The sequence below is a fragment of the Miniopterus natalensis genome, chromosome 2 (genome assembly GCF_054644295.1).
Source record: "Miniopterus natalensis isolate mMinNat1 chromosome 2, mMinNat1.hap1, whole genome shotgun sequence".
Classification (NCBI taxonomy): Eukaryota; Metazoa; Chordata; class Mammalia; order Chiroptera; family Miniopteridae; genus Miniopterus; species Miniopterus natalensis.
In genome coordinates this window covers 113,489,283-113,633,461 of record NC_142082.1, presented here as the reverse complement: position 1 = coordinate 113,633,461, position 144,179 = coordinate 113,489,283, and the positions used below count along the sequence as shown (strand labels likewise).

The window sequence follows — 144,179 nt, the reverse complement described above, 5'->3', positions numbered from 1 at the left end:
CCGACTCACACAATCAGCCTCACTTGGGCTAGTGTCAAGAAATCTACATTTTAAATCTAAAACTTAGATGTGATTCTGAAGAGCACTAAAGTTAGCCTTTAGAAGAGTTCCATGCCTTTTTTGTGGTTGCTACTTCTTGGGTAATATTTACATGCCCCTTTGAGATCTTGATCTAGAATCTCAGCATAACTGGGCCACTGAGGGAAGCAGCTCTGATTAGGCCTGTTCACAAATATCCTGGTTGTTCTTTATCAAAACACATGATGAGAATGCATTTCCCTGCCTCCTTGAGGTCAGAGATGGCCATGTGACTTCCAACGGCCAGTGGAAGTGAGCGGAAGTGATGTGCGCTGCCTTCCTTGGACCCAGGAGCCATCTACACTGCAGACCGTGGAGGCTCTGTCAGCCTGTATTCCTGCATGGAGTCGGGTCCCGGCTGATTCACAATGCATCTGACAAAATGCGAGACTGGCAGGATACTAGTTACCTTCCAGTATTCATCCTGTACTTACTTACTCCTTAGTTACGAGAGCACCAATATTTTGTCAGTCCCATTCCTATCAAGCTAAAGATGTAATTTTCCAGTCAACTCTGTAGCCTGCTATAGTGATTATGTTAAGTTTGGGCCATGAGATAAATGTGGAAATTATAAGTCTCCTTAAAAGATAACGGTTTTCAAGTCTGGCCAGGTGGTTCAGTTGGTTGGAGCATCGTCCCATACATCCAAAGGTGGTGGGTTCGATTCCCAGTCAGGACACATACCTAGGTTTCGGGTTTAATCCCTGGTCGGGATGCATACAGGAGGCAACTCATTGATGTTTCTCACTTTGACGTCTCTCTCTCTCTCTTTCCCTTCTTCTCTCTCAAATCAATAAAAACATATCCTTGAGTGAAGATTTTAAGAATTTATATTAGAAAAAGACAATGATTTTCTCACCTTTTCTCTTTAAGTTTCCTGGAATGCAAATGTAATAGCTAGAGAGCTCCACCAGTTTTCTTGGGCTATGAAGTGAGTTTTAACATGCGGTCCACATTCAGTAGAGCAAAAAATACAAGGAGCCTGGCTCCATAATAGTGTGAATCTTTCCTATTTCCCTGGAAGGCCTACCCCTGGATTTATTTTATAGGAATGAGAAATAAACCTGTACAGGTCACTATTTTTCAGATCTTTATTTCTTACCCCAGGACCTCATCCTCTCTGGTACAAAGCACTATACCTATTTGTAATTACTTGCAAGCCAGGACTCTACCACTGAGTAACTATCAATTTGGGCAACACTCTTCCTAAATCTGGGCACTTTCCCTCACTTGCAGACAAAGACGTGACTGTGAGCACTACAGCTCCCGTGTAGGTGAGATAATGCAGGCATGGTAGGTTACATGCTTTCCAGAAGTGGGCATGATTCCATGCATGTCAGCCAGTCTTCCAAAATGATACTCTGCATTTTCTGAACAACTTTGCCAGCTCACCTACAATCAGCACAGCACTGGTCAGCATCCTGTCAAGATTGATGGAGTTTGTGAAGGTTGCCAGACTCACTCAGAAACAGCTGGACGAAAGATTTCTGTGAACTCACCTAAGATCCCTGAGCTCCAGGAACTTCAAACTAGCTGATGAGCATATTTATTCTGGTACTCTTTTATTTAATGCAAATTCATACTGATCAGCTTCAAATGAAATATTGCTATTTTGTGGCACTCCTCCTCATCAGCTGTTGTAGAATTCTGCCCTTGGAAGGGGATTTAGAACTTAGAGTTCAACATCTGGATTTTACACTTGGGGAAAATAAGCCTCAGAGAGCAAAAATGATTAATCAGGAGCCACCCAGGTAAGCTCAGGTTAAAACTGAGAGCTCCCGATTCTCAATCCATCATCTTTTCTCTAAGCTTTCCCAAAAGGTCATTTTATACTCCTTTCCTCTTCTTAAACTTAATCTTAACTCCATGGCATCTGCTCCCTCAACATTTATCTGAGATCTTTTAAGCTGAGTCCAAGTTTTGTATTTATTCTAGACGTATCTCAATTCTTCTCCAGCATTAAAAAAAAAAAAATTAAAAGTGTTCCTTTTCCCTTCTTGATATTTTCTCCTGAATTCCTAAAGCAAATAGCTTCTTTAGTTATTTCCCTTCTCTTTGGGCATCTATACTCTCTCCCAACCAGTTACTCCCCCCCTGCTTATGAACATACTGGGCCCTTTCTATCTTTAATTTACACCTTTTAATGTTTTAAACAGAATTTATCGGGCCATCTGAGCTTTCACATTCTTCATTTTCTGGGCAGCGTTGATTCAGAGATGTTAATTCCAGACCTTTTACCATTTGATTGCTTTGCCCTTATTTATATTTATGCCACTCCCTGACTCTCCCCTTTCCTACTTATCCCATTTCCTGTTGTGATGACATAGCCTTGAACCCCAGTGGCCTGGCATATATGGACTAGTCTGTAAAATTTCTGAATAAAGGAATGAATAGTCAGTTAGCGAATGGTTAAAAAAAATCATGATAACCACTAAGAAATCTAACTGCTCATTAACTATCCTTAAGTTGGAGCCAGGTTGTCTATACAAACATGCAAGTTAAAATACATACAGAAGAGGAGCTCAGTAGCTTTTTATGTGCTCACGGTGACCCAGTTTCTGTTCTAAACACTTTACATGGTATTGCCTCATTTAATAATACTAATGCTAATACTAATACTATTACTAATAAAAAATACAGATAGTGCTCAGGATGTGCCAGGCATCATTCAGATCACTTTACTATGTATACATTTATTTATCCTCACAAGAACCCTAACAGAGACATAGAAAGAAATAGCTTCTGCATTCAAACAGCAAGTGAGTAGCAGAGTGAGAACTTGAGCTTGTATATTCTGACTCCAGCATCTCTACCCTTAGCCCCTCACACCACAGTACTTACCACCAAAGATCTCACAAGTGGAACTGATGCCCCATAAAAAATATAATCTACATCCTACCCAAAGCACCATTCCCCAAACATCATTCTCACCAGCTTACATGGTAAGTGACTGATTTTTTATTATTATTTAGTCATAATCTTTACAGAAGGCACTTTTGAAGAAATGAAAAAAAGAATCAACCTACAAGCCCCCCCCCCCCAATGTGTCATATGGGGTAAATGACATAAAGCTCTAAACAACCATCAACACTTTTACATCAAATAGGTTATTAGATAAACATAATTGAGCCTTGACACACTCCTGAGGAAATAGAACATGAGACAACAAGTTGAATTTTAAGATGTTGGAGAGGCCAGAGGATCTTGAAATATCAAAAGAGTAGGAAATAAAGACAGAGTAGGAAAGAAAGACCAAATAGGATGGTTACACTGAAGAATATTTGAAGAAAAGAAGGAAAAGTAGATTGGAAATTTGGACAAAATAAAAAGAATTTGCATTTGCTATCACCAAGTATTTTATGCTGCTTGGACACTTTCCTCTCACCTGCTCATGCCTGATTTTGAATAGGGTTATTTTATTTTATATTCTATATCTCACTTTGAGTCATATCATTGGGATGAACAATTTTTTTCTACAGCTCTGGCTGCATATTTTAAGAGGAATTATTAATAAACATAATTTAGATAGCTTTCTCTTACCTGGAGGTATAATCTCTAATTTTATAGTGTAAGTCTAATGCAAAACAGAGTCTAATATATAGAAATTTACTTTAGCAATTATTTTTATTAACATCAAAGTTTCTCCATGTATGGAAGTGCTCCCTTCTGTAAGGACTAAAATGTTGCTTCAAGATACAGCCTTTGAGCTAAGTATTTTTGTGTGAGAGCCAATCTCTGCTTTCATTTCATGCCTGCCAACCCTGTGCCTTTTAAGCTTTTAATAAATAATTAGGCAATATTTTTAGTAATCCCTCAAGTATAGAACCTCAGGTTACATGTTTTGTAAAGATACATAGCATCATTTTTTATCCATTTGATCTTACCCTTCAATCAGTAAATCCCTTTTTGTTTTCTTTATCCAGTGAGGTTCTCCATGTGTATTAGACATGAATTACCTGTTTTTGTTAATAGTGCACTGGTTGTGTAGGTCATAAATCTGGGCAAAGAACTGCTGAAAATTTAAGCCACCTTAATCTCGATGACATACACACTGAAAAAGGGACATTCTTAAGTGAACAGTAGCTAATCCCATGTATTTGGAAGAGCAATGGTATCAAGCATTTCTCTAACGCATTGGATTTTAAAGCAATTCAAAGTTGTGCAGGAGTTTTCTTAGTTAACTTCAACCAGCAGAACTTTCTCTGGAAACATCACTCAGAAAATAGTCTTGTGTTTCCTTTCCTTTTAATAAAACTTAATGGCAAAATTAGGCCCCGGGTGGATACTTTCTAAACGTGCACTCACAGAGTGAGTTAGCAGTTTACACTGATTTCAGATGAACTTTAACTTTGATTTTTCAAGGCACTCTCATAGAAGCAGTCTTTGGAGAAGTGCAACAGGATATCAAAATATGGCTCTTCCTGTCTAGGAATTTAGGCCAAGGCCCCAAAGCTGAGGATAACAAATGCAAAGTACTCCCAGAGTTAAAGAAAGATAGACCGTTTATAAAGGAGATGGCAAAAAAACAGTTCTATCAAAGAATGCAATCAGCGGTAAGTGATGGGAGTGAAGGTTATTTAAAGAAAGTTACCCATTCCTGGGCTTGAGAAAGCCTTCCCAAGAGAGGCAGACTTCAAGAGAGCCGCTTGGCCTATGTTCTCTGAATTCAGGAAAAGGTAGAACTTAGAACCTGGCTTATGTGTGAAAAGTTAAATGACTTGAAAGTTCAGCCAAAAGCCAAGAGAAAAGAAAATTTGAGGAGAACCTCCACATGAATTGTAACGAAGGCATGTCTTTTCTATGGACCAGAAGTGGCACATGTAGGTTTTCTCATGTAGGCCCATGACAAGTTTTTCCTCCACATAATAACCTGGAGTGCTAACCAGCAGCACAAGGGAATGGATTTCCAGAGGCTGGACACTTGTGAGCAATTATATCTGGGTGGCTAGAGGAGATATCACTAACCCAGGGAGCAGCAAATGGACATCCCAGCGAAACAAACTCCAAGGGCCCCACAGAAGCATCCCATGAGAGAAGCAACTGATCATCTGATACTCCTAAGGCACCAATACTTGATACAATCAAACAAACCTAATAAGAACTTGTCTACTCTCTTCTATCTTTTTCTTCACCTGGCTCCAACTCTGGAGAATCCAAAGTTAGGAGAAAGGAGTAGAAGAGCAAAGGGGGGAAATTATGAAGAAGCTATAACTGTCCTTTCTGCATCCTGGGGTAAGCCTGTATTGTCTGGACACAGTCAAGCATGAAACTGAAAGCATAGGTAATAGAGTGTTTGGATTAGAGTTTATATTAGTGTCCTTTTGCGGCCATGACAAATTTAGTGGTTTAAGCAATACAAATTTATTATCCCGCAGTGGGTCAGAAGTCTGATGGGCTCTTCTGATTCCTCTGTTCCAGTTTCACAAATCCCAAATCAAGCTGTGGCAGAGCTGTTTTCCCCACTGGAGGCTGTAGGAGGGAATTTAATTCTTGTAGTTACAGGCCTGACGTATCTGCTTTCTTACTGGCTGTTAGCTGAGGGCCGTCCCCAGCATCAAGAGGGTGCCTCATTCCTTGGCTGGTGGCCCTCTTCCTCCATCTTCAAAGTTAGAAATGGCAGGGCAAGTCCTTCTCATACTTCAAACCTCCCCTGCATCTTCTATTGTCCATCTCTCTGGCTGCAGCCAGGAAAGTTCTCTGTTTTTAAGAAGTCAGGTGATTTGATTGGGTCCAATTTAGGATAATCTCTCTGTCTCGAAGTTCATATTCTTAATTACATCTGCAAAGTCCCTTTTGTCCTATAAGATAACACACTCAAAGTGGACATCTTCGGAGAAATATTATTCTACTTACAACAGCATTAATGCCTGATGGCCTCTATTTTCATGGTGAAGCAGGAGATTGCGTCATTAGTTGAGAGTGAAGTAGGCAGTGGCGTAAAGAAAGGACTGAAGGAAGAAATAAGATTCAGAATCGCTGTAGCAAGCAGTAAGAATAGGAGTAAATTGGGAATTATTAAAAAGAAAACAAAACAAGTCCCTGTGGTGGGGATAAGAGATTGAGGGGCAGGCACCATTTGGCAGCAAGCCTTGTATCACTAGGAACCATGTAATCACACTTGTTGATCTGAGAAAGCATCGTTAATTCAAAATTATATATCCTTGTTCTTCTTTGGGAACTCACTTGTGTTTGGATAATTTGCATCATGAATTCTTAATCTTTTTTTTTTTTTTTTTTTTTTTTGCAGAGTACAAACAAAATTGTATATGACTTAGGCAGAGTAGCATCCAACTTAATAAGAAAATGACAGGATTAGACATCTGGGACTCTAAACAGCCAGACCAGTTCAGATGCTCCTTGTTCATAGTGTTCCATCACATTTTTCTCCCTCCAGCAGTTTTAGCGGCAGGAACTAGAATGTTAGTGAAAACATGGGAACGATGTCAGCGTTTCAGCTTTGAGATGGCATTGGTGGAAAGTGCATCTGACAGAATTGAATAAATATATTGCTGATGTAGGACTGTCAGAATTACAACAGTGTGATTTATCCTTTAAAAGGGGTTTTAATGAATTAACACTTTTGATCTAAAAATGTGGGAACTAACCTAATTTGGGGCAAAGAACCTATATCTTTGATGTGGCGGTGGGACATCTTTCCTTTTCCTGATCTCATTACAGTATCCAAGCACATAAATTAACCTTTTTTTGAAACCGGTCATCATACTCATTACCTTTCATTAATACATAGCCCTGCATGAAGCTGCTGAAGAATAGAAGTAATTTTATTTTCCACTGAGTAGTCAGAGCGTTGATTTTCAGCAGAAGGAGAAACAGCAGGAGAGGTTGGGGAGAAGGTAGGAGGGGTAGAAGTCTCTGATTCTCCGGGAGGCTTATGAGATTAGAAAAATTATATTCAATATAGGGTTTAATTTTATATTTTAGAAAAGGAAAAATGCTTGTAAATTTTGAAATATGCAAGACAGACTGAAGAGCAATTGAGATACTAAAATTTATTAAAAAATTGTTTTTTAAAAAAGATTGGAAAACACCAATTTAGAGAAGACCTTCTAGTTTTCTTTGTTTTATGTATTTGGTTGGAAATATATGGGGCTCTGTGTTCAGTCTGAATCTTCAGCCTCGGTTCACCCTTTTCTAAAGTGGTGTGTGTATGTGTGTGTGTGTGTGTGTTTATTGCATATATATATATATATATATATATATATATATATATATATTTATATTTATATTTTTTCTTTTTTCTTTTTCTGAGGCCATAATCTTTATTCTTCCACAGGCCATAGTTGGGCCTGACAAATGATTGCCTTTGTCCACCCCTACAGATTTCCCTGAATTCAAGTTGGCATAGCATATAGCTGAAACTGGAAGTTCCTTTGCTCTGTCATTCTGGAGTAGTGATTATAGTTTGGCCAACAATGGCTAAGTCTGGAAAAGTGAACTAAAAAGGGCTATGAAGTAAAAGCTGGACATGGTACACCACTGAAAACTGGGCAGGGACCAGAACCATCAGGCTCTTATCTATGGCAACAGAAAAGTGAAAATAGTAGAGCTGTCTAAAATAGCAACCCCATGCAGTAGCCATAAAGTTCACTCTTATTATTCTCTATCAATATAAAAATTAAAGGTGCTTTAAATGTGTTGAGAGCTAAAAAATTACATTACAGTCATGATAACAAAGACAGAGTATAGAGTCTCAAGTTATCCAAACTCCCCTTATTTCCCAGATCATTACTGGAACAAAGGATTAAAATGATCAACTCTCAGTTTATTAGTCTTATCTGAGTATTACAAATTGAATTTATAGTAAGGTTTTTACATTTAATGGATAAACTCTCCTTCCTTTTTAATTTCTCCTTCCCATTTCTTCCCCTCCTGAAAATTTCAGCCCTAAGCCATTAAGTGGAGTTGATCAAGGTAGATGTCTGTGCCAGAATGAAGGGAGCTGCATTGACCCAGTATTGCTGAGCGCAAGCAGGTGAAAAAGTTTCCCAGTGGAGGGTCATCCTGATGCAAGGGTCCAGAGCCTAAGCAGGATGAGGAAAGCATCACGCAGGAGAGCAGCGTAGAGCATGAGCAGTTTGAGGAAGTGTCCTCATGGGGAGTGCTAGGGCATCAAATGCCAGAGCCTAAGTGGGAGTGTCAGACGTGGTGCAAGTGGTCAGAGACCAGGTGGGATAAGGAAGGTATCTGTATGGTGGGGCAACTCAATATTGGGGTGTCAGGGCTTTGGAGGAGAGAAAGGATGTCCACACATGGAAGTGACCTAGTATAGGGCACTGGAGTCAGTTGAGACTATGGCAAGTATCTATGCAGGGTGTCAGGGGCAGGCTGACCTGGGTGTCAGGACCCAAGCAGGGTGAGGGAATGTCCTTGTAGGAAAATGTCCATCCACCCAGGCAGGTTAGCAGGGTGTCCATACAGGAAGGGGTTTTGGCTTTTCTCTAAATCCAAAATGATCTCATCTCAAGATTCTTCACTCAATTATGTTCACAAAGACCCTTTTTCTAAATAAAGTCACTTTCACGGGTATCTTTTAAGGGATCATTATTCAAACCACTACACACACTAAAGTATTTGGGGTGATCAGAGTATCATGCTAGCAAGTTATTCACAAATAGTTTAGAAAAAAAAAATTTGGATTGTACTTCCAATTTTTTAATAAGTTGAGGCTGTTTCAAAATTAGAAACAAAGAAGAGGAATAGTTTAGTAATTTAGGAATAGGGTATTAGTTTAATAATTCAACAGATCCTTGTTTTGAGATTCACCACTTACCTTACTGTGTGAATTTGGACAGATCACTGAACCCATCTCAACCTCAGTTTGTTTATCTATAAAATGGGTATAGTAGTACTTCATAGATTTGTGAGGATTATTTGAAACAGTGGTTATAAAGAGCTTAGCAAAATGCTTACCACTTAGTAAACAGTCAATGAAAGTTTGCTAATATCATTACTAACATCATCAATATCATTAAGATGATCTAATATTGTTTACTTTTACACAATAACTGAAGGTCAGAGATATGCTTGCAGTCTGATTAAAACTTCCAGAACTTAGCAGGCCAGTAAGACATGTCCTTCCTCCCCTAGTTTACCCAAACCATACATTCTTGCTTTCTTCTCATAATTGCAATTAATTGTGTCTGCTTTTAATTATTGAATTTGTGGGGTTTTGACTTTTAAATGTCTTAATCAAGCCATTCAAAGATCTGGAGATTCTCAGAAGATAGACTCATTATTATGGTTAGGTAAGTGTCTATGATGGCTTTTGTTTCATTTAGGAGTACAATCAGTGACAAGAAACATAAAGCAAATCTAGAGTGACTAAAACAAATAGAGATTCATCTCACACAAGAAGTCAAGCCAAGAAGTAGGTATCCCAAACCTGGTGAGGCAGTTTACTGATGTCAGCAAGGACCATTCTGGACATGTTAGCTTCTGTTCTTCATTGCCTCATAGTCCCAAGATGAATAACAGTACATTGAGGTTGTATATATACTCTACAGGCATGACAAGAGAAGCACAGATAAAAGTTCTCTAGTAGAGTCTGTCTTTTTATTATTTTTTAACCAAAAGAGCAAAATTTCCCAGAAGTTTCTATCCACCAGACCTTCCTTATAACATCTTGGTCAGAACTGAGTCAAATGATCTCACAGAGGTAAATCACTGCAAGTGGGAGAGGGGGGAAGAGGGATAGCATTACTGTAATTAATTCAGATGGTTTATCATTTACTGTCCAGAACTGGGACAGGGATCAACTTTCTCAATAGGCCCACAATTGGCATGTTTACTGAACATTCTATTAGGGAAGGAGAAGAGGGGGAATGGAAGTTAGCAGACAATGGATGGTTTCTGTCATAATTAGCCATGACCATTTGCCAACCTTCAGAGATGAAATCCCACCCGTTTAAAATGTAAAATATTGAGGACATTAAAGATGGCAGCAGAATGACTGGAAGCTACACTGGCACTCTCCCAGGACCAAACTCGAATTACAACTAAAATATAAAAAAAAAATCATGAAAAATCAATGACAACTGAAGATGATCTGGATGGAGAGCACCCTCATAACCAAGGAAGAAAAGTGGAGACTGTGCAGAGACTGGTAGGAAGTGTGGAGGCATAGAGGGCTGGCTGGGCTCCCACAGGCAGCAGCTGAAGGTCCAGAGAGATATCTCAGCTGGAGGGGGGGGGGTTCCCACTGAGGACTCTGGGGCCTAAACCCCAGGCTGGGCTTCCCAGCCAAGAGCACCAGAACTGAGAAAGGTGCCCACATAACATCTGGTTGCGAAAAGCAGCTGGGTTTCTGTCTGCCAGGGAGAGATGGCTGGAACTGCAGGCACCCTCTTAAAGAGCCAAAGCACAACATATCGTGTGTAGCCACTCACCTTGGGCTCCAGCAGAGGGAGGGCAGAGTGGACTGGAGCTGTGTGAGGAGAATCTAGAGTTGTGGGCCCTGGAGATAGAGCTAAGAGGACACACCTCTGGATTCCTGTGCCGAGTTATTCCCTCATACAGCAGAGGACATCTTTCTTAGGCAGACATTTACCTTCTAAGCAGCTTTTGCCTGAGGGAGAAGAAATTGCCTCACCCTGCTGGAAAACCTCTCGCCATACCCAGAGGAGTTTCTACAGCCTGAAACTTATTAAGAGAATCAGATTAATCAGCCTGCAGGCAGAGGCAGACCTCAGAGTGCTTTAAGTATTTTCCTGACCTGCTTTGGACCCTGGCCTTGGAAAAGACTTGGTGTGCATCTTGGTCTGTCCAACCACACCGAGCCCCAGTAGAAGGAACCTCAAGCCGTAAGTTGTTTTAGCTCCAAACAGGGTACTCAAGGCCAGTCACAAACAACATCTGATGCTGGCCTGCACCAGTGACCTTCCAAAAAAACTGAGAGTCCTAGAAGATCTACCTAATACACAGAAACAAACCCAAACAGGCAGCCAAAATGGGGAGACAACAAAACAAACCCCAAATGAAAGAACAAGAGAATTCTCCAGAAAAGGAGCTAAATGAAATGGAGATAAGCAATGTATCAGATACAGAGTTCAAAATACTGATTGTAAGGATGCTCAACAGCATGAAAAAAGATATGGAAACTATGAAAAATGACCAGTCAGAAATGAAGAATGACATAGCAGAAATAAAGAATATGTTAGAATAAACAGATTAGAGGAAGCTGAAGATTAGATCAGTGAATTAGAAGACAGGGTAGAAAAAAATCACTCAATCAGAGATCCAAAAAGAAAAAGCAAATAAAAAACAAGACAGTGTAAGGGAGCTGTGGGACAACATGAAACATAACAATATTCGCATCACAGGAATGCAAGAGGAGGTTGAAAGTAAGCAAGGGTTAGATAACCTGTTTGAAGAAATAATGGCAAAAAACTTCCCTAACCTGGTCAAGGGAAAAGTCACACATTTAAGGAGGCACAGAGAGTCCCAAGCAAGAACAATTCAAAGAGGTCCTCACCCAGACACATCATAATTAAAATGCCAAAAATTCAAGACAAAGAATCTTAAAGACAGCTAGAGAAAAACAATCTGTTACCTACATAGGAGCTCCCATAAGGCTCTCAGCTGACTTCTCATCAGAACCTCTACAGGCCATAAAGAAATGGCATGAAGTATTTAAGGTAATGCAAAACAAGGATCTGAAACCAAGACTACTCTATCCAGCAAGACTTTCATTCAGGATAGATGGTGAAATAAAGAGCTTCCCAGACAAAAAATGCTAAGGGAGTTTATCACCACCAAACCAGCATTGCAGGAAATGTTAAAGGGACTGCTGTAGTAATAAGAAATAGAGAGAGTAACATAGGCATAAAGAATTAAAATGGCAATAAATAAGGACCTATCAACAATAACCTTAAGGATTTTAGGGGAGAGAGCAACGGTATAGTCATAGTCGTGGGCTGGAACACCCCACTGATTTCACTGGATAGATCTTCCAGACAAAAAGTCAACACGGAAACAGTGACTCTAAATGGCACACTAGATCAGATGGATTTAATTGATATTACATTTCACTCCAAAGCTGCAGACTGTACATTCCTCTCAAATGCACATGGGTCATGCTCAAAGATAGACCACATGTTAGGACACAAAACCAGCTTCCAGTTCAAGAAGATTGAAATCAGATCAAGCATCTCAGATCACAATAGCATGAAATTAGAAATCAACTACAGTAAAGACACTCAAAAATATTCAAACACATGGAGGCTAAATAACATGTTCTTAAACAATGAATGTGTTACCAATAAGATCAAGAAAGAAAGAAACAACTTCCTGGAAACAAATGAAAATGAACACACAATAACCCAAAATCTATGGGACACAGTGAAAGCAGTCTTGAGAGGGAATTTCATAGCACTATAGACCTACCTCAAAAAGCAAGAAAAATTTTCAGTAAACTATCTAACCCTACAACCTAAAGAATTAGAAAGCTTCCCTGTGAAGCTGTCTGGACAAGGGCTTTTGTTTGCTGGGAGTTTTTATTACTGCTTCAATTTTATCAGTTGTTATTGGCCTATTCAGGTTTTCTGATTCTTCCTGATTCAGTTTTAGATGATCTCACTCATGTGGAATCTAATAAACAAAATAGACTGAGGAACAAAATAGATCCAGAGACATAGAAGCATGGAACACACTGATGAATCTCAGTGGGAAGGTGGTGGGGGGGAGCATGTCGGGAGAGATTAATCAAAGAACTTATATGCATATACGCATAACCTATGGACACAGACAATAGTGTGAAGGCCTTGGGGGCAGGGGGCGAATGGGGGTGGAGAAGTCAATGGGGGGGGGGGGAAGGGTGATATCTGTAATACTTTCAACAATAAAGATAAATTAAAAAAATAAAATGTAATATGTCAATTTATCACCAGATCTTTCGGGGAAAAATTGACCTAAGATTTATGAGTAAATTATGTTCCTGACTTGTTTACCATTTAAGCAATTGAGAGACAGAGTTTTTTATATTGTTACCATATTTTTCAGAAATGAATATAAAATAGGAACACAGTGAATCCTTTTTCATTGTAGATGGGCTGAAACTATTAAATTAGTCCCAGTGTGGGATTAAAAACTCTCAATTTTGGAAAGAAGGAACAATTTTCATAGTGTGAAAGTGATGAAATCATATTTAAAGATGTTAAGTAATGGAGGAGACCATATTTCTGTCTTCATGACCAGACAAGAACATAAAATAAGTAGAATACAAATTCAAAAACTACTCATCAACATGACCTAATAGAGATAACCTAGTCCTGCCCTGCAGACGTGGAAAGGACTGAGGCCCAGATTGAGATGAGGCATGTTGCCAGAGGCTACAAAATTGTTAGAGGAGGTGGGACTAGATCTCAGACCTCATGACCCCTATTTCGTATTCTTTTATCTGTAGCCCTCTAAGACTGAGGCTGTCCAACAATTTTGAGAAAGGAATTTGTAGTGAATTTTCTTGATTCCTGTTGAAAAGAGACGGAAAGATAGAGACATTTTTTGGAGAATCTAACCTCTCGCTAGGAGGGGAGAACCAGAGCTGAAGGATTCTTACATCATGATCACAGAGAGAAATAATATAGATGTGAATACTTGATTTTATGTAGCCAGCAAGCCTGTTAAAATCCTAAACTTATTCATTGTCTTCCTCCCTCCCTTTTCCTCCCTTCCTCCCTCTCTCCCTCCCTCTCTCCCTCCCTCCTTCCCTTCCTCCCTCTTCTCTCTCTCTCTCTCTCTCTCCCCCCCTCTCTCTCTATCTCAATATATACTTATTGAGCACCTATTTTCTACCTGGCACAATAGGATATAAAGTGAAATCTTAACTTCTGTACAAACTAGGTTTTAAAATCTGCTTCTAGATTGTACATATGATCACAAAGAAAATTACAGTTCACAGTTTTCTGAGAATCAGCTGTCTCACCATAGTCCAACGTAGGTAGTTTTCCTCCAAAATTAGAATGAATGTCTGGCCTCTCAGATGAGCACTAGATGAAGCAGTTGGTGTTGGTTTAGGGGTCATGATTGTTAACAAATGCTACTCTTACTGTGAGACATTTATACAGTGGGACAAATAGAAATCAAGGCAGATTTGGGGGGTTAAAAGCAGCATCTAATCTCGCATCTCAAATTCAGTTTGAGGCCTGTTTTTACTGAATAGAATGGATAGCACAGTTGCTCACACTTTTGAAATTTGCTATTTTTTAGCCTTTTTTTCTTTTTAAATTATTTAAAATAGAATATACATGACTTAAATGTGTATACATGCCACATTGCTAAAGATATACAAGTGTGTATATGACCATGTTAATGTAGAATTACAATTCAGTAGCTTGTGTGTTGCTAAAAATGAATATGAATTTAGATCTGGGTCAGGAAAGGGTAATAAGCAATTTGCAAATAAAGAATTGCTTTGAGGTCAGTGGTGAAGGATGATCATTTATTAGAAAAAGAGAACTAACAGGGAGCATCTCCTCCCTCCAAATGTTTTACGTATCTTCTTTTAAACCCCATAAGAGTCGCATGAGGTAACCTTTATTATCTTTAGGTAATAAAGATATGACCAATTCAAAACTTCTCTGAGGTCATACAGTTGGTAAATGGTGGAGCCAAGATTCAAACCTGGTTTTGCATGACTGGAATTTGTGTGCTTGAGATAACAGCATCCTATTTACCAACAGGACAGCACAAGTCAAGATCCAGTGCATGAAATTCCATCTTTTATGTAGAGGAGTTGGAGAAAAATCTCATCCTGGTCTCCAGTCAGGAGTCACTTATTAAACACCTCCTGAGCAACTGGTGTGTTTTAACTTGTGGATACTCTGAGCATATCTTTTCTATTTTTTTGACATGGTAACGCACATCGGTGATCTTTAGTTTCTAATTTTTATTTTTTACTTTCAGTATTATTTTATATTGGTTTCAGGTGTACAGCATAGTGGTTAGATAATCATATACTTTACAAAATGTCCCCCCCCAATATTTTCAGTACCCACCTGGCACCGTACATAGTTATCACAATATTATTGACTATATTTCCCTATGCCATACTTTACATCCCCATGACTATTTTGTAACTAATATTTTTTACTTCTCAATACCTTTATCATTTTCACCCATTTCCCAACCCCCTTCCCTTCTGGCAACCACCAGTTTGCTCTCTGTGTCTGTGAGTCTATTTCAATTTTGTTTGTTCATTTATTTTGTTCTTTATATTCCGTATACAAGTAAAACCATATGGTATTTGTCTTTCTCTGATTGACTTGTTTTACTGAGCATGATACCCTCTAGGTCTATCCATGCTGTTGCAAATGGTAAAATTTCATTCTTTTTTATGGCTGAGTAATATTCCTTTGTACATATGAGTGTATCTTCTTATTCTAACATTCCTCTTTCAATATTTAGAGTCAGATTTCTAGCCCATCTCTGACAAGGTTGAGAATTGGCTCTATTTATTTTTCGTTCAAATCTAACTTGTCACTTCTGCTTTCATGTTAACTTTTGTTCTGTGCTTTGTCCCATTTTTGCATGCAAGTATTTTATGTTAGTTTATTTCATTGCATTATTATGAAGTAATTGCTTTATATCTCCTGTAACAAGGCATGATCTAAAGAATGAAATAAAAATCCAAATATAAGATCATTCAGTCAAAATGTGACTTTGAGAATGAAGAATTAACTTAAAAATGATAAACTCATAAACTATAGACATATGTGTAACAACATAATTATACTTACTGTATTCTTCATTGCTGTTGATAGCAACCAAAGCATTTGTCTCCTAATTTGTAAGGAATGGGAAAGCTACAAAGGAAGAATTTGTCTGTTTATAAGAATGGATATTCATTTTTTTAACATTTAGTTATATGTGCTTTGTGTTAGGCACTATGCAAGGCCTGGGAGTAAAAACATGAGTAGGATGTATTCTCTACCCTTAGTTACAGGCAATGTCCATAAAAAGTGATTAGTGCAATAATAGACATTTGTTCAAGACCTTCTGAAGTTAATGCAATAAAATGACCAAATGCTTAGCCTTTAAAGTCAGACGTGGATTTAAGGTAATTCTTCAGTGTATTATTTTCCTAGGGCTGTTATTTGAAATTACCACAAACTAGGTGGCTTAAAACTCAGAAATTTATTTTTTTACGGTCTTGGAGGCCAGAAATCTAAAATCAAACTGTCAGCAGAGTTGGTTCCCTCTGGAGGTTCTGAGGGTGAATCTACTCCGTACCTCTTTCCTAATTTCTGATGGCTCTGGCAACATTACTCCAATCTCTGCCTCTGTTGTCTGTCATATGGCTTTCTTCCCTGTGTGTCTCTGTGTCTTCACATGACCTTCTTATAAGGACACTAGTCATTGGATTTAGGACTCACCCTAAAATTATATCCAAAAAGTCCCTATTTACAATTAAGGTCATATTCTGAGATTCTGAGTGGACGTGAAATATGGAGGAACACCATTCAGCCCAGTATATTCACTTACTAGTTACATGAAATAAAAACTTTACTTTGCTATTTCTCATCTATAAAACAGAGATGATAATAGTAGCTATCACCTAAATTGTTAGGATATTTAAATAAAACATATGAAATACTCAGCATACTGCATGGCACAAAATAATTGCTGAGTAAATGCCAGCTAGTAGTAGTTTTGAGAACTATTGAGTTCAATTCTTCTTTGTAATGATCATGCTTTGTCAACTAGTATTTGACAAGTGTACCAATTTTATTTTCCAGTCTATGATATCCGTCCAGCTGAATAATTTAGATTACTCCTAAAACTCTGCAGTGGAAAATTGTCATATGTTAGCAAGAACTTCCTGAGGCGTATCAGTGTGCCAAGTATTGCACAATCATAAGGATCGAAAATCTCAAAGTCATGTATCAAAAATGTGAGCATTTGGAAATAGGTCGCTTAAATTTGATCTTTAGAAAGCCTACAACTATTTTCAACTTTTCTAATGAACTTTTAGCCATTGTGATAAGGTTAGAGAGTCATTCTGATCTCCAGGATCTAATTTCTTATTAAATAAAAAAATTATTTCCTGAATGTTTTAGCTTGCTTTTTTGTTTATTTTGGATAGGCCTTATTTTTAGAGCAGTTTAGGTTTACAGCAATATTGAGCAGAAGGTACAGATATTTCCCATATATCACTGCCCCCACACATGTAATATCCCTCACTGTAAACATCTTCCACTGGAGTAGTACATTTGTTACAAATGATGAACCTACATTGACACACCATTATCATCCAAAGGCCACAGTTTACATTAGGATGCACTCTTGGTGTTTTACATTCTATGTGTTTAGACAAATTTATAATAACATGTATATAATTATAGCATCATAAAGAGTAGTTTCATTGCCCTAAAAGCCCTCTGTGCTCTGCCTGTTCATCACTCCCTTTGCACTAACCCATGGCAGCCACTGATCTTTCTACGGTCTCTATAGTTTTTCCTTTTCCATAATATCATATAGTTAGAATCATACAGTATATAGCCTTTTCAGATTGGCTTCTTTCACTTAGCCATATGCGTTTAACTCTTCTTTACAACTTTTCCTGGCTTGGTAGATTCTCTTTTTAGTGCTGAATAATATTCCATTGTCTGGTTGTACCACAGTTTACCCATTTACCTACTGAAGAACATCTTGCTTGCCTCTAAGATTTGGCAGTTAGGAATAAGCAGCTATAAACATCCATGTGCAGGTTTTTGCGTGGACATATGTTTTCAACTCCTTTGGGTAGATACCAAGGAGTGTGATTGCTGTATCCTATGGTAAAAGTATGTTTAGTTTTGTGAGACACTGCCAAACTGTCTTCCAAAGTAGCTGTAACATTTTGCATTCCCACCAGCAATGAATGAGAATTCTTATTGTTTCACATCCCCTCCAGCATTTGGTGGTATCAGTGTCCTGGATTTTAGTCATTCTAATAGGTGTTTAGTGGTATCTCATGTTTTAATTTTTATTCTCCAGATCACTGTGATTGGAACACCTTTTCATATGCCTATTTGCCATCTATATATTCTTTGGTGAAGTGTCTGTTAATGTCTTGGCCCATTTTTAAATCTAGTTTATTCCTTATTGTTGAATTTTAAGAGTTCTATATATATTTTGAATAACAGTCCTTTATCAGATGTAGTTTTGCAAATATTTTCTCCAAGTCTGTGGCTCGTCTTTCATTCTCTAGACATTGTATTCCACACATCAGAAGTTTTTAATTTTAATCAAGTTGAGCTATTAGTAATTTTGTTCATGGATCATGTCTTTGGTACTGTATTTAAGAAATTATTGCAATACCCAAGGTCACCTAGGTTTTTAATCTATGTTATCTTCTATGAGTTTTATAGTTTTGAATTTTACATTTAGGTCTATGAGCCATTTTGAATTAACTTTTGTGAAGGGTGTAAGATCTATGTCTAGATTCATTTCTTGCATGTGAATGTCAAGTTGTTCTTGCACTATTTGTTGTCAAATTATATTTGATCCATTGTATTGTTTCTGTCTCTCTGTCAAAGATCAGTTAACTTTATTTATGTGGGTTTATTTCTGGGTTTTCCATTGTGTTCCATTAATGTATTTTCTATTCTTTCATCAATATCATATTGTCTTTATTACTGTAGCTAGAGCAAATTTCGACATCGAGTACTGTCAGCCTTCTAAATTTATTGTTCTCCTTCAAGTTGGCTAATCTGGTTCTTTTCTCTCTTCATATATACTTTAGAATCAGTTTGTCAATATCCACAAAATAATTTTCTGGGATTTTGATTGGGATTGCATTGAATCTATAGATAAAATTGGGAAGAACTAACATCTTGACAATATTGAGTCTTCCTATATTTGAACATGGAATATCTCTTCATTTATTTAGCTCTTCCTTTATTTTTTTTTCCTATCCTAATTTTTTAGTATTTCCTCATATAGATCGTATTCGTATTGCATTATATTTATACATAAATATTTAATTTTGGGGGATGCTAATGTAAATGAAACTGTTTATATTGTTAAATTCCACATGTTCATTGCCAGTACATAGAAAAGTGATTGACTTTTGTACATTAACCTTGTGCTATAGACTGAATGTTTGTGTCCCTCAAAATTCATATGTTGAAAGCTAATTGTCAGTGTGCTGGAATTAGGAGGCAGGGCTTTGGGAGAAGATTAGGTCATGAAGGCAGAGCTCCTGTGTATGAGATTAGTTCCCCTTATAAAAGAGACCCCAGAAACCTCCCTTGTTCCTTTTTAGGACACAAGGAGAAGACAACCATCTACAAACCAGGAAGTGCGCCCTCACCAATCAATCTGCTGGTGCTTTGATCTTTGACTGCCCAGCCTCCAGAACTATGAGAAACAAATTTCTGTTGTATATAAGCCACTCAGTCTATGGTATTTTGTTATAGCAGCCCTAACAGACTAAAACACCTTGTATCCTATAACTTTGCTATAATTATTAGTTCCATGATATTAGTTTCCTTTTGGAAATTGATTTGATCTACCTAGGCCAATTAAGAAAAGTCATAAATTAGAGCTAATGTTTATGGAGTGTCTACTATATGTCTGGTGGTGTTCTAGGCACTTGGGAATAGATAAATAAAAATAGGCAAATTCTCTGCCTTCCTGGTGCTTATCTTCTCCTGGAGACAATTGATAACATATAAATAAACCTGTAATGCCTGGTAGTGGTAAGTGTTGTGAGAGAAAAAAAGAAGGAAAGGAATGACTGAGGAGTCAGGTTTGCTTCTTTAGATAGATTGAGAAGAGAAGGCTTTATGGGGAGAATATGACATTTCAGGAGAATCACAATTGAAGTGAGGGAGCTAGACATCCAAGTATCTTCAAAAAAGCATTCCAGGAGAAGGGAAAAGCAAGATCAAATAGTCTGAGAGGAGAAGGTACTTGCAATGTTCCAGATTCAGCAAGGGACTTGAACAGGGTGAGCTAGGGCAGGTATAAGGGTAAGGCCAGATAGAGTGGACTGGAGGAAATTACATTAGAGATAGGGCCAGATGAAGGGCACATTTTCAACTGAAAATATGGCCATAGGTTGAATGAGTCCAGTTAAAAAAATGAGTAAAAGTAAATTAGATGATATTTTGAAAAATATGAGGTTAAGATAGAAAAGAAATAGGAATTGGAAACATAAGCTACCTAGATCTACTTGGATAGTTTTTGCTCTCTGCTACCATTTAAGTGTTCACTATGTGCTCAACAACCTGCTCACATTCTGATCAAATCTAGTAAGAAAAGAATTACTGGTTTTATTTTATATGCATAGATTAATTTATATAGTGAAGGAGTATTGTTAGCAATTATAAATATGATGAAGCAGGCTCAGAGAGGTAAAGAACTTGATGGAAGTTACATAATTATTAAGTGGCAGTATATTTTAATCAAGATTTGTCTGATTTAAAAGTTTATGTTGTTCTTTATTACTATGATTCATCAAAAGTTTATTTTTACAAAGCATCTTTTCCCCATGAAGCATCTGAGTTATCCCTTCAAGATGTGATTTATCCTAGTTGCAGACATCACACTCAAGGCTCTTGTCCCCTTCATGTGGCTCTGTGCCCAGCACCTACTATAGGGGATATATCACCTTCTCTCAGGCCAGGGAACTCAATGTCTTCCCCCACTGTCTTTTAAGCACTTGGGAAAATTATTTTTAACTTTTTATTTTGAAATAATTATTGATTCACAAGAATTTGCAAAAGTAGTAGAGTGAGGTCCCAGGTACTCATCACCAGCTCCCCCAATGGTGGCATCTTACAGAACTAAAATACCTTATCAAAACCAGGTAATTGATAGAAGCACAATGCAGTTAATTGCATTATAGAGCTTCCTTGGATTTTACCAGTTTTTGCATGTTCTCCTTTTTGTGTGTGTACAATTCCATGACACTTCAGTGCATATACAGATTCATATAACTATTGAAACAATCATGATATGGTATTATTCCATTACTATAAGGCAACTCCCTCATGCTGTGGGGAAAACTTTCGATGATGAAACTAATCCAGCAGAAGGAACATGTTTGTCTAAAAAAAATGTTTGACAATGATGATAATGTGGGTCTCATATGAGCAGGGACATCATTTCATTTCAAAAAGAAAAGATTGATGGGGATTAAAGATGGCAGTGGACTGAGTGGAAGCTACACTGATACTCTCCTGGGACCAAACTGGAAATACAACTAAACTATAGAAAAACCATCCTGAAGAATCAACTGCAACTGAGGATGAGCTGGAGAGCATCCTCATAACCAAGGAGGAAAAGTGGAGACCACATAGAAACTAGTAGGAAATGTGGAGGCATGAGACTGCTGGCTGGGCTCCCCAGGCAGCAGGTGAAGGTCCAGAGAGATATCTCAGCTGGAGGGGGGTGGTTCCCACTGAGGACTCTGGGGCCTAAACCCCAGGCTAGGCTTCCCAGCCAAGATTTCCAGAACTGAGAAAGGTGCCCACATGTCATCTGGCTGTGAAAAGCAGCAGGGTTTCTGTCTGCCAAGGAGAGATAGCTGGAAATGCAGGCACCCTCTTACAGGGCCAATGTACAACATTTTGTGTGCAGCCACTCACCTTGGGCTCCAGCAGAGGGAGGGCAGAGTAGACTGGAACTGCGTGAGGAGAATCGAGGGTTGTGGGCTATAGAGTTAGAGCTCAGAGGACACCCCTCTGGATTCCTGTGCTGAGTCATTCTCCCATACTGCAGAGAACATCTTTCTCAAACAGACATTTTGCTGCTTTTGCCTGGGGGGAAGTAATTGGCGCACCCTGCTAGAAAACCTCTCGCCATACCCAGAGGAATTTCTACAGCCTGAAGCTTATTAAGAGAATCAGATTAATCAGCCTGCAGGCAGAGGCAGACTACAGAGTGCTTTAAGTCTTTGCCTGATCCTCTTCTGGACCCGGACCTTGGAAAAGCAGACTCTGGTGTGCATTTTGGTCCTGTCCAACCACACCCAGCCCCAGCAGAGGAGACCTCAAGCCCACGGTTGTTGATAGCTCCAAACAGGGTACTTGGGGATAGTCACAAACAGCGTCTGACATTGCCCTGTTCCAGAAGCCTTCCAAAAAGACTGAGAGTCCTAGAAAATTTACCTAATACATATAAACAAACCCAAACAGGCTGCCAAAATGGGGAGACAAAAAAACAAGCCCCAAATGAAAGAACAAAACTCTCCAGAAAAAAAGCTAAATGAAATGGAAATAAGTAATCTCTCAGACACAGAGCTTAGAATACTGATTGTAAGGATGCTCAATAGCATGAAAAAGATATGGAAACTATGAAGGAAATGAAGAATGACATAACAGAAATAAAGAATACATTGGAAGGAATAAACAGCAGATTAGAGGAAGCTGAGGATTGGATCAGTGAATTAGAATGTACAGTTGAAAAAAATCACTCAATCAGAGATCCCCAAAGAAAAAACAAAAACAGAACAGTCTAAGGGAGCTATGGGACAACATGAAACATAGCAATATTTGCATCATGAGAGTTCCAGAAGGGGAAGAAGAACAAGCAAGGGATACAGAATTTGCTTGAAGAAATAATAGCAGAAAATTTCCCTAACCTGGTCAAGGAAAAAGCCACACAAGCTCAGGAGGCACAGAGAATCCCAAACAAGAAGAACCCAAAGAGGCCCACACCCAGACACATCATAATTAAAATGCCAAAAATTCAAGACAAAGAGAATCTTAAAGGTAGCAAGAGAAAAACAATCTGTTACCTACAAAGGAGCTCCCAGAAGGCTGTCAGCTGACTTCTCATCAGAAACTCTACAGGCCAGAAGGGAATGGCATGAAGTATTCAAGGTAATGCAAAACAAAGATCTGAAACCAAGACTACTCTATCCAGCAAGGCTGTCATTCAAAATAGATGGTGAAATAAAGAGCTTTCCAGACAAAAAAAGGCTAAAGGAGTTTATTACCACCAAACAAGCATTGCAGAAAATGTTAAAGGAACTATTGTCGTTAGAAGTAGAAATATAGAGAGAGAAACATAGGCATAAAGAATTAAAATGGCAATCGATAAGTATCTATCAATAATAGCCTTAAATGTAGATGGACTAAATGCTCCAATAGAAGGACATAGGGCGGCTGAATGGATAAGAAAACATGACTCAAATATATGCTGTCTACAAGAGACCCACCTTAAAAGAAAAGATTCACACAGGATAAGAGTGAAGGGATGGAAAAATTTTTCCATGCAAATGGAAATGAGAAAAAAAGCTGGGGTAGCAGTAAGAGACATGTGAAAAAATGCTCAGAGTCACTAATCATCAGAAAGATGCAAATTAAAATCACAATGAGGCATCCCTTCACATCTGTCAGAATGGCTGCCATCAACATATCAATGAATGACAAGTGCTGGCGAGGGTTTGGAGAAAAGGGAACCCTAGTACACTGCTGGTGGGAATGTAGACTGGTGCAGCCACTTTGGAAAGCAGTATGGAGTTTCCTCAAAAAATGAAAAATGGAATTGCCATTTGACCCAGTGACCCCACTTCTAGGAATATATCCTAAGAAACCCGAAAAACCAATCAGAAAGAACTTATGCATCCCTGTGTTCATAGCAGCACAATTTACAATAGCTAAGATCTGGAAACAGCCCAAGTGTCCATCGGTAGATGAGTGGATGAAAAAGCTGTGGCACATTCACACCATGGAGTACTATGCAGCTGTAAGGTAGAAGGATCTCTTATCCTTTGGGACAGCACGAAAGGAACTGGAGTGTATTATGCTAAGCAAAATAAGCCAGTCAGATAAAGACAAGTAAAGTACCACATGATCTCACTTATATGTGGAATATAATAAAATAAACTGGTGAACAAAATAGAGACATAAACATAGAAGCATGGAACAGACTGAGGGATCACAGAGGGAAGCTGGGGGTGGGGGAGTGTGTGTGGAGAGAGTAATCAAAGAACTTATGTTTATAAGCATAACCCATGGACACAGACATTGGTGTGGGGAAGGCCTGGGGGTGGGGTGGATGCAGGGTGGAGAAAATCAATGGGGGAAAAGGAGAACATCTGTAATACTTTAAACAATAAAGATAAATTTAAATAAAATTGATAAAAGATAAGGTTGATCTGAAGATCCAGTAAAGGAAAGTAAAGACAGAATGAGGACAGACGCAGTTACTACAAAAGCAGCATTTTTCTTGGTACAATCCCCTTACGTCAGTAATCTAGATGCTATCCAGTTTCAATCATTTTCCCCTTGGCTGTCATCTCCCACTCTGTCCCTACACCATTGACCGATCTGTCAGTAACTTTTTCACCTAGGTTGTTGACACTTTTTAAAAGCCCTTTGATATAATAGTTTTCCAACAACCATAATTACTTTCTAGGTGTATGACTCATTTAATACTCTAGGTCCATTTCGCTGATCTACTTTACATTAATTAATAACCTTCACCTATAGCCATTCACATGGCTATCTACGCCTGTATCTTGAATCCTGTGATTTCTCTCTCTGAGTGAGCTTTCTACCTTTTCTATTTCCTCAATTTGAGTAAGTTTGGTTTTTGCTTTCATTACAGGATTTTCTTTTGCCAATTTATTATTAGTTTCTAGTTTATTCGAGTCTAGGCTTCATTTTCTGCTTATCAGATCTACTTTTAATGCTATAAACATCCTCTAAGTTTTTAAAATCAGATCATACCTCAGTCTGTTCCAGCTCCTTCAGATTTCTGAAATTATCACTAATCTTCACATTTACTGCATTTTATTACTCTCTGGGCTTGCAGCTCAACACTGCACTTAGGTTTCTAACTGTATTTTATATCTTGAATTATGGACTGGATTTTCCCTTGGTCTGTGCTGCCTCTAGGCGTCTGGATAAATATTCTTCCTGGAATTGTTCAATCTTGAATCCTATCCTTACCACAGCCCTATAGGTGAAGCTCTTACTGACTTCACCACTACCACCATCATATATATATATGATCTAGATAGCTTCCTACCCAGGCAGAATACCAGCTTCATTATGTCATTTATATATCCACCAACCCACTTCATTCCCTTACTCTGTTGATTCTATAATGGAGTGTACACTCCATTAATCCCTAAATCTGGATCACTCTACTGATTTTTATTCTTTAATCCCATTTCAGGATTTCTAAACACTCTTAAAGAAAAGTACATAATTATTTTGGTTGGGCTCCATTAATTATCCTCAAGAAGATAAGCAATTCTTTCACTCATTCTTAGTCCCTTACACATTTTTTTTAGTAACAGATAAAAAAGATACCCCCCCAAAAACCCAAACTTTATAGTTCTTCTCTAGTTCTCAGTTCACACACACACACACACACACGATGATAACCTAGTTTTTATGAAGCCTAGAATTTGTATATCTTACAAGAACACCCTCAGTTTCACTATGTACTCTTTATTTCATCACCTTTTCTCTCTCCCTTCTGTATCAGCTAAAGGTTTTTGGCTAGAATGACACAAATTCTCCTGGGAAGAAATAGAATTTATTAGAAGGATATTATTAGATCATAGTATCAAAAAGAAGCCTGGAGATGTAGCCTTGGAAATTTGCAGGAACCAAGGGGGCCTCAGGGGATTATAAAAGTCTCTCTGATGGCAAAACAGCTTGGTGTTCCAGGCGTGACCTCCAGGATGAATCCAGTTGTTTCTAGTCCTGTCCCTCTGCCCACTATTAGACCTTGAGGAAGAGTGCATCCAAGCTACTTAGCTTGGCGTATAGAACCTGCCTCGTGGCTGAGTGGAAGCAGGGCTTCCAGTTGCACAGCCACCAGGCTGACCAGTGGAGAAGCAGTGCTTCCCCAGAGAGAACCCGGGTACTGTGAAGAAGGGAAAATGAATGTCATGCAATCAAAACACAGCAAAAATCCTTCATATTTCCTGTCTCTGATAAAGAATTAGTTTTGCTTTCTTCTAATTCTCCCACAGTGTTTTTTATTCAATCCCTTGTGAGATTTCTTCTTAACCTTCTTTAATATGCTCCTTCAGACCCCGGGTCCTCCCCCTGCCCTCCGCCCCACCCCTAAGTGGAACAGCATTGCACTTTATAGACTTCAGAGTCATCTTTGTCTCTTTCCTCTTATTTATCAACATTGCTTAGTTAATTGATTGGAAAATTTTATTGATATCATGTGAAAAATACCTCTCTAAGTTTATTTCTCTGTGCCTCACCTCAAGCTGTCATTGACTATTACAATAACATCCTAGATGACATTTTTTTCCTACAAATGTTTCCAACCTAGTTGTTGATATTGCTTCCAGAATTACTTTTCTAAATCAGTCAGAGTGTCAAAGAGAAAAACAATAATCTTATCATGACATTTTCTTGCTTTAAAAAACTTCAATGGATCTCTAGCTGCTCCCTGATAAAGTCTAATCCTTACTGTTATGCAAGGCCCTAGCTCATCTGGCTTCAATATACCCTTTCCAGCATCAACTCCCTCCGTTTTTCTTTAAGCATCCGTCTAAGACCACACAGTGCTCATCCATATATTTTATGTTTGTACCTACTGTTTATTATGGATATTATGCTCATTTTCCCAACAACTCTTTCACCCATTGGACTGTAATCATGGATTTGGAGGGAAAATGGCCCCACTCCCAGATCCAAAGGTGGCCATGGTTATTTTCACCCAAACATGATATTACATTTCTACTTGTCATTGTGATTGATTCATATAAATCAGACTTAAACCAATTGGTCTATGGCATAAGTGACTGATTTAAGAAAAGGCTTGGGATCTGAGAGAAAAGGGTACTCACTCTTCTGAAAACTTTCCCCTTTCCTCTGGATATTATAGTGTGAGGGTTTGACTCTTGACACCCCTTCCAGCTGCTTTGGTCTGATGTTGGAAGCCAGCCTGAGAACAAAGCCATTCCAGAGAGGAGGAACCAGAGAGAGAGGGTGTCAGAACAGCTGGATGGGGCCAGTCATGCAGGCCGCCTGACTCAGGACTTCCAGTTATGTGAGTCAGTGTGTCTTGTCATTGACTAAATCATTCTGAGGCAGGCTATCTATTACTAACTGTTCAAAGCATCCTGACACGGTGTTCTCCGTGATTATGTTACCCCTCTGTCCAGTTCTTTACTTGGAAAATATCCACTCTTCTGTTAAAGCTAAGCTAAATTGGCACAGCCACAGTGAAGCCTCCTTTATCCCATGATCATGTAGGCTTTTATTTTCCCATTGCGCCTTGCTCTTACTTCCCCGAGTTATTCATTCATTCAATATTTATTTATTTATTTATTTATTTATTTATTTATTTATTTATTTATTTATTGAACATTTTTTGTGTACCAGGTTCTTTTATAAGTACCGGTAACATAGGATAAGCAAGTTGACAGAAGTCTCAGCCCTCACAGAGCATATATTCTATGAGGAAAGATGAAATGTGGAAGGATATGAAGTATTGTGGAGATAAATAAACCTTGGAAAAGGAGATAAGGAGTGCTAGAGAGAGACTACAATGTAAAATGGGGTGTTCAGGGAAAGTCTTACTAAAAAGGTGGAATTTGAGCAAAGATTTAAAAGAGGTAAGTAAGTAGGGGGTTATCCGAGGTGGGGGAGTAAAGCAGGAGCATAGACATCATGTTCATTGTTAGTGTATCACTGAAGAGCAAGTATACCAGTGTCGTAGGACGAGAGTGAGAGGGTGAGAGTAGAGGAGGGGGTCAAATTAAAAACTGAGACCAGATCATACGAGATCTTGAATAAAGCCACCTGAATAAGGGGTTTGGGCAGAGAACCGATAGGACCTGAATTCTCTCCATAAAGGCTCATTCTGGTTACTGGATTTAGAATAAACTTTGGGGAAACATTTATCACACCTATATAATTTGTGGGTTTTTTTTTTTTAATTTATCTCTGGCATCTCTTCCTCCTTTGATTGCAAAAGCTACAGCTTGTTTTGCTTGTGTCTTGCAAGTGTTTGAGAGGCTTAATGGACAATCATATATTTTTTGAGATTCATTTCCTTCATCAGGCATAAGAGACATGTATATATTAAACAAACCTGAAAAGATTACATTAAGCTTAATTTCATAGAAGAGCAGCACTAAATTGATAACGGCAGTAGAGTGCAGAAAGGGAAAAAGAAAAAAGAGTTGAATACACTTGCACATAGGTAAATAAATAAAAGGTGCAGTTTTAAAATAAAGAATCATAGAGACATAGAAGCATGGAACAGACTGACGAATCCCAGAGGGAAGGTGGGGGTGGGGGAGTGGGTGGGGAGAGATTAATCAAAGAGCTTATATGTATAACCCAAAAAGCAAAAAAAAAGAAAAAGAATCATTTATCCTTAGGTTTTTTTAAACGAATTAAGATCCAAGGGAGTACAGAATTCTAGCTTCATCAGGTGTATTAATTAAACATCTAAAATAATACCAACCCTACCGTATGTCTCCATTAAAATTAAGGTCTTGCTGAAACGTTGGAAACTTAGCGGTTTCCCAAACGGCTTGGCACAGACAGATCACCAGAGAAGTATCCTGAGTTAAATAAACTCCCCCCAGAATCTGAATCAAGTTATATGTCCGAGGCAGGTGTGTTCCTTCAAGATAAAAATTCACAACTTCATTGAATTTTCAGACAACTCATAGGTTTCACTGAACGCATTCTTTTGCAGCATCGTTTGTCTGGCCTTTGAAAGGCTGTTATTCACAAGTTTAGCTAAAAAATACTTATAAGCCCTGCGGTGCCAGGCGTTGGCACATGTGCTGAAGGGAACAGGCCCCGCCACGGCTGCACTCCCACATAATCCCTCTGGCTCATTGAAATTGGATGACCTTCCTGGGAACTCTTTGCTGTGGCCTCTGTGGCTGCCAGAAGCCCAAGAAAGCTTGCTGGGCTGTTCCCATTCAAACGCTGAGCTTGCTGGGGTCCCATTCAGGCACCTTTAGAAGCACTTCCTTCTCGCTCAGCGAAACTGCTAATTGGCACAGGAAATATCCCGGCTTTGTCCGTTTTCTATAGAAGTTCAAAATGCTTCTACCTGACTGTGATGACAGAATTATATTTTCAGTGGTGTGAATGCCCCATGCATTTCAATAATAAGTGGGAATATAAAACAGCTTCATGCCACCGAATATCTGGTTATAAGCAAGAATCCTCCAACATTAGGTGCTAAAGGAGTGAGTGCTTGAAATGTAGTTATTTAAATTTGATCAAAGCTGTACATAGTGCCTGTTGGCTCTTATGCTCGTTAATTGGTTCATTTGCACTATTATACGTTTAATCTGTTTGCTACTAGTTATAAATAAGAGGGAATGTTGTGGTCTGTTTCCAAGGAATATTTTTCCATCAGCTCAAGGAAACATGTGCCGTTTGCCGAGAATGGAGAAAATTGTCCTCATATTTGTCATTGGCACAAAGCCCAAGTCTCCCATATGTCTGAAGGAAAAAAACCACCCAAACTCTTCTGATTCGTATTTGTAGGTCTTGCCTGCTTCTAATGGGCATGTGCATAGTGACAGGCAAAGAGCACTTAGGCTACATATTGAAATTATTGAAAGCTCTTTAAGTCAGTCTTAACATTTGGAAAGTTTCTGTCAAATTGCCAAAAGCTACCTTAAAATCTGTGCACATGTTTACGCATATGTGTCTCCTTTGAATTCCAGTAGATGAGTAAAGGTTTTGTGAGTCTTCAGAGGATAATGATTCTCAGTAGCTATGATGTTTCATGCTTTCGCTGGGATATTTCATATCAAATGTATCAGTATGAGCCAAGTCCATTCTAAAGTATTATTAACAAATAAGAGATTGTTAATATATTGATTTGAGTTTCTAACTGCATAGTGTGAGGTTTTGGATTAGTCACTGAGAACAAGATAGCAATTCATGACACTGCTGTCCTTGTGTTTAAAAGATCATGACAGGGTGACCAGGTTGCTGGTTGTATCCAGATCTAGTCGCTACTAGTCTTTACTGTACTTCATGTATAGGAAGCTCATTCATGCCGCCCTGTTCCCAGTGTTAGAAAGTATTCGATTCACTGATCCTATGTGCCCACAATATGTCTGTAACTCTGATACATAGTGTTGAATGGGTAAGAAAGAAATCTCCTGGAGAACTTTTGTTTGGGTACTCTTTAAATTGTGATTTCTAATGCTTGCCAAGTTATTTTGCTGGAATTAACTTTTAAAGGATAGTTTCCAAGGGTAATATTTTATTCCTCCTCAAATTAAAGATAACATTAGTTTGTGAAGCAAAACCAAAAACAATTTTCAAGATCACAGGAAGTCAAAGGGTTGGTGCTTGAAAAGAAACAAAGTGACAGATAAAACAGAATTGACAGTTCTATAAATAGAGCCAAAATACACATGGGGGGTTAGTGTATGGCAAAGTTGTTATTTCAAAGCAGTGGGGAAAGATCAATTATTTAATAGGCAGTGTTGAGACAGCAGCTAGCCAACTGGGTGAAGATCAAGTTGTTTTTGTCTTAGAGCCCTAACAAATTTTGGTAAAATAATTATTTAAAAGAATAATGATAATGATAATATAAAAAGAAGCCTAATAAATTAGAAAAAATTTTGGATACAATTTTTCTTTATTTAGGGTCATGAAATAGTCAATGTGTTTAAACATAAAATATCACCTCTACGCTATAAAGAAAAGGAAATGGCAGAAATGACTAAAGTGTCTATGCAGCAAAAAATATAAAAATGTCAAAAGAAGAAAGACAAACTTTGAAAAATATTTGCTGGGCATAAAGTAAACAATGCTAATTTCCTAGATATGCAAAAAATACAAACCAACCAAAAGATAACATCTGAAAGAAAAGTTGGAAAATATATAAGAAAGAAACATCGCCCGGCCGGGTGTGGCTCAGCGGTTGAGCATCGACCTCGGATCCAGGCGATCGGGGTTCGATTCCCAGTCAGGGCACATGCCCGGGTTGTGGGCTCGATCAGTTACCCTCTCACATTGATGTTTCTATCTCTCTCTTTCTCCCTCTTCTCTCCTCTCTCTGAAATCAATAAAGATATATTTAAAAAGAAAGAAAGAAAGAAACATAAATGACCAATAATCACTTATGCCACAAATGTGTGCTAAAAACTTATATATACCAGGATCATTCAAGGTTCTTGGAATAAATCAGAGAACAAAACAGACAGTAGTTTCTGTGCCTGAGTACATTCTATCATGCGGGATGGTGGCGGGGAAGAGAGTAAGTAGTACACCTAATTAATAATCATACAGTATGTTAGAGCCATGTTTCCCAAAGTGTGTGTCAAAGCATCCTGAGATACTACAGCAAGAATACGGAGATGATGCTGGCTATCTAAACTTTCAATGTACAAATTACTAGCTGAGGTAGCTCAAAATTTCAACATTAGATCATACTAAATTTTTTAAAAATATGTTTTTATTGACTTTTAGAGAGAGGAAGGGAGAGAGATAGAAAGATAGAAACATTGGAGGCTGCCTCCTGCACGCCCCCTGCTGGAGATCGAGCCTGCGACCGGGCATGTGCCCTGCCTGCAAATTGAATCGTGACCTCTTGGTTCCTAAGTCAACTGTCAACCACTGAGCCACCAGGCAGGGCAGATCATGGTAAATTTTGATGCCATATCTTTTCAAGGCCAGCTTTCCAGTGGTTGCTGTGTTAACAAGAAAATACTGTACAAAAATCAGTGTGCACCAGGAAATGAGGGTAGTGTTGTCCATTATGATTCCAAATGTTGACGAGCCATTTATGGTCCAGCAGGCAACACATCCCATTAGTAAGTAATTATGATTAATTAAGAATGAAATATAAATGTTATTTTCTTTCAACTTGTAACTATTAATTTTTCAAGTGGTTATTGTTAGGACATAAATACAGGGTGGGGCAAAAGTAGGTTTACAGTTGTGAGTACTCAAAGCAGTTTATTCTTCTATTATTACTTATTAATTATTGCATTATTTTTCATAACGAACTACTGTAAACCTACTTTTGCCCCACCCTGTACTTATTAAACTGTTTGGTCCTAACTACTTAATAAAGGGAATTGTTAGATATTTCTTTTGGACAGAAGTGCTGTGAAACTATTTCTGAGAGACTAAGAGCACCATGACCTAAGTTTAAGAACTTCTGTGATAGAGGGGCATACGTGCTATAAAAAATGCAAAATACAATAAATTGGTCTGAGTGCTGGGGGTAGAAGGGGTGCATTGCTAACTTAAGTAGTGTGGATAGGTTTGGCTTCACTGAGAAGGTGACGTGGGAGCAAAGCCTTGAAGAGGGGAGGGAGTGAGCCACGAGGATGCGTACCTGCAAGAAGGTTTCCAGCAGAGGACACAGCCAGGGCAAAAGCCCCAAGATGGGCATGCACTTAGAACATCCAGGGAGTGCGGTGCAACTAGAGCAGGGGCCCAAAGGAAAGCTGCAGGGAGGCAAGGTCAAGTGGGGGTCAAGGAGGCAAGTCACAGAAGCCATGAAAGAACTTTGGCCTTTGCTCTGAGACAAAGACAGAGTTGTTACATTTCAAAAGAAACTTTTTAATATACTTACATTCCAAAATGAATGTATAGTTTGGCTATATTCAACTCTTCTGATATCGAATAGACTCTATGTGAGGCAGAGCTGGGATAAGTAAAGTTTGAAGTATTATTATATATGTTTCAAAATTCATGGTTTTTTTTTTATAGTAAGTGTATCTATTTGTCTAAGAAAACTTAACTTTCTATCTTTGAGGTGAATTATTTAATGACATCATCGCTTAGAATATAAAGTTATCCTTCAGAGTATTATAGGCTACATGCAAATATTTCATTCCCCATCCCATTTTCTCCCACAAAAGAAACCCTTCCAGTCATTAAGCAGAACAATGCCGAATCTTAACATTAAAAAACAATTGTGTGTAGAGGAAGATAATTTATTTTACAGTAATTTTTACCATCAATCACCCAAAGAATTTAAATAGTTATTTTTAAACAGTACTCTTTAAGGTTACATTATTTTCTGAAAGCTTTTAGAGGAAGTGTATGTTAATATATTTTAAAATATTTAAATGACAAGTATTTTACATTATATCAATATCACATGAATATTACCTTTTGCCTGAGATGAAAATCCTAAAGTCTTTTTGGTCCAACATAAATACCAGACTTGAATGAGTTCATCTCAGAATGAGAAATAGGCTATTTATAGACAAGTAGATACTAAAATTATTGTTTATATCCAGAAAAAAAAGCAATATACTTTCAGATATACTGAAGTCACAGCCAAACTATTATTTGTGTAAAATTTATTCTGTTGAAGAGACAGTTTTAACTGTAGCAAATATTAGTCACAGAACAATCTTCAATTAATAGAAATATAAACCTAGAGTATCATAATAGCAGGAAAGGACTCCTTTAAAAAATATTAAATTAAGCAGGCATTTGTATTTATGTTGTTTTTGCACTTTTTTTTTGGCAATAAAATCAGAAGTTTAGTTTTGGATATTAACTTTGAGATTACACTCAGATATCCAAGAGGAGAGAGATTTGGCTGGATAAAATATTTAGGTGTATTTGCTATACGTACATGTGTTAAAGAAAGTAGACTAAATGAGATCACCAAGAAATGAGTGTATTTTAACTGAAGAGGGCCAGTGACTGAGCCACGGCACAGCCCAGAGCTGACAGGGGAAGAAGCTGAGGAAGGAGAGAATGAGTCGCTAGTAACGGAGACGAAATAAGACTAAGTGCACCAGCGAGCGCACAGCAAACGAGGGCTCTGACCCGCCCGCTGGACGTCATGGTATAAAAATCTTGAAAAGAGCGGTGTTAGTGGAATGATGGAAATGAAAATCTGACTGGGTTTAACGAAGAATGCAAGATGGAGAGGATTTCCACTCTAGTAATCCCGCAGGTAAACTGGATCAACCCTCCAGATAAGGAAAACAAACTAGACAAAATGCTAAAAAAACAAAACACTAAAAAGAATTCCAAGGTACTGAAAAACTAACACAGAAAACTCACGAGAGATAAGCAAAGCATTCAGGGATGCCTTTTTCTTAGGGAAAACTGCTGATAATAGAACTGTCAGCTAAAGATTAAGAAGCTGAGTAGACTTTTCAGTAAACTCTCAGGGCTGGCGAGTAAACATTGACCTGAGCCCTGGTTTAAAATAAAAGAAATCCCAAGCATCGAGTTGGACCCCTGAAAGTGTTAAGAGTAAATAGAAAGATGGACCCTTCCAGGGACCCAAATTTTGTTTCAAAAGATCTCAATCCCTGATCAGATTAAGGCCATCAATGGAGAAGTGGCTAGTTTTGCCCCTCAGAGGATATTTAGCCATATCTGAGACGTGTTGTTATACTGGGGAAGGGGGTGCTGCTGGCATCTAGTGGGTGGAGAGAAACCGGAGATGCTGTTAAACATCCTAAAATGCTCAGGACAGCCCCCACAACAGAAAATTATTCAGATAACAATGTCAGTAGTGATGAAGTTCAGAAACCCTTGATTAGGGTGATCTAGAATTGCTAGGGGCCCTAAATGCCCCCCAAAATTGATAAAATGTTCTTAGAATGAAAATATGGCTATTCTGGGACTCAAGCTACATCTACATTGGCTGTATACAATGTCTCATGAGAGGTCAAAAGTAATCAGGTGCACGAGGAGATAAGACAATGAGGTCAAAATTAAAAAAAAAACCATGTAGACACATAATGAAATTATCTCATGAATTTTATATTTTTAATTTTTTATTGGGGGGTACTTCAAGCATACAGAAGAATAGAAAAAATAGACATGATAGGAAGAAAAATGAAAACCCATTTATTATTCAGAAATAACAATAAGCAGTAACACACACTTATTTCATCCTACACCACTGAACTATTCTAAGAAACTTTCACAACATTTCACTTGTATTTCGGCATATCTTTAAAAGATTAGAGAATCTTTTTAAAAACATATGGTATGGACTGAATGTTTGTGCCCTCCAACTCCCTACCCCCAAATTCTTATGTAGAAGCCCTAACCGCCAAGCGGTGGTAGTTAACTATGAGGCCTTTGGGAGGTATCTAGGGTTAGATGAGGTTGTGAGGTTGGGGCCACCATGATGGGATTAGTTTCCTTCTAAGCAGAAACACCAGAGAGCTGCTTGTTCTCTCTCCCCATGCACACAGGAAAAAAGAGGTTATGTGAGTATATAACAAGACAGCGGCTCTCTGCAAGCCAGGAGGAGAGTCTTCTCTAGAATCTGACCACACGGGCACCCTGATCTCAGCCTGCAAGCCTCCAAAAATGTGAGAAAGTACATTTCTGTTGTTCAAATTGTCCAGTCTACAGTATTTTGTTATGACAACCCAAGCTGAAGAATCTAATATATAATAATGCCATTATCACTCCTTAAGAAAAAAAAACTTTATATATAATCCATTATCCAGCCAGAGTTTTAATTTCCTGAATTGCTTCATACACTTTTCCTAGTTGGATTGTGAAAATTAGAAACATTGTTCCTAAACATTGTTCCCAAGACTAATCTACAAAATTTATTCAGAGAAGTTTAGTTTCTTGCTTTTTGCTTCCATAGGAGTCAATGATATCCTTCCCCCATAGGTAATTATTTGTTTTATGATTTAGCATTCTATATTATAAATATAAGCAAAGATAAACATAATTATCTTTAAAATATTTTCCCATTTCTAAGATTAAATAATAGCATATTTACATTTTCTTTTACTGCTTTTGATATGATACATTTTTGTTGCAGTTTGATTAATGTCAGAGTAGTTTAAATTTATTTCTTCAGTCATCTTTATTGACTTATTTCATATCTGTTTATTTTTTATTTAAATAGTTTCTCAGTTCTTTAATAAGTAAATGGGAAGACAGAAAGGAATTCTTCATATCTATTTTGTATGTGCAAATCAGGAGTCTGTAACTTCTCAGTTGTTTCTATACACATCCCCAAACATCTTTCCAAAATGAAGTTAAATAATGTTATCTAAATTTTATCAACTTTTTTCTTCTCATGTGTTTTGACTTTTTTTTTCATTTTAATCTTCACCTGAGGATATTTTTTCCATTGCTTTTCAGAGAGAGTGGTAGGGAGGGAGGGAGAAACAGCGATGTGAGAGAGACACATTGATTGGTTGCCTCCTGCATGTGCCTTGACCAGGGCCAGAAACTGAACCTGCAACCAAGGTACCTCCCTTTGACCACAGTGGAACCCAAGACCCTTCAGTCTGTGGGCCGAAGCTCTAACCACTGAGAGAAACTGACTAGGGCTCTTTTGACTTTTTGTTTTGAGTCTTTAAAATATATATGTTAGAAGTCTTTAAAATGTTATTATGTCCAACAGTCTTACACTGGAGAGACCATCTCGTTACACAGAAACTCTTTAGAAAGCCCAAGTTTGCATGTGTTTAAAATATGCCACCAACAAGAAGAACCTGAAAATAAAAAATATATAACAGTTGCAAAATATGAAAGCAACCAACAATTTCAGGTAGTGTGGAAGCTGCTTTTACTCTGATGAGATAAAAGGGAATAAATTGAGCAAAATCCTCTGTGTTCTTAACATGTGTTTTAAAAATATGCTTGCAGCTGCTTAGTGAAAAACTCTGAGAGTAAAAAGACTGGTAGAAAATAGGTGCAAAACACAGATCTGATGGAGGACTTGTATATAAAATATACAGAGAACTCATAAAATTCATCAATGAGAAAACAACCCGATTTAGAAAAGAACAGAAGATTTGAACAGACTCCACTGGGAGGAAGATATACAGATGGCAGATAAGCATAGGAGAAGGCGCTCAACGTCATTTGTCATTAGGAAACTGCAAATTAAAGCAATAGTGATATACTATTGCCAACCTATTAAAATGGCCAAAATCCAAAAGACTGACAATAGCAATTACTGGCAAGGCTATGGAACATCCAGACCTCTTGCTCAGAGCTGCTGGGAATGCAAAATGGTACATCGCTTTAGAAGACAGATTCGCACTTTCCTATAAATCTTGGCACAGTGTTACCGTACAGCCCAGTAATAGTGTTCCTAGGTGTTTACCCAACTGATTTGAAAACTTATGCTCACAGAAAAATAAGTGTTTATAGCAGTTTTATTCATAATCACCCCAAACTAGAAGCAACCAAGACACCCTTAATAGGAGACTGGATATAAAAAAAACTGTGATATATCCACACAATGGCTTATTAGTTAGTGATAAAAAGAAATGAGCTACCAAGCTGTGAGAGACATAGATGAATCTTAAGTACATACTGCTAAGTGAAAGAAGTCAGTCTGAAAAGGCTACATCCTGTAGGATTTAAATTATATGGCATTCTGGAAAAGATTAAAAACTATAAAGACAATTAAAAAATCGGTGTCTTCCAGAGATTCAGGGGGAGGGGAGGAATGTTGAATACAAAAAGCACAAGGGATTTTTTTTTTTTTTAGGACAGTGAAACAATTCTGTATGTTACTACAATGATGGATACATACACTAAGCATTTGGCAAGACCAGTACATTGAAGAGCCTAGAACATGTGTACTCACATACACATTTTTGGGGGGTTCTATAAACAGCAACTTTGTTAAAAGAATTTTCCACAAACTGGCTGTCACTCCACTCATTTCAAACCTTGCTTTTCCTCCATCACCCACAGACTTCTGATGTCAGGTCCACAGGACACGTTTGCATCATGATACAGCTCCTGGCCAAGCCACGTACCTTTGGGCCATGGTGTCCTAGCGAATTGACACAGTGGTCAGTGGAAGTGATGCTGGGAGCTATTCCCACACCAGAACACCTTAAAGATAAGTGGAAGTAGCTGCAAATTTTACCAAAATATATGACCATGTGAACGTATTGCTAGACTCCCTCCCAGGACCTATCAAGAACCTCTCTAAGTGAGGGGTCCAGAGTTTTGGCTTCTTTAGTCTCACAGAAAATCAGCCTCTGGAAGCTAGGAGTCTTTAGAAGTTCTCATATTTTTTTCAGTTTTCAAGGTGAAATAGCAATCAAGATTATCAGCTAGGAGAGAGAATGGAGAGTAAGGGGGGCAATTTATGAGAAAAAATAATGTATGAATAGTCAGCCGTGAGAATGGAAAAGTGCATAGACCAGGGGAATGTAATTGTTTCCAGCATTTAGAGAGACACAAATAAATACTGTACTTACAGATAAAATATTTTTAGGTATTTGCCTTAAAATAATATGAAAGAGGGAGTGGATGAAGGGTGTAGATAGGAGACAGATAAAACAAGATCATTCAGGAGTTGAGTGAGGTCGAAGGTAGATATGGTTACATGGAGGTTCATTACTCTACCTCTGTCTACTTGGGTATATAGTTGACCCTTGAAAAACGCTGGAGTTCGGGGAACTGACCGCTCCCCACCCCCCACACACACACTTGAGTTAAAAATCTGCATGTAACTCTGAATCCCAAAAATCTTTACAGTCGTCCCTCGGTATCCATAGAGGATTGGTTCCAGGACTCCTTGCAGAGAGCAAAATCTGCAGATGCTCAAGTCCCTTATGTCCCTTAGGTATGGAAGGATGCATGCAGTCGGCCCTCGGCATCCACTGATTCCCAGCGATGGACTGAAAATACTGTTTTCAATCCATGTTTGGTTGAATCCATGGATGCAAAACCTGGCAATACGCGTAAATTGTTTTTCAATACTTATTGAAAAAAATCTAGGTATATGTGGATTCGTGTTCTTTGAGTGTCAGCTGTACTTCAAAGTGTCCATAATAAAAACCTGCAATGGGTAATATCTATTCAGATCAAATTGTATTTCAGTTCTATACCTCACTATTTGTATTAAATTTGGGAACGCCGTGGTATAAATATTCTTGGTTCTAGCCCTCCTATTATCTATCACTTAAAGGGAAAAGCAAGTAGTAATCCTCCCAACATATGAGATGGGTTGAGGAGGGCTTTGGAAGCCAGGTTGGGGAGTTTGGGCTTTATCTTGAAAATAATGAGAAACCAAGTAAGTGTTTTAACCCGGGAAAAATATCATCAGATATCTCCATTCACTCTCTACAATGTGAGCAACTGATTGAGAAAGGGCTGACTCATGGAGGGGCGTGATCAGTCAGGAGGCTCTCCTAGTTGGCTGGGCTTACATTGGGGGAGTTTAATATAAAGGGTGAGCATAGGAGGGAGCATCAGCAAGAAACTGTAAAAAAATAGTGTGAAATAAATGGTGCGTGCATCAAGTGTGGTGTCATAAAGCTGGGGGACTTGGTCTCAAGAGTCAAATACCAACCAGGGGTTAAGCAGGATGATCATTCATTGCCTCAACCACAATAGCCATAAGGGTGTTCGATCTTGCTGCTCCTCTTAGAGACATACACTGGCTTCCCATGGCCCCTAAGAAAAATGCCTGCCCTCCTTGTGGCATTCAAGGCTCTGGTCTCATCTCTTCATGCATTTCATTACGCTTTATATGCTCAGGACACACTCGTTTGGTTTGAGGGGTAAGCTGAGAAACTTTGTAAGTTCCTCCTCTCAAGGATACTGCTCAGACTGGGCATAATTCTCCTCTATCAAAATTTGTTTCATCCTGTGTTAGCCTAGATACCAGCTTCTCCGTGCTCTTCCATTTCTCTTTCCTGTGTGCCCTAAGCACATTAACTGGACCTAAGTTGTGCACTTGATAGATACTTCAGTGTGGCTTCATAGGAACAGTGGTTTTCCTATCTTCTCCCCAACTAAGTTGGAAAACTCTTGAGATCAGTGTGTTAATTGAACTTTATCTTCCTTGATTAGCTTACCTATCTTAGTGACCAATAACTATTTATTGAATTAAAATGATTTCTTAGCCTCTTCTGTCTAACAACAAAATCTAGACTAATGACAAAGTTTCCACAGAAAAATTTGATGTTAGCTTAAACACTGAATCATGTTGTGAACATGTGTGGTAACCTTAAAATAGCAAATGACAGGGCAAATTTATGAGAGTGCATAAAATTCTTTATTTAGAACAATAAAGTATATGTATATATAATGTAATTTCAAATTCAAACCTGTATAAAAAAGGTCAGGACATATACCTATTTTAAAAAGTACACATACAGTATATACACATACACATCACATTTTACAACCTTTTTTATTTAATTAAACTTCAGTCATAATAAAACTATTTAGAATAGTGTTGACATACATTTACATTACAATATGCAAACTCCAATCTGACTGAACTAGCAACATATCTGTGCATCCATCTAAACATCTGAATACTTCTCACATCCACTGATTTAAAAAAATGTGGCAAGTGGGACACTATAATCACACATTAACCTTTAGAACATAGGAGAACAGGATATTTTGATTGGAAAATGTTATTTAGTGAGTCTTACAGCTCAGAAATCAAGTAACTGAAAATACTATGGTTTTTAGTTTAAACAGTTATCTTAATTTTGTTTTTAAAAAACAGCATAAGGATGTAGCTGGAGATGGCAGTTCAGTTTACAATGCTTAGCAAACATCTTAGGATCACGAATATCCATTTTAATATGGATTACTTCTAAAACAATAACTTGTTAGGAAATGAAACTATTATTACTTTTATCTTTGCAAACTAAGGCATTTCCAGACTTGTTCATGGAAAGCAGCAACACCATATATTGTGTGATCCGGAGCCACAAAGGAACTAGTTAGAATTTCAATATGAATGTTTATATATTAATGCCAATTTCACAATAACATTGTTTCAAAGACAAGCTAGCTTATTTAAAAATTCTCATTCCACTTTCCAATTTAAAATGAAATTTATGAATTACCCCTTTCCAAATGGGTTCTAAATTACCTCTTGGCATTCAAAAAAACTTTATGAGCATCTTACATTTTCTGCTCCTAGCTTTTAAGAAAATGAGAAGATTTAAATGCTTAATTTGGTACTTTTCCAAATGTTACACACATCTTACAGTATCTCTTCCTGACTAAAACGTAATAATGCTTCTCAGGCTTCAGAGGTGATCCAAAAACATTTATTTAAGCAAAGCAAAAAGCCATCTTTTGTGTAAATGGTTATCCAACTCACCCTACGTGAGACTGAATTTCACTTTTACTAATGGACCCTATTTACATTACAAACAAGAACAGCAATGACTTTTTATGTTCAAATTGCTTATTCACAGAGATTAGAGTTGGCTATTTTTCATGGGACAGTTTCAGCTCTATTTTATCTTCTGTCAGTCATATATCAGTAGGTTTCCCACCTAACGTGAGCCCTCTGAGTTCGTCATATGGATAAATACAAAACTGAGACCCAGTGAGGGGAGGTGATTGACCAGAATCAGTCAACAGCAGAGTGGAGACTTATAGTTTTCCCAACACTTATCCTACTATGCCAAACTGCCTTTTGGAATTACATTTTGAAACCAAAACCTAGCTGCAGGAAAAAACATTAAGAAATATCGATGAATTCTGAATAGATTTTTTTTTTTTTTAATTTAACTTCAAATAATTAGAATCCCAAAGTATGCCACAAAATTTCTCAAAGTATTTTAATGCTCAATGAAATGTGTTTGTTACTAAAAACAAACACTTCCTTATGGACACATACTTTTCATTTTCCACATACTTAGTCCTTTCTTAAGAGGATAGGTTACTTATTCAGTTATTATATTTTAAAACAACAAATTTGTCTCTGATTCATTAAAAAGTGGCAGTATGGTCAGCACCTTAGATTATAATACAAAATCCAGGAACACTTTGATATCACCGGGCAGGAACAGTTGATCACAGAGCCAGTTTCTTTATAAACTTGGGTTCTACCAAAGAGGTGCAAAGCTTTAGGTATAATTTAGAATCTGTAGACTTCTGAGATCAGTTTAAAAGGCAGTTTTGAAACTGATTTATGAAGAAGAATATTCGGAACACATACTGGATGAGACAAAGCAAATATATATGTATTTTTTTATCTTAAAGCAGACATGACACAGTTAATGCCCAAGCAGCTAGCATCCAAAATAATATTCAGCATTTTTCTATTGTTCATGCATTTTATGGAACTTCAGTGTTTTAAAAATTGGTAATCCATATACTTCTCAATGAACCAATACATTTAATGAGGCATAGTATATCTCCCCTTGCCTACCATGCCAGATTTCATAACCTGCTGAATTTGTTTATTTAACTCTATTGATTAGGACCCTGTCCTTGAGGGTTAAAACCCAGATACCAGCTGAGAACAAAAGTACATTTATTGTACTTTCAAGCTCATTAAACGGCACTGTCACGTGCCTAAGAAAATCGAAACCATTGGTGAAACAAGTCGAACTATTAAGTATCAACCTTACCAATCTACTCATGACCTACTCACATAGCTCATACTATCTATGTCTATTTTCCTCAAAACAATGTCACATGCCTGGGGCAGGTCCTTTCAGCAATTAAACTGATCTCTGATCTCTCGTTATATTACTCATTGATTATACCATGGGATATCTGAGGGCCTAAATAAGTCAATGCAGCTTTCCAAAGCACTGGGTTGTATCAGAGAAAAATGATTAGTGTTCGAGGAACCACAGCCGTTTAGAGAAGGGATCATAGAAATCATTTGGGCTCTTTGGTACAAAAAAAGAGCAAAGGCCACGTATTGAAGTTGTATTTGGATTAGCTTTGAACATAAGCTAAAATCCAACGACACTAAAAGTTCTCAGACTCTAGAAATCGAAGGAAAGCTAGCAGTGAGTTTTTCATGCCCTTCTGAATCACTGCATTGCACATGGTCATCGGATGGTGGTAGCACATGGCAATGTTATTATGAAGATTAAGTCATAATGGAAAGCTTTGGATTCCTTTAGGTGTACATTCATGATAGAGTAAAAGAACTTCCTTCAAAATAAGCCATAAGAAATCATTCTTTGACTTTAGTCAGATGTTTCTTTGACCATAAAAAAACAACAACAATTAGCAAGGGAAATTCACACAATGTCTTATAAGTTGTAGTTTAAAAGCACAACCACCTTGGGAATTCCTGCCAAATTCACTCTTAATATGACAAACACTGTCATACATTTTAAATAGCAAACTGACATGCATAACTACATAAAGCTCTCTTTTTATTTAATTCATAAACCTTAATGGATACAGAGTGCCTGGTTTTAAATAAATGGATCCTTTAAACAGATAATGGTGATTATACTATAAATAAGCAGAGTTTCCTGATTCCTTGCATTCTTGAAAAAGCCAAGTAACCTAGTTTCAACACCCGGATCAGCATGTGGGTGTGGATTTCTAACCTCAGATACTAAATATCATAATTTATTTTTGCTCTCTCCCATGGCAGACCTTCATACATTCAGCGATTTCTCCTAGGTGCCTTCGCATAAGTCTGTAATAGTTTCAGAATATAAACGTTTTGTAATCTATTTTGCAAGCATGATTTATACACTCTTACAGTGGTCAAGGGAAAAGGCCACCTCACCAGGGGTGACAAATGCCCTCCTCGGCGACTGTCCTGCTGTTTGTTCAGTGTTCATAGCTTCTTTGTGCGATGACTCTTGGGGAGTCTGCCCTCCGCAAAGGCATCACTGTTCCAACTCAGTGCCGGCTCCTCCGCATGGACAGACCCAGCCAACCATGTCCATTTGTCCAGTGGGATGTGGGTGAGCACGGTTTACATCAGGAAGAGACCGAGGTCAGGCCCATATCACTAATCAGCGGCTAAAAGGCTGACCGGGTACCTACTCCCATCACTTTTTTCTCCACTGCTTTTTGGATGTGCCGTGGCTGATGCTATTGAGTTTTTGTCTTTAAAATTCTTCTAGATCCCTTTGAGAAAAATTATTACCCCGGCTATCCAGGCTGAACTCTACTTGAAGGAACCAAGATAACTACAAACTGCAGGTTGTAACTAAAAATAAAGCTATGTGGCTTTTCAGCAATTAGACATTTCTGGAGGCATGCAGAATGGGCGTGCAGTCTGGGACACGTGCTTTCTCTCCCAACAGCAGTTGCAGGTTCTAAATGACACTACAAGTCCCCCGGGTCCTTAATATAGAGTCCTGCTCCATGCAAGTTCTTCTTTATAGATGATTAATTCAGTGCCAGTTTCACAGTAAAACACTTTGTTCCAATTTCTGAATCATCCATATAGAGTCATGGGTCGCAAGAACAGGAAAAGACACGGTCTGTCACTCCAGACAGAATATGAATTTGTTTAAAGCTGCTTCATTTATGAAGCAAACATGAACTGTTACCCGCCTAGAGAGAAAATACAAAGAGAAAGATTAGGGCGTATCTGCTTTCTGCCTCCTTTTCATTCTCAATAGCTGAATTCATAGGACTACAGAATTAGCAACAGGCTTACAATGTATGCTCCACTTACACACCCTAAAATAACTAGGGACAATGTTTCCCTAGATGCAGTGATCAATCACGCTCTACGATCTCCCTGGTAACATCAAACATTATCTGAAATGATCTTATTGTTTATTACCTGTCTGCTCCTATTGAATGTAAGCTCTGTGAGGACAGGGAGCTTTGTCTCTTTTTCCCTTCCTGCCATTACTTCAATATCTGGTAAAGTGCCTGGCACAACGTAATATTTAATACCTATTTCTTGCATGTAAAAATGGATGAATGGCCTGGCCGGAGTGGCTCAGTGGTTGAGCATCAACCTATGATCCAGGAGATCGAGGTTCGATTCCCGGTCAGGGCACATGCCCGGGTTGTGGGCTCGATCCCCAGTAGGGGTGCGCAGGAGGCAATTGATCAATGACTCTGTCATCATTGATGTTTCTATCTCTCTCTCTCACTCTCTCTCTTACTCTCTCTGAAATCAATACATATAAAAAATAAAATTAAAAATAAAAATGGATGACTGAATAGCCTGTGGCGTCTATACCCCCAAGCATACCACAGATTATTTTCATTTGCGGCAAAAGGGTTATCAACCTATGTAGCCTTAAATTTCTCTAACAAGGCTATGAAAAAGAAGCAGACAGGTGGCCAGGGGAGAGCATTTGAAGGCCAAAGGCAGTGATTAGAGAGAGGTGAAGTGGGAAGAGACGGAGTAGCATGAAGGAGATATCTGGGACAGCTGGAGAAGCTGGTCAGAGGCCACCAGCCAGTAACCGCCTCCCGGTCACTGAGCAGAGCGAGCCGCCGTCCGGGCCGCCTGGCCAGGTTCTAGCCATGGCTTCTCCCAGCGGAGGAGATGGCAGCAGCAAGGTGTCATTCCATACGGTCAAACAAAAACCAGAAAGACAGAAACCCTGGCAGCACATGCTCACGAGGCCTCTGGAAGGTTCATTTGGCCTCGGCACAGCGTATTGTACTTGTTGAAGCACGAAAGCCAGACTTTGTTTTAGTTCTTCGGTGCTGCTGTTAACCGCTGAGCTTTGGACTCAGCTTTCAGATTTCGCAACTTTCAAGTGAAATATTTGTACTTCCTTGTCTATTTTTTTTTTAATTACAGACAGTATCTTCATGCTATCTTCCATCACAGCCCCTAAACATGCATTTTTGCATTTCTTTTCTTTCTAATTCATTCCTTTCCCCGTCTTTGTTCTTATTTATTAATTCCAGAATCACAGATGACTGGTTTTAAGATATTTGAGATCACTGCACAGGTTGTGTATAAAATTCCGTATTATGAGTGATAAGAAGTGCAGGATTTTTTCAAGTCTTTCTAAATGCAGTAAACTAAAAACCATATTACACGACAATTTACCAAACAGAGTGCACTAGGAACTAGAGAACCTGTATTTAGGGAAGCAGCATTAAATCCTGGAGGAAAATTAAGAGGCATGAAGAGAAATCTTCAGAAATCCAAAATACACAGCAGATATTTTAAAAACAAAGCTTAGTTAGAAAAGCAAAAGGGAATCACAGAAAAGCAAAGGGATGTGTATATACACATATGTGTGTGTGTATATATATGTATATATATGTAAAAGCTATGAATAAATTACAATTATAAATTTAAATACAGAAAAGCACGGTTAGAAATCTATTTCTGATTTTGTCCCTGGATTATTTAGTAAAGAAAATAAACTTGAAAGCTGACAACAGTTTTCCCATAGAATAAAACTGTAATTTTTACAATACCACCCTGGGATTTTTGCAACAACTTTATGAAATAAGCAGGGTGAATATATTATCCCATTATTATATGAGAAAAACCAGGGCTTAAAAGACAACTGACTCATTCAGGAACCTACAGCTAGTTAAATATTCAGAGCCACGGCTTGAACCCAAGTCTAATCCCATCTAATCCTTTGCATCACAATGCGTCTACAGAAAAGAGCTCGAAAATAAAAAACTCCAAAGCTCCACAAATTCTTAGGAAATATCTGGTAAGAGCCTAGCCATTTGGTAGCCAATCATTCCTATATCCTGTGCCCTAAATGAACAAATTTGACTCAAGTTCATCTGCATTCCAATTGTAGGACCTACTGCGGTTTGTCTTAGGTCTATCGGAAGCTCCCAGGTTGTGTTTTGTTTAGGAAATCTCTCCACCAGCCTCATTATAATACAAACTATTTTCTACTCCTACCATGCTTGGGCAAGTCAATAAACACTGCTGAGTGTCTACAACTCATGCTGTTTACTGTCAACCAAACTGGGCCTTTTGGGCGACTATGCAGTCCTTCGACCAGGGTCTCAAAATTCTTTGTAGATGACTCCCAACTCCCAAATCTATTATTTTCACCCCTGCCTGTTCTCTGAATTCCAGTCTAACATATGTGGCACAGGTCAATATTTACTAATAGCTCCTTCTATTTTCTTTGAACGGCACTACCATCAGGTTAGTCCCGTAAGTACTTCCAGTTATGTTGAATCTCACAGCTCTTCAGTAACAAGGATTTGTTGATTCTTTTACTGCAAGGTTTCCAAAATGGTCCATGCTTTCCTGTTTCTGTGGCCCTGACCTTAGTTCAGGTCAGCATTCTCTCACATCTGTTTAGAAGATCAGCCTCCAAAGTGTACTCACTGGCATCTGATTACTTTCCTAAAACTCTGCTTTGATTGTATCATCTTTTCTGAACCCTTCCCACAGCTTCTTATGTTACTCAATAGCATATAAGTCACATAACTGGGAATTTTTCAAACTGATCCCCACACTTTCTTCTCAGCACTCTCTCTCTTTATGTGTGACCTCCAACTGAACAAACTGACTCTGGAACACACTCTGTACTTTTGGCCTCGGACTTAGCTTACGCCATTTGCAATATTCAGATTACCCCTTCCCTAGTGCTAAGAAATTTGTACCAATCATTTGACATCTAGCTCAGTACCAGTGCCACCTCCATTACCTACACAATGAAGCCTTTCTCCTGTTGCTAGTGATTTTTTTTCTCCCTTCAAATAAAACAACTGTATATGGGTTTGCATGGTACAATTCTAAGGGGCGCCACCCAGACCAATATCTAGAGCTATGTTGCAGGCACATCCTGTACAGCCATATGCAATGGCCTTGCCTTGGATCTCTTACTGCATCTTCCTTGTAAGCTACTTTAGCTACTTTTTAAACTTTTAAAAGTAGGTTATTATGCATATGTCCTATTTCCTTTTGTAGGCTATAAGCAATTTGAGGATACAACTAGGTTACATAAAGCTTTGTATCCAATAATGCACCTATTAGAGTTTGTGGGAAGAGTGAAGAGCAAGATTTTCCTATAATATATTTTCTTTCTTTCTTTCTCTTAAACTGTGCTATACACAACCCAATAAATGAAAAGTTCTTGTGGGGTGCTACATATGAATACTTGTCATCAGCTAATTGACCAAGTGGATTTTTAACTTTTCTTGTAGGTACTTTTCACGTTTGATGTTAAATAAACACAGCTTTAGTACATTTTCTCTCAGAGGTCATTATCTTACATTCCTTCCATGTTCTATTTTTGAAGTTAAAATATCAAATGCTCCTCTTCATATAGTTATTTCCTTTGGCGAACTAAGTGTCCCATTGCTTTCTGTTCTAGTGTTCCAATATTTTTCCTGATTTAATTTGTTTTAGTTACTGAAACTTCCATCTCAGGGAGAAACCCTCTCCATAAATCCCGACTTATTCCCTTTGGACTTCCCCCTCTTGTTAACCAAGAAAATGAATATAATCCAAATTATGTCCAATTTTAAAAATATATAATTACAACTCATTTCATTTCTATCTTGGTACTTTTTACTACTGTTGTTCTTAGTTTTCAGCACATTTCTTCTACCATGTCAGTCAGCTCTCCCAAACCTTTCCCTCCACCACATCCTTTGCCCCAAATTATGCTCAGAGTTCCTTGGGAGTTTTAAACTTGTCCTGGGATGGGGCCAAGCAAAGGCTTTCCTCTATACAGTGGGTACCCCATAAGTGATTACAAGTGATACACATTTTCACTTTGGAGCCTGCAGATTCATGATAATGAGCTGCCTCTTTTTCCTTTCTTCAGCATTTGACTTGTTTACTTCCACATACACAAGTCTATTCTTGTTGTTATTTTAAATATATCTTTATTGATTTCAGAGAGAGGAAAGGAGGGAGGGAAAGAGAGAGAGATAGAAACATCAATGATGAGAGAGTCACTGATCAGCTACCTCCTGCACGCCCCCTACTGGGGATCGAGCCCGCAACCCGGGCCTGTGCCCTGACTGGGAATCGAACCGCGATCTCCTGGATCCTAGGTCGATGCTCAACCGCTGAGCCACGCCGGCTGGGCCTATTCTTGTTTTCATTTCCATAAATTTTATTCTCACATTATTGCAGTACTCTGAGATAGCTCATTCACCTCTCCATTCATTTACTGAACAAATATTTATTTGATCACTTGCATGCACAAAGTATAAGCTAAAGAGTTTGGTGGGATTCCAAAATGAAATTCGGAAGCCTTCTAAGAGCTTATGGCTTAGAAGAGGACACATGTCTATGTAACTTGCTGTGATGACCTACTAATATATTAGTATTATATGTCATATGAAATGTAACATGAAACACAGAGGGCCATAGAGAGAGACTACCTTCATTAGGGCAGTCTGCTTTTTGGAGGTTGTGTATCTGCGCGGAGTCCTGAGAGAGCTTTGCAGAGATGAGGGGAAGGTACTTTATGAAGGAGAATGACACTTCATTTTACTGACTACTCGATATATGGTAAGTTTATTTCTAAAAAATTCAGGGCTTCGTTTTTCACCTATTTGATTTGATTTATACATGTACAATAATTTATATTTTAGGAGAAATAAGTTAGTCATTTCCCATATGAGTATATTCCCCCTTGCTGTGCACACTTTACTGTTCTAGTGACCAAAATCAGCAAATTACACACACACATGCACACAAGATAAAAATAAACCCTATTTCACTTTTTAAAAGATAAACTTTTTTTTTCAGTTTTTTGAGGCAAGAACATGTAATGTGAGATCTACCCTCAACACACTTTTATGTGTACAATATAGCACTGTAAACTATAGGCATAATGTTCTTACTGCTTGGTAAATTTTCATTTAGCGTGTATTCATTCACTCAGTTGTTCATTCAACAAACATTTCCTGAGAGCCTACAATGCACAGGCAATAAGTGAGGAGACACAGCAAGAACCAGATGGACTTAGCTCCTGTCCTTGCATGTTCCCCTAATAGACAGATGCATAAGTTGCTTGACTACAATTGCTTTAAGATGCCTTTTTTTTCCCTCTTAAACAAGTGCCCTGGGTTTTCCCATCACATAATCAACTCTCCAGATGTCACAGGACAAATGCCACAATTAAAAACCACATGATTAAAGACCTGTGTGCCAAAACAAGATCCCAGCAATGCAATCCAGAACCAAACATCCAAAGACATTACTTGAGTTTTTAAGACTCAATTAACCATTTGCTGTATGATTTGTGGATGCCTGGCTTAGGAGAACTGAAATGACAGGCAGGGAAGATACAGTGAGGCTTGTGCTGGGGTTGAGGGGCAGAGATATAGGTTTCTAGGAAAAAACAATGATTTCATCTTGGGGAATATAACTCCAGAAAATAAAAAAGCCGAGCTAAGGGTGTATACATTTGCTTTGGACACAGTGATCAAGGGCATGATTAAAGGCAAAAATAAGTCTGTGCAGTAGCAGGGTTAAAGTGTCAGAGAAATATGTGGCATGATTATTATTATAGCATGTTATTTTGGATAGCTGAAAACGATGTTCTATAACTATAATAAACAGTGAGCGCTCCCCTGGAGGAGGCAAAAGGCTCTGTGACCCAGTTTCCCTGGTGAAGTTTCAATCTAGAGATAAATGTCAGAATCTGGGACAGAACTGAAAGTCAGGACAGTGACCTGTAAAGAAAAAGCCCAGGTCACCACTGACCATATCTATACCATCTAGGAGAGTAAGTGATCCTCTGATCCTGAGAGGATGGGAAGAAATAAAAAGCACAAGAGACCACTCATACTCCACTGTAATAAATGCACTCAGGATTCCCCAGGGCATAACAAAAGTAAGAGCCAGTTAGCAGAAGTGAAAGTGAGAAGAGCATGACTCTATGTTAGACCAGGTTAGTGCCACTCAGGGTGCTCCCCCAACAGTGTCTGGAGTTCAGGAGCTGGGAGAGGAGATGTGAGCATCAGTGCCTCCTGGACATGATTGCTCCCTCCTTCCCCCAACAAGCCCTCCACAGACCCACATAATCACTGCAGGTGTCTATCAATGGTTCATATTCAGTGTGTCCTGGGCTTTGTACTGTGATGAGGCGTAGTGATTACCAGTCATGTGGCAGGTGACACTTTACCTTGACAATTTCCCTCTTCTGACTGTAAGATATTTTAACCTTTTCTCCTTTTCCTAAAAATGGCAGGGAAGTATTTGTTTTTTGCTCCTTTCAGCATCTAATAAATGAAATACTTTTTCTATCATGTTACAGTAATGACACCTAATTGAAATTGATTTTATTTATTCTTCCGCTATTAATATTTCATTTTAGTCCTGATTTATTCTATTCTCTTGTGTAATTTATTTTCTGCCCTCAAAAATAATAAACACTTAACTGTTAATGTTTTATATATCTCCCACACAAGATGAATTGTCAGGACTAACATTGCTTTGCCTTTCAAAACTTCAGAATATAACTAGATTTGAAAAGCACAGTTCAATTATGTAACAGCTTTTCAGTTAACATACTGGCATCAGCTTAACAGAAGACAATACATTTTGTTTCTAAATTCTGGAGTCTAAGAAGCTTTATAGTTCTTGTTAAATCTTTCCACTTGAATTCTAAAAACTTACCAATGTACGAAAGTAACAGTGTTGATACAGCCACAATTACACTTCTTGAAACTCTCTCTCTTTTTCTTGCAACATACTAAAAAACAATAAGAAAAATGCTTATTTGCTTTTGGACAGAAATTCTGAAGTACATACACCATGATCTGAGCATTGTAAAAGGCAGATTAATTTTTCTGTAAAATACAGTAACAAAAGGTTGCAAAGCTGAGTAGGAAGCTTACCTTCATAAGTATTACTGTAAGGATGGGGGAAGACTTTATCTGCCTAAATATAGTCATAAAATGCAAGTAGATTTTAAAATTCTCTATGCATATGCATATACACAAACCAAAAATGCTTATATGCGTTTAATATGCACTTATGTGAATGTATATACATAGCCATGATCTGAGAGAAAGTAACATGACAAGTAAAAGTTATAACAATATAAAATCAAAGTATCAGTACTGGGGCAATATGGCATAAGGTAAAAACGTGATCAGGGTCAGCTATAGTAAATGGAAAGGTATCTTAAAACAATTTTTATATTTGACTTTGGAGAAAATAATAGGTTGGGGAAAAGGGCTCTAAAAACTAGAGTGAAGTCAAACATATTAAGTATGCAAGAGAAAAATCACACTAGGAAGAGATATTATGAACCAAAGTTTAAGGAAAAATGAGACAAAGACAGAGTTTAGAGGGGCAAAGTAAAAGAAAGATTCTGTGGCAGCAACTCGGCCAAAGATTTGGATGAAGATAATCACTATAGCCAAAAACAGAGCTTGTGAGAGACTTGAGAGAGGAATGGGTATGTCTTGGTAACAGTGTGGAAAAGGACAATTAAGCAAACGTGCCTACGACACACCATGAGTAGGAGTCTGAGCAAAATTCGGCTTACAGAAATAGAGAGGACCGCTTCTGATACCCTAAGATTATAAAGGTATTCTACAGGGAAATGTAGACAGATGTAGGCTAGAAGAGAGAGTGAGAGGTTAGAAGTGTGGACAAAGACTTGGAAGACACTGGTTGGGAGCTGCTATTATAAGAGTGAACACAGCTTACAGACATGAGCGTGTGTATGGTACGTGAAATGACAATGGAAAACAAAAATACCTTATCTCATTATCCTCTTCATTAATCTGTATATTTTCAACTGCCCTTGTAAGATTTGGTTGTTTCTTCTGGAAAAAGAACAATGATATATATCGTGAAAATATCAATGAATCCTATCATATTTAAGAGGTAAGTGGTCTCTGCTATCTTTTATGTCAGTAACTCCACAATACCAGTTTTCTTCAGCATGCAGCATGATGTAAAATATTTTTCCCAGTAAGAAATTATAAAAAGAGCCTGATATTATCGACTCAACATTTTTAGAATGTTGGAGGGAAAAATGTAATGAAACTGAAAGAAATAGTCATCAAATTCAAAAGAAATTTCAAAAAGCTGAATCACAATGATCTAGCACATTTAAAAATTTTCGACAGGCTTCAGTAAGAAGAAAACAAAAGAGTAGAACTTCAAAATAGCAAATAATATAAATAATATTTCTGTCTGGCTTTAACCACGTCATAAGATTTTCAGCATATTTTCTTCCATTTGGTATTTAGTTAAAGCTGTTAAAACCAGTTCCTATTTCTTAAGTGTGCATTCTTAGCCACAGTTGTCTCCAAAGTGTAACAGATAATGTAGAGAAACCTTTCCAGGATTTCAGTGTTGCTGAGACTAAGTTAAGGTTGAACTTCACCTATTTTATCATTTTTCTGGTGAGATCCTTTCTCAGAAAAGGGCAGTTTGTTTGTTAATCATTTATGTAAATACAGCTCAGGAAGTTTCTGAGAAAAAAAAAAGAAAGAAAGCCTGGCCAGTGTGGCTCAGACATTGAGCATCAACCTAGGATCCCGGAGATGGAAGTTCACTTCCCGGTAAGGGCTTGATCCCAGTGGGGGGCGTGCAGGAGGCAGCCAATCAATGATTCTCATCATTGATGTTTCTCTCTCTCTCTCTCCCTCTCCCTTCCTCTCTCTGAAATCAATAAAGACATATTTAAAAAAAAGAGATGAAAAAAAACAACACTTACCTTCCAGTATAAGGCTCCAAAACCAAAGCCAATTATAAGAGAGAAGAGTGCTGGCAGTGCCATGGCTGCCCATTGCAGCTTGGAGTCTCCAATGGAATTCAAGGCCTTCCCTGTAATTTAAGTGGGACAGTGGTGAACACGTCATATCCACACCAGTGGTTCTGCTCCTATTGCTCTGGTGGTTCCCAACTGCTTCCGTAATCACTCTTGACCCATCTCTGTTTAAAATATTTAAACCGCTGATGTTTCTGCTGAGTATTGTTTTGGAATGGAATACAAATCCATGTAGTCTCCAAAAGGTCAATACATTAAAAAAGGAAAAAAACCCACAGACAAAAGGAAATTTGACTTGGTTAATGTTGCTGCATAGGGAATACAAATGGGATGCATTTGGGGGGGGGGGGGATTTATACACCCAAGCAAATGCATCTTCTACAGCTTTATCTTCTAATATCTTTCACTTTCTCATTCTTGACATCTAGCCAAGCGATTTTAAAGATGACACTTTGTAACCCAGATCAAGGTCTGTGTGCATTAAGCTGTGTCTGGCCTGCTACAAATACTGTCAGAAATCCTATGTACATTTTGGTTAGCCTACTTTTAGGTGCCTCATGCTTAAGAATCATGGCGTTTCCTCATTGCATCTTCAGGGTACACTTATTGGATGCCAGGCAGTAACTGGCACTGTGCTCTGGACTAAAGGTTTGATTTCTCAGGCTTTTTTGGAAAGCCTGAGACTACTGAACATTAAAACACGGCTGAAAGCACCAGTGTCTTCCCCATTGCTTTCTGTAAGTAAGTAACTTACGGTGAGAGGAGACATATGTTAGCTTGGGACACCTTCCTTGCTCCTGCTTTGCTTTTCCATGAGAAACAAGATGATTTATAATTTAAACAAAACACATCCACCACAGGGTCTCTCCCTCCCAACACAGAGCGTAACATTTTGACATATTTTCCTCTGTTTCCTGATAGGGAACGACTTTGTTGTTTGGAAACATTGACACGTGCCATTTTGGAAGTTAAAAATCTGTTTTCTTTTGAAGATGCAATACATTTGGAAATCATACAGTTTCAATGATTATATTATCAAAATGTAAACTAATCCAAGATAAAGTGACTGCTTTGGGCTATGATATTTTACCATGATATTCAAGTTACTGTCAGCCTGCAGTCACCTATTTAACATGTAAAGTACCTAAATATAGTACATAATATGAAAGAACTGAATCACTGTACATGTATCAACATTGACCAGGAAAAAATAAACTCATAAATTTAACCTGAGAGGCAAGAAACAAATCTTATCTTCTCTAGTAAGAACAGGAATTGCCTACCTTCCCACCATTTATAAACAAAGTAGAAAACTCATCAATTTTATGATTCCTGTGTTTCCAAGGAGGCTCTGATAATAGGATATGTATGCGTGCTCATGTGTGTGTGCTCACATGCGTGTGTATGTGCTGGGGGGCAGTGAGTGGTGGGTGTGTACAGTAAGGGACGGAGGGACTGGGTAAGGAAGTGGGGACTTCCACTCACATAACAATGAATGGTTTCCTTAAGACTTGATTAACAGTTTTTCTGGTCCACCCCACATCCTACAAGCCTGTGGGAAATACAGTTTAGGCATATTAAATTGGAGCTCAACATGAATTCTCTTGCCAAAATAAGCCTGAGTTAAAAAATAGGATTTGGTATAACTGAAGTGTGACTATTATTATAATAATAGTTACTTTAAGTGTTATGTGCACTAGTCTGGGATTGAACTGCCATTTATAAAAGTGTTTTCTAGAAGAAAATGGATTCAGAATTATAAGCAATTCCTACTGTTTTAGGAAGTTTAAATGATTAAACTGTTTGTGTTTGTACTCCAGTAACATATTTGAATTTTCCTTAATAGACAACCCAATCCTGGGGTTGCTGGTGTATAATTTTGATAGATTTCATCAGGTAACCTCCCTGAAGAGACCCTAACCAATATCTATAGAGAGAACAAAGGAAGCTATTGATTTTTGTCTCCCAACGCCAGTGGAAAACCAACGAGCTAGGATGGTGCCAGGGAGAACTCCAAGAGCTATGTTTGCGCAGCCAGATGCCCTGGAATCAAGGCAGCTGAACACCTTGCGCTCCATGCTTTATCCAAAGGCCAGTATTTGAGCTGTGCCATTCAGACCAGAGAAGACACCATGCCCAACTAGCAAAAAAGCAGGAGCTTACTAGAGAGCGAGGTCTTCTGGGATTCCCTACTCAGAATCTTTCTCAGGTAGGACAGGCCCCTAAGGAGGTGGTCCAAACAGAGCCCTGCTGGAGGAGAAGCCGACCTAGGGAAAGTTCACCTTGCTCTCTGAGTACTGTGGCTTTTTAGCCACTTTGAAAGTTCCACCCTAGGACTATGGCAAAGTCCTGGAAACTGACTCTCCCTCCAGCAGCAGCCCTCCTGCAGGACAGAGAGGGGGAGAGGCCTGGTGAAGACTGGGGGGGACAGGACCACAGGAACTGAGCTTCACCTCCTCAAGTTTTCCTCAATTTTGTTATTTCTTCTGTTAATTTAAGTGGCATAATATGCAGGCCTTTTGGTTCTCTCTATGACAGTGCCACCTCTCTTGCAGGGAGAGAAAAAATGTTATCAGAAAAGGCTTGCTTGCATCTCTAGGGCCTGACTCCCAACACTGGCTACTGCTGCTATCCTCCAAGAATCAGTAAGATTTGAATCAGGCGCCTCAAGGCCCACCTGAAAGGTATATGGGGCCAAAGCCCAAGCCAGAAACAAAGCTTTGCTGTTAAGTAAAAATTGCCCAAAGAAACATGGAGTGAGGGAGCTCATCTGGATAGGATTTGGGTAATCCCAAATTCCTGGGTTGTTAACATATTGATTGTATCTCAGTGCTACAAAAACTTTCCACTGTCCAAAATTCGTGGGAAGTGGCTTGTTTGGTTTGACTAATAATACCCAACATCTGTACAAATACAGAGCACAAAAAACTGTGCTACAAATTTGCTGAACTCCTTTTTAGATGAGTCTGTTTATAGGCACCATGCCTGTGAACAAGGATCTCTTGGAGCTTAGAAAACACGCTACTCGGTGCTGCGACTTGGTTCAGACCCAAAGTTCAGCACAGACTTGCTAGTCACTTACCCACAGCCTCAGTGCAGCCAACTGTTCTAATAATTAATGATGGACACACACTACATATATATCAGGCATGGCTCCCAGTACACATCTGATAACACTTGAAATTCACAGAAACCCTAGAAAGGAGGTACTATTCTCTATTTGACTGTGGAGTCCAGAGAGATTAAGTACCTTCCCAAGGTCATAGAGCTAGGCAAGGGCTGGGATATAACCCCAAGTCAGGCTGTATTTCTAGGTGTGCAAGGTAATGTCAAAGTAAGGATTTCCTTCAATGTCATTTAAATACTGTCTGTAAGGATCTCAAACATTTTTAAAATATCCTTTATACAAAAAGGAAGAAAAAAAAATAAATAAAAAAAGGAGATTGGCCATTCATTTTTGCAATTTAAAAAGTACCTTCAGACTCAGAGGCACAGGACTGAATGGGTGTTTTGCACTCAGTTTGTCTTTTAAAGTAAGTAGAAAAGACTTTTGCTTCTAACCATGATGGTAGCAGATTAGCCTTCCCAAACTAAAGAATTACTGTACTAGACAAATTAGGCAACTGTTTTCAGACATTAGCCAACAGGTAGCACAAGAGTGTAATCCTCGAGGGAGCAAAAACACACACGGTGAGACCCATGACTGTCCTGATTTTCTGGCTGGGAGGCACCTTCAGACCGAGGCCTGGAAGACAGAGCCCAAGGAAGGCTCAGCATTCTCCCTGAGACAGGAATCAGACCAAGCGCAGGGTGCTCACATGGCCCGGGTTTGTGCAGCAGGGTCAGACGCAGGAAAGGAGCTGAGCAGAGAAGGAGCACCAGAAATCTCCAGAAGTCTCTCTAAGTCACTCGTCAAATAATAAGCTATACATGCACAAGGAGAAAATTCACAAAACCTGATGATAAACGAAACGATGCCTGGGAAGCTATGGTTTTATCAGAGACCCTAACAGTCATTCAGAGACAACGGGGTTCTGATGAGCAAGAACAGCGAGATTTTCTGGCTACTAAGTGACTTAACAGGAGGTAGTGTGTACAGAATGGACATATGCTGGCCAAAGGGTGCCAGTGGGATGGAGCAGGACAGCGAGAGACTTTATAATGCTACTCAGAACACAGTACAATTTAAAATGTATGAATTGTTTATTTCTGGAATTTTCCATTCAGTATATTCAGTTACTATAGGTAACTGAAACCACAGAAAGCAAAAACCACACATAAGGGGTGACTCCTTACAGTAATTGAACTGCCCACTGCAACAAAACTCTACAGTCACCAAAGGAATGCTACAGAATCTGGATACTCAATAACATAATAACCAAAGTATCCATCAAATAATTAAAAATTACTAGCCATCTAGAGGGAACTGTGACTCACAATCGGGAGAAAGAAAATCAGTCAGTAGAAAACAACCCTGAGATAACCCTGAGATGTTGAAATTAGAGATAAGAACTTTAGAGCAGCTATTATAACTATATCCAAGGGCCAAAAAAGGAAATATTGTTGTGATGAATATATGAAAGAAAATCTCAACAGAAAAAAATAAAATATGATCGAATGGAAATTCTGTAACACAAAGTACAAACTTAGAAAAGAAAAACTGCACTGGATCCAAACCCATAGAATATACACCATCTAGAGTGAAACCTATGTCAACTATGGATTTGGGGTGATAATGACATGCCCACGTAGGTTCATCAATTGTAGCAAATGTACCTCTCTGGTGGGAATGTTGATAGTGGGGGAGGCTGTGCATGTGTGGAGGAAGGGAGTGTGTGAGAAATCTCTGTATCTTCCCTTCAATTTTGCTGTGAACCTTAGCTGCTCTAAGCAAATACATTCTTAAAATTAAAAAAAAAGTCAACAAGATATCCTGGATGAAAAATTTGGCAGATTGGTGATGTCAGAATGAAGAGTCAGGGAATTTAAAAACAGATAAGCAGAAATTATTCATTTTGAAGAATTAAGAGTGGTTGAAAAAACAAAATCTCCATGATCAGTGAGACAATATCAAACTGCCACATATGTGATTTGTGTCTCAGAAGGAAAGGTGAGAGAATAAAAAATAAAAATAAAAAGTTATGGTGCCCAGCCGGCTTGGCTCAGTTGTTGAGCTTGGACCTATGAACCAGGAGGTCACAGGTCGATTTCCGGGCAGGGCCCTTGCCCAGGTTTGGGGCTTGACCCCAGTAGGGGGCGTGCAGGAGGCAGCTGATCAATGACTCTTTCTCATCACTGATGTTTCTATCTCTCTCTCCCTTTCCTACCCTCTCTCTGAAATCAATTAAAAAAAAAAATTTACAAAAATTTTTTTTTAAAAAGTCATGGCAAAAGTTTCCCCAAATTTGGGGAAAATAAACAGATCCAAGGAGCTAGACAAACAAAAGATAAATACAAAGAAAACCATGCCTTGGCCTAGTTATACTGCGAAACAGAAGAAAGTTTCGAAAGAAGGCAGTGGGAAAAATGACCCAGCACATACGAGGGGAGACATAATGCAGATGTTGGCTGCCTTTCTGTCAGAAACGACAGAAGCAGGAAGACACAGTAACATCTTTAAAGGACTGAAAGAAAAAATTCTAACTTAGAGTTTCATATCTAGTAAATAATGCCTGTAATACTAAAGACAAAATACATATTTCAATTAAAAGAAAAAAGTTGTGGCCCAGCCGGGCGTGGCTCAGCGGTTGAGCGTCGATCCAGGGGATCGGGGTTCGATACCCGGTCAGGGCACGTGCCCAGGTCATGGGCTCGATCAATGACTCTGTCATCATTGATGTTTCTGTCTCTCTCTCCCTCTCCTTTCCTCTCTCTGAGATCAATAAAGATATATTTAAAAAAAAAGAAAAAAAGAAAAAAAGAAAAAAAGTTGTGGCCAGCAGATAGGTTCTGCAAGAAAGGGAGTTCTTCTGCCTGAAAGGAATTAGCACTGGGTGGAAGCTTGGATTTCGAAGAGGGAATGAAGAGCACAAGAAAGAATAAATATGTGGGTAAATATAAAAGACGATGGTGGTTTAAATCAATAATTTTAAGACTGCATCGAGAGGTTTATGACTAGGTAGATATATATGTCAACATAGCACAAAAGATGGTTGTGGGTAAGTGGCAGGATCCTGTTTCAAGGTTCTTATATGTTTTTTGAAGTGCTACAGTATTAACTCTAAGTAGGATGTTACAAGTTAAGATGTATGTTGTAATTCCTAAAGCAACCACAAAATAATGCCAAGAGGCGCTGATGAAAACTCAACAGGGTAATTAAAATAGAATGAACAGACACACTTTAACCCAAAAGAAGGCAGGAAAGGAGGAACAGAGAATCAATAAACAAACCAGACAAACAGGAAACAAATAACAAAACGGTAAACCCATCCCCAAGGGTACCAGCGATTGTATCAAATATAAATGAATGAAAGTCAGAAAACTAGATAAAATAGCAAGGCCCAACTATATCCTGTCTACCAGAGAGGTACTTTCAAAAGGAGACACGGCCAAATCCACAACGAAAAGGAAAGGTTTTTAATTCCCCTCTCTCAGTAACTGATAAAAAATTAGACAAAAATTTAAGGATATAGAAGATCTGAACAATACTATGAACCACTCTGATCACATTTGAGGATGCTACAGCTGATATCTGAATAATAGACATAAAATAAGCCTCAAATTTCAAAAGATTACAATGTATGTCCTCCAACAACAATAGAGTTAATTTTGAACAGTAACAATAAGACATCTAGAGAAAACACATTTTTAGACTTGAAACAACCCATGAATCAAAGAGGAAACCATGAGGACAATTTAAAATATTTTTAAAGACATGATAGTGGAAACACAACATATCAATGTGTGGGATGCAGCTAAAGCTGTTTACAAGGAAATCTATACCTCTAAGGTGCTTGTATTAGAAAAGAATGATTTAAAAGTCAGTGATCTAATTTTTCCACCTTAAGACCGTAAGAAGCTAGAACAAGTTGAGCAAATTAAACCCATAGCAGAATGAAGGAACTATTAAGGATTAGAAATTAATGAAATATAAACAAATAGAATTTAAGAAGCCAAAATTGATTTTTTGAAAACATTAATAAAATCTATAATTACTAGGACAGACCTTAACTGACACACATAGATTCCCTTTACTAGACTTTCCAAATCTGAAGTATCCTGTAAATCAGAATTTTAGGTTTTAGAAGGTTCTGTCCTACTTATGTTGTGTATTATATAATATTCTCAGTGAGGTCTGGGTAACAATCTACAGCCAAACACATCAATATTTCTATAGTGAGATGCATAAAGTCACTTTAATAAGGGTAAAGACTATAAAGAGCCTCATCTCAATTTAGGTCAGGTTTTGGTGCCAAAAATTCCAAAACAAATTGGATATTTGAGGTCCTTTTTTAAAATTTCTGAAATGTAGAATTGCTATTGTGGATCTGTAATTAATTGATTACTTCATTTCACAGATAGGTCTTCTATATCCCTAAACATATGACAGTGCCTATTACTAAATCTTACGGAATGACTTTCTTAGCTAAGATCACAGGATGATTTTTTTTCCTCTTACAGCTTCCATGAGACTAGACGGTCAAAATATTTAGTAAATCTAATGAGCTTTGCCTAGACTTAAAAAGAATATTAAGGACTTCCAGGAAACTGGGCTGTTGGGCCAAAGAGGACAAGAATTTCAGGGAAAGAAGCATATTCTCTTCCAACATATAATTTTATAGTAAAATAACAAAGTCATCAAATTTCCAAACACAGAAGAGTAATAAATGATATATACAAAACTGAAAATATCCTTGGAATTCCACAAAACTAGCATTTGTACTTTCCATTGTAAAATTCAGGCAAATTCGACCCAAAATATTATTTTAAGTCAACAATGAAAAAAGCGTAAATCATATTTCTAAAAGTAATGTCATGCCTTATTTAAAATGATCTTAGCAGAAAATTTATTGGTCCAATTCTCTCATCATTATCTCAAACTGGAGGGAAACCCAATTCTACAAACCTAATATTTAATTCTCAGAAAGACCATAACAGGAAGAACAGTAATGGAACAGTATTCACAGTAATAATTGCAGAATTTCCTTTAAAGCCCATGCAATACTCCTATAGGTGCTAATTGGAGCCATGCATGCATTAAATCAGATATATGTACTTACTATTACTGCTACTGCTGTCATTCCTAAGGGAGTTGGCTGCAACAGGGGGTAACATAAATGGTTTTGTGACACTGACTCTGGAATCTAAATAGAAAGCAATAATGTGTCAGTGTTGCACGGCGATTTACATGAATTACAGAGTCCCCAAAAGGCCGAGTGCAATACCAGAGTACTTTGCAGGTTCACTTCCCAAATCTAGATGATTCAGATCCTATTTATTTCATACTGGGTCTTGTTGTTCTATTTTTATTACGAAACTCACCAGTGACCTTACAGAACAAAGATTCATTGCCTGTATAGGCTAATAAATGTAAGAAAATGAGACTTGTTCAGAATTGGTCATTTTAAAAAACAGCAATGTAATTAAGATTTTTTATTATCGGGACCCTGGGGAAGGGGATAGGGGAGAAAGAGATTCAATACAGAGTAACTAGTGAAGATCAGAATTCATGACTCAGAGTTAGACCCTCTAGGAAAAGATTTGAGAAGGGGACATTAAGAAGATGGGAGATGAAAAATAACATAATTGTAAATTACTGGCAAAGAGCCAATAAGAAAGATATGAGTGACTATCTCATTCATTGTTTACTCACACACAGTTCTTTAATCTGAAAGCCATGAGTGTTGCTTTGGCTTGAAAAACAAATCTACAACCATTCATTTCTTTCATGCTTGATATTTGCTTTTATATTAGGCATAACGCACACACATCTGTCTCTAACTACACATATATTTGACTCAGAGGTAGATTCTTACTTACACATATAAGAATCAAGCTTGGCTTTTACATTTAAATTAGAAATGCTTATATGTCTTACCATTGTCAGGACTTAATGTTGAAGGAACCACACATTCACTAGTTTTAGATGACACCATCTCCAAGTTCTTGAAGGCATCGATGGATCTATTAAAAATTCTAAAGAATTCTTCAGGAGTAAACAGCTCGGGTACTAGGCTCTTAGATGACTTTTTTCCATTCTAGAAGAAGTAAAAAAACAGGACTGTATTTTGCAAATCGTCTACAGATTTTAACTGATGTCAGAGTGGAAGACTGTCCTTCAAAGATTCAAGAAAAACAAATACTCTTAGATAACTGTTTCAACATACGTAATTCACACTGATACAGCAGGGCAGTGATCCCATCCAGTTCAGTCTGAGGCTCAACTCCAGATAAAAGGAACAGGGTGGGCACTAGGGGTGAGTAGGTGAATTCAACATCAAACAATGAAATAATCCTAACAGCAAATTAGAGGCATTGCTCTTTAAACATGCTCATTTAAATCATTATTCCTTACTTAAAAAACACCTCCATAACATATCCTCCAAATAGCCAAAAATTAAAAAGTCCGTTGATGCTAAATATTGGCAAGGACATGGATGGAGCTAAGGGGACTCATACACTGATGGAATGGTGTAAACTGGCACACATAATACTAGCTGGTAAAGTTGGGCATGTGCCCATCCTGTGACCCAGACATTCCACTCCTCGCTAGGAACTCCAGTGAAGCTTTTGCATTTATGTACCATGAGACACACAAGAAAGCTCTCTTACCAGCAGTGTTTACAAACACACCAGTTAATACGACGGTGGTTTAATCAATAGTGGTATGTTGAATCAGTGGAATACTATCTAAGCAGTAAAAAAAACCCACAGCTATAATGCATTAAAGTGCATAATAAATCTTATAAATATAATGCTGAGTGAAAGAAGTCACAAAAGAATAAAGAGTATGATTAATTTCTAAAGTCCTCCCAAAAGCAAATCAAAGCTGTATTTTAGGAAATCGGAAATGCATGACTGTCTATAAAGAAAAGCAGGCACTAATAAGAGTTCACACTTATGTAGCACTTACTGTGTACTTCTCTAAGTGCTTTACATATATTTACTCAATCTCCAAAACGACTGAGAAATACCACCTGGTATGAACCTCCTGGGTTCCAGCCAAAGCGTCATGACCACTAAAGGCACAATCTTTGGTATCTGGAAAGCTCTTACTGACATCACCATTTACTGAACACATAACTCATCTTTCAAGCTCCAATGCATATACTATTTCCTTTATGACACTTTGTCTGATATACTCTATTTTTTGTGACTTCGCTTCTCATCAATGCCATCAGCACACTATTTATACTAATATGATATAAAAAGAGATGTTAACTCTAAGATGTCATTGATTGTGAGATACGTTCTGACTCAGAAATTAGAAGTGAATAAATATAGTGATTAGGTTATTAGCTTGACAAGACTTTTGAGATTGGAGAACACAGATGGGACTGGTGTTGGGTCTTAAAATGTAACTGGAACTTCGATGAGGAGGAAGTATTTGAGTATTATGGTACAGAATCATATTTAAAATCTTAGGTTTAAACTTCTAAAAGGCCTGCAGGCTAAACCTTGGCTTGTGAACTCTATGCCAAAGCATGTCTCCCAAGACCTATTCCATTACAGATACAATGTTATAAAATCATCATAATAAAAATATTTATTAACATTTCTTTTGCCAGATTCAGTGCTAAAGCACTCATCACAAATCATCTTATGTCAACTCAACTGAAATTCAAAAAGCTAATTAATGACCAAGTCAGGATTTGGACTCCAACACCTTGTACTACACTTAGTCTCTAGTAGTGTCCTGCCTCTTCAACAGTACAGAACCCAAATCATTGCCATGCCCATTCTGAAGTTGGTAACAACTAATCATAAAATGACCTGGAGATGTGAAAATGCGCTTCTTTGATATGCCATGATTACTATGGATAAGAGGTAAAGTTTAAGTGTTCATTATATGACAATTTTCCATTTAAAGGTAAATGAACATTTGTAACCTAATAGGAAAGTTATGAGAATTTCACTCACTTATGAAATAAAGATAAAGTTGGGGCTGCTTTTACCATTGTTGTGTAAATCCATTTTTACATTAAATGGGAACTTTTAAGTCTTTTTTTCTTTTAATCCTTACCAAAGGATATTTTTTTCCATTGCTTTTGAGAGAGAGAAGAAGGGAGGGAGGGAGGGAGGGAGAGAGAGAGAGACATCGATGTGAGAGAGACACATCAATTGGTTTCCTCCTGCACATGCCCGGACCAGGGTCAGGGATCGAGCCTGCAACCAAGGCACATGCCCTTGGCCAGAATCAAACCTGGGACCGTTCAGTCCGCAGGCCAGTGCTCTAACCACTGAGCTAAATTGACCATGGTACAACTTTTAATGTACATTTCAACACTGAAGTATAACTACAGACATCTATTTCTGTGTTCATCTTTCAAAATATTTTTAATTACAGATTTATACATTAAAAGTCACACCAATAAAAATGCCCCCACCCCTACCACCACAATCAATATAGGTTTTAGAGAAGAGTAGTAGAAACTAATCCCAGTGGGTACAAACTTACCTCAAATAGGTGTCCTTCCATGCATTCCACAAGGTCGTCTACTATTTTCACAAGTTTGTCTATGATAGAATAATTACTCAAGCCTTCAGAAATATTTGAAAACTTATCCAGAAGATCCGTCAAGCTGACTGACAACTGTTCCACCATTTCGCTTATCCAACAATGACTAGGCTACAAGAAATTGAAAGGAAGATAAAGCATCCACTTTAAAAACAGCAAACTCGGAGCATCCTCCAAAGACATCAACGTCATTGGCTGCCTGACAAAAGATTTCCTTATATTAGAACAGGTCAGTTCTTGAATTAAACAGTTAATTCAGATCTAACATCTGTTTCAAAATGTACAAATGCATATAGATTAGAGGGAAGCATTGATGGTAAAGATTTCTCTCTTTCATGGAAATAAATTAAGAGGAGACAGAGCCAACTCTTAACCTTGACAAAGTTCAGCTATTAATGGAATTTAATGCCAATGAAAAATATTGCCTCTGCAGTCATTGTGTTCTTAAAAGAGCTTTAGGAACAGTGGGACTAACAGAAAATTATTGTGAGAGAGAGTCCCTAGCCCTCAAGGAACTTCCAGTCTTTTGGTGAACTGGAATATAAAACAGTAGACTAATAATAGCTGATTTTTCTAAAGTGTTTGATAGATTTCAAGCCTTCTTCATAGATGAGTTTAAGTTTAAAAAAAGGAAAACGAAAAACATCTTGGCAGAAACATGGTCTTGAGAGAGAAGCACTTTTGCCTTCCTGGAAGGACCAACTACAGCCAAGAGCAAAATGAAAATGTATTTATTATTCAAAAATTTGTTCAAAAAATGATTAAGAATTTCAAGATGGTGAATATTAAACCAAGCATGGAGCCCCACGCAAGAAGCCTGCCAGGCCCACTGATCAGAAGCTCAAGCACTGGAGTCAGTCACCCGGGTTCAATTTGGCCAAGAGGTTCCAGGTGAGCTACACAAATTCTCCGAACCACGGCTGGCCCATAGATAGAATGGGGGTAATGAAACAGGGTCGTTGTGAGGTGACAATGTATATAATTTGTAAATAATTTGAATATAAGTTTCACCAGGGCAGGATTTTTGTAAAACCTTGATCCCCGCGGTGTCGCTGGGGCCCAGAACAGTGTGTGGCACACGGCAGTTGCTCAGGAACTACTTGCTGAAGTGATGCATGAGTGAATAAAAAATAAGTGACTGAGAAAAAATACATCAGGGACCACACTTTCTGCAAAGGGCTAGACAGTGAATACTTTAGGCTTTGCATGCCAAGAGGCAAAAACTAAGGATATTGTGCAGGATGTTTATACAATAGAAAATGAATTTCTGCAAAATTTTTTATCACAAGATTAAAAATTTAATGATTGAATATGATTTCTTTTGCATAATAATTGAATTTCATTTCTTTTGTAATACAGGTATACCGACAAGAATGGAATTCTGTATTTGGGGTTCAACATTTTGCTTATTTGGGGTTCAAAGTCAGTATTCTCTATCACCATACAGACCACAAAATGTTCATCTATAAAAACCAATCTCGGCTGGCTGGCTCTACAGAAGCGTCTGACTGGATCTGGCCTATGCAGTACGGCTGCTGATCCTGCTATACATGGCTGGGCATCAACGGAGGTTTAGATTATTAGGGAAAACTTCTTAGTATATTAGAATGGATTTTAATAGTTCTTAAATTAATGTGATGTTATTTAAAATTCATCACTGGTCATAAGTTCGTGTACCTTATATATTTTAAGATTATCTTTTCTGTAAGTAGAGGCTCTGATTTCTTTTTTTTAACTCTGCTAAAATATTACAGTGAGAAAAATGAGACAATTATTAGGGAGAGTTAAAATAGACTTGGCTTATTAAAATCCTAAGTAACTGAATATACTTCTACTGTATTGGAATGAGAAAGAGTAACTAAGGCCAAGTAAAATGAATCAAACCACTAAATTTTATTTTTCTATTTACCAGCAAAGTATCACTGTGGGGGAAAGTCAAGTAATTTATTTATTCTAAATTATACAGTGGCCCCATTTTAGATTCATTTAACAGGACAATTTCAATTAATATACTACCGACAAAAAAGAAACTGGTTTATCTACAGATAGGTAAGCTCCAATTCCTGGAAGTTAATAAATGTCATTTAAAACTTTTAGGATTGGGAGTTGGGGGGTTGGGTGGGGGTTGAAGGAATTGAGCTAAAAAGAAAAAAAGCTCATGGACAGGTCATTGCAGGGGGGCTGGGTTTGGGGGGAGGTGGAGGAGGGTATGGGGGAGACCTCACTTAGGGTGGTGAACACACAATACAGCGTACAGATGATGTGCTGTGGAATTGTGTATCTGAAACCTGTATAATTTTGTTAACCAGTGTCACCCCAATAAATTCAATAAAAAAAAAGGCATCTCACATTTAGCATATCCTGACTCTACTCTTCCACCTCCACATCACATCTCTTTTGCTTGTCCCAGCTCAGTCTAATTGTAATCAGTTTCCAAATCCTGTTAATTCTGTTTTAAAGTCTCTCAGATCTGTACCTTATTCTGCCCGCTTTAGGCCTAGATTACAGCCTCCTTTCCTTTCTCACCTCTATCACAAAACAAACAAACAAACACACACACACTTTTAGGATTGTTGGCTCTGGCTTCATTTAAGTAGAACAAACCAATCCCGGTATGAATTAATTCAATTAGGCAATTTCATTCAACTCATCACCTTAAAGACTGTGTTTCCAAAGTATGTACAGAATAACGGATTCTTTGTTTTGTTAAATCAAAGCTTATCTCAAGCACTTGCAAGTTCATATTTGCATCCTTCACAAGTCTCTTTCTGAGCTGTCAGTCTTTCCTTTGGGGCTGAATTGCTCTCCAAGTTTCTGTCCATTTTGGCATTGACAACTGCCTTTAGATAGCCAGCCTATCAGCAAGGGGCAGATTTCCTAGAGTATTGAATACGGCATATACTATAAACACAGTTTAAATAGTATTTATATGGTAGAACAGTCTTTGCCAATTAGTTCATTCCATTGTAATTGGGCAAATTTTTCTGTGGCAAGCAGAATCCACCTATTAATCTCTTCAAACTCTTTCCTTGCTCTACTTGTGAATACACTTTGCCTATCCTTCTAGATCTTCTGACATGTAGGAACCTAATGCACAGGCTCCATTTTTTCTTTTTTGTGGTTAAAGTAAAAAATATTTTGTTTATATGTATCTTATTTTTAAACTGGGAAAACCACCAGTGCTTACTGACATTTCTGTTTATCTGTATTTTCAACTGAATTCCACGTTTACATTCTGTATTCAAGTTCTTATTGAGCTATAACTACACCTCCCATTTTCACATACCTAATCAATGGTCAAGCGATCAACTTTTCCCAGTAAAATTTTCAACCCTAAAACTGTAATTTCTTATAGTTCAGTCACGGAACTCCCATTATCTACTCCTACCCCAGTCTCTGTCCTTTTAAAGTAGTGAACAATTGGCTGATAGCTGGTAAGATATGAACTTGTCCACTACACTGCTAGAAAATATATGTCTATGAGTCTTGCAATTGTATTTCATTCATTACTCATTCTTGCCATACTTTCCTTGGAAAAGAGTGTATAATATATTCAAAGCTGTATCTTTCCATTAATGTTTCAATAGTTACATTTTAGCTTTTAAGATTCTTGGATTTATTTAAAGATAAAACTGAGGTAAATTCATAATATTAAACACCAGCCAGTTTTGACCTGCCTGCCCGCAGGAGAGGTAACCAGTTTTCACTAGAATGTGAAGCAGTTTGGTATTTTCTTTTTAATTAAGTAGAGTCAATGATTTGCAAAAAGAACAAAATATGGCAAACTGTTTCATTTGTGAGGTGATAGGAGGCCTTTCTGTTTTTCATCTCTCCCAGGAGAACGATTAAGAAATGGACGATTAAAGGTTGTGAAGGTCACAAATGTACTTTTTTCTTTGCCTTTATAAAAGGCATTATGGTCACTATTTCTTATATTTCAGAGATCATTTTAAACTTAAAATCATTCTTAATAAATATGAACTCACAATGTTCATGAGAAGAATGTAAGATATAAATAACATTATTTTACCAGCAGAAGAATGCGAAGGATTGGGAAAGTTGATAAAGCCACACGGAATGTCAAAGCAGTGATATATGGAGTAACTTTCAGATTCCTGAGGTACATATAACCGAGTTTCACTCACCCATATACATAAAAAAAGAAATACAATCCTTGCCCTGAAAGGAAAACATGTCTGGATTTTCCTTAACTCCACAGTCTCAATTTCTTACCTTCTTTCTTGGTGGCTTCTGTCTTACTTTTTCTGGGTTAATTACAGCAGTTCTAGCTAGGACTACTGAAACAACATAGCCTTCGTATTCCTATATATTTATATGGGTCAGTGTAGAATGCCAACAGAATCTATGATATTGAATCAATATCTCTGAACCGCTCGCACGCCCCTGCCACTGAAGATTTGGTTAAAAACGGTGAACTTCCTAAGGATTTTTATAAAGATCTTTTACTTATTTTTTTTGGGGGGGCGGGGGGTGAGGAGAGAAGGGGGAAGAGAGAAAGAGTTGTTGTTCCACTTATTGATACATTCACATGTGCCCTGACCAGGGATGGAACCGCAGACTTGGTGTATCGGGACCACACTCTTAACAACTGAGCTACCTGGCCAGGGCAAGCTTCTTAAGGCATATTTAAAGTACAATGAGTGCCAAATTAATGATTTAACTAAATGATTTTTTTTTAAGATATAAATACTATAAATAAAAGCATTCTAAACACAACTAGGAATATGACTGCCTCTGAAGACCAACATTCAGAAATATGAAAAGATCCATGCACATTCTGAAACTACACATACATTTAAATCGATGATATATGAATTTCATAAGATATGTGATATAACACTTTTGCAGTTTCAGAACTGGTAAATGTTAAGACCCAGGTTGAAATAAATTGTGTGCTTTGAAAACACTGTGGGGACTTGCTAATTCTGTCATGCTTTCTCCTTTCCACCTTCCTGCCTCACTTAAGAAACTGTTCTGGTTTATTAGTTGAAAGAATGGGACACATTATTCTGTAGCAGGCTTAGACGCAGAGAAAAGTCTGACAGCAGTCACCATAGCTTTGTGGGAAAAGGAGCTGCAGGTGGACAAGGCATACTAACAGTAAGTCCTTAACACTGTCCATAGGTCCTGCAACTTTAAGCGAAACAACATATAATGAAACCAATTTTACTATAGGCTAGTTGGTTTACATTTATATTCGACAAGAGGTAAGTTCCTATGGCATTTCACCAACGTTATTAATAACAAAACGACATCCAATGACATGACCTTGTTCAAGGACCTGCTGCATTACGTTTCTTCCTGGATGCACCCGGCACCGCTTTCCATTTGGTAGCTATTCCTAGAGATGTCTGTGTGCTTCCTTAAGCGGGCCTGAGGTAGGTGTCTACACTGTGACAGTTCTCCACAAAGGAGTGGAGGTAAAATAGCCCTTAGAGATTCTGAGGGAGGAAAGCCCTGGCTCATAAAGCTGTGAGGCCTCTGAGGAGTATTGGTATTCACCCAGTCTTCTAATCCAACTACCAGAATTACCAGAATCACCGCCCGGTGTGAGTGTTTTTGTTTTGTTTTCTTTAATATGTGTCAAACCTCAGTCTTGCCAGAATTAGAGGTATGACTGCCCAGGGCACAAAGCATTTCCTTTCTTTCCTCTTTGTGCTCCCAGCACTTACCTCCTAGCTGAGCAATCAGAAGAATCTAGAGCCGTGCCATCAGAAGCACAATAGTTTAGATCTGGAAGAACACTGAAGACCACGTGGTCCAGCCCCTCCAGTATCATCAATGGGAAACCAGGGCCTAAAGCAGTGATGTAGTTTGTTCAAGGTTACACCACAAATTTAAACAGAAATATGAGAAACTGAGACTCTAGAGCACCTGCCTAATGTTTTCATCCCTGAGCACGGTCAAAGCACATAAACTATTATTTCTGCCGGGTTGACCATGACTCTTGTGCTCGTACATCTGGATCAGATGCACCGGCCCTTAGGCTCGATTAAGAGACCTCTGGGGAATGGAATGGCTCATCTTCTGTCTCATTCCAATGAACCCAAAGTCATATTGATGAAAACAACTTTCTCCAAGCAATTGTCACAACCAAATAGCAAATGTCCATTGCTGTGGGTAAACTCTGTCCCCTCCTTCTGGTTCTTACTGTTAGGGCCAGAAACCTGACACTCCCTGACACTCTCAAACATTCCACGGGCAGGCAAACTGAAAACTCCTCTATAAAAGCACTTTGCAAAATACCGTGTGCTCCTAGTACTAGTGTAGGGTCTCCAAAATCTGAATTCCCTTTTGGGTAGGCTGGGTTCTGTCCAGATTTATTTTAGTACTCTCCCTAAACAATTACTTTGGGTCTTCAGTGCTCACTTTAGGCAATCTAACTTTGCATTTTCTTGTTTGAATTAAAGTGATGGTAGAAACCTCAATCTGATTAAGATGGTAATCAGCCCAAACACTATAAATATGTGTTGTTTTCCAGGGCAGGTCTATAAATGGCTCCTGAGCCAGACACAAAATAGCACAGTGAGGAAGGAGCGGCGTGGGGAGGGGGGGCGGGGAGGCAGCAATGGTGACCCCGAGGCTCAAGCTCCAGTCCCAGCTCTGCCAACACACTTTGTGCTTTTAGACAAGTCACGGATTCTGTTCAGGGCTCTAGTTTCTCTGTCTGGGAAAAGGGGTCTGTCTAATCCATGCTAGCAAAGCTGGGCCATGACTCCAGATGTGGCTAGTGTGACTGAGTGACTAAAATTTTAACTTTACTTAACTTTAGTTTGTTTAAATTTAAAAATCAGTACTTGATTTGATGACCAGAAATCTTTTAAGTATGTTTGGAAAAGCTAGGTATGTGAGTCTGTATTGTCATGAAAATCTAAACATGGAGTACATATTTTGGATGAAAATTTAGTGTCTGAACTAGAACGTGCTGTAGGAATAAAATACAGGGTGGATTTTGAATAATATAAGACAATGTAAAATATTCCATTAATAATTTTACATAGATTGGACTACATAACATTTATTATACTTAATTTCACCTGCTTCTTGTAACGTTTTTTTTAAATGTAGCTACTGGACAATTAAAGATTACATATGCAGCTTCTATTATATTTCCATTAGATAGTAATGGTATAGATGTTCGAAACACTTAGTATAATCACTTATTTATTAAGATGGACCCTGTAGTTTAAATACACGTTAAGAGCCACTTAAATATTTAATGTTATATTTTATTCATTTAACTAACATTTTATACTTATTCCTTTCAAAAAATAAATATTTTGTGAGAGGTAGAAGTAGATAATTACAATGTAAACTTGACTGACTTCTATTTCTATACTAAGTACTCCAAATCTGAGGAGTCAACCCTCAGTATCTGTACTTATAATTAGTGAACCTGCTCTGTGGCCACAGCTGATTAGACAATGGTGGACCCCTGAGCTAGATGGGCCAATCAGAAAGTCCCTCCCCAAAACTGACAGTGGCGACAAGAACTGATAATCAGACTCTGTGCAGGGCCAAAACTGTAACATGAAAATTTGGGAGCTCTGGGGAAGTTAAAATCTACCAGGTGACTGGAACAGAGCAGACAGATTCTGCCAGACAGAACAGAATGAGGCAGAGGTGCAGAAATGGGGAAAGGAAAATCCAGTTTTTGTATCTTAATTATTTTTTCACAACAATACTTTGAGACAAATACATAACACATGCAATTTTAAACAGCTATGTAAGCAATATATGATCAGGTTCCCAAAATGAACAGTTTCTGGACAGATTCTAGAAATTCAGAGAAACCATGTCAGTATTACTGAGCAATGCCAAGCAAAAGCACAGAGCAGGTGTAATGTCCTTTTTTACTGGCCAAATGCTACAGGGAAGAGAGTAAGTGGTCTGAACAGTAGGAAATGTCTTGTGAGAAAGAGAGATCTTAGGTTGACCTTGGAGGAAATGACCATTAAGAGGCTTGGAGCCCCAGGAGCCCCAGGATATTTCGTGATTCTGTGGGTAGAATCTGGGTGAGTAGACGGGCGGGAAAAGGGCATCCCTGGCATACGAAGTAGCACTAAACAGCCCTGGAGCTGAGAATAAGCCTGGCGATTTTAGAAGGCAGGAGCTCCTCTGGCTGGGTGGTGAGTTTGTGTTGGGGAATAATGGCTATTAAGATGAGGTCATTAGGGTGGGGTGAGGTTGTGGAGAGTCATGAGGGAGCATCAGATTCAATCCTTCAGTGATTGGGAAAAGTGAGAAAGTGCTTGAATATGGAAATGACTCAATAATAAGTAGTGTAATAGAAGGCCCAGGGAAACCACAATTCCTCAAAATTGGTTTACAAAGTGAACACCCATCTAAAAGAAAACAACAGTAACACTGCGGTGCAGATACTGTGCGAGTCACAGGCACTCACCTCATCTCATATGAATCTCGTGGATTCTATTCGGGTCAAATCTGTACCTCAGGGAAATTACAAGTGATTACACGTTGGGGAACTTTCCACCTTCCTTCCGTCTTCCCTTTCTTTCAGCAGCTCTTTGTTCATGCCCATCATTTACTAGGCAGTGAGGATATGAGAGAGCAAACATACACTCCCTGTCCTCATGAAGTTTACAAGTGGACAGTTATCGATTCAATAATTCCACAAATAAATGAAAACCTGCTCCTCTGAGGAGCGCTGGGAAAGGAGTTTCTAATGGAAGGATTCAGTTTCATCAAGGAGAGGAAAGGCTTCCTTGAAGAAGTGAAACTGATACTGAGAGAGTCAGGAGTTACCTAAATAAGAGGACAGGCCAGATTGCAAGTGGAGAGAGCCACGCGCAGGGGGCCCGCACAGCAGGGAAACGCGCGAGGACGGGCCGGATGTGGACAGGGGCCAGATCAAACAGCGCTGAGGCCTCGCCTCACCTCTCCTTCCTGTTCCCCAAAAGCAGCGAGCAGCCATGCAAAGTGCATGAAGGAGGAGTGGTAAAATGATCACTTGAATTAAAAAAAAAAAAAAAAAAATCAGTCTATTCAAAAAATCGAAACCTCCAAGGATGACTTCTGGAACGGCCAGGAAGGGGGGAAGGGCCCAGAAGCAGCAGGGCCAGGCCAAAGGAGGCGAGGATGGGCCCGAAGTGAAATCATGCATACCTGGGGAAGGGTGTTGCGGAGGGAAGATGGCTGGGAGGCACAGGCTGGAGCAGCCGTACAGACTGCCAGTGACTTGCTCAACCCTGCTTAATTTAACTTAATTAGAAATTGACATGAGAGTGCAGACTGCTTCAGGTAAGAATCAGCTCTAATAGATGCTAAATTTATGGGAGGAGCTTTGATGAATTGTACACAGTGTGAAGGTGCCTCCCCAAAGACTGCTGGGTAGTCGTTTGTGAGTAAATACACAGAAACAGTGGAACACCTTCACCAGGTGATCAAAACAAACAGCACCGGGAGGGGGAGCTGGAAACCGTGTGCCTCCATCCAGGTGTGATAACCTGAGGACATCATCACTTATGTCGCATAGAGGCTTGGAATGCATAATCTGAATATAACCATTGAGAAACATCAAATGTTTTGGAGAGAAACGTTCTATTTAAAGGGGAGGGCTGTATTGCTGAAAACATTTCACTCTCATAAATACCAAGAAAGGCTAAGGAGCTCTTAAAGGAGACTAAAGAGACATGATGTATTAGTTTCCATGAACTTAGTGCCCTGAAAACAAGTTTATTATTTTATAGTCCCTGAGGTCAGGAGTCCAAATAGGTATTAGTAGGTGCAAATCAAGGTGTTCAGTGGGGCTGTGTTTCTTTTAGAGGCTCTACAGGAAAGTCCCCTTCCTTGCCACTTCTGGCTTTTAGAGGCCATCTGCCTTGGCTTGGCTTGTGGCCCCTTCCTCCACCTTCACAACCAGCTGTGTAACACCCCCAAGTCACTCTCTCTGGCTCTGACACTGCTGCCTCCCTCTTATAGTGATTCCAGTGATTACATTGGGCCCACCTGGATAGTCCAAGATACTCTCCTCATCTGAAAATCCTTAACTTAATTACATCTGCAAGATCCCTTTTGCCTTGTCAGGTAATAATACTATATTCACAGCAGGAGACTTGTTTGGGGAGCCACCATTCTGCCTATGACACTTGATATAAAAATGCAAATCATGATCCTAGATTGGTTCTTGTACTGGAAGAAAAGAAATGCTCCCCCCCCAAAGTGTTGTTAATAATTGAAATACAGCCAGTAGATTGAAGTATTCTTGTTAATCCGAAACTTCCTGAAGCTGACAACTTACCCTATGGTTATATAAAAGAAAATCATTTACTTAGGAAATACACACTGAAGTATCTAGGGGTGAACAGACATTACATATACAACCTACTCAACAGGTTTAGAAAAATAAGAAAACACACATGTGTGCAAAGAAAGCAAGCATTTAGCAAAGCAAACAAGGCAAAATGTTAAAAATAGATGAATCTGGATTAAAGAGTATATGGGTGTTCTTTGAACAGTCTTACAAACTTTTCTGTAAATTTGAAATTATTCCCAAATAAAAAGTTAAAAGAAAACTGATGAATACATAACTTACTTTAATTAAAAACTGATAAAGAATTTTTTACTCAAACACCATATGCGACTCATAGTTTAAATCATTTTATAGACATGAAAATGACTGAAGATGTGTGGCACAAATTCAGCAACTTAATTTTTGTTCTTTCTACTGTAGCATTACTATTAAATGGAAAGGCTCAGAAATGTTTAGGACATTTAAGGTTAAGAACTTAAAGGAAATCTTAAGTCTGGCAATACTGTGGCTTGAGGAAGTTTAAAATAGAATTGGTAATTATCCTTAGATTTAAATTATCAACCAGCTGATGTTGATCATACCCTGTTATTTGTGAGAGAGAGCCTGCTAGGTAATTTTCTAGGAATGGCCTTAGAAAAATAGCCTCTCCTTTTCAGGTGTATTTATCTGATTTTAAAAACAAAACCAAAAAAAACCTCCCCTGTATTCTATTCTAGAGCTTTCTTCTGCCCAGCGCCTCAGGCAGAATTTTATTGCTTTGGCCCCAGAGAAGTATTCTGGTGCCCAGTTTGACTCCCACTCCACCCTTTATTGTTTAAACACAAAAGATAAGGCAGCTGGGACTCTGACCACTGACAAATAATCAGGGGCCTGTCCACTGGGAAACTCCTCTGATCTTGGCAGAAACTATCGTTTTAAAGTGAAGGTAAAAGAAAGCTTCAGACCGGTTTCTGCCCAAAGCCCTCTGTGCGGGCTTGTTTTCCTTGCCAACTGTGGTAGCCAAGAACAGAGTTCCTCCAGTTATGCCAGGATAGTGTGCCAAGATCAAATAATAGTGGACTTTTCTCAATTACAGAAACAAAAAGAAAACATGTGGCAATGAGCTGGCTTTACTTTTACAAGTTTGGCTCTTGCTTCCACTAGCCAATACAGAAATGTGTGATTTAGCTCAATCTATGATTATACGAGTACACAATAATCTATTCCGTTATTCTCAGACGAACCTTATTTTTCAAAGAACCGAGCGAGGTTTTGATTGAGATTGGCAATCAGAGGCCCTAAGGGCTTCTCCGGTCCAGGGCAGGTGCATCTTTACCACTTGGATGCTTCCCTGAGGACACTTTCCCTCACCAGTGGCATTATTTAGATAACCACTTTCTGTAACTCGGGGGTAAGGCACATGACCTGGGGCTTCCTTTTAAGATGGTCACTCTCTACTTGTGTAACTTTGGGCAAAATACTTCTGGGTTGTAAACCTCAGTGTGCCGCTTGTAAAATAGGAGTCGCCTTAGCTATCCCTGCTGCTTCCCTCGCAGGGTTTTTCTAATCACCCAAGGAGGCAAATAGGTGAAATCATTTTGAAAAGGGCCAGGTCATTTCTCCCCAGTTATTATTAAAGGTTTTGTACATAAGGCTGAGTTGACATGTGTTTGTTTCTTAAAGTGTCTGGTAAAGAGCTGTTGCCATAGTTTTTCCTAAACAAATACTTGCTGTCTGAGAGACTGAACGATTAGGTAAATTAACATTCGGGAAGCTGTGGTTTTACATTCCTATTTCCAGAGAACTCCCCCTAATTCAGGACAGGCTGACCTAGACTCAAGGGTGGCTGGTTCAACATGAAGATACATGTTCAAAGGGGTCCTAAGGAACGTTAGACAGTTCATGCTAAAAGGCTTACTTTGCTAATGAAAAGAAATACGCCTTTGACCTTCTCTTGAAATGATAACCTTGCAGTCTCTGAAACACTTTTTAAGCACAGGCACTTAGTGATGTGCTTAACACACTTAAACTGGTAATGATCTTGATTGACTCATCCACAGAAATTACTCAGAGCCTCAGACAATTTACACCAGGTGGATGTGTAGTAAGTATTTGTTAAATGATGAAAAGATGTCTACTTGCAGAGGAGAGTAACTCAGCTGGTTTCCAATGAGCTCAACACAGCATAGCAGTTAAAATGAATCCACATGGAGCAACACGTGATATCTCAAAGGCAGGTTGCAACAGAAGCAAGTTGCAAAGTGGTATATGCAGTACAATGGCATTAACATAAAATATGAAAATATGCAAAAAAATTAATGTCTTATGAATCGATGCAGGTTTGCAGTAAAACTCTAAGAGCCTGAGGGATAGTGCGCGCTGCTCTGCTCCACACAACTCCAGGAGAGGCTGTCCTCAGCCAAGTCCTAAAAATATGCCTTGCAATAAAATATTACAGCTCAGAATACTTGTTCCTAAGAGATGAACTGTCCCTAAGAGACAAAGTGGGAACTAATGGAGAGAGGGAAAGGGAATACAGGTGATTTAGTTATAATGTTTCATTATTAAAAAATATACTTGAAGCAAATATTGCATAGTGGTAAGGTTTGACAAGCTATGTGATGGGTACACAGGCATTACATTTCCTATGCTTGAAATATTTCTTCATATATGAATTCTGATACTATGTAATGAAAAATAATTTAAATTTCTTGGTTGCAGTAACAAAGGGGTATTTATAATCATAACCTCATATTTTTATTGTAAGGTTCTAAGACTCTATCACACTGCTAATAAATTCTGAGGTAAAATATTCTGTGTTCTCGAATTAAATAGCAAAGAGACATATATAGGACCTTTGCAAGTATAAAAAGAGTTTACATAATTTTACACTCAAGCCTTTTTGGGGAGAGGCTAAATGAAAAAGAGAAATTTGTGGCTAGGAAGATGGTGTTATTCCCTTTGGAAGTACAGGTTTAGGAGACAATTAGCAAACTTCTAAACATCAGATAATTTTCTATCTCAATAAGATGATACCATCTGTTTTTATTAGCTACTAAAATGAAACTCAGAAATAAACAGTCTACATACCAAAACGTCCATCCCGGGGACATACTTGAGGTTTATCCTATAGTCTTTTGGAAGATTTGCCACCTGCAGAGACAAAAAAAAAAAAAAAGGAAAAAAATACTTTAAGAAAATCCATACATGGCAATTAATGTTTCCAGTGGTTTTGAAAAAAACACATACAAACCTGTTATGTTCTTAAGTTACACAGAATTTCAATATTTACACATATAATGATTTTCCATTCTTGATTTCCCTTTGTAATCAAAGGCAATCTCCAAAAATAAAGGGATAAAACAAATTTTTGGACTCCAAATTCAGTCATAGGAGTTTTAGAAGAGTGATCTGAATTGCAATTTCCATCTGCGGTTTTGGAATTCCCTTCCAGGGCTATTTTCCTACTCGTTCCTCCATGGAATCAGGAACACGATATATTTTTCTTGTCAGTTGTTCATGGTGTACTATCAGCATCACTAGGGAACCTGCTGGGAACGCAAATTCTCCGTCACACCAGACCCACAGAACCTTACTTCACAAGTCCCCAGGCGGCTCTGCCGAGCGCTCATGTTTGAGCTACTGTCCAATGTTCTTCTTAGAAAAAAATGTTAGCAAAACTTCAAAAGAATGCTACTTATGGGATGAAGATGCTTTATAAACTTAAGTAATTTACAGAAGTCTAATTCTGTGATATAACTTAATCCATTTACCTAGGGTTGAACATCTGAGATGCCTCAAATATCTACCCAGTTTCTTTGAAAGGCTTTAAAAATAGATCTAACACATTTCCATCAGTCACTGTGGCATAAACTGAACAAGTGCCTGATTTGGAATTGAAACAAATCTAAACGCTGTACTTTGGTGTCTCTCGTCTGTAAAATGGAGATAAAGGTGCCCATGTAAAATGGTCAAGAGCTGAGATAAGGGAATGTGTCCAAACGCATCATAAACAGTCCATACTGAGAGCTACACTGGCAAATGACCTCCAAGCACACAGAGTTCTAGCTTCTCTCATATCCTTTCTTCCATGTAGCTCCAGCTCTGCTATCCCACCCTCTAGCACTGTTCAGACTTCCATCCAAATAATACAGCCGACAATTGATTTAGTCCATTGGGTCTTAAAACTACATACAATGTAAAAAGTGGTTTTGCACTATTACATCTTCAATGGATCTACCCTGCTTCTGCAGACTGATCTTCCCCTCAGCCTGTCTCTAAAATCTTTACTGTTCCCCATAGTAAGCTGGGGTCTTATACATGTTTGCTGGTCTAGGTCATCTCTGACAAGTCTCCCATAAGACGATCCATGTTTCTTCTTGGCATTGCCAATAGCTTCTAGAATCTGAGAACAATTTGGTGAGAAAAGAATCCAGGCAAAGGCGTAAGTACAGTTGACCCTTGAACAATGCAAGGGTTACAGGTGTCGACCCTCATGAGGTTGAAATTCATGTTTAACTACTGGGCAGCCCTCCAAATACATAGATTCCCAACTGCAGATCGAAAATATGTAGTCGAAGGGGAGCCAAGGTAGTAACTGATTCCACTGTGATTCCACTGTGTACACCATTCTGCCTCCAGTGGTACCTCTTCACACACCCATCTCAGCCTCGAGCCTAGCACTTACCACATATTTACTGTGTCAGGCACTGTGCTCACTAAGGGCTCACGTTGCATGATCCCATCCCATCCTCAGATCCCTGTGACATATTATCTGTATTTCACAAATGAACAACTTGAGACTCAGAGAGGTGAAGGAACTTGACTAAGGTCACACAGCTACTGCATGTTAAGTCTACACTAGAACTGGGGTCTCTGACAGCAAAGCCTTCCTTGGCTCTTGGCTCCACTACACATTTTCATCTACTTTCTGCACATTTGTCCTGGGCATTTTCCACTTATGAGGCTCACCATCACCCCTCCTCACACCTTCCTCCAATAAATTAATAATATAGTGGATGCCTTGCTGCTTATTGAAAACATGTCTGGGCTGCCACAGAAGGTGGTATTTTCAATTTTTAATTTAGGAGTTATACTCTTGCTTTTTACACTTAATTTTCTTCCTCTCCCACAGTGCTTCCATAACTTCTTTGGGATTTTTTGGACCTTCATCCCCATCTTTAAAAAAAAATGACTTAGTCACCTTATATAAGCTCTGGTTGCAAAGACACAGCTGACACCTTTGCAGGTGTAGAAGCTAGAATCAGACTGAACAGCAACATTTTTTCATATGAACCAATGATGTAAATTAAAGCCATTCCAGATAAGAGAGACGTGGCAAGAAGTGGCAGCTGTTCTGTATACAAGTTGCTTGACAATCTGGCCCTTCTTTTACATAACTTACATAGTGAAAAAATATAGAACCAATCAAATTAGTATTCAGGAAATCGGGATCTGAGTATATACACCTAAAGAGCAGAGAAAATGTAAGGGATATATTGGAAAATTCCACTTTCTTAACTTATATATAAAAAATTGGTTCAAAAAGTTATCTGACCAACGCACTGAAATCACTACACCTTACCACTTGGAAGGTGTATAATAATAATTTTTGCATTAAACGGATTTAATGATATTTAGTTTCTGATGGGACTGAAAAATAATGGTACTTTTGAAAAATGCTTTACAATTAATAAAAAAGTTTTCATATACAGTCTCTACGACAACCCCATGAGATATATATCATTAAGCCTGTTTTATAGACGAAGACATGGAGGCTCAGAGAGGTTAACTGGCACCTCAAGGTTACAGGCACCAAGAGTTCCTGGTGGAGGGAGGATGCAAATCCTGGCTCTGTGGGCTGGTCTCAGCACAGTTCTCTCACCCTTTCATGACTCTTGGCTTGCACTGGTTCCTCTCCACATTTGAAAGAAGATTTAGGAAGTCAAGTTGTAGATTTTTATGGTCAGTTCATGAATTATTATGTTACTTTCTAAGCATTATGGTATGTTGAATAGCATTCAGAAAACACAGATAACCTTGCAATAAATTCAGCTTCTCTGAGCAGAGGGAGCCTTTGGTCTGAAACTTGGAAGATGTTCCTTTGAGAAAGTTAGTTGTTGGAGGAGTCATAGCACAAATTCTGGGGAAACATGGCTCAGGTTGGATTCAGGCCCTGCTGCACGCAAACTCAGACGTCTTGGGCAAGTAAATCTACTTTAGCTTCAATTTCTACATGTGTAAAGTGGAAATCATAATAGAGTCTAACTAGTGGATTTATAAAGACCAAATAAGAATCAAATACCACATTTTAAATATTAGTGCTTCAGCATGGCATGGGAGTGAGTTCGAAGCAAGGGAGTGGGGCATCAGACTAGAGAGAGGAAGGGTCATAGGCAAAGACAAAGAAATGGGAATGCACATGGTGTCTTTGGTAGACCAGGGACAGAAAAATCAGGCTTCTGCAGATAAGAGGGCAGGAAATACACTGGGAAGCCACACTAGAGAGGGACCTGAGTGTTTGGCTCAGAAGGCCCAATGGGAGGCTGTGAAGTTTCAGTGGGGCAAGGTCTCCCACCAGAACCTACAAATACAGCAAGTCACTTCTGCCTTCAGGATGTCACTTCCTCTCTGGGGAACTTCTACTTCTCGTCTGTAAAATGAAGAGGGTGCACTAGATAATTACTCAAAATCAGTCTGATTTAACTAACTTCTTGTGGAAGGAGGAGGGCTACACTGAATGTTTAGTTTAAGAGGGAACAGGACAGCAAACTTAGGAAGATTAGTCTGGAAGGATGGACAGTAGCAAGGAGAGAACAAAGACAGGAAGCAGTTTGGAAGACCACTGGGAAAGTGGTGAGCATGTGTCCAATATTTATATAGAGACTGGAAGTTAAAAAACAGAAATGTGGTTTAGATTCCAGGGAAGTATCTATTTAGATTCCAGGGAAGTTATCCTGTTTGTAGGTTAAATGGATAAGTAACTAAGGTTACAGATTTTGAAAACAAATCTATTCTAGTAAAATAAGTTCAGGGCAAAAACAAATAAAGTAGAACCTAATGGGTGGAAAATTTTACCAAAGGCTAAATTATCCCAAATAACTTCGTATTTTGGTGTTCAAAGAGGTCGATGCTATCCCAGATTGTAAAATGCATTAAACTGCAAAGACAAGTCACTTGATCATGAGCTCACTTTATTGGGGGGGGAGGCACTTACTTTTTTTTTTTAATGTCTTAAGAAGTGACCATATTCAGAGACACTAGGAGAGGGTGGAGTATAAGGGAACAGCATGCAAAAATGCTGGATACTCTGCCAAGAAAAAGTCTTTGCAAACCAGACAGGCACTGGCTGCATACTATACCCTGCAGGTATCTGGACTCAGGAGAAATACTTAACTCAGAATATTTAACTCCCTCTCTAGGTCATGGATCTAAAAACCTCTGAATCTTCAAATGTCATTGAGGTCCCCAAATGTCATTAAATCAGTGGTGGCTTGTACATCCTTGTCAAGACTCTTATTTATCTCCGTTGTTTCTCCCAAGTTCTAGGTCCGAATCAAAATGCAGTAGTAAATCCTGATTCCCTTGACACAGTTCATAAAACATGGTGCAGACGTGAAACTCTTATGGGAAAGAGCCCACAGTTTTCAAAGGATCATCAGATCTCAATCATTGCTATAGAGGAAAACAAACAAACAAGCTATACTCTTGTATTTAAATATCACAGTTGACTCATGTGCAACAGCTTCGAGTAATGTTGGGTGTTCAGTCTCCAGAAATAACACAGGAGAAAGCTTTTTGCTTTTTTAAATTTCTCCTTAGAAATCATCTCCTGTTAATACTGACAAAAAAATCTAAATAACCAGGTCAATTACCTGTAGTTTTCAAAGATCTGGGTTTTTAAAAAATATTAATAGCTTAATGAATGATTTTAAAAATTAGATGACAACTTCACAAGACTTTCTGGGTCATCTTTTCTCAGTGAAGAATATATAAAAGAGTTAGATGACCCCTGTCTTCTTTCAAACAGAAGAGATAACATTTCCTGTCTATTTCCGAGACACACTTTATGACTTCAATTAAGTAGTACTCATTGAACTTCTACAATATGATTGCTTCCTAATCGTAAGATAAGGTGACTACTACCTAAGAAATAAAATCCAATAAGTTACAATGATAATTCTTAAATTATAGTTGACATTTACATCTTAAATTCAGACCTCATAAATTATAAACTGGATTCTTGTGCTCCAGACCCAGAGACAGGCAGGTAGTGACGGGTTCAAACCATTACTCAGCTTCTTATTTCCAAGGGAGGATGTCAGATTACTTATCATGACTAGGCCTCAGCTTCCTAACGAAAAACTGGGGCTAAAAACAACTACCTCCTAGGGTTGTGAGCATTAAAGGAAAAATCCATACCAAGTGCTTTGCATGGTGCCTGGATACTCACACAACAGCTACTGCTTTAACAAGTCAAGGAGTAGGAGGAGTAGCACCTAAGTGTTTTATCCCATAAAGAAAGAACGAACAATTTTCTCTTCATGATAAGACTGACATGCTTGGTAATACAGCAAGCCATCGCAAATATTATTTCCAGTACAAATTTAGTTTTAAGAGAAAGACATTTCTATCAACCACAGGAGCAGAATTTAAAATGCTAAATATTGCAAACTAATAAAAATAAACTTTAAAAACACTCCAACTACGAAATCATTGTTCTTCTGGGGTCAAGCAATATGTGAGACCTCTGCTTTTAAAGAAAACATATACTTAGAAAAGCTTAGAATTCACCTAGAAATGGAAAGACTTAAAGAGTTTTCAATCCTCCGTTTTAATGCAGAGGTAATTCTATTGGAAAGAAATTGCATTTGAAAAAGATTAAAAATCAGAATTATTCAAAGCTGTCCAAAGTGTGAAATTTGTTATTTGAGGATATTTTTATAATTTCCCATTATGTTAAACTCCAAGAGTTATATAATATTCATATAACCTACTTAAAATAAGTGCTTACCATAGGACCAGGAAAACCATGAATTCCTGAGTTCTAATTCTATTCTACTGATTCGTATTTACCCTGACCTTGAAAAGGCAGAGTAATTTCCCCTTTACAAGATGGGGCTGGGAGAGCCACCTGCGTTAAAGCATTTTGAGAAAGACAAATAACCACTCGATAGATATTTAAAGATAAAAAGGTTTTTAAAAAGCAGCAGTCACCTTTAATTAAATTCCCCCAGATGAAGGAATAACATCATCACAAATGAAGGCAACAGTAGGAAGAAGTAAAATGGAAACTAATTTGAACTATTTCAATATTTGGATTCCTCCTGCTAACACAGCCACTAAGAGCTGCAGCCTAACCGTCCTCTAGATACAAGCTTTTAAAGTTTCATTCATTGTCTTCCCAGATACTTGACCCTTTCCTTCGGGAGGTCTGAGTTTGCCATTTAAAATAAGTCTTGCAACATTTTTGAAGAAACAAAGCAAAAACGTTCTGTAAACAGATGAACTGTTATGCTGAGGGAACGTGCCAGAAGGGTTTCAGATGAAAACCATGGGGACCATAGGGGTAGAACAAAGTGTCCAAGAAGAAATCGGAAGACAAAAAAAACTACAGTCAAGTCATAAGTCATATGCTTCTGTGACATGAGAATGGTCCCAAGCCAACCAACTTAAGGTCTGTGGGCACAGCACAAGTTGCCACCTACTGTAGACGCAGGGCGGACAGAGACTAAAAGGGGGGGTTTCAGTTGAAGAAGTCACTGTGAGCACAAGGCAAAAACGTACTATCAATCCACTTTCTGTCCCTCGGATAAAACTTACCAGGGTTATGCCTGCAAAGCAAACTTCTCTCATTCTACACAACCTCCTTTAGTTAAAACATTAGCCAATTGCTCCAAAAGATGCAACTTGAGGAAGTATCATTACGGACTAAAAGAACTTCGGAGCTAGAAAGAGCCTCCAAGGGCCTCCGAGGGCCTCCGAGGGCCTCCAAGGGCCTCCAAGGGCCTCCAAGAGCCTCCGAGGGCCTCCAAGAGCCTAAGAGGTCATCTAAGTTAGTAGCTCTTATCTTCGTGAGGGGTCAGACACTTCTCCGGGAAGCAAAGCAGATGAAAGCTAGGCACCCCCTTCTCAGAAATCCACATAGGGCACGCAAGGCATAATCTGGAGTTCCAGTTTGCGAGGCTTTGAAGTTTATGAATCCTAGATTAAGAACTAGGGATTGTGTCCTTCGTTCCTCATTTTAAAAACCAGAAACTGAATCTGGACAAATGCAGGGACTTATTTGTGCAAGGTCACACAGCTGGGTTACGGTAGCGCTGGTACTCCAATAGCCCCGGGCGCCTGAGGTCAAGGTGCTGTGCCCCACTGCTCTTCAGAGGGAGGCTGTGATTACTGAAATGCGTAAAACTCAAAAGTCACTCGCGTTGTTTGAATGAATGAAATTAACAAATTTTAGTTTAAGGATGGAAACACGGCTTATTTTCAAATAAAAAAAAAAACCAACCTTACAAGTATGACCTAAGCAGTCCTTGTACTTCTATGCAAATAAGTATCACCTGGGCTGCTGGTCAGACACATTCAGGTCCTCCACCCCATCTCGGCAGGTTGAGATTCAGCACTTTTGAAGGGGGCCCTGACAGCTATACTTTTAATAAATACTCTAAGAGACTGCATTGAGCTGTACTTTTAATAAGTACCCTAACACATGGTTCTCAAATGATATCACACAAACACTAGTTTAAAGCAGTTGCTTTCAAACATTTTTCATAAGTTTCATTCTTTTTTCTTACTTGGAAACCCAGATACGCAGATAAAAAGCAGAGTGGCAGGGTGGGCTCTAGAAGCCCATTTCAGAACCACTGTTCTAGAAGCACTGGTAATGGGACCAGGAGCTCATCTTCAACACTCTTGGGTCTTGGCTTCCTTATTTATAAAACAGTTTGTCTATAATGTCTCTAAATTCCCTTTCAGCTTTGGTATCCTATGATCCCAACAAACACCATTACTATCACCACTAATAGTTAATATTAGCAGGCACTTGCTATGTTTCTTGCAATGTTGTATTAACTTATTCTTGCAATCCCTCTATGAGGTAAAGTATTATTATTATTATTGATTTTAGGGAGAGGAAGGGAGAGAGAAAGAAAGAGAGAGAGAAGGAGAGAGAAACATCGATAGGTTACCTCCCACACATGCCCTGACCGAAATCAAACCCAAAACCTGGGTATGTGCTCTGACCAGGAATCAACCTGCCACCATTCGGTGCACAGGATGATGCTCCAACCAACTGAGCACACAGGCCAGGGTATAAAGTACTGTTAATTGATTATATTGATGAGGAAACTGAGGCACAAAGAGGTTATGTGATAATAACTGAGGTAAAAATTCTCTTTAATATAACCCACAAAATTTGGAACCAGGAACCTAGGTATTGAAATTTAGAAAGGCAGTTATCCAAGGTCAAAGACCTGGGATTTAAAATTCAGGTCTGCTTGATTCCAAAATCCATTCTCTTAATCAATATATTCGCACAGGTTTGGTCCCATGTTATACCATAAAATCTTTTAAATGGCATCCATTTATGTGTTGTTTCTGTGGTGTGAGTGATATGCGTTCACATTTTCATAGAGATGGCTTATCTCCCACTTTGAGATCTGAAATTATTTTATATTTCTCTATTTCCTACTCTATGAAACATAGGCTGTGAATTATGTAGGTCTTTATTTAATTAGAAGTAATCTTCTGAGTTCTATCTTTTATTAACTTGATTTTTTTAAATAATCTGAAATAAACAGGCTAATTTCACTAGATCAACTCTTGAAATTAAAAATTTTCCACCTGAGTCAGTTGCTAGAAGGGAGATAAAACCCCCTTTCATTATAATGATTTCACAGTTGTCCTTGGGGGAAGGAATTATATTTTAATGTCAGTATTAATAAGCATCCCTCTCTGGGCACTTCTTTCTCTTTAGTGCTTCTTGCCATTTTCAATTGTATCAACGGGCAGGTAACAGACTGAAAATAAGTGAATGGTTAAAGACAAGAATAGAAAATCTTGGAAGGTGTTTATAATACCTACATATGCTATTTGAAAATACCGATTTGACATTTCACAGGAAGTGGTGCTCATTAGGTAGTACTCCTCAAACACTTAGCAAACAATAACACCAAACAGGTAATTTCTTAAATGCCATGTTAATCTTGGATATACTCGGCCTATGGTCAGATACACCATCATCTTCCAACCATGATTCATTGTCCACATATTTGAAACTTGCTCCCCAGGACCCCTGCAGATCACCCCAGCTTGTTCTCAGCTCCACAGCTCTGATAGTAGCACCTTGAGAGTTCTAATTACTGAGTTGCCACCCACCTTAAGCATAGATTGGAGATGCGTATTAATCTGATATCCATATAAATCTATACAACATAGATAGAACTAGTCATAATAAAAATTGAGAATAAATCTAAGTTAAGACACTTTGGTCTCTGAAGTTTGACAAAATAGACCATCTACAGCAGTAGTTCTTAAACCACCTTTCAGAAATGTCCTAAAAATGTAGATGCCTGGAGTCCTTGCTCAGACCTATTGAATCAGTAGGGCCCTGACACCTGTAATTTTAATAAGCACCATATGTGATTACAATTGTCAACCCAGTGGAGCACATCCTTACTTCACTCATCAAACAAACATTTAATGAGCGTCTTCCACTAATACAAAATTTAGAATATAAACATATATTTTTAATATAATTTCTTGGGTCACAAACTAATAAGGAACTTGAGGAAAAGGACCATGATCTCTGTGTGTTTTTTTAAAAAAAATAAACTTCCCCTTCAACTCCATCACTATACTCAGTACCTAGCTGGGCATATAGTAGGCAAATGTTGCACTGCTTTGGTCACCAGCCCCTCAAATAAAGCATGTTACTATATCTTCAGATGCCACATCAAGAATACTTTCACCCTGGCCACTGTGGCTCAGCTGGCTGAGCCCCGTCCCATGCACCAAAAGCTCACTGGTTTAATTCCCAGTCAGGGCACATGCCCGGGGTGTGGGCTCGATCCTCAGTGGGGGGCCTGCAGGAGTCAGCCAATCGATGTCTCTCTCTCACATCAATGTTTCTCTCTCCCTTTCCCTTCCTCTCTCTCTAAAATCAATAAAAACATATTTTTAAAAAAAGAATACTTTTAAACCTGCACCCTCTCGGTGTCCTTCTAAGGAATCTGCATAAATTGTGTATGTGTGCATGCATGCCTGTGTTCCTAACTTTGCACTGAGGCTAAGCTAGCGAGATTCTGGCCATAGCATTAAACTTTTGTTTTGACGTTCAGCTACGAACCCAAAATAAAACACACAAACCAGGAAATCAATATATTAAGAGTAGGAAAGATAAATATCTCAACAAATTTCTTTTTCGTTCTTTCCTACCTATTACAACAAACCTCATTCCTTTCTTCGTCTCACATCACCTCTGTTCTCTAGACAATATTCAAACAACTAAGCATCCTTGGCTATTCTGAACCAGTAATTTACGAAAATGCCTCTCAGATGTTGTTCATCCTGAAATCACACTCTGTTACTCAAATGAGCATGTGCAATCTCCCCTAGATCATCAGAGCCGGGAACAGTGCATTCCAGATGTGGTATTAGGCCCTCTGTCTCTGTGGTCTGCATTTTATGAGAAGCAGGGCATGAAGCCGGCATTGCCCAACGGCACCAGTGTGAAATGGCTTTGGCTGAGGGAAGAGTTCCAGAGACAAATGTGAGAGATGAGTCTGGTCAACAGTTGGGCAACCAACCACTCCTCCAACTATGTTCACTGAGGGAACAAACAGGCACCCACATGGGACAGGGTCTCCCAGCTGTTGGAAAGAGGAGAATGGGCATCTCAGATCTCCTCTGGTCAGGCTTGTTAGAGAAAGGTAGGAAGGCATGTGGAGGGGAAATGGCCATGCTGAGGAAACCACTACAGAGCTAATGGGGAAGGAGCTAGGGCTGGCACAACAGCACACAGAGAGGGAACTCTCCAGTGTCCTTCACTGCCTGTGAATGAGATGAAAGACCAGCGAAAAAACCCAGTCACCAGTCAGTGCAGCTGTGCGCCATGGGCCAATTTTACCCACAGATTCCCTGTGACCTTAAGCATCTACCCAGCTGCTCTCCCTATAAACACTTTAGGTAACTCAGTGATTTTTTTCCCCCTTGTCTTAGAAAAATACCAATTTGGAGCAGGAAAAAAATGAAATCTTTTTCAAAAAGCATAAGAAAAAGAGTCACAGCTATTGAAAGTATTCCTTACTTACCAATTTTGTAACGTCTTTCACATCATCAGTTACACGGTTTGTGCAGATCCCTGTAGTTTTGACGAGAGGATTAAAGAGGAGCAGCTGAAGATAAATGCAAGTGATAATCCAAGTCTAAATGAAAAGAGAAAAACTGCTGGTGACCATCAGGTAACATCTGTAACCACTTACACTGTTAACACCTTATGCCTTAATGTGGAAAAATGTAATCTGCCGAATTTTTTTAAATACATTGGCTTAAATACAATTAAATGCTGATTATTCAAACTATGCTGACCAGTTTTAAAAGTTCTCAAGTGTGGTTTGGATTTTTCATTTCAATGACATTATTGTTGACTGTTTTCAAAAGCCAATTTCTAATGGCAATTAGGAATAACTCGTAGCAACATGTAAAGGATTTATCACTGAAGGTGCTTTCTAAAAACTAGGGAATGCGTTAAATTCATACCTTAAGGCACCAAATGAAACTTTCTCTATTTTAAAGGTGGACAGTTTGGCAAGTAGTGGCATAACCCTGAGCTGTGTTTTAATCCAATAGTCTACAATAGTACATACACCAAGTTAAAGTGAAGGAGAGAGATACATTTTTAGATCTCGGATAGAATTTAACTTAATTTGTGAAACATCAAAAAAATCATAGCTTCGAATCACAGCTCTTTAGCTACTTAATAAGGAAAAATATTTCCCTAGTCAATAAGACATTCTTGAACCCCAGCATGAAATTCTCGCTCTCTCTCTCACACACACACACCCCTCTCCTGGAATATAACACTTCAAACCATGTATTACAGTGACTTTTTTATGCATGACTTATTTTTTTCTTATTACACTATATTTTAAGTTTTTAAGAAATTGAGCATCTGATTTTTCCCCCCGTATCTTTACATTATGACACAGCACCCTGCATATAAAAAGCTCTTAATAAATATTTTGCTGGATGAATCAGTGACCAAGGTAAAAACAGCCTAATGCTTCAAACCAAATCCTTATTTATTAAACATGTATTATGAGACAGGGGCTGCGCCAGTCACTACAGAAACAAAGGTGACAGAGGTACCCTCGAAACTCAGGCTTTGGGAACACAAAGGAGGAAACAACTAATCAGTTAATCTTAAGGGGAGAACCTGTGGCAGGAAGACAGTGCCAAGAAAAGCCAGAGAGGAAGTGTGACTCCGGCTGGATTCTGGAGGACAAGCTGGAGTTTGCAAGAGTGGACAAGGAAGGATAATTCCAGGAAAAATAGCATGAGCAAAGACATGGAGAAGTGAAGATCTGGCATCTTAAAATTACACAAAAGCCCATCTACACATGGCTAGAAATCTTTCCTATTTTATGTAGCTAGCCACGTATTAAAAGGAACTAAATTATTATTTTTAATTAACATCTGCAAGCTAACTAGATATTACACCATTACACTGGACCAGATGATGATTATCATTTACTAAAATTTCTAAGACTACAATGCTACCTACATGATAATAGTGGTTTGTAAACAAAATTAAAATCCGTTTATTGTTTTACTATTGTGATCTTTTTAGCAGTAATCCCGCTTAATTTTGTTTAAGGCTATTTCGAGCACTATGGAGTCACACTCTTCGTAGCACCATCTCCTTTGGCCCAAAATGAAGACTAAAATTGTGTAAGTGATTCCTGTTTGGGGGATTCTTCTTACGGGGCAATGCCAATACATAAAACGTCCTCTAATAGCTTAGTCTTTCTTTATATATGTAAATATAATTGATGAAACTCAAGCTTTCTTTTACATTATAATTGCTAAGACTCCCCCCCCCCAAATATATTTCTCCAAGACTCTCTTCTGTGATATGACTTGGGAATCCTTGGAAGGGTCTCTAAATAGCCAATCTCACTAATGACCACATTCAATTCTAGGCTCTCAGAAATACAAAGACAGGAATTCTGTTACCTGTCTTTCCCATGCCCTATTCCTGGCCTTGAAGAAACACTAAACAAACATTTCTTTGCTCACTCATTCATTCACAAAATATTTACTGACCACCTAGTGTGTGCCAAGCAGGCACTGTTCTAGATACTTGAGACATATTAGTAAAAAGGGGGGGGGGGCTGCAGGGCAAAAATCCCTGCCCTCATGAGGCTTATCTTCTTGTGAGGGAACACAGGCCATAATCCAAAAACGTATTAAGTAACTAGGTTATACAGAATGCCCAGTGGTGTTCAGTGCCATGGAAAAAGAAAAATTAGATGAAGGTAAAGGAACCTGGGATTAAAATGCCTACTCTACTGGCAGCAGTGGTCTTAGGTTCAAGTTGATAATCACACTCACGAGGCACCGGAAGCTTCCCTCAGCACCCAGCTTTAATAAAGGACACAGGACAGACAAGAGCAAGCCCAGCGCCAGCAGAGCCCAGGTCTCACACTCCAGCACGCAGTCTCTAATGTCCACACAGGCACTGAACACTTGGGACGTGTCTGGCAATGACAGATGAAGATGGGTGGGCAGGGCCACTTTCGGTGCTTGTACCCTGCCAGCTGAAGAGCCCCTTCGGGAGCACGGATGAGCTCCCATTCATTCTCCATCCCAGCTACCTCCTGCTAGTACGTTTCAGCACTGAAGTATATACAGGTGCTTGCTCTGCTACCTAGAAGCTTCAGCAGGATTCTCTGGAAGTACAGCTCTACTCCTATACATTGCTTGAGTTCTTGCTGCAAGGGGGATTATAGAGGTTCAAATCCCCAGGCATCTCCGAGTCTAGAGAAAAGGCCCCAGAACTAACTGTTACCCCATCTCTTTCCAGGACTGCAGTATGTGGGGATACGGCTTGAAATTTTAAGCAGGGTGCTACCCGGTGGTGCCTCTCCGAGAAGGCACTATTTTGTCAAAGCTTGGAGGGAGCCAAGGGAGTGATCCACGCAGGGATGTGGGAAGGATACTGCAGAGAGGAAAGCTGGTGCGAAGGCCCTGAGGTCTATTAGAGGAATCTGCTTTATTTCAGGAACAGCAAGAGAAAACCAGGGCAGTAGAAGGTGGGGACAGTGGAAAGTGAAAATGTCAGAGAACTGAGAGGCCAGATCATGTAGCGTCTTGTACACCATTGTTCGGACTCTTGACTTCTGCTGTGAAGGAAACAAGATTCCTTGCAGGATTTTAAGCAGAGCAGAAATAGGAACATATTTAAAAAATAAAAACCTCAGAAAAATGTCTTGAAAGAATATTCACTTGCTTTTCTTCTTCAGTTTCATTTGGAAGCTAATGAAAATCCACTACCAGTACCAAATGGAAGGTGTGCCACTGAGCAAAGGAGGCGCCTGTGACACAGTCACGTAAATTAATGTGTGCAGTCCTTGCCTGTGTCTGCTTCTGTCTGCTCCTCTGACCCTCCAGTCATGTGTAAACCTCTCTGCAAAATAAAACTTAACCCTCCCTGTAATGTGGAAAAAAAAAAAAAAAAAGACTGTTTGGCAGTTTCTCACAAAGCTAAACATATTTGTACATATGATCCAGCCATCATGCTCCTTGGTATCTACCCCAAGATGCTGAAAACTTGTGTCCACACAAAAACCTGCGCGCTTATTTTTTAGCAGCTTATTCACAGTTGCCAAAACTTGGAAGCAACCGTGATGTCCTTCAGGAGGTGAATGGATAAACAAAGCGGAGTACATCCAGACAAGGAATTATTATTCAGTGATTTAAAAAAAAAAGCTATCAAGACATGAACGACATGGAGGAAACTTAAACACATACTACTCAGTGAAATGTGCCAATGTCAAAAGCCCACATACTTGTGATTCCAATGACGATGACCTCCTGGAAAAGGCAAAATTATGGAAATAGTAAAAAGATCAGGGGTTGGAAGGGGAAGTGATGAATGGGCAAAACACAGAGGACTTTTAGGGCAGTAAAAATACTCTATCATACTATGATAGTAGATATATGTCATTATATATTTGTCCAAATCACAGAGACTTTAGATTAACAGTAAGTAGGAACGAAGAGACTAGTTAGGGTTACTCTAATCCAGCATTTATAAACCTTTTCCATCTCATGGCACACATAATTACTAAAACGGTAGCACCCCAAAAATATATATTTTTTGCCGTTCTGACAAAAAAACAAAACAGGTATAACTTTGATTTGTGCACACTGGACAGCTATTGTTGTGTTGGCTGTTATTTTTTTATCTGACAATTAAGGGAAAACAGGTCAGTGCTTCTGACTAAACAGTCATGTATTGCACATTTTAAAAATTCTTGATGTCCAGCGGTTGAAAATAGCCGCTCTAATCCCAGCAAGGAAGGACTGTAGCAATGCATTGACCAGAAATGGTTAGATTCTGGATGTCTCATCAAGGCTGAGCCAGTAGAATTTCCCGACAGCTGGAATGTGATTTCAAAGAGTCAAAGAGGGACTCCAGTGATTCTGGCCTGGGCAACTGGAAGGGTGGTGTTGCCATCAACTGATATGGAGACAGCTAAGGACAGAGAAAGTCAGAGGGCAGATCAGAAGTTGAGTTTGGGGTGTGCTAAGTTTGAAATGTCTTTGAGATACCCTACTGATGATACCAGGTCAGGATATTTGAATCTGGATTAAGGAGAGAAGTTTGAAATATGATAGCCTTTGATATAGAAATGGAATTTTAAGCAAAAGAGTGGATGAGATAGTCAAGGATTGAGTACAAATAGAAAAAAGAACTGAGGACTGAGTCCCAAGGTGCTCTGACCTTAAGAGGTCTGGTAAAAGTTTGAGAACTCATAAAAGGAGCCTGGCAGAGAAGCCAAAAAGTAGGAGGAGACCAAGTGTGTGTGTGGGGGGGGAGTGCTGTAAGTCAAACTGCCAAACTATGTGAAATACAATAGGTCAAGTAAAATGAGTGTTGAGAACTGACCACTGGATTTATCAGAATAGACATCACTGACATGAACAAAAACATTTTTATTGAGGCAGTTATGGGAAAAAGCCAGTCTGGAGTGGATTTAAGAGAACACGGGGGAGAGTAATTACAAACAGTGACTATAGACAGGTCTTTTAAAGGGTGTCCTTCAAAGGAGAGCCAAAAAAAACAAAAACAAAGTGGGGTGATAGCTGGCAAGGATCTGGGGCAGTTATTTGTGAGGCGGTAGAAATACCGGGATGTCTGCATGTCTGTGGGGATGATCCCGGAGGAGGGTGCAGTTGGCAACGTGGCTCAGAAGACAGGGGGCTGCTTGATTTAGATCTCAAGTAGGGGGCAGCATCAATATTGTTTTTTGTATCAGTTATATACAAACATCTGTAAAGATAGGATTTTGCTCACTGTACATGAATCTATTTAGTCAGGGCTGAAATTAAATCTGCTAATTTAATACACTCAAATATCCCAGACAAACCTATATTTCTTGAAGCACTTTATTTTAAAGCTATTAAATAAACTCATATTGTAATTTAATTCTGTATATACTTTGCTACTGGGAAGGAATAGTCACCTTTCTTAAATTCAACAACTCACTCTGGCATAAATAAACATTAGGAAGGAGGAGCAGTCAAGGCAGAAATATACTGAGAACTCTGCAGAGCAGCAGTAATACGTCTTTTGTCAGAATTCCCGGGAGAGAGCTGAAATGCAGGGCCCATTTCTTTATATGGAAAAGTAATTTTTCAGTATTAATTATTCTACACAGAGATCTTTCTAATATATGGTACACACACTTCTCTGATTTCTTAAACAGTGGGCCACAATATTAAACTTTGCTTTTCTTCGAAGAGTCAAGTTCATCACATAAAGGGAAGGCGAAGTGAAATAAGCCAGACTCAGAAAGACAAATATCACATGAAAGCACTCACATGTGGAACCTAAAAAAAAAGTTGAACTCATATTAGCAGATAGCAGAATAGAATGGTGGTTACCAGAGGCTGGGGGACGGGGGAAAGGGAAGATATTGATCAAAGGGTACAAGCTTTCAGTTATGAGTAAGTTCTGGGGACCTAATGCACAACACGGCGACTGTCATTAGTAAGACTGCACTGTATAGCTGAAATGTGCTGAGAGTGGATCTCAAGTGTTCTCACCACACACACACACGGTAACTCTGTCAGGTGATGGATATGATGTTAATTAAATCGTGAAATATCATTTCACAATATATGCATATATTAAAATATTATACTGTACACGTTCAATATATGGCCCATGGTAGGTGCTTATAGTAGGCAGGAAAACGGCAAAATGAAGGCCCCGTCCTCATTCTGGAAACTTATGAATATATTGCCTTATATGGTAAAATGGACTTTGCAGATGTGATTAAGTTAAGAATCTTGAGATAAAGAAATTATCCTGAGTTTTCCAAGCCCAGTGGAATCAGCCAGGTCCTTACAAACAGAGGCCCTTTCCCAGCTCTGGTGAGAGAGAAGCAATGACAGAGGAAGGGTCAGGACGATGTGGCATGAGGACTTGCCACTGCCGGTACTGAGGAGAAAAGGCAGGGGCCAGGAGTCAAGGAATGCAAGTGGCTTCTAGAAGCTGAAAAGGGGCCAGGACACACAGTCGCCCTTCGAGCCCTCAGGAGGGAACACAGTCCCACTGATACCTCAATTTTAGCTTAGTAAGCCACATTTTGGACTTCCTAATCTCCTAAACTGTAATATAATAAACCTCGATTAAATCACTAAATTTGTGATAGTTTGTTACAGCAGCGATAGAAAAATAAGTCAGAGCTCAATACACTTGCTTTCTGAATGAATTAATGACTGAGTGGCGTAGTCACATCACGTTCAAGCTGTTCCTGGTAAGAAAAGTAAACTGCCCCTGTCTGTGTTCTGGGCCCCCAACCCTGCTTTAAGCAAAGCAGCTCAGCTCTTTTTCTGTTTTATTTGTTCATGCTTCTGGGTAAGATTCTGTTTGAACAAAAGTTTCCAAGGCAAGAAAGGGGAAAAAAACACCAAGCTTTTGAAAACCGGTGGCGTGATGGCAGAGTACAGAACATGTATCCAGAAAACTCTCAGGCCCTCAACGAGGGACCTCACACAAGCCAGTTAATCCCTCTGGGTAGCTGTTTATCAATCCCTCAAATGCGAATAAGAGTAACTTCTCCCTCACCCTCCTCGTGGGGTGCTGCTGAGAATCAGATCGAAACTTTTCAAACCACAGATGCTGTGCAACTATTTGTCGTGTGGTTTCGTGGGTTGGGGATTGCTAGGAAACCAGGGAAACAAGTGCTTCAACACCATTTGAATGAAACTATCAGAGAAAGGCCTTTACAAGTCAATCCTCCAAGAACAAAGAGTGTGGCCTTTACTGCAGGGTATTTTGACTCTCATTTGGGGTTCAGATGCATTTTTCAATTTATTTCTTAGTTCTGCGTGTAGAGTAGCTTCAGTTAATAGATTACTGATTTCCAATTAAGTGAGGTGTTCCAATATATCAACAAAATATTTATCTCTGTATTCTTTCTCTTCCTCTTTCTCTAAGTTCTGGAAACTCCAACAAGGGTATTGGGGTGTCTAAACATGTGGGCGCGCACACACACACCCCTGGAGATAGAAGGATGAAGCTAAATGACCCTGTGTTTGTGACTTCTCTAAAATGTATCTTTTCAGTTTGCGTAATCATCTCACTGTTTTTCTGTAACAGCCTCTGCTTCTGCACAAGATTTTTTCTTTGGCTACTTTGTTTTAGCATCGTACAACTTTTCTCTGTAGGTCACACTCATTGTGTGATAACCTTTCATTTCACGATAACCTTTCATTGCACAGACATAGTAAACTATCTTATTGTCGACAGTTCTAGATTTTATTTTTATTTAGGGACATCTGTTAAGTGTCCCCCTTACTAAACTCCCCACAACACACAAAATTCCAATAACCTTTTCATTGCTAAAATGTGCCTTCAAATTATTTACATGATAAAAAAAACTAATGAGAAATCTGTATGCACTGTTAGAACTGCAACAGAAACAGTCCTGGTAGAAGGGTAATAGTGACAAAAATTCATACTCAGTTGTGAGTGACAGATATATTTGGAGGAGCAGGTTTTAACAGTGGCAGATAGTACTATAAAGGTACTTTAAAGGGGGCCAGAGGGAAAAGTTACAGGAAGATGAGGCAAAGGTCTTACCTAAATCTCATTTTTGTTGAGAATCAATCTCAGCACACCCCAGTGGAATATTCACTCAATTATCGGTTCTTCCTGAACATAAGAGCCCTCCTCACAGTAAAGAGCCACATGCCAGGAAAGGAACTGCAACGTCACTAAAGCAAACTAATTACTGGATCGGAACATGTGTTAGAACACAGAAGCGCCTTTGCAGACTTCTTTCCTCTAGTAGAAAAGAACATGTGTGCAGCCCAAGAACATCAGGGGAACATGCGCTGTTCAAGAAACCAGAAGATTCCAATCTTCTAAACTTGGAAAAAACCCAAACTTTTCCGTAAAGTGTGAGACGTGGTTTTCAAATATGCACAGCTAGCATCCCCATGACGGACTCCTCAAAGTCGAAAAGGCAGCGAGTAGTCTGTACAGCTCGTTTGCTTTACGCACAGACCTACAAAATGGTATTAAGACTGCCCCGAACAAAACAGCAGCTGCTGCCAAAAACAACATCCATCTTCTCTTTAATCTTGAATGCCAGCTAGTGAAGCAGTTGCCTTGTAGCCCAAATGTGCTTTGGAAGAGAGCCAACTGGCTCAGCTACCCAGAGCCAAGGAAAGCGAGTTACCAAGACACAGGTACAGTCATCAGTCCTGAGTTCAGGTCTTCTGAGTTCATATGAACATATCCTTAAAAAAATAATCTTGAGGGAAACCCACAACGGATTCTTGTTCCGTGAATAACCATTTAATTCTATATGACCTCGTCCTTCAGGTTTATTACCTTTTGTAAACTTACCATTAAACACTAAGAGAAAATACTTCATGATTCCACAGAGACTCTTCTCTCATGATTGTCCAGGAAGCTCAAAGGGGAGAAGGAACACTTAACAGCTTCGATTCTTTTTTAAACCTCACTGCTATCAGGAAAGCAGGTGCTCACGAGTATAGATAGCTAAGTGAAACTCAAACCAGCTGGAAATCCAAACTGGTACACAAAAATCTTGTGAACATACTCTTCAGCCTCTTTCCATGTAGGTTACTTTGTGAAGAAGTTCAATAAAAATATTTTTAAATATGGATAATCACTAAAATATGTGGTGAGTTTGCTCTATAACAAAAACTGAATGTCCTAGAATGAAACTGCTTGACATAAAAAGGCAGACAATGGCTTTAATGTAAAAGGAGAATTTAAGGATTTCAAGATACTCAATCTATGGGAAAATCACTCCATGATAGTCAGTACTTACTCTAAATGTAAATTGTATTTAGAAGGCAAATCACTCAGATATATTAATCCTACTAAGGGCCACACGTAGGATGAGCAGTTTGCTGATATTATTTCATACGACCTTCCCATGCGGATGTTATTAATCCACTTTTCTGGTGAGTAAAACAGGATTCAGTGAGACTGAGTAACTTGCTCATGGTCACTCTGCTAGTGAATCCCCAAGCTGAGTTTAAACGAAGACCTACACACCACTAGAAATAAAACTACTGGGCCAGTTCAGAAATAAAACTGATTTCATCTACATTTAACGAACTATTTAATTTTACTTAAAATGCCTATGTCTTGGGAGGTACATAGGCCCTTTTATCTAAATCAGTTTCTAATTGAAACCACAATGCCATGTTACTACTAATCTGGGTAAACAAGTAGTGCAGGTAAATCAAGTTACAGTTTGCTGAGGCTTAAAGAAAATCACATAGTTAGAGGGAAGGGAGAAACCCAAGAAATAAAGTGATGTTATTCCTTTTGATAAATACAAAATCAAGTCCTTTCAAATGTTTAAGAAGAGCTATTTACTTCATTCAACAGTCTAAGTACCTGATACATCCGTAAGATAAAGACAGAAAATACAGACTTTGGCCTCTGAAAGTTCCAACTATTAGGGACCACCACAGGGCCATAGACTGTGAGAGGGGAAGGGCCAGGAGGGAGGCTGGGGGTGGAAATTGAGGGGGGGGGCTCAGAGACAGCTCCTGGGAGGAGATGACACCTTCTTCAAAGGTAAGTAGGAAGGAGCAAGATAGATGAAAGGAAGCTGGGTGAAGGGCCCTGGCAGAGGAACTAGCAGGTGCCCACAGAAGTGAAGGTACATTTTCACAGAACTTCAGGTTTATGATACCACTGAAAAATGAGTTTTGAGGAATAAGCAATAATAGGTAAGGCTAGGAAAACATGCAGAGGCCTCCCATTTTTGCTAACTGACTTGCCTGTGAGTTGTTGTTTTATTTTTTAATCTTAAAGACACTGGGGAGCTCCTGAAGGACTTTAACCGGGGGAGTATCAAAATCCGATTTATTTTTGAAAGGTTTATCAGACATCAGAATAAAGGATAGACTGCGGGGGAGCAACAAACCTGGGGGGCAGGCGGCCAGTTAGGAGGTCGCTGGAGTGGATATGGAAGTAGAAGGGGAGGACGTGAGTGACTTACAGAGAGTGAAAGGGGTTAAAAGGGGAGGAGTCTCAAGTGACTCCCAGGTGCCAGCCTGGGTGACAGGGAAAAGTGGTGCTTTTCACTGAGCCAGGATATTCAGAAGGAGAGGTGGCAGCGCACAACTGGAAGTTATCACCAAAACCCTGGAGAATAGCACCGTACAGGGAGAAAGAACTCTGCCCTGGAGGTGAGAGAATGAGAAGGGAATACATGGGAAACAGATCAGTGGACTGTGGGGTGCTGTGGCCTTAAAGAATGTACAAAGGGAGGGCATGAGCAATAAAACAAGCACTGAAGGGTGTCTCCCTGGTGACTGCTGAGGGGCACCTAATGGAGTTGACCTTGATCAAGACAGTTCCCCTGGCGTGAGGCAGACCCTAGTGGATGGACCACCGGGGTAAATGAGTGGGGGGGGATTTCAAGGGTTTACTGTAACAGCTTGCCCAGCGCATGAAGAAGACAGTGGGTAATATCTGGAAGAGCTAAATGTTAACTTCAGTCTGTAGAAGGGAAGACGGCTCTGAAAGAGTGGGGCTAAAACGATCCACTAGGCCTCCCTCTTTCTTAAATGGTCTGTTCACGAGGAACAACTCATCTGTGGTGAATGAGAGCCAGGTGAGCTCAGAGGCTTTGCCGCTGCATGAAAATCCCTACGAATGACTTCTGGCTCAGGCCTGAACCCAGGGCCTAGGGGGTCCAGTTTTGCTGTTATTTTTGATAGAGACATACATGATAAGCATTTGTACCATCAGTGGAGATTTCATTAGAAACAAAATGGTAATCTACAGGTCATTAGCTATTCATGGAATACATGTCTTCAGCAGTTAAATAAAAGCAGAGGGGGAAAAAATCCCCTAAACAGTATAATCCACTGTATTTTAGGGAGATGCTAATGAGGAATAATTCTAATCAATTTTATGAGGGTGATGATATGCAACAAACCAAACAAGTCTAGACGACTGGTGGATGCTAGCTCAATATTGAGCCTAGATGTACATATCCATTGCCAATTCTTTTTGCTATATTTTCAAAGAAGTAAGAGAGACAGGCCCCCAACACTGGCCAAGGTATAGCAACAAAGCAAAAAAAATCCAAAAAAAAAAAATCATGACAGCTCTAAAATCCACATACTGACTTGGAGCACCCCATGGGCACTGGTTCTTTTTGGATGGCATTGTTCACTGTCATGTCAAATAGTTGCTCTTAACATTGAACCACCATGATAAGCTTTCCAAAAACAGCTACAAATACATAAATCATAATTCACACTCTTCTAGGTATGTGACTCACTTCTAAAAGCAACTTCATGAAAATCAAAAGCCCTGCAACTCTTCAAAATCTGTAGAATCTTTTGATCTCCAAACAAATGAGAGTTGGAAAATAAGAGTCGGGCTCCAGTTGCTATCTGATCCCATGTGCTGAATTTGGACTGAATGCCTGAACTCTTTACAACTTCTCATGTATTTTCCAGTACAGAGGTAATTAAATGTGTTCAGATGTCTTGTCAGATCAGCTACTGCAAGTCTGACAAGTTTGGTCTCATAGGGCCTTTAAATTTGAAGAAAACTTACTGTCAGGAAGCGGTTCAGGAAATCTCCAACAAAGTTTTTTTTCTCACCTAGGTTTCTGACTACATAATAAATTTTTGTACTCTGCTTTAATTACCTCTAAACAGCATCTAAGCCAACGGAGCTAGAGGCCAACGAGCCCAAAAAACACCCACAGTCTTAACCCTTTTCTTTGTCATATCAGATGACAAGCCCAATGTGCAGAGGTCTCGGCATGAGCTTTCCCAATTACGCAGCGGATGCTGGACGCACCAACTGCCTTTGGTTGGACTGAAAAAATTGTTGAAATGTGCCCCCTTTCACGGAAGGTGCCCTGACTGCAACAAATGGAGTTGACTGCCTGAGGTTTAGATCAAAGTGTAATTATCAAGGTTATTTATTTAGACTCCAGATTCCTGGGCACTGTGAGGTATCTGATTTTCTGAAGGTATATTTCAGGAATGTGTGTGCTTTGAACTAGCCCTTCATGTCATTCTTAGGTACTCTCTAAAGTCTGAAACAAGCTATTTAGGCTCTACTTGTTCATGGGTGCTCTGTCATTAGGGGAAAAAAAAACAAAAGCACCACACAAACAAAAGGGTCCCCAAAAATATAAATAACAAGGTGGCATTCAGTTCAAGGGCTACGTGTCAGGTGCTCCCGAATTTAGAACAATCTGCAAAACGAAAAGTCAAATGCAGTGAGTGTGGTAGATACTGTGAATTGGCTTTCAGTTCCCATTCCAGCTCTCTCCTAGCATATCCTGCTGTAATGTAGTGGTTGCAAAACAAAAATCTGTATTTCTTGGGCTCCTTTGCATTGAGCTACAGCTGCAGATGAGTTCAGGTTTCGCCCATCAGGCACCACGCTGCAGGGTTTGATATGGGAAGAACATCCTTGACATGAGAACTTGGGAGTCCACAGCAGGGGATTTAACTGGGTCCTGGTGCTGCAGTGTTCTGGATGCTGAGCCTGCTCTTCTAGCGCTCCCAGCGGTTTTACAGGCCATCAGATACATTTCAATACATCTCTTTTTGCTTAACTAGTTAGAGTAAATTATATATACTCTCTGCAACTAGACCTTAAGCAATACTAGGAGTAAAGAACCCAAGTTACTAAGCACTTATTTCTCATAAAGGTTAGTCTAAACTTCCCTTAGGAATTTTCCATTCGTATTTCAAAATTCAAATTGTACACTAAGAATCATATTAAAATTTCTTATAAAGTCATTTTTGATTGTCAATCCATGAGAACATTAATTCAATTCTACCACCTGAAGCACCACAGAGTAATTTACCTTAGATACGCCCAGGACGTGTTCCTCTGGATATCTATCTGTCACCTGAAGCACAGTAAATTGCAAGTTCACTGCTTATGAAACAGATGGTGTTTAGAAAAGAACATCAACAAAAGTGAGACCTAGATGCAAATCTCGGTTCTATCACTTACATGTTGTTACTTAAGCAGATTATGGAAACTCTCCTAGGCTGAGTTTTCTTGGGGTGATCACATCTCTTTGACTTTTTCAAAGATTAAGTAAGACAGTTATATAAAGCATCCACAACAGGAACAGCACATTACAGATCATGACATGACTTGTTAATGCTATAGTTATTGTTTTATCATTCTTACTAATGCTTTCAATATCGACTCCAGAATTAAAGCTATACCAACAGTGAATGTCCCAATCCCACTTATGTTCTGCCTCTCCATAGATTAAAGATCAGCACAGGAAGGTGATAAAAAGAGGTTGTGAAACTGCCCCCTGAGCTTGGATTGGATCAACTCCCCCAAAGCAGGCAGGCTCATCTCTACCTGGTGCAAAAGTGAGGCCCAACTGTTTGGGCAATGGGTGAATGTTAACCTAATTTGCAGAGTTTCAAAAGTCAACTTTAGCTTCTGCAATAAATCCAAGACAGCTTTAGAAAACAGTGTGTTTAACCCATGCACAGAAAACACACACAGTAGAGAGTGAGGGGCTGGGAGGCAGTGATTCTAGAATCAGGCTTCCTAAATCTTAATCTCCCTTCTGCCATTGACTAACCTTGTGGTCTTTTGCAAAGTTATTTCATCTTCCTGTGCTTTAGTTACCCGACCTGTGACATGTGCATAATACAGAACCTACCTCACAGCCTTGTTGAGGATTAAATGGAGTGATGTGTGTTAAGGCACTTGGCACAATACCTAAAAATAGCACACTTTCACAGATACCCACTACAGTTATCATCATTGATGTCTTTTAACCACACCTAGAGCAAGCATCCTCAGTAATGTCATTTTCAAGTTGGAAGCATGGTAGTTAAAGCCAAAATTCAGGACAACAGCCTTGATTCTCTCCATTAGTTTCCACATCTAGTCTGTCCAGTCCCATCACTTCTAGTCAGTAAAATGTATCTTGAAACATTCCCTTCTCTCCATCACTCCTGCCTGGAAGACTGAAAACACCTCTAAATAGCCTTCTTGGCTTTTTATGCTTTTACTTACAATAGTATGGTCTTCTGGGAATATAAAACATCACTGTCTGCTTAAAACCACTGAATGCCTTTGCACTACATTTACAATGAAGCACGAACTCCCGACCAGGCCCACAAGGTGGTAACTAATGTAGGCTTGCCCACCCCCATGCTCACATCTTACCAGGCGGTCTCCCACCACCATACTCCAACCACACTGGCCTCCTTTCTGTTCCTCAAATGTACTCCCACTTTAAGCCCTTTGCACCTGGTGCTACAAGCTTTTTCCCTCTTGGGCTCTGCAAAAGGCAAGTCCTTCTCTTCATCCAGGATTCAGTTCAAATATCACCTTCTCAGAGAAACCTTCCCAGGTAACCTGTTAAGTAGCTTCAATGCTCATATCACTGTTTTATTTCAACTGCAATCAAATTTTCATCAGAAATTATCGTCAAACCCCACTGAGTCTACTCTTTTCTCACTTGTCCCTTCTGACAAGCATGTGAATGGTGTGAGGGTGAGGATTCTGTTAGTCTTGTTCATTCTTAGCTCTAGCACCTTGAGCTGCTCCTTGCTGACATACAGGCTCCTCCACACCTGTGGACTGCATGCATTGCAAACTGCTACTAAAATACCCACAAGAGTGCTCCCTATGATCAAAATCTCTTATAGGGTGCAGACCCTGGCGGTAGCAAGATCTACATTGTTTAAAAAGAGAACACACTCAGGATGGGAAATGGGACACAGACGAGGTCTGGCTCATGCAGGATCCAGTCCTCAGCAGATGGCATCCGCAGTCACACAACAGCACTGAGGCATCACCCACCAGCTTTGCCTATCAACTGCCCCCTGCTCTTGAGCCTGAGCACCATAAGGCGGGCTCTTTCAGCTCCTCACTGTTTTGTTCACAGAGCAGTGCTGAGCACAAAAAGGCCTCTCAAAAATATTCCTAAATGAATGAATAAAGGATAAACATAAGAGTTTTGTCATTAGTTGGGCATAAACTATGGCCATATTTCTTTCTTGGGCCCAATACCTGCAAAATCTGAATGACAAGTGTAATGTCACAAGTCTCTTAATTACCCCAAATGTGACAGGAGCTAAATGCTTCTCAGTTTGAACTTTTAACCACTTTCTCTGTGCCTTTAAATACTTCTCCAACTCCACGAAAATGGAAAATTAGGATATAAAACCAGCAATAGATTGTAAACTCCATGAAGACCAGGAACAATGCAACTGTTTTGCTTACTATTCTATCTCCAGCCACTAGGTAGAACTTTGCTGGTAGTAAATAATCAATAAATAATTTTTAATAAACAACCAGTGGAAAATGCCTTTCTTGGTAGATGTGGCAGTCAAGTGTGACAATAAGCCAAAATGCTGAACTCCTTTAAAATCCCCAGAGCTCCCTTTCTAAAGGAACTAGCTAGGTATAATATGAAGTTACTTTCCTTTGTTGACCCAACAGGGGCATATTTTTCAAAAATGTAGATACTTTCCTAAAGTAAGTTCAATGAAAGTCTCTGAGAAGTCTACAACAATTCTTTAGTTGATTTAGAACTCAGTATAAGATGCAACTATAAATTTTTCCATTTCCCCAATGAGCTGCAATCCATCAAAATTTCTAAAGCAGCCATTCATAAAAAAATAAATTAAAAAAAATTACTCATGGTGATTGGGAACTAGAAACACACCAGTTTCCAGTGTCACTTGAGAGCAGACATGTTCAGAAGTGATGACACTGGTTAAGCTTTTAAATGCTAATCTTATCTCTTTCCAATGCACTGGATGACTGTTCTCTACCTGTCATCTCTACAACAGGCAAAAAAAAAAAATCATCTGATTGAACGGAATGCTTTGTGCCATCCAGACTCATTCCTAGTTTGACTAAAGAATAAAATCAGCTACTTTTGCTACCTTTTCTTCAGAGTAGTATGGACAAAAGATTGCTGCTCTCCTCTCACATGACTAGTTTTCCTTTATCCCCATTTTCCACCATGACATCCATGAAGTTATGCTCAGCGTTCTCCATAATACCAGTATGTAGAAGGAGACTCCAAATTCAGTAGAGAAAAGAAGATATACAACAGTAATAAAAGGACAAGACTTTTTACAGTCTATCAGGATGTGAGTACTGGCTTTTTATTAAAGAAAGATTCCGAGTTAACCATCTTCAAAGTAAATGTAAACTATTTTGTGTTCTGAAATTCTTCCTTGAAGACGACTCAGGTTTTGCTGAGGAATCAAATGGAGATGGAGGCATAAATGTAAACAGGAGGACTGTTTGAGGAGCAAAGAGATTCTCTCATCATATGGGAAAGAATGGGGACCTACTTCCCAGGAAATGAAAAGACCTTGTGAGCAGTGGATCCACCTCAATGAAATTTAAAAGATATGTTGCAGCTGCTGTAAGATTTCAAAACCAAATCTGCACAAACTATTTTGCACATCTAATTCACTGCTGACTCCTGTCATGTAGTCTCCTCATTTATGGAGCTTCTGCTTGTAAACTGAGGCAAGAGGTAGCTAAAACTTGGAAAGCTGTATGGGTGCCAGGAATATTAACTTTTCAGTTCCACACCCAAACCAAGATTACCTGATCAACCAAAAAAAAAAAAAAAAAAAAAAGGAAGGAAATAGGCCATGCTACAGGGTTGTATAACTTTAAAAACATCAGAACTTTGAAAACTAGGCATCAGAAGAGTATCCTGCAAATGAAAATTAAAGGACATAAAATCTCTGTAGTGCTACTTTAGAGCACTGTATTATAACCCAGGACTATTATTGCCTTGGTAGCTTCTGATCACAGATTAAATTTATGTCTTCTAACCACAAATGAAATTTGAAAATGTCATTTCTTGTTAATCCTACCAACTTTCTTCCGCCACATTTAAATATATCTTTAAACTGCTAAATACCCAAATCCGTGCTTAGAACGGTGGTAGACATTCAGAATGCCAATGGTAAAAGATTCAGTCAAAAATATACCTGGCACGATTCATTAACTCATAGTTCGGTTCAGAAAATCTTTATCAAGCTTTTGGTGCTGTGCCACCAGCGAGGGATACCATCATGAGGCAATTTACCCAGGTAGGCAGGTAAGTAAAAGAATAATTTCGGTATGTTTAAAGTATACAGTTTTTTTTTATTGCTATAGGACTACAGGGAAAGGTCACTAAACAGAATGGGAGTGGGGGCAGGGAAGAAGGGCAAACAGACATTAGAAAGGGCTCCTGAGAAGAGGAACCTTCTCAGTTAGACAATTGAAGAGGCTGTCAGGGCCCCTGAGACTAAGGGCAGTGCGATGGGTATGTCACTGTGCCACCGTTCATAGTTAGCTGACACCGGAATGAAATTTACCATTTGGGGAGTGGCAGAGATAAGCACCAGCCAAATCACAGACCACCTGTATGATTGTTGAGGGTTTGGACTTTACCCTTCAGGAAACACAAAGTCAGTGGAGGATTTTAACCAAGGTAGTCAGATGGTCAGGCTTCCATTATAACTCTAGATTGTAGGAGTTAGACAGAATCTTTAAAATTACAGAAACCGTAATTCGTTTTGTTGGATAATGAAAGGAACACCCTTGGAGGGACTAACCCATATACCAACACCACCTAGCTGAATTGAGAACATGGATCTCCTGTGGTGTTAGCACCTTGTTCTGACTTTCCTGCATTACCCCTCAAATGCGAGAACACGAATTTTCAGGGAAAGATGCAAAATTAGGCCCCTTGGAAATTCAGCTCTTCTCAGTAATTTACAAATAGTATATGCCAGTGATTCTGTCTCATTTTCCTTTGGGCCTTAAAAGAATGAACTTAAACATTTTTTTTTTCTTTTTCTCATTTAAAAGAGATTTCAATTCTTGATTTTACAGTCTTGGCTCAAGTTTGTGTGTTAGATCCTACTATGAACTGAACCCAAATTACTTCACACATTTCCACATTTCTGGGTTGGCAACTTGATTCCTAAGGTAGCAGCAGTCAAAGATTCAGTCAAGAAACCTCTAGAAAAAGCCTTTAAATTGTACAATGTCAGAAAACAGAAGCTGTTTTCTGTTTTTCACAAGTGCTTGAACAAGTCAGCACTCCATCAAAGAGAACATAACAGTTTAATGTTCTGTCAGGGAATGGAATGCTTGTTTACCTGAAGTAATGGACTGATAAAAGGAACTCGTGTCTGTCTGGATGGATACAAAACTTACTCGAAGATTAACCTGGACAATCAATCCCTTAAACTCTAAACACAATCACCCATAAGAAAATAAACCCTGAATTCGTAATGCAAACAGTCCCAAACTGTTGATCGTACACACATACTAAATTCGACACATCCCCCACCACTCAAAAAATAAGCTGAAAATTCGAAATGAACTTTGCTTGCTAACATTTACCTACGTTTCCTGGGTATCTGGCGTGGTACTAGCCTATCTCATGTACTGGTTTATTTAATCCTCACAACCACCTAAGGAGTTAGACACCTTTATAAATCTCATTTTACAAATGAGAAAATCAGAATGTAAGAAGAATTAAGTGACTCGAAGAAATCCAATCTGAAGAGGTGACTCCAAATCTGAGTCTGCAAAGCTATTCATGCATACTATATAAAGTAGTTTGAGGCTCATTTTGAAAGACATTAATAAACACAAAGCTTTCATGAATTTAGAAAGTTTAGAATTTTTTTCATCGCTAGAGGCTTAGAATGATAACCTACCCTAGGCCTGTGAATGGAACCTCCTGGTCTGTTGAGAACAGCTCTGTCAATTACCTCTCAGTCTCTCACAACTTGTGAGGCAGCCAAGACATGTGTCAGCATCCTTAGTTTCAAAGGCCCACGCTGACTGGGATCCAGGCCCTTCACTAATCTCAGTTCACGGTTACACAATCCCATTTCCCACAATCAGCCTTAATCTCCCTGGGCTTTTCAACGACCACAGGTTTTAAACTGTGATAGCCATCACACAAAAGCAGTAGACAGCCTGATTCATGCTGATCCACACAGTAAGACTCACTTACTGAACATTATCAGTTCTGGGCCAATTTCCATATATTATCTCATTTAATCTTTGTATTCTTCTGACTATGTACTATTACCCCATTAGACAAATGAGGGCATTGGGGCCTAGAGTAAGAAAGTAAATAATGTGCACATGGTCTTGGTGAATAGTAGAGCTGGGACTTAGGCCGCATTCTGTCTGACTCCAAAGTCCATGCTCCTTCAGGTGTCTGTGAGGTCAATGGGTCAAACACTTTGCACAAACATAATTTAGTGCTTAACAGTATAGCTGGAAAACATGTTTAGGGCTGCAAAATACTTTTTTATAATAGTAAAAAGTGACAATCACAAAGCAGATATACAACATATTATTTCTAGGTTAAAAAGGTAAAGGAGGGAGGGAACCAAAATAGGAGGGAGGGGTGAAAGGAGTAGGAAGGAAAGTGGGGGAGGGAGGGAGAGAGGAAAGCTGCAAAATATTATTAGTGCATTTTACAGAAGAGGAAATTAAGTTAAGAAAAGGTGAAGCAAAGTTAAGTAATTTGCCTAAGGTCTCTTGGTAAGCTACAGTCAAGAGCCAGAGGTAAACCTAGGTGCTTCTGACACAAAGGCCACGCTCTTTCCAGTCTCCCTTGACAAGAGGCTATATTTCTGTTAATGCAAAAAATGACTTCTCTTCCCAGAGAGGGAAAAGCAGGAACTCACTCACCGGTTCATGGGAAGGACTCATGTTTGGCCCCCCGAGTTCTAGGTATAACATAGAGGTTAGGCATGCAGGCTCTGGCTGCAGGCGCCTGGCTCAGAAGCCAGCTCCACTGTGGATTCTCTCTGTGACCTTGGCACACGATAGAAAGAAGTAACTTTGCTCTAGGTAAACTATCTTGAGATTATAATTGTACACATTTAGCTCTTTTTCAGTTTTTGTTATAGCAGGGAATGAAAACAATCAAATTATTCAGGACTAAAATGAATTTAAAGCCCAAGTTATTTGGATAAATGGCTTCAGTTTTCCCTTCCATTGAGACAGTGGATACTTTCAATTAAAGTCACTTTAAAAAAGGAGTCATTGCCCGGCTGGCATGGCTCAGTGGTTGAGCATCAACCTAGGATCCAGGAGATCGAGGTTCGATTCCCTGTCAGGGCACAGGTCCCCACTTCGGGCTCGATCCCCAGCAGGGGGAATGCAGGAGGCAGCTGATCAATGACTGTAATCACTGATGCTTCTCTTTCCCCCTCTCCCTTCCTCTCTGAATTCAATAAAGTCATATTTTTAAAAAAAACTGTTAAAAAAAAGAGAAAGGAGTCATCACATTGATAAGCTTACCATTGTTTAATGCTAATGATAGCAGTGAACACTTTAGTATTTCCTATGTGCCAAGCACTGGACAAAGGGCTTTTTGTGGATTATTTCATTTAGTCTTCATAACCATCTTTCAGAAGCGTACTATCACTGTCCATGTTGTGTAGATGTGGAAACTGAGGCTGAGTTTTGCGCTGAGCCAACTGAAGGAGGCTGTCCAGCTGCAGGCTGCTTGGTCCACTGCACCTCTGCTGTCTCCATCGCCGGCATTCAGGCGCTGCCAGGACTTTCAGCTAACACTTCTGTTTCCACTAAACTGATGAGTAAGTCCCATAGCGATGCTGCTGACAGGTGTGTTCCAATAGTCACTTGTTTAAAAAAACCGTAATGTCAAAGCAGAAAAATGAATCGCAGAGCAAAGGTCCTAACTTAAATGGCTGATAGTTTTAAAAACCATACATAAGCATAAATATATCATTATTAGTTTTCTAATATGCTCACAGCCACTTAAAGTTGTCTTTGAAAACAGCATGAAAATAGGGTCAGAACCGATTGATTAAAGTGATCCCTGAAGCATCTATTTTTCTAGGAGTTTATTTTGAAACACAATTTTAAAATACTTTAAAACCTGCCCTCTTCCAACAAAAGTACAATTTTACTTGAAAGACATGAAGGTTTGGGCAGTAATTTTTAATTCCATAAAGTAAAATGGCACTTCTATAGTTTATAAGGGGCCTCCCCCTCAGCGCAGTCAGATGAGGCAGGCATTTGACAGCTAAGGAGACTGAGGTGGGAGAGGCAAGTGACCAGGCCCAGGTGCCCTGACTTGTGTGCTTGTGGTTGCTCCTCACAACCATTCACACTCCTGGCTGGGACTGAGGAGCTGGGCCAGAAGCTACCTGTCACTCACCCAGAACCTCCACTTTCCTGCCTCAGTCTTCCCTAGATAAGACTAAAGCTTTGGCCTCCACGCACAAATTTTTTTTAATAAAGTTCACGCCATACAGATTGTATGTATTTGTATGTATATCTACGTATGAGCGCATTCAACTGAAGTGGTTAAGTGAGTCAAGTCTTCAGACTTCAACAGCTTTGGCTTCAGATCTCAGCTCTTCCGTTTACTTGCATTTTATTTTTCTTTTAATTTTGGGCAAGTGTTCTTAAACTCTCTGAACTTCAGGTTTCTTATTTGGTTAAAATAATGATATCAACAATAGCATTTACTTCATAACATTTTTTGTGCTAGAATCAAATGAGATGTACCTGTGCAGTTTGTGGCACGGTACCTCATCATGGTGAGTAATCAACAAATATGCATTAACTTATTAACTATTCTTATTTCCTTATTCAATAAGCTGCTTTCTCTTTTTAAGCTGCTTGTCTTTTGGCCTATTTTGTATAACTTTCCTTTCACAGGAAGGGGAGAAAGGTAAAGGAGATAAAATTGGAGGAAAAATGTGTTTAATTTGCTAAGAGTACTTATGAGTGTTAAAGAAGGCAGATAATATAAATAAGGAAGTTAAGGTATTAATCCCTAAGGATTATTTTATTTATTCATGCAAAGGCAGGAATTGCTAACAATGAATTTATTTCTTACAGCATATGTATTTGCTGGAATATTTTTCACAATTCACTATTCTAGCAGAGAAGGTAATGATTATTTACTAGGTTCAAGTCATTGTGCTCTTAAACAATCTATCTCAATCAATACTACTAATAGGCAGTTATTTTTGTACCCATTTTAAAGATTGGGAAAGTAAAGTTCAGAGAGAAACACCTAGTGTCACACAGCTAGTCCTTGGCGGAATCAATACTACATTTAATCTATAGCTCAATCCAGTGTTTTCCGTTTTCTCACATGGCCTCCAGCTTTGCTTAGTAAATGCTATTGCATATTCATGGAAAATAATGCTGTAAATGGTGAACCAAGCAGCCTTTTCAATCATCAACCAAACACATTTGTGTGTTTAATAGAGACAGCACAGTAGTTAAAAATGTGACTTGTTTGGCCCTGGCCGGTGTGGCTCAGTTGGCTGGAACGTCGTCCCACACACCAAAAGGTGGAGGGTTGATTCCCAGTCAGCCCACATACCCAGGCTGGGGGTTTGAACCCTGGTCAAGGGACATGCAAGAGGCAGCTGATCAATGTTTCTCTCTCACAGTGATACACTGATGTTTCCCTCCCTCCCTCCCTCCCTTCCCCTTCCAATCAATAACCCCCCCTAAAATCAATAACAAATTTAGAAAAAATTGTCTTATTTTTAAAAAAAAGAAAGAAAAGAAAAAAGCTTCAAAATATATATATATATATATATGTACAGCACCTAACAACCCCAATCAGGCATTTACTCCTTCCACAGCGCAGTGAGTATTTGATATGAGCCACTCTGCTAGGCAACTGGAATCATGAATTTTTTTTGGCCAAATTCTATCACTGGCAGCTGTTTTGAATATCTGAATTGCATTTGCTTTTGATTCCATGTTCCTGTAAACAGAATTTGTATCTTTGAGGTACTGCACAAGCCACACTAGCACACTGTGGCTGTGCCAGCTAAATCTCTTTGGGTGTTATTCTTGGCGGTAAATACTTGGGAGTTGGCAGGGGAAAGACCTTATCTGAGTTTCCTCATCTGTGAAATGGGATTTTAAAAAAAATCATACCTACCCCCCAGGAGGAAAGTTCTAGCAATTAATTAATCTTGGAACTGTTTCCTACTGAGTGCCTTCTGGTATGATCTTATTAGTAGGGTGATTTGATTTTATAAAACAATGATGAAAACTCTTTAAAGTGGCTATACATTTAAATGTCAAAATTTGACACATACTACAGTAAGTTTCATTCCTTCAAGCTGAATCATTTGTGTGACATTTGTACAGAAGTAGAACAATAAATGGTCAAATGAGTTTGGGGTTTAAAAGTCTATTAAAATTGTTTATGAATAAAAGGATTCAAGTTTCAAATGGGGAGAAAAAAGGAAGTCCACTGTTTTCTAAGTATTGTTAAGATACAGAGTACTACGGCCATGGTACATTATAAAAAATATGTACTCAAGTTTTAAAAATACTTTCCTGGGCAAGGGTGAAGAATATGTTTTAATAATTCATTGCAAAACAATGCAAGAATTAAATAAACCCTATTTTGTAGTGCTTTTGTACATAAAACTAATTTCATCCAATATTAAAAATATGCTACTAACCTCCCTTTCATTTTTCATGAATGTTTTTCTATTATCTCTGCATTCAGGGCCCATTTGGACCACCTGGAGACAGAAAGCACAAGCCATGTACCCTATCTAACATGCAGAATGACCTGTGAGAGTCAATCCTCAGCTTAACACAACACATCAGAGATTTCAGGGTAGGGCTGGCTGAACAGAGCAGCTTTCTAAATTGCCAGAGATCCAAAGTAAAGCAATCACAGAGGTTTTAGTTGGTCATCAAAAATAGAAATCCCTACCCAAATGGTGTGCTCAGTGGTTGAGCACTGCCCCATACATCAAGAGGTTGCCAGTTCGATTCCTAGTCAGGGCACAAGCCTGGATCGCAGGCTCATTCCCCAGTAGGGGGCATGCAGGAGGCAACAGATCGATGCTGATGCTTTTGTTTCTATCTCATCGATGTTTTTATCTCTCTCCCTCTCCCTAAAATCAATCATTTTTTTTTTTTTAAAAAAGGAAATCTCTAATGTGTTTACTATTTCAGAAGCACTAAATTGTAGGTTTACATAGAGCCATAAATAATGATGTGTGACTGCTGAGGATTGTTCAGCAATCCTTGGGTTTTCAAGATCACATTAGAAATCATTTTATATGAAACACTTTTACCCTTCCTCTCTCCTCTTCATCTCAAGTTCAGCAGTGAATATAACTTTTAACAGCCATCTATATGGACAGCACATGCAAGGAGAGGAGCAAGGACTTTATAATGCAACCCATTTTCTCTGCAACACTCTGCTTGGAAATCAAGGAATCCACATGTTTTCACAAGGCAGGTGTCTAGAAAGGCATGGAGAAAGGGACTCCCGGTAAATGGCAGAAAACTCCGCACAAGGGGGTCCCTCACAATAGAAAGCCACTCTTAAATTATAATTTTTAGAGGTGACCTGGTTTCCTCAAACACTCAAATACCCTTTAAGGCCACATTCTAAAACCAGTTATGAGATACACTTAAGTGGAAAGGCTGTTGACTTCAGAGATTTTATGTCCAGTTGAAAAAGAGGCAAAAGTTCTAAGCCCCCCACGGTGCTTCTGTTCAGAAGATGAACTTCTGCTCCTGAAAGGGCAACAGAGTATGTGTAAGCCAGACAAACACAAGGCCCCCTACCCTGCTGGGCTCTGACCTCCCAGGCCTGCAGCCTGCCACCCTGCGGTGGGGGTGGGTGCCCTTTCTGCCAAGGTGAAGGGGGCTGAGGCCTTCTTTTTCAAGTGAGCACTGACGATGGGTTTACCCTTACTCTCACCTTTTGCTCCCTTTTGCATTGTCACCCTAGAGAGCAAAGGCATTCTTTGCAAGGCAACCGCCCAATTTTCTGTGTTCTGTGCACCCAGAACACAGAAAAGGCACCCGAAATGCCCCCCAGTTAAGACCACATTCTAATCTACAGCACGCAAAGCACCAAGGCCACGGCTACACCTGCAACGTCAAGTGCTGGATTCCTGCACCCAGATAACTGAACGCGAACGACTGCTGCCTTTTTCGCCATCTGGATCACTGCCTCAATGCTGAGCTCTGTCTCAGAGGGCAGCTCTCTGGGCTCTGCCTGGGCTTAGAGGAGAACAGCCTCACTGTCAGTGTCACTGCTCAATTTTCTGAGGCATCCATGGTGTCTTGGCTGAAGGCGGGGTCCAGCTGATCCTTTAATAGTCTGTCAACAATGAGGAAAGGACTGTCATGGCTTCTGATTGCTAAGGAAAACCAGCTGCTGGCTACCGGGCTTGACCCAACTCTCAGCTGATGTCAGTTCTAGAGAAAAGCTGAGGAAAGGAAGTGGTGAGAGGTGTTCCTGAGAAAGTACTGAGCCTGCAGAAGTCCTCAGCAAAGTGTCTTCCACAGGAATGGCCTTTCCCTGAGGCAGCAGGCCTGCTCCCTTCCCTTTGAGCCTGTGTTTTCAGCTGCAGACCCCTCCTTTTAACTGTCTTCTGAGGATTAACACTAGGGAGTGGTCCAGAATTCAACCTAAGATCCAGTGACTTGCCCAAGACTTGCAGAGACTCAGTGACTGCTGGCACTGGAGCAAGAGCCAAGCACAGGACCCATTCTTCCAATGCTCCCCACTAATGCCCTTTCTGCTTCATGGTCAGATTCCCTCCATCCCTGCTGACTGCACACAGATACTGGAGGCTGCAGGAGCAGAAGAGACTAGCGAGCACAGGGAGGCTTCCGTTACCTCTGTTAGCCTGCCTCCTCTGGCCCTCGGACTTTGCCTTATGACCCTTCCTCACTTATTTAAAGATCAGAAGAGAGAAAGTAAAGATCCTCCTCAACAATGGATATTGCTAACATAGGAAAGTGTAAATACCATTCTCGTTAGAGAGAAATACCAAGAAGCAGGTGAAATGGCTAAAAGCAGAACAGTCTAAATTTAAATCTCCTTCATTTCTCCCCATTGGCTGGTTCATAATCATAAAGCAATGGTTATAATTTGTATTTACACCAAAGCAATGGCTACATAAGTCTCAGAACCAAAGGAAGCTTAAATGCCAGCTGATTCAAACCTCTATTTTACTAGTACCTTCAAAATTTTAGAACTGAAAGACACTTAGAAATCACCTAGTCCCATTTTCTCATTTTACAGCTGAGGAAACAGGTTCGGAGAGATTCAAATCCCTCCCCAAAGTCATACAACTTAGGCCTAATAAAAGAACTCCATCCCCTAATACCCAAGTCAAGTGGCAGCCTAGAAAAACAATAAAATTTAGCCAAAAGACAAAGAGAGCAACATAAAAATGACACACGTTGAGATCTTAAAAAAGAACCATGAGGCCTAATTATAAGAAAATCATCCCGCACCACCTTTTGAAAGGGCCTCCCTTTTTTTCCTTCTGGACAGAGGAAATAGGTAGAGATGTGTTAATAACAATTCTCTCCAACTCCCAGACCCTGTAAACAGTTCTTCCCGTGCCAATAGTTAAGTACAAAGGAAAAAACATTTTGCGGTGTTTAAAAATCAGTAAGGATACAATGGTCTCTAGGAGACAAAGTCTATACAAAATAACTTTGAAAACAGCCTATATTACAAAAGCATCCCGGTGTTGCCTCAATTTGTTTCATAAGTGTTCTGACTGCACAGATGATTTACACCCAAAAACAGTCCCCCGCAGCTGTTGGATTCGTGTACTAGAAACAAAAAGATAAAAGATCACTCCAAAGATTGATTTACATCCAAATGCCTTAGCCTAATTTACAAAAGGGAACATTAAGGTAATCAAGAAAAGAAAACCAAAATCTCCCAAACTTGCATAATAGATAAAAACAGTCACTGCACATTGCCTGGGAAAGACAAAAAGGACACCCTGCAGAAATGAATGCACGGCCTCGCGCAGAAGAGCAAGGGTAAGGACACCAGGGGCAGGAAGCGAAGGGTCTGCTTAAAGTAAAATAAGCCCTCAGCACCATACAAGGGGAACTGGAAAGCAAGAGGGTGGAAATATGGAAGCGAATCAGAGATGGTGATAATATTTCCATTTCTATTTTTATTTTCAATTCTAACTCTCTCATTCATTTTCACTTTTAAAGAAACACTTGAAAGAATTTAACATCCCTCACATGCCACACATAGCCTTTGTTTTCATACAGTCCTAGTTTGATGTGTGTTAATTATAGTCTATAAACAGATTATCAGCCTGGAATGGGTGACACTAAATCCACAGATTCAGATTTGTGAAAACGTGGTCTCTGCTTCACTGGCTAAGCATCATTTACCTGCAATAGCCAGTTTTCGCTGGGTTGTTAAGTTAACCAGCAGGCAATTCTCTCCTCAGGAACAATAAATTCAGACTGTAACTACAGTGAGCCACTGTGCTGGGATAAAGACATATATAAAATCTTGTTAAATCTTTACAACCACCATGTGAGAAAACTCTTTATGATTATTTTATAACCATCAGACAGATTACAAAATGGAATTCCCAAGAAGTTTAACCACTTATTTGCCTAAGGCCATTTGTCTCACCAGTGGTGAAACAGGAATTAGAATCTAAGTCTTCAAAAGCTAGAGCCTAGCTAGGATCTTCCCACTACATCAGAGGTGCTCCCGAGACATGGGGGGGAAGGGCATGCATAAAACCTCCAATAGTCAGACTAGCCATTGGGGCAGGGATTTTTTTTTTTTATTTCATTTTACTCCTGGTGATGGGAAGATTTCAATCACCTATGATTCGAGAACAAATGTGACTCACAATTTGCTATGTTCAAATCAGCAGTTAGACATTAAAAAAATTTAGCAATTTTAATTGGTTTGGCTCAGGCCTTCGGATTTCCATATGGTTATTTTCCATGTTTTATGTTAAAAGTAATTGACTTAGCACTTTAGTTTTAAAATCTTGGCAGAATGTATCAATTAAAAGCTACACAAAATAGAATTATTCCAAGCACACATTCCAAATTGAGTGATTTTAAGGATACGGTGAAAAAATGCTCTTTTCAGAAATGTTTTTCTTCTACAAACTTGTATTATCACCCAAGTGACAAACTACAGACAGACAAAAGAGAGATGTTTTCTTGGAACAACAAAAGCTAGCGAGCATTCTATTTGTTTCTCTGAGAACTAATGTATGTCTAAAATGGCCTTTTCTACACTGTTTGCAAGATAACGCTTTTCTTAATATTTTAAAAAGCTGACAGCAGTAACAAAAACTCTCACAAACCATCTCAAAACTAAAATGTAAGTACATCAATAAATAGGGCACCAGGTCCATTAATTGATAGCACTTTTTAAAATGGTATTGCAAAACACGCTGCCCAGTTGTTATTTAACATACCAGTATATCAGAATAGTACATTGAAATAAATGATTATACATGGCAATAGATGTTCTTTCTGAACCTAAGCCACAATTCCTGTCAAACTGTAAAACTACAAAATATTAATAACATGCAATCAGAAATCTGAAAAATGCAAAATGCATTCATTTCTGTAGACTTGTGGTCACGTTTACTGTTACAAATGCTCCTCACTGCTATTATCCATGTAATTATTTATTTAATGCTAAAGTCCATCAAACATGCTAAATGAAAGAATCATTTATCAAACCCCAATTGGTTGTTGATGGATTTTTCACACTTATTTAGCTTAACTGAAAGGCCAGAACGTCTGGTGCACCCATGATTCTTGGAGAGCTGCATAATTCAAATTAAAGTTTACTATTATTATTATTATTAAATTCTAGTTTTACATCTTGGGTAGTGGGAGAGCACAAAACTGTTTGCCTTAGAATAGAACTTTGCTATTGAGGCCATCTTTATAAATGACCGTTTAAACTATTGATTTAATAGACATTCCTCACTGGCAAGGATAACATTAGATTCTGTAGAACAATTCATCTTCTTAATCTCTGATTTCCTTATGCTACTCCATCCACACAGGGTTGCACAGAAAATTTAAGATTAGAAAATTTAGCAATATGAACCAGGATGTAATCCCCCTCCCCTATTTCCACGGATTATTTTATTGATTTCATGCTGTTTCCAGTGTTCCCCTTTTCAGTGGCAAGAATGTGGAACTGCTAGAAGTATCCTTAAAGGAAACCTTGAAGGTCATTAGATCCCAGGCAATGAATGTCTTCATTCAACAAGGGCACTGCCTTCCTATGCCTGCAAGTCCTTTAACATCGGCAAGTTCCCCCAAAGGGCTTGCACTTTAACTTGGTCTGAGCAGGTCACATTTCTAAAATACTTAGCTGTCTCAAATGTCCCTGGTCCGAAGCACTGAGTCACTAACGCCATCGAGTTTCAGGCTTGATGGACCTCTTTCTAGTTTTCAATGGAATTATTCCATGTAATCAGATTTACACTGCCATTTAATCAAAGTCAGAAAGGAGATTACAGAGCTCACCTGTGTTTCGTAAAGCAAGGGTGCAAGGATCATCAATCCTACTGACACTCAAAGTGACATGATAGTATGTCGCCCTCCTTTGGAGTGTTGGTCATTAACCTGATCTGTCTCCACTGCCCTTGTTTAAACAGGTTTAGGCTCTTTTTCTGAACTAGTAGAGATTCCCCCACCCAGATCTCACCACTACCATTCATGTGAGCAGCCACGACTATAGCAGGAATTGGCTCCGCACCCTTCCTTACCAATCCTGCAAAGCAGAAAACCTGTGCAAATCAAGAAATTACATTGTAACTTCTCTTGCGTTCCCAGGCTTTAACCCTGGCATTTCAACAGCACACTGTGGGGATCCCAGGTGTGGCCTTCAATGCTCTGCGCTTAAGCCAACCTGCTTGCAAGGGAGGAATGTGCCCTCTCCCTCCCTCTCCCCTAAGGCTGCTGCCCTAGAAGCCGCACAAACCTTTCTACCAGGCAGTGTCCCTTCCCCCTGCCCTTTCCCGCACCGGTGCAACGGGCTGCAGGCTTCCTTGTGCCTTCTGGATGTATTTCCCACGCCTGGCCATCTATTTAAAATATGACACGAAGCAGGGCATTTAATACAGCATCTTCCGCACATTGATGCCTTCATTCTTCACTGACGATTTGTACACACCCCTAATCTCCCTTTCCCCCCCAACACTTCTACCCCTTCCAGGCATTTCGGGAGTTGCAATCTCCGATAGAGCCTCTGGGGGGTGAAAGGGCAGCTTTACCCAACCCGGGGCAGATACTCACAACAATTCCAAAGGGGAGAAGTGAGAAGAGGTAAAACGGCCGCGGTGGAAAGAACTGCGGATAGCAGTACCGAGGGGGCCCTTTCTAAATGACAAGCCACATATCTGCTTCAAGAAAAAAAGAAAAATCTAATTGTACCCCTGGGCGGTGCTTTACCCAGTGTTTAAGTGTATAATGCACAATTTAGCAGCGCTGAGAATTACCTCAAAAACTATCATTAGAGGTGCCCATTAAAAAAAAAGAAAAAAAAGAAACTTTCTCTCCTATAATGAAAGAAGGTGAGTGCGATGTGGAGGTACTACCCGCCCTAGAGCTCTCTGCAGAGCTCCCCCCGAGCTGCAAACCCTGCAAATGCTCCGGGAGCCAAGTTTCCGCGGCGGGCGGGCAGGTTCCCTGCCCCGGGGGCGCTGCTACTAAGGAACTCAGGGTCGGCGTCGCTCCCGCGGTTGCACTCGGGTCCCCGCGAGCCCCACGCCCACCTGGGGCTGCACGCAAATCTGGGTGCGAGAGCGAGCGAGCGAGCCCGCGTGGCGTACGGGGAGCTGTTTTGTAATCTCCGGGAACCCGAGGGAACATGTCTCCCGTGCAAAGACGTGCCTTTCCAGGATAACTGAAACTCTCCGACCGAAGAGCAGCTCCTTCCTCCTTACGGGAACTGCGGCTCCCTACTGACAGCTCCAAACTTAACGGCCGCGGCGGCAAACTTGGCACGGGCTCCGTCTCATCACTCCCCCTCCCGCTCTCCCCGGCTCACCCGGGCCGGCGGCTCCCGCTCGCACGCCACGCCTGCCTCCCCCGCACCTTCCCGGCGGGTCCGGCCAGCACAGACCCGCACGCCCCGGGGACGCAGCTAGTGCCGGGACGCGCCGGCCTCCGGGCGCGATTTTCTTGGGGAGCCCGCGAGCACCCCGGGGAGCCCTACTCACTTGTGTCTTCTTCATAAGGAAAGGCAGCGCTGTGATCCAGCCCAGGCAGCGGTGTGGCGACTCCGTTTAGCTGTTCTGGAGCTCCAGCATATTGCACCAGCAGCGGCTGCAGATAGTCCACGCATTGGGTAGCCCGAGCGCAGCGCCCTCTCCACGGCCCGTGCTCCCCGCGGCGCTCCCGGTCCCGGCGCAAGGCGGCGAATGAAGCCCCGGCCGGCGCGCCGCCAGCACTTTTATAGAGCTCCCTCCCGCCTGCTCCGGACACGCCTCCTTCCCTTCCGGAGCCCCGGGGAGGCGAGTCCGCGCGCTGGCGCGGGGGGAGGCCACGGAGGGCGGTCAGAGCCCCGTGGAAAGTTGCAGAGATCAGGCCAAGCGCGTCCCCTCGCCTGGGGGCCCCGGACGCGCACCGGCAGGAAGCCTGCAGGGCGCACGGGCGGGGCGAAGCCTCACCACCTGCAGCCGCCGCGGGCGCTGCGCGCGAGTCGGGCGGGTCCCCGCGCGGCGTCTCGGCTCTTCGGGGGCTCACCTGGCGCCGCCCCGCAGACAATACACCTCGCGCGCTGGCGACGGCTCGGAGCTCCCTCGTTTACGCAGAGGTGGTTCCGGAGAGGACTCCACCAGGAGCCTCGCACATAATTCACTCCACCCGCTTTGGAGAATTTCTTTTAAAGGAGGCTTAATTAGAACTTAGACCATTATCTTGCCCTTCGATTTTTTTGTTTGTTTTTTTTTAACGAGCACTTTAGTGAACACATATTTAATATTTAAAAGAATTGCTCACTCAGGGTTAAGTATTGCTGAGGGAGATGCTATTTTCAGAAGGGTTCACTGTGCTTCTTTAGGAATTAAGATTGAAAGGAAGAGAGATTAACTGTGCAGGTGGCAGACACAGCAAGTGTTCTGAAAACTACTTTTTGTTAGAGAAGTTTTTGAAGTCAGAAAGATAACGCAACAATAATAATAATAGCGAACACCATTATGTGATGCACTTAATTACATGCCAGCCGCCAGGCTAAGGACTTTATATAGATTATCTAATTAATCTTTTCCCCAAGGTATTGTATAGGTCCTATCGTTTTTATTCCCATTTTATAGATGATGAAACGGAGGCTTACAGAGGTCAGTTTTCCCGAACCACAGCTAGTACATGGCAGAGCTTGTTTTGAATTCAGTGCCCTGGCTCTACAGCCTTAAAATAAAAATACATAAAACAAATATTTTATTGATGCTCCAAAACTCTTTTATATTTTTCTTTAACTAGAGACAATTAAAAAAAGCATTTTTATTATATTTTAAAAGAAAATGTTAACTGGACATTAGCATCAATAATATGTAAATTTAGAAATTAGCCATTTTAATGAGTAGAGTTCCAAGTTTGCCTTAATTAGTTCAGTGAGCCTTTGTTTAAAAGGAATGAGCCAAACCTGTAACTGTGAGAGAACAAGAAACTAGGCAAAATTTGAAGCTCAATCTGTTCGTTTTCTACTGCTGCTGTAACCAATAACCATAAACTTAATGGCTTACCACAACACAAACTTACTATTTTACAGTTTAGAGGCCAGAAGGCTAAGATGAGTCTCCCTGGGCTAAATATTGGCAGGGCTAAGTTCCTTGTAGAAGCCCTAGGAGAAAGCCCCTTCTCTTGCCTTTTCTGGCTTTTGAAGCTGCCTGTTTCTTTAGCTCATAGCCTCCGTCACCGTCCAAGTCTGTAATGGGGAGCTCGGCCCTCCTCACATCAAACCATTTGAACCTTCCTTGCACCTCTCTCTTCTACTTCTAAGCCCCTTGAGATTCCATTGGGCCCACCTGGGTCATCCAGGATCATTTTCCCATTTTAGTCAGCTGATTAGCAACATCGATTCCATCTGGGATCTTAATTCCCCTGGGCCTCATGACATAGCATATTCAGAGGTCCCAGGGGTTAGGATGTTGATGCCTTTGGAGGGCCATCCCTCAGTCTACCACACTCAGAAGCAAATCAGTTTGGAGGGAACATGGAGGGGAAATGAAGACTAGGTATGTCACTGTGCAAACTTCAGAGGCTTCACTCCATGTGGCTCTGGAGCTCCCAGCTAGAAGACTACCTCCATAGTTAGGAAAATAATTGAATAAAGGATCGCCAGGAAGGTTTAAAATATTAAATAATTGCTTTTACTTTTAACCGAAATGGAACTGCAGGCCATTTTAAGTGGAATTGGAAAGAAGTCTGAAAACAGAAGCAAGTGTGACAGCACTGGACAGTTAACACAGCCAGGTTTTAGGAGTAATTTTACTCTGCCAGAGTTTCCAAACAGTTGAGTATATATTATGCACAAAGGAGCTACACTTCTGAAATGTCTCATATGGTCTAATAGAAAGGGAAGAGTTTGAGGAGAATCTATTTCAGATTCTGTTGCAGGCTCTATGACCTTGCCTCAAGTCCAAGGTTTTAGCAGTGTGGCATGCGAACTGTACAGGTTCCCAAGGTGATTTTAGGTGGGTCACAGATAAATGTTTTTGTTTATTTTATTAAATGAATATAAATTAAAATGTATACTATATAATATATATATGTATATCACATCAAACAGATGATTCCAACTTGACTGTTTCTTAGAAAAGGTTTGAAAGGTCAATTTAAAGTCAGTTTAATGTGTAACATTAAATAAATAACTAGTGCTAAAGGAGGGTGTATATGACAAAAACCATGAAGTTGGTAGAATTGCTGAAGCTTGGGAAACATCAATCTAACCATACTAATTTTATGAAATCAATAGGATGGAATGGCCTAATAAGTTATATGAGGTTTAAAGAAACAAGGGGGTAGACCTACCAGAAATTAAGTTTAATTTATTTTCATTCAACTCAGTAATTCATCTCAATACTCAGTATATTCATCTCCTACAGTGCACTCTCCCTCTCTTCTCTCCCTCCCTCCTTCCCCTCTTTTCCCTCTCAGTTCTCTGTCTCACCCTCCCACCTCCGTTAATATCACCACTGGCTTTCTCATCCATAACTCTGTATCTTTTGTTTCTTTCATACCGCTGTGCTACAGTTGCTACATGATCATGTTACTTGAAATCAAGTCAAGAGAATAAAAAAACATTTCAAAGGGATTAAAAAGAGTTAGAATGCAAATCAATGATAGTAGGAAAGCTCATAGGAAGGTCAGAAGTGGGTCAGGAAGACAGATTTCTCTTTAAGGTAGGCCTTTGAGGGGAGACATGGGCCAGAATGCAGTTCCTTAGCAGAAAAAAGAAAACAGGAGGTACTTAAAAGTGAACAAGAGCAGAGCTATGGCCCAAGTGAATAAGGAGCACAGGGAATTTTTTCTTTTAGAAAGAGTAGGCCCCCATTTTAGGGTACAGAGTTCAACATTTGATACAGTGGAAAGAAAGTCTCTACATGACTGTCTAGTCTTTCCTTGCATGCTTTCAACGCTAGCTGGTCCACCGTGGTGGTGTTGTTGTTGTTGTTGTTTTTAAATCAACCTAATTGTTGAATAGCTTTTTAAAACAAGCTTTAACATTTGTTGCTGCTAAGAAACAGGTTTTATTTAGTAAATAAATCTTCTCAGTCTTGCTTTGTGCAACATGAAACATCTTCTTCCTTCACCACTTTGTGGCTGCCCTTTGTAGCAACACAGGTGGTTTCAGGACCCTTTTTTAAAAAGTGGCACCCCAAACTAAAGCCCATGTTGTCTGACTAGGCCAGACCAGAGGGAGGCCATCCATTCTCATGCCTGGGGGAGGCAGAAAAGGAGAAGGAGCCCCACTGGTGTTGCCCAGTGGTTAGAGCATTGGCCTGCAGACCAAAGGGTCCTGGCTTTGATTCCAGCCAGGGGCAGGTACTTCAGTTGCAGGCTCCACCCCAGGGCTGCAGGCTCCATCCCAGCCTCAGGTCAGGGTGCATGTGGGAGGCAACCAATTGATGTGTGTGTCTCTTTCTCCCCCTTTTGTTGTCTCTGAAAAGCAATGGAAAAAATATCCTTGGGTAAGAATTTTTTTAAAAAATCAATAAAAATTTTAAAAAAAGAAAATGAGAAGGAGAACAAGCATGCTTTGATTATTAACTCTTCGGCTCCAACCTGGTAGCTTACCATTGCTCTTGGGATAAAGAAAGAAATACCTTAGGAAAGGCTTCAAGACTCCCAGGGTCTGGCCCCTTGCTGCCTCCCCAGAGTCACTCACGCTGTGTCTCCCTGCTCCAGGGACAAGGGCCTTCGTTCTGTTCCTTGCAATCCCCTCCCATTTCAGAGCCTTCTGTACCCTTCCTCCTGCCTCTGCTTAGACCATTTTGCTCAACCCTCTCCTCTTTGCCTAGGAAATCTCTTCTCATTCTTTAGATTTCAACCAGTATTCCATATATTCCCTTCCTCAAGCAGCCTTTCTCTAACCTATGGTTCAGTCAACTCATTATAATAAACACAAGTAGGAATTCCCTCTCTTGTAGTACTTACAAAACAGTTTCTGTTTGACATTTCTTTGTGTGATAATTTGATTAAAGCCACTGACTAAGATGCTTCTCACTCATTATTTTATCTTCAGTGTCTGGTACAGTGAGCAGAACACAGGGAATCTCTTAAATATTTTTCTAATTAGGTCACTGATGCCAGACATGAGCCAGGAATTGGGCTAGGCTTCGCTTATACTATGTCACTAACCTCTCTCAACAGTCATGTGAGATAATTTTTCTATTTGATAAATAGGAAAACTGAGGACCAACAAGGTAAAGTTATTTAAGTTCCCTCAATGAGTAAATGGAAAAATCATGATCTGATCCAGGCATATGGGCTATGGTTAGGACTCTTTATCTGCCTGTTGTTCCTCCTCTGCTACCAGGACCCCACTTTCTTTTGTAGAATTCACACTGGACTCTATGTCTTTCAGGAGGGTTTGTCATTCACAAGGTTCTGTTCCCCTCACACCCCCAACTCTAAGGGTGGGTTTAGCACCTGGGTGCATCCAGTCATCTGGTTGGTGAGGTACAGGGACATCACCCAAGGTGCGCCAGTCAGAATCCACTGTGGGATTCATCTGTTTAAGTTAATTGGAAAGATTACCTCTTTCCTATGGCATTCCCAAGCTACAAAAACATGAAGCTTCTTTTATCTTATAGGTGTGTGGTTTTAGCATCCTTAAAAATGATGAAGGACATCAATCCACAGAGTTTTCTTCGGATAGCCCAAATTTTCTAGTATTCAGGGGACACTGTCAAATCCATTTGTTTAGTTCAGTTGCTTTTAAATTACAGAATAAAGATAGCAAATATTGGCAAGGATGGTAAATACTTGAATTATTGGTAGTCAGCCTTCCTTTGCATTTATACTGTGCCTACAAAGTAATCAGAGGTCCAATTAAAAATCAACAGTAAGTAATTATATTCCTGAAGAAAGCTGAGCCTGTATAATACCCAATCAGAGATACTTTTTTACTCTTTTGTGAAATTCTAGAAATGTTCATAATATTAACTCAGAAGGTTCTATTTAGTACTATAAATAAATATTGATCATACATCAGATAGAATTTGATTGCCAACAAAAAGAATTAGTGTTCCATGGAGATAATTATAATACAGATCATTATATTCCATGTCTATCAAATAATCAAGAAGGTATGAGCCATCATGACCCAATGACATGTAAGATTATATATAAAAAAAAAAAAATTCTAAAGGAATAAACTTACTTAAACAATTTAGGAAGAACTTGAGTGAAAAGAAATCCAGTGGCATTTAGACAGGAAATCTTCTGTTATATTTAAAACTATTCACTTGACTTTGCAGAAATAAGTCATATTGCATATTCATTAATTAATTCATTTTACAGATATATTTGAATACCTCCAGATGATGTTGATAGTTTCCTCTAAAACGTATTTATCCTACCATCACTGCCCCGTTCAGAGTCTCATGAACCTCACTGAATGATCTCAGCCAGCTCTCCAGGGGTCCCCCTGCCTCCCGCCTGCTCTTACTCCAGCACATTTCATCACCCCTGCTGGTGCTGCAGGAGTGTCTGTAAAAACCTAGACACACCACCTCACTAACTGAAACACGGATTTTGATTCTTGGTATGAAGAAATGAAGTCCAAAGCTCCTCACAGTCTGGCCACAACATTTATTGTTCCCTAGACTCATCTATTGTAAGGCCGCTTCCTTCCCACTAGCTGTGCTGGGCTTCTCACCATTCTCCCTGATGCCTTTGTTCCTGTGCTCAGCATATTTTTTAGCATGAAGTAGCTTTTCCTTTATTTTCTGCCTGAAATCTCCTTGTCATCATTCAAATCCTGGTTCAGATAACACTTCCCCTTTGAAGCAAATAATTATTCATTCCTCACAACCTTAATTAGGTTTACAGTTAATGGGAAAATTAATTTATAATACACGAGCCCTCGCTCAGCGAAGGAAAGGGGAACTTTGCTCAAACTGTGCTGAGTGAAAGAATGAAAGCAACTGTGGGAATTTGATGGGAGCGTTCCAGAGGGAGAACATGCACATAGGGCTTGACAGAAGTTACCTATGTTTTCATGTTGTTGTTTTTCCTACTAAAAGTTAATAAGAATATTTTGACTCAAAATTTATTTTTTAATAAAAAGTTATAATTTTTCCATTTAACTTACGTAAACACATTTTATTATGTCTTCCTAAGCCTTAGAGATTTCAGAAAGTTATTTCACAGCACGTACGTTTTAAAACTAGAAAATAATTTTGATAGTACGTAGTTTACACAATTAATCCATAGGTGAAACTGAGGCCACACGGGGGCTAATTTGAGTGAGGAGTAGAACTCACATTTCCAGAACTGATTTATGGAAGTTTCCGGAAAGTCCAGAAGCACCACTTCCAAGGAATCAAGGTCAAAGAGTAAACATTCCAGCCTTGTTTATAGTAAAGAGTGATTTATTATTAATAGGTGACGCCTTTAGAAGTATCCAGACAAGAATTTCTAGAAAAAGACAAGAGGTAGGATTGATTTTTCAAATGATATATATTTTGGGGGAGTTATCTTTTTTAATTTTATAGTCTCAGAATACAGGAGACTAGAATTATAGCTTAGATGCTCAAATAACATGAAATAACACAATTTTCTATGTTTTACCAAGGATCCCTCTTCTTCATGGCATTTGAAAAACATATTACCTAACTGTACCTTTTGCATATTTGTCCTGGTTGCGGCTTTCTTATGTAGCTCATAACTTTTATGTGTATTAGATAAAGCAGTTTCGGTTGGTGTTTTCGGCAATGATATTATTCTCTTCAGTAGTCTGATTTTAAAAGTGATTTGTGACCTCAACTGTGGCAATGTTCTTTTTTATATTCTGCTTTTCAATTGCATGCTCTCGAATGAATCATTTAAATGAGAAGTTTCTAGAGCATGGTTTATTTCCTAATTGACAGGTTCTCTATAGCTCTTGAATGGCACCATTAATAGAGTGTAGAGACAGACAGATATACTATTTTGTAAAGCTCTGTCACAGAGGTAATGCGACTTCCCTGGCTATCTCTTCTACAAAAATTTTAAACAGGGGATGGCACAGCAGCTGTCACCTATTTGGCACTTTCTTCTTTCTTTCTTTTTTTTTGGGGGGGTGGTGGGTGATAAAGAATAGATTTGACATTTAAGGCAGCTAGGAACCAAATAACTTCATATTGTGGATTCTGCAATCTGAAATAAGCATTGTAGCTACTTTTTTTTTTTTTGTGCATGTGCAACTTGTTTAGACAAGTAGCAGATTTTTCGTGTCTCCCTTCAGCGTCATCAGGCCACTTATCAGGCTTGGATAAGAGACATTTGTTAACAATGTACCTCATTGTCAGTGTTTCCTTCATCTAGGAACTGTTTGCTATGACTCCATCTTGGCCAGTTTTTAACCTATTCTTGAGGGAAGGCCTTGAGGGAAGAGTTGGTTTTCAAAATTTAGAGATCCAAACAATATGGTTAGTAAGTCCTAGGCATTGTTATCAACAGACACATACATCATCCACCCTCACCCAGCTCCCTTTATTCCTTTTTCACTCAAAGATGTCATTCCATGCTGCGGAGGCTCCCATGACAAATCCAAGATACCAGCTTTCTCATTCTGAAGACACCACCCAAGGTGAGACAGATGAAAACAAAATGATCATTGTCGTAACCATTGATTTTTAAATATTTATTTTCTTTGTCATTTATAAATGATACATATTTAAACTGGATTATTGCTATGATATCTTCATTGACCTTAAAATATGCAGTGTGGTATTATGCGTGTGATATTTGACGGAGGGTGCATTCAGGTGCTGTGAGCTTTCTACTCAAGAGTTTCAGCCCAGGGCTGACCAGCTGGCTTCCTCACTAGAAGTTCCCTGCTCGAGAGGATACTAATCCATGCACTTCTATTATTCATATCTATGCTATCCAAATCCAGCTTATTCAGAGATGTTGGAAATAGGTTAGAAATACAAATGTTAGGTATTATTCATTAACAGTATATTATATGGCAAAATAATAATTATTTAAAAAAATGTTTTTATTGATTTCAGAGAGAAGAAGGGAGAGGGAGAGAGAGATAGAAACATCAGTGATGAATCATTGACTGGCTGCCTCCTGCATGCCTCCTACTGGTGATCTGGAGATGAGCCCGAAACTCAGATGTGTCCTGACCGGGAATCGAACTGTGATCTCCTGTTTCATGGGTCGACACTTAACCACTGGGCCATCCCTGACAGGCGGCAAAATAATTTTTTAGAGGAGAAAATGGTAACTTATTGAGCAACATTGTTAATGTAAGAAGAAAACTCTCCTTGGTAAAATTAAAACTCTTCAGAATATAGGAATTGACTAAAATTGTTTTAGAGACAAAGACATGAATACAGTATAAAAATTCAAGGAGGACTGAAACCTGTAGCAGTAGGAATGATGTGTGAGAGTTGAGCCCATTGGTGTGGGAAGATTTCTAATATGTTGGTTTTGAGTAAATATTTTATGGAAGATGCTAAAGGGAGCACTTCACTGTACCAAGAGCTGGAAATTTATCAAGCTTTAAAGAGTACTATGTATCAACAGAGCTGTGTCTATGTGTCACTCAATTGATCTATATGTGTTGCAGAATTTGGTCCATGATTTGCTTTTCAATATGATCTGAAGCTATATAATCTACCACAAAGAACCTAAGAGTTGTACATGTTAAATTGGCTTGAGGTCAGTTCCTAATTGTTCATGGAGCTCTTACACAGTGCTAAGTACTTCAAGTATATTATTTAATGTTTATAGTAACCTATACAACAATCCTCACAATGCTCCTTACACAACTGTTAGTGTTTGTTTTTGTTTTTAGTAAACTATCTATGCATCGGGTGATGCTAGTCATTGTCATTATTTAAAGAAAGAAAAGCAAGGTGATCACATCCATCTATGAGGTGAGTACAATCACCTTGTTTTACAGATGAAGAAACTAAACCACAGGGTAGTTAAGTGGCTACTTAAGGTCACAGAGATAGAAAGTGGCAAATCTTGGATTCAACCTGTGCCTGGGTGACTCTGAAAGCCCATCCTTCTAATCACAATGTTTTATGCATCCCTTAACGATTCTTGTTAAATAGAAGAATTTATGGGCTAAGAAGTGAGTTGAATATTTTTTATAATACAATATTTATGTTGCAGAGTTTTCTTATGTGGTTGAAAGGTAGAAAATAACTTGTCAAGTCGTGAGGCATGCTGGGTAGCTATCGGGGCTATAGGATAATTAGACACCTTTCAAAGCAGTACTCTCAGCGTGGAAAATGTCCTTAAGGACTTTGATTCAAATGACTGATTTCAGGACAATGAAGGGCTCAGAAAGGAGAACAAGGTTCTTTTATGAAGAGCAAAGGAAATAGTTAGGCTAGCACTGAGTCTTTTCAGGGCGAACATTGGAAGCTGAAGATTATCTCTGCTGATTTTCCCCCTAATCCCCGTTATTGGGTTTCTGGTTACTCGACCTTAGCATAGTTTGTACAATATCATCTCTGTAACCTTTGTGTTTGTAGGTTTATCTTGATCAACTATCAGTGCAAAGTGAGAAGCTGCCTTTCATCTGATTTCCAATGGTGCTAACTAGAGAAAAAGAAACGAAAAAGTTTTCATTGAGCAGAAATAAAGTAGTCGAGGTATAAAGCCCCGACAGTGAGCCTAAAGGGGGCGTTTGAAGAAGGGAGCCTTCCTAGGGAGAAGGTTCACTAAAGAAGAGTGACACCATAGGACACTGCGAACAAAGGGGGTTCTCTAGAATCTTGATTATTTGCAGTGGAACAAAGTTTTCCGACTTCAATAAAGAGTTTTTGTCAATTCATCCTTATGCTGAAACCGGTCTCTTAAATCTAATGCATCAAAGATCTGGCATTGTTAAGGAAGATAATCCTTGAACCCCCAGCAATAAAAAGGAGAGCCGGCAAAAAAGAAAAAAAAAAAAAAAAAGAATAATGCTACATAAACCTCCCTACCTGAAAGAGAGGAGAACGAGTTTGCTTTCGGGAGAGCAGCTAACTCTGGTGGAAGAGCAAAGAGGCTGCGCCGCCAAGGAGGGAGGTGAAAGTGAACAGGGAAGTTGTAAAACACTAGGTGATTTATTTTACAACTGTTAATTAAATGAAAGAAGGAGGTGCATTGCGCTTATCTAACATGCTTTCCTTTTATACTGTGTCGTAATGAAAAGAACATTGGCTTCGCAGTCAGTCAGCAGACCTGGGTTTAAATCCTGGCTCTACCACTTTCTGCCTGGAAAATTTAAGGCAGATTCTTTAACCTCTCTGAGCCTCAGTTTCCCCAGGTTAAGTGGAGCTCCCAGTACCTGTCTCCCAGCAGAGCTGCAGCCTGGATCTGTCACTAACCTTCTGTTTAACCTTCGGGCAACTCAACCTCTCTGAACACCAGAAGCTCCATCTGTAAAATGAGAATAAGAACGCCTCCTGGCTCCAATCTAGAACTTTCCCCCCGCCTGTGTGCACAAAACGTACAGGCGTGATGCTTTGGGTGGTTTTTGTTCTGTAATGATTACCTAGTAGTGGCATTCTAAAGATTAAGCAGTAATGCTTTTCAAGTCCTAGTTCATTCTAAAGATTAAGCAGTAATGCATTTCAAGTCCCAGGCAATAAATGGCATCCAAAGGCATGCAGTAAATATTGGAGCTACATTATTAAATTCACACAAGATCTATTGGTGGCATCGGCTTGCCTAGTACTTGCTTTCATAGAGAAAACTATATGTCAGAGCAGACATGAAACAAAAATGTCTCATATTTAAATTGTGTTCTCCATGTCATAGAGCATAATCATATCCTCACAGAGGACACACATATATCATCCTTCCTATGTTCCAGAAAATAAGGCTGAGTCCCAGAGAGATTTAGTGATATTGACTAGAGATGATGTGACTTTACGTACCAGAGTCAGGCCTGGAATCTGGATTCCTGAATTCTGTCCTCGGGACCTTCCCATTGTACCACACTGGCGCTTGTCCGATGGGTCTGGCACACCTTTCTAGAAATCCTCTGTGAGAGGAACTGTAAGAGCAAGAAAAAAACACACATCAAAATTGGTGTTGATATCCTTGGTTTATTGTTTCTTTCTATATATGTAAAAAAAGATAATGAGTCCTCTGTAACAGAGAGGAACAGAGAGAACACTTTTGCTAAATTGAGTAGACTCGTAACTGTCAGTTTTGAGCCTTGAACTGATTTTAGGCTCCTGAAAGTTGAAAATTAGCAAAGTGTTTTGCCATTTTTCAGAAAGAAAAATTGAAGTTTTTAAGATCACAAATCAAATTTATCAACTTAAATAGCTAAGGAAAAATATTTTTATTTACAACAAAAATTGAAATATCAACAAAATTATTAAATTTTCTTTGAGACATGTCTACTTATAGTACATGATTACTGACTACATGTTATTTAGAAACATTGCTCTTACAAGAATCAAGCCCAATCTCACTTAGATTCTTTAATATAGTTTATTTTACCCAGCTAAGTATTTTAAGATGTTATAACATTTTTTCTTTGCAATATTAAAATACTTTTAGAGAGTAACAGAGATATAAAGCATTGTGTAAGTGTAACGTACTTACTATCTATTTTAGGTCAGTCCAGGCTACAATAATTTAATTCAACCTACAATGCTTATAGAAAGCCTGCTCGCTAGGGCCTGATGCTGGCCCTGAGATAATGAAGGTATCCGCCTTTGAGGAATTCAGCGTATGAGCTTTATGGTAATAAAAGCTTATAGTTGCTAACTTTTACTGATCTTTTGCTATGTGCTATGTATCAGCAACACTGCCAAGACTTTTGCAAAATGTTTTCTTTAATACACCCACCTAAATCCTTTGGAGATAGCATTTTATTAGCCTCATTTTATAGATGAGGGAACAGTACCTTAGATTAAGAAATTTATCCACAGACACACAGCTCGTAAGTGGTGTAATTAATAATTCACTTGATATGCTAACACAGATATAGACAGAAACCAACATACTTACACAAATAAGCACAAATATTTGCAACTTTTATTTTTTTAGATATGAATATATTTTATCTTCTGTAATTGAGAGAAAGGTGTTTATTGTTATCGTTGTTTCTCCTGCCAGTTTATGTTTAAATAACGATCAGTGATAGTAGTATCATTGTGCAGAAAGGGCAAAGCACTCATACTCACAGAGGAGTGTTCCATGGATATTAAATTAAGTTGCAAATGCTCTGACTTTAATACTACATTTTATTTACTTTTTTTTTTTTTTTAACCCTCACCCTAGGATATTTTTTCCATTGCTTTTCAGAGAGAGTGGAAGGGAGAGAGAGAGAGAGAAAGTCAGAGAGAGAGAGAGAGAGAAACATAGATGTGAGAGAGACACACCCATTGGTTGCCTCCCGCACACGCTGGGACTGGGGCTGGAGACTGAACCTGCGACCAAGGTAGCTGCCCTTGACCAGGAATTGAACCTGGGACCCTTCAGTCCGAGGGCAGACCCTCTAACCATTGAGCCAAATGGGCTAGGGCTGTTAATTTTTTTTAAAGATAAATTATAACCTAAGTGATATTTAAACTTTAAGTTGACTTTATAATAAAACTTCTAATCTTCAACCATATTTGTGCTTTTTCTAGAAGATTGTGGTAATCACATGCTTTGAACATACTCACAACTGTTTTATAAAAAAGGATCCCAAACACACAAGGAGCTTAGATATGAGGTCCTGCAAGAGGAGCACAAGTGTAGGAGGGAATTTCAGGGGAAACATGGGACTTTCAAAAGAATAGAATTTGCCCCATTTTAATTAAAGTTTTGGATAGAAAACTCTTGATAGACTATTTAGAAAAAAATTAGAGATAACTCCAGTTATGCATTTAAACAGTCGATTGAGTATATTAGTTTCCTAATTTGCCAAACCAAACTACTACTGACTAGTGGCTTAACCGACAGAAATTTATTTTCTCACAGTTCTGGAGGCTGGAGGTCTAAGATCACGGGGTCAGCTGGGTTGATTCTGCTGAGGCTTCTCTCCCGGGCTTGCAGATGGTTCCCCTCTTATTGTATCCTGACATGGTTGTCCCTCTGTGCATATGTGCCTTGGGTGTCTTTTTGTGTGTCCGAATTTCTTATTAGGACAGCAGTGAGATTGAATTAGGGCCTATCCTATTAGCCTCATTTTAACTAAATTATGTTTTTAGTGGCCCTCTCTCCAAATACGGTCACATTGTAGGTACTGGAGATTAGAGAGTCATCTTGAATTTTGAGGGGACACAATTCAGCCCATAATAGTGACCTTTAGCTGCAAGGAGCTGAGGGTTCTTCCAGATCCAGAATTTTATGCATCTTTTTCAAAATTTTCAGTCTATAAATTGACCACAGTCCAAGTTACTGATGTAATGCTTTTCTTTGTTTATTACAAATGACATTCCTGCTTTTCTGTGCTACGCAAAGAGGATCATAGAGCACTGTTCTGGGTTCCCCTTGTAACTAAAAGAGAAAGTTGCACAGTGTCCGGAGCCTTCACGTCCTGCAAATGAAGAAGGAGGGTGTCCTCAAGTTCCTTGCAGCAGGAGCCCACTTAGGTGGCCCCAACCTTGACTTGGAAATGGAGCAGCACATCTCCAGCAGGAAAAGTGATGGCGTCTACACCGTAAATCTGAAGAGAACCCGGGAGAAGCTTCTGCCGGCAGCTCGTGTCCTTGTTGCCGTTGAAACCCTGCTGATGCCAGTGTCACGTCCTCCAGGAACACCGGCCAGCGAGCTGCGCTCAGGTTTGCTGCCGCCGCTGGAGCCACTCCCATTGCTGACCACGTCGCTGCTGGAACCTTCGCCAACCAGATCCGGCGGCTGAGGCTTCTGGTGGCTGCGGATCTCGGGCTGAGCGCCAGCCTCTCGCAGAGATGTCTCACATTAACCTGCCGGCCATCTCTCTGTGTCACGCAGGCCCTCCTCTGCACTTTGTGGGCATTGCCATCCTGTGCAGCCGCAGGGCGCTCACCGGTGGGCCTGATGCTGGCCCTGGAAGTCCTGTGCATGTGAATGCCCATAGGAAGCCATGCCTGATCTCTCCTTCTACAGAGATCCTGAAAAGACTGAAAAGGGAGGGCAGGCCACTGCTGAAAAGGCTTCTACCCAGGAGGAATTTCAGAGTGAATGGACTGCTGCGGCTCCCGAGTTTACTGCTACTCCACCTGACTCCTCTGGAGGTGCCCGGGTGCCCATTCAGGAGCTCCCTTCTGAAGACTGGGGTGCTCAGCCCTCCTTGCGGACTGCACTGCAGGCTCCACTGCTCAGACCACTGATGGGTAAGAACAACCACTGAGTGGTTTTAAACAGAAAAGGGAAATAAGGCTGCTGGAAAATAAACAGTTTCTTTAAAAAAATGACATTCCTGAATTCATTTTTGTAGGACATTGTGTGTGTGTGTATAAACACACACATATGCATAGCTTTGGGGTAACAGAGAAAGAGAGAGCTGTGGTTATATCTACCTTTTATTCATTCTCAAAAGTATGCATTTATTTTTTGACCAATTAAATGTGACCACATGGATAATCAGATCACATATTTTCACTATACTTAAAGCATTTTAAAAAATACATTTAACTAAGTTTCTCTTTTAGATGAACCTTCAGTCTCACGCTGCATTCAACCTGGTTTTTGAATACATTCATATAGACTAAAATATTTGCAGTTGTACTACAAGTTAAAAGTCATTCCAAGTACATTCAATAAGAGCCCTGCTGTTGTGGATTGTAGTTCCTGCAACATCTTTAATCTCATAGACTGGTGCAACTTCCCAGTCAAGAAGTGGGGTCTATGTCCCCCTGCCCCCTTCTCTAACTTGGTGGGCCTTTATGACAGCCCCGATAAACAGAATACAGCAGAAGGGATCTTATGGGACTTCTGAGAATAAGTCATAAAAAGCAACATGGCAGTTATTGTTATTTGCTTAGTTGACTATTTTTAGGCATGTTCTTCAAATATATATTTGACTTTTTTATGCTTACAGTTTAAAAGTTTATTTTATTTCTTGAAAATTATTCATATAATACATATTAATGTTTTCATGTAACACATTTGTTTGCCATTCTGCGAAGAATAGCCATCTGTTATTATTGTGGAAATAATGTCTTATAAATCTTGAATTATTTCTTAAACTATGACAGAAACCAATATAACATAGTGAAAATTCATTAATAATCTCAGGTTGGCTGTTATTGACCATCAATATTTTCCTTCTCTGGACCCATTTTCTCATTTACTAAAAAAAAAAAGGTGGGGGAGGGTACACCAAATCCATATTTTTCAGACTGTCTCACTACAAAAGTACCTGAGACATTTGTTATAATGGTGCAGGCCCCTCCTGTGGAGGCTCAGCAGATCTGGAGATGTGCTCAGAAGCCTTTTCTCTTTTTTTAACAAGACCCTGATGTCACTCTTATGGTTAAGCAAGTTTTGAAGTAATTTCTAGTTGTGCAATTCTTTAAAATGGGAAGATTTCAAACTAAGTAGAATTACATTTAATTCTTAATCGTCATCAATAATGGGAATAGGATATTAACAATTCAAAAGAGTGAATAATACCCAGATTTTGTACTTTTGTATTCCAAATGAGTTTTGCATTATTTTGTCTATTGTCATATAGTCCTAATTTATTCTTTCTAATTGTTATATAAAAATTAGCATTAATTGCAAGATCCTTACCAACCATATAGAGTTCCATCAAAAAATTTTTTTAAAGATACACTTTTTATCTGATTCAATCATTTCACTCCTCAGAGAAATGAAGGTATATATCCCTACAAAGACCTGTACACAGATGTTCACAGCTTCTGTACCAATAAGTATCCATACAATGGAATAATATGCAACAATTAATAGAAACCAACTAATGATATGCATGAAAACATGGAGGAATCTCAAAAATAATTGTATGGAGGGAAAAAAGTCAGACAAAAAGGAGTACACACTATGATTTCATTTATTTGAAATTTTAGCAAATGCAAAGTAATCTATAGAGACAAAAACCAGATCAGTTTTTGCCTGGGGACACAAGTGGAGAGGGGGTAGGTGAGAGGGATACAAAAATATATGGGAAACTTTTGGTGTGATGAATATGTTCATTACCTTTATTAGTCTGATGGATTCATGACTATATGCATTAATACCTACCAAACTGTACATGTTAAATGTCCCTCTTTGTATGCTAAATATACCTCATATAGCTTTAAAGATAAAATAAAAATCTTTAAAAATCAACAAAAGTGTGAGAATTATGCAAAGAAAATTTTGAGACAAAAAATGTATAGTATCTGTAGATCATTTTATTAAATTGTCAGCAGAACTTTTATGCCTTTACTGAATGGCATGATAGATATTTTAGTTTCCAATTTTTTAATTACCTTTTGTTTGAGTATTTTTCCCAATGGCCTTATGCTAATTTAAATATAAATTTATGCTCATAAAGCATAATAACACATAAATAAATAATAATGCATATTTAAAAATCCAGATGTAAACAATGTTAACATTGCTACAGAAATATTCAGTTTGCTATCTTGCTAAAACTGTGGTTTTCTAACTAATCTAACTTGAATTAATGCCAGTCACCATGCTTACTCATGGGTTATGAATGGTGAGATGATGTATAGGAATCAGAGAAAGTTTGAAATCAGATAAGGACATGGAGATGTGCAAGTATAACAAAAAGTACTAAATGCCTTAAAGGAATTACATAAGTTACAGGAAAATAATTACAAAAAAAACTATTAAAAAAAAAAGGAACTGGAAAAACTCCAGATGAATTGCCTGTGCAACTCATCACTTACAATAGGTATATATTGCATTTATAGACATCACTTGTGTCTGAGAAAACCAGGGATGTCTAATGGTAAGAGGCTATTTGAGAAGGCACTTGAAGGCAGGATAGAATTTGAACTTTAGGATTTGGTTTGGACACAGAATATTCCAGATGAAGGGAACTATGTATGCAAAACATGAGATGGGTAAAAACACCAGATGCCTGTAGAAAATTTTGACGAGTGGAGGGTGGCTTGAATAGTACTGTGTGAAGACCAGTACTTGGAACATGGTTGGAAAGGGAAATTGGGATCAGGTCTGATTTCACACAGTTTGGTTAGACTTGAGTTTGTAAGCTAACGGGGACCATCAACGGCGTTGAGTACATTCATGCCGTGATAAGATCTGTATTTTAGAAAAGTCATGTGGCAGCAGAGTGTACAGAGTGTAAGAGAGATTGAAAGGACGAGAGAAAAAAAATTCTGTTCCAAATAGTTTTTCCTCCTTGAAATGATCGTCTATGCTGCCAAAAGATGCTTTCTTAAGCAGATAGAATATTTTCTTATTAGAGACTCCAAGGAAGAACAGTTGGTTATTGGAAATGCGTTGGGGTGGTTGACGAGCTAGTGACTGTACCTGTTTCACAGCCTGAGAGCAGATTATCCTCTGGACAAGAGGGACGTTCACCGGCCCTGCAGAGGCAGCTTTCGGTAGGGGTCTCCCCACGCTGACATCGGGACTGCAGCAGAAGGCCGGCTAAGGGGCAGGACTAAGGACTTAGAAAGGATACAGCAGGTCCTCAGATAACATAGTTTTTTTGTTCAACGATATTTTGCTTTAACGTTAATGAGAAAATTGATGCCCTGCCAATGTCACTGTCTATGTGGAATATGCACGTTCTCCCCATGTCTGTGTGAGTTTTTCCAGTTTCCTCCCACATCCCAAAGATGTGCATATTAGATTCATTGGTGTGCGTAAATTGTCCCATCTCACTTATCGTGTGTGTGTGTGTGTGTGTGTGTGTGTGTGTGTGTGAGTGCGCCCTGAGCTGGAAGGGTGTCCTGTCCAGGGCTGGTCTTCACCTGCACCCTGAGCTGCTGGGAGAGGGTCTGGTCACTGCCACTCTTAATTGAAATAAATGCACTGGAAAATCATTCTTGTTTATATTAATCTTTCTTAAAGTATGCATTGCTCACATTTATTTCCAAGAACCTATAGGTGATGTTAAACGAGAACTTACTGTACATCTATGGAAATTAGATAAAAGCAGGAATCAGCATGCAAGTTCTCCAAGTTAAGCCAGGCAGTGGGTTAGAAGCAGTGATGGGGGTGAGGGGGAGGAGAGGAATATATGTGGCATGTGCCAATTTCCCCTGTGTATAGACTCCTACCATGACCAGTCAGTGTCAAGCTACCAGAGTGTGATCAATGAGCTTGTACAATTTTTGAAATTTTAACAGCCATTTAGACCATTTGGGCCAGCTCCAGCATACTACCAGTCCTGCCACAGAGATTTATAACTTAGGCGGGATCATAGCTCAGGGATCATGGACTTGGGCAAAAAGACTGGGTGAGAAGTGGTCTGAATCCAGCAGAACACCTGGGTGACATGTACAGTATCATCAGCAAGAAAAAGCTGGCACTGTTTTTGAAAATCATCTGAGCCATGGCCTCCCTCTTTTTTTGTCTTTAATCTCTGTTGGGGGAGGTCAGGAGCAAGTGGAGGCGAGTTTAAGTATCTGCCAGAGGGGAGACCAAAGGGCCTAAGAAGTGTCACATGGCAATTTTTGTCTTTTTTCTCCTGGGCAGATATGCTGGGTTATTAATAGAGCCTTGGCTCCTCCCTTTGATTAAATGCTTATTCTCAAGCCTACAGCCAGACAGGTATAGATCGTGTAAAAGGAGTCGCTGAAGGAAAGCATTTCTCCATCTGGTAGTGAGCTGACTGCTTCTAACCAGCTTCAGAAATGAGATAAATGAAATAATTTGGGGGGAAAAAAGTCTGCTAGCCTCCTCTCTCTCTCTCTCCTTGATAAATGTTCTGTCTTGCTTCAAACAATCTTCATTCCAAGTGACATTCACAAATATATCATTATAAGAATATTTTTGGCTTACATTCTATAATGGGAGGTGTCAGTGTTTAAATCTCTAAATTTAAATAATTTCATTTCCAGAGGAAATTTACAACCACAATGATATGATGATTGTAGTTTTCATCACTTACTAAATCCTTTAAAAATATCGGTGTCCTTAACATGCCAATGCCTTCAGGAGTCTGGCCTTAGAGTACAATTTTAGTAATGATACTCCCATGATTAATTTCTGTCAATTAGTTATAAGGTAAGAGAAGCTCAGATAAGCTTTTCAGAATAAAAACAAAAAACAAAACAAAACAAATGTAGTAGAAATAGTGTTTTCTAAAGATACACATCTGCACACCACAAAAATGGTTAACACAATTTAAAAAACTGGCGTATGTAAAATTAATTATGTAAAATCATCAGAGGCTGTGGAACTGAATATAGTTTCTGATTGGGTTCTATGTCTCTTGCTAAGGACTAAAAGAGATAAAAAACACAAAATTTAAGTATTAATTTAAAAGGCATCCTACCCAAGCCCACGGCCCGTTTGCTCTCTCATTCCATAACTCTTAACCCTGGGCTACTCCTGCTTTTTCACGCTACCAAGCCTGCCTCGACCTGAATGGAGAGTTCAGGTCCAAGCCTGTCTCTATAACGTACCTGAACCTCTTCTCTAAAGTTACCCGCAAGGCCCTAGGGTTTCAAGCTTTCTCTTTCTTATAAAGTCCGGAGTCTCTACCAAGAGACGTACGAGCTTATAGCTGTGTGCCCAGGTTGACAACGTTGCTGTCCCGTTGGTCATGAATCCTCAGACCTGGTGGCATGCTGTAGGCCTCTTTGTGAGTTATAGATTCCTTTGTTTACCACAGCATCGGATACTATTTATTCCTCCGTTTCTTTTTCCTGGGAAGTTAGGTTTGGTCTCCTATATCCCTGGACTTTGTAAGAAGCCACCTCTGAAATACAAACTAGAATCGTGCCACCGTAAGCCATTGCTTTACTACTCTATTCAAAATTGCGCTTCCTTTAATCATGTTCCCAGCACTCTCTATTCTCTTTTCAGCTTTATTTTTTTATTATCATTATTTTTTGGTAATCCTCACCTGAGGACATTTTTTCCATTGATTTTTAGAGAGAGTGGAAGGGAGGGGGGAGAGAGAGAAACATGGATGTGAGAGAGACACATCGATTGGTTGCCTCTTGCATGAGCCCCACAGGGATCGAACCTGCAACCCAGGTACGTGCCCTGGACCGAGAATAGAACCTGGCACTCTAACCACTGAGCCACATCGGCCAGGGCTCAGTTTTATTTTCCTTTCTAATATTCATCATTGACTGGAATGTTATATATTCTACTTATGTATTTGTCTATAGTTTTGGGTGTTTTTCCCCCCACTAGGATATAGATTGCAAGACATCAAGGTTTTTGTCTGTTTTGTTTATGGCTGTATCTGTGGCACCTAGAGCCATGCCCGGTACTAAATAATTATTGAATGCTTGAATAAATAAGAGTAAATGAACAGATTCTGGAGGATAGGGCTCAGAGCTGGCAATAGCATTCAGAACTATGGCTTCCTGGTGGCCAGCTTCACAAGAAATAAGATGAAAATAATTTCCATGCAAGGCTATTCTTTATTGGAAATATATGCTTCATTCATCCATCCATTCATTGAGACCCTTTTATATAAAAGGCACTGTTCTACAGGTTAGAAGTTGGTGCAGAGTTCCGGGTCAGTAGGATCTGGAAGTGATGTGTGTTATTACAGTCTACTTTATGGATGCTTACTCACGTGTTGGCTCAAGGCAAGTGTGAATGAGCGCTAGAATAGGTGCCCTCATACAGGTATATGTAAAGTGGCAGGTGTGAGTGTCTTTAAGGAGGTTGTGGAGAGGTATTGCTAGACATGGATTTACAAAGGAGAAAGCATTTATTTTACTTACTGAAGAAGTTGTTGGCAGAGTTCACTTTGGACTGAGGGAACTGAATGTTTAAAAATATAGATGAAAACACTTATGGGATTTTGTAGGAATTGCTGAGGTATTTGTGACCAGAAGTAAAGCTGGAAATGTAGGATGGGGTACAGTAAGGATAAGATTAGAAAGTATCCTAAGGATTTTAAATGTATATCCTGTAGGTTATGGGAAACCACATATGGTTACTAAGTGGGGAGTGATATATATGTTATATGTTTCAGAAATACGAACATTTTTGGTGCAAAAAGTTTGGGACTGAGGAAAGAGAGAGATTTCATATAGGGAAGTCTGCTGGGGAGCCATGACTTGAGTCCAAGTGGCAATGATGGGGACCAGGGTAACAGCAATGGGAGCTGTGAAGAAGTGATAGAATAAATAAGGATTTTGGAGGTGGTGTCCATAGGATTTGATGAAAAGAATAAAGTAAAGGAAGGAATGAGGAATGGTGATGAAGTTTCTAATTCAGGAAACTTATATATGGTTTTATCCCTAATTGATATGAGTAATATACAGGGTAAAGGAAACAGGCCTGGTGGAAAGATGGGGAGGGAGACACCTGTTTGCTATTAGACTTGTCATATTTGGATTGCCAGACACTGCCACTAAGAAGGTGAGCTCTGAGGTTAGTGCAAAATGGTGCTGTAGACGAAGATCAGGATATCCCTGTGAGAGGGTTAGTAAGCTAGGACAGGTCGAAAACAGGGAAACTGAGACAGATAGTTAAATGGCCAAGCATTTTACAGCCGTCTAGTAAATTGCAAAATTCTATCTTCCCTAACCAAAGACACTTAAGAGTAAATGGTTTGCACTTCTCCTCCTCAACCAGAGGGTAAATAGCTTAAATCACCTTATTCAGGGAGACACATAGCAGAAATCCAATTAATGTGCCATTTATGCCAGCCACACCCAAGGACGGATGAAGTCAGGGGAAGAAATCTCATTTTGGTGCATCAGCATAAAGCTGATGAATATTCTATTGAGATCCTCCCCTGAGACCTCCCCTAAAATTCCTGGCTTTAGAAAACAGATAAGAACCTTCGAGACAAAGACTCAGCACAGTCTCTCTCTGGAGCACACCCATGCCTTTCTTCCCTCTCAGGCGGGCGACTTTACTTTTCTCTCCTAAACTCTAAGGGTCCCCACGAGACCTCCAACGAGGGGAGCAGTGAGCAGCAGCAACAGCTCATCCTGGGCTTACCCCCTGAACCGGTCTCCAAAGCCCCCTTTTCTCTGACTTTCCAGCGAGTCAACAGCAGCCCCACCGTGACTCGCTTCTTTCACTGTGACTTTTACTTCTCAGGGAGTCTACTCAGCCCAGTGTAGCTCACTTCTTTCCTAAAACATTTCTAAAAGGCCAAAGCTGCACCACCTAGGCTCTCTCCTGTGGTTTCTTCTGTCCTAGGCCCTTCCTTTGTTTCACTGTCCCCAGCTTTAATAAACATACTCTCAAAATCACCTGGACTTGTGCTGTGAAATCTTTCCTGAAGGAAGTCAGGAACCCATACACTACAGGGTGGACTGAGGCTGACCCACTCAGGGCCTGGTCCCTTATTTATTTTTTTCAGTTTTTATCTAAGGATATTTTTTTCCCCACTGCTTTTCAGAGAGAATGGAAGGGGGAGAGAAACATCGATGTGAGAGAGACACATCAATTGGTTGCTCCCCCATGGGGATCAAGCCTGCAACCGAGGTGTGTGCCCTTGACTGGAATTGAACCCAAGACCCTTCAGTCTGTGGGCCGATGCTCT

At 39.4% G+C, this 144,179-nt stretch overlaps 1 protein-coding gene and 1 pseudogene across 2 annotated transcripts; one reads left to right on the top strand and one right to left on the bottom strand.

Moving 5' to 3' along the window:
- Positions 1–40,006: 40,006 nt before the first annotated feature.
- KITLG (KIT ligand) lies at positions 40,007–121,274 on the bottom strand. Of its 2 annotated transcripts, XM_016199450.2 has the most exons (10): positions 121,120–121,274; positions 89,598–89,711; positions 78,379–78,441; positions 64,956–65,126; positions 62,376–62,535; positions 61,558–61,641; positions 53,285–53,394; positions 52,318–52,385; positions 51,226–51,301; positions 40,007–44,234 (listed from the first exon to the last, which is right to left on the bottom strand). In XM_016199450.2, exons 1-9 carry the CDS (start codon positions 121,132–121,134, stop codon positions 51,262–51,264), a joined length of 825 nt encoding a protein of 274 aa, XP_016054936.2. In that variant the 5' UTR covers positions 121,135–121,274; the 3' UTR covers positions 40,007–44,234; positions 51,226–51,261. The 2 variants fall into 2 exon arrangements, with proteins under 2 accessions (XP_016054936.2, XP_016054937.2); XM_016199451.2 differs by lacking the exon at positions 61,558–61,641 and having other exon boundaries at positions 40,008–44,234; positions 121,120–121,273.
- Positions 121,275–133,274: 12,000 nt separating this feature from the next.
- Positions 133,275–135,896, top strand: LOC107526868 (small ribosomal subunit protein uS2 pseudogene; annotated as a pseudogene).
- Positions 135,897–144,179: the final 8,283 nt, after the last annotated feature.

What these genes read in the sequence shown, in the direction of transcription:
- KITLG (XM_016199450.2), bottom strand. An exon ending in TGGAAGGACACCTATTTGAG is followed by an intron (nt 62,536 to 64,955) that starts GTAAGTTTGTAC and finishes TACTTCTTCTAG; the next exon opens with AATGGAAAAAAGTCATCTAA. An exon ending in AACATTAAGTCCTGACAATG is followed by an intron (nt 61,642 to 62,375) that starts GTAAGACATATA and finishes CTTTCTATTTAG; the next exon opens with ATTCCAGAGTCAGTGTCACA.